This window comes from Enoplosus armatus, chromosome 2 (assembly GCF_043641665.1).
Source record: "Enoplosus armatus isolate fEnoArm2 chromosome 2, fEnoArm2.hap1, whole genome shotgun sequence".
Taxonomy (NCBI): Eukaryota; Metazoa; Chordata; class Actinopteri; order Centrarchiformes; family Enoplosidae; genus Enoplosus; species Enoplosus armatus.
The window spans coordinates 28,326,454-28,467,500 of record NC_092181.1 but is presented as its reverse complement, the minus strand read 5'-3'; the positions used below and the strand labels follow the sequence as shown (position 1 = coordinate 28,467,500).

The 141,047-nt window shown below is 44.0% G+C and overlaps 8 protein-coding genes across 13 annotated transcripts in view; 3 read left to right on the top strand and 5 right to left on the bottom strand.

Moving 5' to 3' along the window:
• The window catches only part of capn2b (calpain 2, (m/II) large subunit b), a 20,329-nt gene extending 5,561 nt beyond the window's left edge, over window positions 1–14,768 (top strand). The window contains exons 4-21 of one of the 2 annotated variants that reach the window (XM_070914906.1): window positions 3,083–3,216; window positions 4,926–5,094; window positions 5,481–5,564; window positions 5,659–5,744; window positions 6,231–6,296; window positions 6,438–6,598; window positions 6,917–7,086; window positions 7,211–7,222; window positions 8,587–8,798; window positions 9,065–9,101; window positions 9,172–9,237; window positions 9,427–9,484; window positions 9,558–9,622; window positions 10,207–10,278; window positions 10,368–10,446; window positions 13,222–13,338; window positions 14,358–14,416; window positions 14,568–14,768. In XM_070914906.1, coding sequence (XP_070771007.1) covers window positions 3,083–3,216; window positions 4,926–5,094; window positions 5,481–5,564; window positions 5,659–5,744; window positions 6,231–6,296; window positions 6,438–6,598; window positions 6,917–7,086; window positions 7,211–7,222; window positions 8,587–8,798; window positions 9,065–9,101; window positions 9,172–9,237; window positions 9,427–9,484; window positions 9,558–9,622; window positions 10,207–10,278; window positions 10,368–10,446; window positions 13,222–13,338; window positions 14,358–14,416; window positions 14,568–14,591 — 1,671 coding nt within the window. In that variant the 3' untranslated portion in view covers window positions 14,592–14,768. The remainder of the gene's footprint in view (window positions 1–3,082; window positions 3,217–4,925; window positions 5,095–5,480; window positions 5,565–5,658; window positions 5,745–6,230; window positions 6,297–6,437; window positions 6,599–6,916; window positions 7,087–7,210; window positions 7,223–8,586; window positions 8,799–9,064; window positions 9,102–9,171; window positions 9,238–9,426; window positions 9,485–9,557; window positions 9,623–10,206; window positions 10,279–10,367; window positions 10,447–13,221; window positions 13,339–14,357; window positions 14,417–14,567) is intronic. The other variant, XM_070914913.1, reaches the window with a different exon arrangement.
• A 2,596-nt stretch (window positions 14,769–17,364) lies between these two features.
• Window positions 17,365–31,677, top strand: capn1b (calpain 1, (mu/I) large subunit b). Its single transcript, XM_070914931.1, has 21 exons — window positions 17,365–17,604; window positions 18,314–18,383; window positions 20,365–20,483; window positions 20,929–21,062; window positions 22,146–22,314; window positions 22,477–22,560; window positions 22,653–22,738; window positions 22,857–22,931; window positions 23,923–24,083; window positions 24,298–24,467; window positions 25,082–25,093; window positions 25,163–25,374; window positions 25,459–25,498; window positions 25,987–26,052; window positions 26,291–26,348; window positions 28,180–28,244; window positions 28,519–28,587; window positions 29,153–29,231; window positions 29,311–29,424; window positions 29,984–30,042; window positions 31,191–31,677. Exons 1-21 carry the CDS (start codon window positions 17,365–17,367, stop codon window positions 31,215–31,217), a joined length of 2,109 nt encoding a protein of 702 aa, XP_070771032.1. The 3' UTR covers window positions 31,218–31,677.
• Window positions 31,678–32,472: 795 nt separating this feature from the next.
• On the bottom strand, window positions 32,473–33,729 carry mrps28 (mitochondrial ribosomal protein S28). The gene has a single exon (XM_070914964.1). It carries the CDS (start codon window positions 33,727–33,729, stop codon window positions 33,172–33,174), a length of 558 nt encoding a protein of 185 aa, XP_070771065.1. The 3' UTR covers window positions 32,473–33,171.
• A 913-nt stretch (window positions 33,730–34,642) lies between these two features.
• sde2 (SDE2 telomere maintenance homolog (S. pombe)) lies at window positions 34,643–37,911 on the top strand. The gene is made up of 8 exons (XM_070914934.1): window positions 34,643–34,753; window positions 35,514–35,631; window positions 35,739–35,850; window positions 35,973–36,142; window positions 36,295–36,442; window positions 36,589–36,729; window positions 36,853–37,105; window positions 37,371–37,911. Exons 1-8 carry the CDS (start codon window positions 34,652–34,654, stop codon window positions 37,581–37,583), a joined length of 1,257 nt encoding a protein of 418 aa, XP_070771035.1. The 5' UTR covers window positions 34,643–34,651; the 3' UTR covers window positions 37,584–37,911.
• Window positions 37,912–38,122: 211 nt separating this feature from the next.
• Window positions 38,123–45,663, bottom strand: mtif2 (mitochondrial translational initiation factor 2). Its single transcript, XM_070914884.1, has 14 exons — window positions 45,583–45,663; window positions 44,740–44,900; window positions 44,399–44,516; window positions 44,149–44,320; window positions 42,576–42,736; window positions 41,677–41,853; window positions 41,463–41,602; window positions 41,216–41,340; window positions 40,847–41,051; window positions 40,440–40,692; window positions 39,400–39,540; window positions 38,978–39,142; window positions 38,654–38,794; window positions 38,123–38,543 (listed from the first exon to the last, which is right to left on the bottom strand). Exons 2-14 carry the CDS (start codon window positions 44,896–44,898, stop codon window positions 38,374–38,376), a joined length of 2,127 nt encoding a protein of 708 aa, XP_070770985.1. The 5' UTR covers window positions 44,899–44,900; window positions 45,583–45,663; the 3' UTR covers window positions 38,123–38,373.
• Window positions 45,664–50,987: 5,324 nt separating this feature from the next.
• Window positions 50,988–89,846, bottom strand: LOC139292469 (echinoderm microtubule-associated protein-like 6). 3 transcript variants are annotated; one of them, XM_070914834.1, is made up of 43 exons: window positions 89,650–89,846; window positions 83,816–83,975; window positions 80,989–81,087; window positions 80,743–80,811; window positions 80,372–80,557; window positions 79,809–79,944; window positions 78,813–79,014; window positions 78,584–78,721; window positions 77,903–78,159; window positions 77,341–77,550; window positions 76,859–77,026; window positions 75,818–75,924; window positions 75,644–75,744; window positions 74,397–74,583; window positions 74,211–74,316; window positions 73,770–73,863; window positions 72,835–72,935; window positions 70,991–71,193; window positions 70,143–70,254; window positions 68,863–68,990; window positions 67,679–67,820; window positions 67,406–67,558; window positions 67,191–67,322; window positions 66,515–66,603; window positions 66,254–66,421; window positions 65,684–65,885; window positions 64,919–65,045; window positions 64,750–64,828; window positions 64,546–64,675; window positions 64,359–64,457; window positions 63,571–63,591; window positions 63,436–63,450; window positions 59,917–60,090; window positions 58,299–58,507; window positions 58,026–58,183; window positions 56,643–56,757; window positions 55,960–56,148; window positions 55,656–55,828; window positions 55,387–55,549; window positions 55,052–55,155; window positions 51,894–52,047; window positions 51,683–51,783; window positions 50,988–51,012 (listed from the first exon to the last, which is right to left on the bottom strand). In XM_070914834.1, the coding sequence occupies exons 1-43, from the start codon at window positions 89,844–89,846 to the stop codon at window positions 50,988–50,990; spliced, it is 5,883 nt and encodes a 1,960-aa protein (XP_070770935.1). The 3 variants fall into 3 exon arrangements, with proteins under 3 accessions (XP_070770935.1, XP_070770919.1, XP_070770927.1); XM_070914818.1 differs by having other exon boundaries at window positions 67,406–67,820; XM_070914826.1 differs by lacking the exon at window positions 63,436–63,450.
• A 3,413-nt stretch (window positions 89,847–93,259) lies between these two features.
• Window positions 93,260–133,307, bottom strand: LOC139292453 (spectrin beta chain, non-erythrocytic 1-like). Of its 2 annotated transcripts, XM_070914807.1 has the most exons (36): window positions 133,229–133,307; window positions 125,175–125,399; window positions 117,956–118,107; window positions 116,405–116,578; window positions 113,892–113,983; window positions 113,177–113,257; window positions 112,700–112,815; window positions 112,238–112,350; window positions 111,693–111,880; window positions 110,859–110,976; window positions 110,067–110,225; window positions 109,617–109,919; window positions 109,190–109,343; window positions 108,019–108,889; window positions 107,800–107,937; window positions 106,890–107,646; window positions 106,300–106,502; window positions 105,538–105,628; window positions 105,195–105,341; window positions 104,541–104,804; window positions 103,745–103,969; window positions 102,978–103,067; window positions 102,210–102,488; window positions 101,743–101,873; window positions 101,387–101,591; window positions 100,687–101,061; window positions 99,805–100,049; window positions 99,579–99,717; window positions 99,055–99,139; window positions 98,312–98,508; window positions 97,705–97,811; window positions 97,538–97,586; window positions 96,930–97,147; window positions 96,669–96,842; window positions 95,560–95,602; window positions 93,260–95,369 (listed from the first exon to the last, which is right to left on the bottom strand). In XM_070914807.1, exons 2-36 carry the CDS (start codon window positions 125,326–125,328, stop codon window positions 95,154–95,156), a joined length of 7,053 nt encoding a protein of 2,350 aa, XP_070770908.1. In that variant the 5' UTR covers window positions 125,329–125,399; window positions 133,229–133,307; the 3' UTR covers window positions 93,260–95,153. The 2 variants fall into 2 exon arrangements, with proteins under 2 accessions (XP_070770908.1, XP_070770900.1); XM_070914799.1 differs by lacking the exons at window positions 125,175–125,399; window positions 133,229–133,307 and having other exon boundaries at window positions 97,720–97,811; window positions 117,956–118,103.
• Window positions 133,308–135,539: 2,232 nt separating this feature from the next.
• polr3f (polymerase (RNA) III (DNA directed) polypeptide F) lies at window positions 135,540–140,162 on the bottom strand. 2 transcript variants are annotated; one of them, XM_070918963.1, is made up of 9 exons: window positions 139,978–140,162; window positions 139,160–139,277; window positions 138,980–139,047; window positions 138,379–138,446; window positions 137,871–137,983; window positions 137,610–137,753; window positions 136,161–136,268; window positions 135,801–135,992; window positions 135,540–135,712 (listed from the first exon to the last, which is right to left on the bottom strand). In XM_070918963.1, the coding sequence occupies exons 1-9, from the start codon at window positions 140,037–140,039 to the stop codon at window positions 135,635–135,637; spliced, it is 951 nt and encodes a 316-aa protein (XP_070775064.1). In that variant the 5' UTR covers window positions 140,040–140,162; the 3' UTR covers window positions 135,540–135,634. The 2 variants fall into 2 exon arrangements, with proteins under 2 accessions (XP_070775064.1, XP_070775073.1); XM_070918972.1 differs by lacking the exon at window positions 137,610–137,753.
• Window positions 140,163–141,047: the final 885 nt, after the last annotated feature.

Below are 141,047 nucleotides of genomic sequence, written 5' to 3'. Positions count from 1 at the left end.
AGAAGTCTATGAGAAAATGACCCAACTTCTCCCTTGATTTATTACCTCAGTAAACATTTTCCTGATGAGTTTATGGTCTCAATCGTTAGTTTAAAGTCTTCCTCAGGGGGACCACCGGGTTACACTCAAGATGGCAGCTTTACGTTCCTTGACGGTTTAGTAACATAACCCTGAAAACATTTCAGATAATATCAAAGTGTGTGTTTTTGTACATGATGGAAAGCAGGGTTGCTACAAGAAGTAGGAAAACTATGTCTACGACAGAAAACATTGATGATTGGGCACCACAAGGTAACATTAGCCGAAGTAGCTCCCCGACCCACGAGGTGTGTGAGGACGGTGCAGGTGATGCTAGCCTTCGAAGTATACTGAACGAACTCAGGGACTTCAGGCGGGACAACAAACAACAGCAAACAATCACCGAGATTAAACAAGAACTGCGCAGAACAAACAACAGACTGGACGAAGCCGAGGGGCGAACTGACGAAGCAGAAAAAAAAAAGAAAAAGAGGTATTTTACAACAATGTCTGCTTCTACATGGACCATGATTATCCACCTACAATCCTCAAGAGGTGCACTGAATATGCTGAAGTGAAGAAAATATTAAAGGGGAAAAAATTCAGTTCCAGACTCCCTACCTAGCAAGACTATGGGCTTTCTAGCCCGGACCAACAGGAGATGCAACTCTTATTCTCATGGCAGGTGACTGGGGGACGACGCGCTGGAGTTCCGAACACTACTGATACACTGCCACAAGCGAAATCCTAGACTAGACTAATCCTAGACTAGACTAGACTCAGACCTCCCTACACAAGAAACTTAAGGTTTTCATGTCAGAACTGGGTGTGGTAGACCTCTGGAGGGACTTCTGTCCTACAGGTCGTGATCACACCCATTATTCCCCTCTGCTTGCTGTGTATTCCAGAATCGACTATTTTTTTATCTTTAAAAAATATTGTCATGACAAAAATAAATATATACACGGAAAAATATAAAGTATATACAAATTGTGCAGATTTATGTGCAGTTAAACAGTCTTCTAGCCGTAGGAATGAACGACCTGCGGTAGCGCTCCTTCTTACACCGTGGGTGTAGCACTCTGCTGCTGAAGGAGCTGCTCAGGGCCCCCACAGTCTCGTGCAGGGGGGTGAGAGGTGTTGTCCATGATGGATGTCAGCTTGGCTAACATCCTCCTCTCCCCCACCTCCTCAATGGAGTCCAGCGGGCAGTCCAGAACAGAGCCGGCTCGCCTAATCAGTCTATTGAGCCTCCTCCTGTCCCTGTCCGTCCTTCTTACACCGTGGGTGTAGCACTCTGCTGCTGAAGGAGCTGCTCAGGGCCCCCACAGTCTCGTGCAGGGGGGTGAGAGGTGTTGTCCATGATGGATGTCAGCTTGGCTAACATCCTCCTCTCCCCCACCTCCTCAATGGAGTCCAGCGGGCAGTCCAGAACAGAGCCGGCTCGCCTAATCAGTCTATTGAGCCTCCTCCTGTCCCTGTCCGTGCTGCCCCCCCCCCCCCCCCCCCCAGCAGACCACAGCATAGAAGATAGCCGAAGCTACCACAGTGTCATAAAAAGTCCGGAGCAATTTCCTTCACACACCGAAGGACCTCAGCCTCCTCAGCAGGTGGAGGCGGCTTTGGCCCTTCTTGTACAGGGCCTGAGTGTGGTCAGACCAGTCCAGTTTATTGTTCAGGAGAACACCCAGGAATTTGTAGTTCTCCACCACCTCTGTGTCCAAACCCTGGATGTTCACCGGTGTGATGCTGGATGACTTCCTCCTGAAATCGATCATCATCTCCTTCGTCTTGCTGGCGTTGATGTGAAGCTGGTTGAGCTCACACCAGCTGACACAGTCGCTGATGACCTCCCTGTATTCCAGGTGGTTCCCCTCAGACACACATCCAACGATGGCAGTGTCGTCAGAGAACTTTTGGATGTGACAGCTGACAGTGTTGTGTCTGAAGTTCGAGGTGTAGAGGGTGAAGAGGAATGGAGAGTGAACCGTACCCTGGGGGCCCCCGTGCTGCAGACCACCACATCAGACACACAGTCCCGGAGCCTCACATACTGTGGTCTGTTGGTGAGGTAGTCGATTGTCCATGAAGCCAGGTGACGGTCCACTCCCGCTGCCTCCAACTTCACCCTCAGCAGTGCTGGCTGGATGGTGCTGAAGGCACTGGAGAAGTCAAAGAACATGATCCTCACAGTGCTAAGACCTTTCTGGTCAAAGAAGCACAAAATATTGGAAGGCATATTTAACCCAAAAATACCTTTTCAGTTTTGCACCTTCATTTTAGGGAAAGTGGACTTTCACTCAGGGCACTTCAACAAATATTTATTTGGTGCACTGATATCTGCTTGTAAAAAAACATCACTAGGCACTGGCTTCTTCCTGATTCTTCCACAATAGAGGAATGGACAGAGATAGTTAATGAAATATACATAATGGAAAGAATTACTTTTTCACTTCGCCTACAAACACAAGTGAATAGACCCTTTGTAGTCATGGGTTGTTTTTTATTTGTATTTTTTTTAATAATCTGATACACAGTTCTACTGTCTAAAGAAAAGGTTACTTGGTCTCCTGACCATTTTTTTGTTTTTTGTTTTTTTGGATTGTCTCCCAACATGTCGATGCACATGTTGGTTACTATACATCCCTCCTGTCAGAATGTGAGTAGTTATTGAAAATGTAATGTTTAAAAAACAGGATAATGAGAACGGAAGGGTTTCAAGTCATGCTGTTCATTTGTTGCCAACTTCTAATGCTCTTTGTAACTGCAAGGCTATTTTGTTTGTAGTTGGTGACACATCAACTATCCTCTAAATAAAGAATTGTAAAAAAAAGTCTTGATGTTCATTTAGTAAATTATGGTCTTGTTCAGAGTAAAATAGATAAACTTCTGAAAACTTGGACGTAGAGAATGGTTTGGAGCTGTTTCTTAGAATAAAGTAGTGACTGAATCTTTTTTTCAAAGCTGGAGAGGAATTCAGATCATTAAGAGAGACTTTCAAAGTAAATGTCTAAAGTAAATGTAATTGTGAATCAGAATGTTTCCTCTGGTCTCTGGTCTGTAGTTCTGGCAGTTCGGGGAGTGGGTGGATGTGGTGATCGACGACCGTCTGCCGGTCAAAGACGGAGAGCTGATGTTCGTCCACTCGGCGGAGGGGAGGGAGTTCTGGAGTGCTCTGCTGGAGAAGGCCTACGCCAAGTAAGATCAACCAGGACTCAACTGGTGGAACAGGCCAAGAGAGGGCAATGACTTCATGTTCTCACCTTTTTGGAGTCTTATTTTGGAAGTGCTGTCCATTACTTCTATCAGTAATAATGACTGTAGTCACGGTAGCATCACTAAAAAAGACTGACAGTGCCAGAAACACAAGGATTTAGTTTGGGTAACTTTACTCGCCTTTGTTTTCTCTTCTGAATAAGTTTGGCAAACCAGTTGGCTGTTAGTGATGTCACTGTGTTCGTCAGAAATAAGACTAACAAGAAGTTGAATGAAACTAGACCAGCTCCAGGTCTTAGGCCAGTGTCTTGATTAAGGGAAATGACAGAAGTATGATGGCAGGGGAATTCCGATTCCGATTATTAACTTTTTTGCTAACTAAAGGAGTGGCCAAAGTACATGGATTTAGTTTTTGAGGGTGTTTCCCACACATAGGCTGAATTTGGGCGGCCTGCCCAGGTAGATTAAGACCCACCCAGGTAGATAAAATTTGAATACCATTTTTGTTTTCAATCAAGATGCGCAATTGTCATTTCATAATGCACACAGACCAGCGGACTTCAGCTCCGCGGAACACTACAGCGCAAGTTTTACCAAGTTTTATGTTTTGGCAGCGCACCAGTTGTCTATGAGCTGTAGCAACTGTTTTCCGGTTAGTTTCAGCGGAAATGGGCAACGATTAGTGTCAAACTGTATGGCGACATCGCTCAGTTGAAGTCGGGTCTGTCTGTGGAAACACTTCAAACACGACATTTACAACCTCATTACCTGAATGTGTTGATTAGTGGAATGAGACAAAACCAGACTGGAAAGCGAGTCCTCCTCCCCACAGCGTCCAGACAGCCTGTCACTGCAGATTCAGACCAAACTGACGCTACAGGAGCGTGTATCGCTGCAGATATGTGGCCGCACTCCGTCGTAGAGAATACAGAATTTAAGCATCTGGTCAAAGTGCTCGAGCTACAATGAGCCTTCAGTTTGCATGTTAGTCAGTCCGTTGTGCCTGCCCTGTATAAACCAGCACAAGCTGCAGTTCAGGAGTTATCAACAGGTCAGAGTCTTATGATGAATTACTGACATTTGTGATATTATTTTTTCAGTTGATAGTATGTCAGTATTTGAGTGCATTAACTGTTTATGGCCAATGAGCCACTGTTGAATGTTTATATTTTTCAAAATAAATGACATGGCATTTTTTTGTTTTCCCTACTGTACCGAAAACATAACAAACACAAATGTTGTGTACCATTACACCTTTAGTATTGGATGCCTAAAAAATAATGCCTAGTCATATTAAATGTGTTAATGTTAACGTTATCGTGTTTTCGTATTTTCACTTATGAGGGTAGTTGGACTATGGGTAGTTTACTGAACCCACCCGTCACATGCCGCGCCACCCACCACCACAAGTAAATTCTCAACCTGTGGGAAACACTGTAGCTGAATATGAAATAACTGTATCATCTGCATACGTATAGAGTCAGCAGTTAGTGTGCCTTGTTGGATGGTCATTTATAACATACTATCCAGCTGTGATGTAGCTATACTGCAGTACAGTGCGAAGTGCTACACTGGACAGAGAGTAGTCAGAATATGCAGCAGCCACTAAATGGCAGCACAAGCAGGTTTGTTGTCCTGGGTTTAGTTTCCCTTAAACATTCAGCCTGCTGTTCTTTGTGTTTTCGTCACAGAGTGAACGGCTGCTATGAAGCGTTGTCTGGTGGTTCAACCACAGAGGGCTTTGAGGATTTCACCGGGGGCATCGCTGAGAACTATGACCTCCAACGACCCCCTGCCAACCTGTTCCAGATCATCAAGAAGGCCCTGGAGGCTGGAGCTCTGCTGGGCTGCTCCATTGACGTGAGTCTGGAGAGATAAACACAGTTATCTTCATTATGTTCAGTAACTGACACAGAAATTAAAGCTCAATCTGACTCTGTTCAGCTTTAATCTGAATCTCTCTTCTTCACTGGGAGGAACTCAATATTTAGATAAATTTTGTTTGGAAATATTTACTCAGATTACAACAATATCTGCTGAACTCATAAAAGCTGGAAAAACATCTACAGAGATGTAAACCAGGAAGAGGATGCAAGAGATGAAAGTAAATGTCTGCACGTTATCTTTAAAGATGAATCTCTAAAGAAAAGTGGTTTATTGTTATAGTTTTGTTTTGTTTTTGGTGCTTGTTGTTGTTGTTGATGATGATGATGATGATGACCATCCCTGTTGTTACTTTGGGGCAGATCACTAGTGCCGCAGACTCGGAGGCCGTCACCCGTCAGAAGCTGGTGAAGGGACACGCCTACTCACTGACCGGCGCCGTAGAGGTAACGCAAGGAAGTGTCCTTAAAATTAAATGAGAAGAGATGAGAATGAGATTATATGAAAAAGAGTAGAATGAAATGTTGTTTTTGTTTCCAGGTGAACTACCGGGGTCGGCAAGAGAAGCTGGTGAGGATGAGGAACCCCTGGGGTCAGGTGGAGTGGACTGGAGCATGGAGCGATGGGTAACCAAACCAACCACAACACCGTCATACAACATAACTCAAAATGATGAAATGATGAAACTTAAGGAGAGTAGACAAGACATCATTAGAGACCAGAAGAGATGAGATCAGTTGAAAAGAGAAAGATAGCATACGATGAAAGGAAACAAGATAAAATGAGATGATATGACACAACCAAAAGACAATGAGATTATAATAAGATTAGATTCAGGAGAGATAAAATGGGACAAAATGAGATTATATTAAAAAGGGTCAAATGAAACGAGATTAGATCAGATGAGAATGATGAGACAAGAAGTGAAGATGTTAAACAAGATAAGACAAGACAAGCTCCGCCAGTTGCCTTACACAGGTTTTACTTGTCACCAGCAGTTGAAGTCTGACTTTTTAATGTACATTTTACTAAGCTTGTTTTTATGTTGTGTATGTAAAGTGCCTCATAAAGTCAGTTCTCTTTTAACAGTGTTATTATTATTATGTTCACAGATCGTCTGAGTGGAACTACGTGCAGGGAGACTGTCCAAATGCCAACGCAGAGGATGGAGAGTTCTGGTTGGTTGAGTGCCATAGATACATACTGTATTGATCCGTTAGATCAGAGGTCACAAAGTCCTGTAGACAGTGGTCGATGGAGGTGGTAGTGATGTTAGTGTTGCTGCAGAGTGAGAGCTACTCCCTGTCCTATCTCTGCAGGATGTCCTTCAACGAGTTCTTGCGTCACTACTCTCGTATCGAGGTGTGCACTCTGACCCCCGACACCATTGAAGACGACTCTGTCAAACACTGGAGCGTCAGCAAGTTCGATGGCACCTGGAGGAGAGGATCCACCGCTGGAGGCTGCAGGAACCACCCCTGTAAGTACTGGAACTACTAGCAGCTGCAAGGAATTTGTGATAAAAGGTGCATACACTGTCTTCGAGGTTAAAACGATATATATTAGTAAGGAACACCCCAATTGACCGTACCCTAGTATGTACCAAGGTTGATCTCATCTGATTACTCCTAATTTGAATATGGGGAGGGTTTTTTCTTTCCCTGTGAAGGCTCATTAGGGTGTACCTGTGGCACATTTGGAACTGATTTTGGGATGTCTGATGGAGCTGGAGGTTTAAAGAGATTATTGGGTGAGGTGATGTTTCTGATGTAACTGGAAGCTGCTTTTTCCTCTGCAGACACGTTCTGGATGAATCCTCAGTTTGTGATCAAGCTGGAGGAGGAAGATGATGACCCAGATGATGGAGAAATCGGCTGCAGCTTTGTGGTTGGTCTGATCCAGAAGAACCGCAGGAAGCTCCGGAAACAAGGAGAGGACATGCACACCGTTGGGTTTGCCATCTACGAGGTGAGAACTGAAGAAGTTAACTTTAAGTTTAAGATCAGATCAAAAGTAAATGATCTAAAGGATCAGCTACCTGACAAGTCCACTTTCCAAACTAACCCTTTTCTTGTCTTCTGTTTTGCTTTAGGTTCCGAAACAGGTGAGCTCTGGACCCCTGACAACACCTTCAGGTTAAAGCTCAAAGGCTGAAGAACACTCTTCATCCTTTATTCAAATCATCAGGCTTCAAACCACTTTGTTCACCCAGGACACACTTTTTTGTTTCATCTATTTAAGAAGTAATGCTTTGTTACCTTGGTGATGATATGGATATGATAATGCCAGAAAACGTTGATTTAAAGAACTATGTTGGTGATTTTACATGTTTTAGCTTGTTACAACTGTGCATTTTCCAAATCATCCCTCAATTTTAAGTTTGATGTCTTTCCTCCCGTGTAGCCATTATTTTCAGTAAATTGTAGCACAAGTTGAAAATGTGCTCAGACATCCAAGATTTGAGAGTTGGCTCTTGAAACTCATTGTTTTCTTGATATCCTTTGTCAGAACATTAAATGCAGACAAACAAGAAGCAGGGTTGATGTGAAAAGGAAAATATGAGTAAATATAAGTTGGTAATTTGTTGCATTAAAGGAACAGTTCATCATTTAGGTAAAACCTTTCTCTTCTCTTTCTCTCTGAGAGTCAGATTGATACCAATCTCTGTCTGTACGATACATATGAAGCTACAGCCAGCAGGTGGTTCGCTTATTATAAAGACTGGAAATGGAGAAACAGCTAGCCTGGCTCTGTCCAAAGGTAACAAAATCCACCTACCAGCAGCTCTGAAGCTCAATGATTAACACGTTATATCTGGTTTGTAATATTGTGGTTTTGTAGGGGGTATGTGCCAGACTGTTTCTTTGCCAGGAGCAGTAACTGCCTTAAGTCTCAGCTGATGGCCTGGCAACTGGTCCGAGCAAAGAAATAGAAATAGTCAAAGAAATGTAAATGTGAAAATGTAATCCCCTGTAAAATGGCAAATTGTGATTTGTGTTTTTCTACAGATTATACAAACCAGACGTAACATGTTAGTACTGGTAGGTGGAGGGTCCTTTAAAGCACCATCAGAGAGAGTTTTCACTCTTCACATAGTCACTGCTCCTAAATGCATACAAAGTAAATACTACATGTTGGTAATGTAATTAAGCACAAAAAAGTATATACCTGCAAGCTGTAAGCTGCTTTAATAGAACTGACTAGAAGCCAGTGGAGGAGAAGAAAGTAATTTAAAAAGTGATGAATTATTTGGAAAATGATCAGCAGGAAACAGTTCAAGACTTTTAGTTAATGGCCTGAAACATGCAAAAACTATTAGAATGGTCTTTGAAAGGCTATATCCCTTTTTCTATCTCTGTAACTCAGCATATACATTCAGGACATTCGATAGAGATGTAAACATGATGCCTATTGGCTGTACCACCAGCCCAGTTGTTGAAATACAAGTTGTCCTGATTTCCCCCTCAGTTCCAAGGGCAGAGGGAGGTGCATCTGGATAAGAACTTCTTCCTGACCCACGCTCAGACGGCAAAGTCAGAAACCTTCATCAACCTGCGTGAGGTCTGCTCTCGCTTCAAACTGCCGCCTGGAGAGTACCTGATCGTCCCGTCCACCTTCGAACCGCACCTCAACGGAGACTTCTGCATCCGAGTGTTCTCCGAGAAGCAGACAGAGACCCAGTAAGACCCTCAACCTGGTGCAGCTGGTCTGTTTTTAACAGCTTGTCTTCTTTAGTCAGTGCTGAAGGTCTGGGCACAAATCCAAAAAACAGATTCTGTCCAGTCTTTTTAGTCCCTGTTACTGTTTACTGGGAAAATCAGAAAGGGTGTCAGTGTCTCTGGGTGGGCTGCCCCTACAGATTCACAGGAAGTGTGTGTGTGTTAGACTTCTACTGAAAATGTGAGGAATGCTTCCAGTGTTTTGTAACAACTCTCTGTCCTGTCAGACCCTGTGATGACCCGGTCAACGCTGAACTAGAGGATGTAAGTAAACCTTGATTTATAGTTGTACGTTACGGCCTTACAGCTGCTATAATGTTGTAACTGTGTTCAGGAGTCGGTGTCTGATGAGGAGGTGGATGCAGGATTCAGAGGCCTCTTCTCTAAACTCGCAGGAGACGTAAGTTTTCTTTTTTCATCTCACTGAAACAGAAACGCAGCTTTAAAACTGAGGAGTCATGACAACGTGTCCTCCCCCCGTTGTCAGACTCACAAGTCGTAAACATGATCATCTTTCCATCTCTAACATCATCACACGTGAGGTGGTCTGCAGGTGTCCAGCGGTGATGTGTTTCCTGTTGTCTTTCAGGACATGGAGATCTCTGCGGTGGAGCTCAGGACCATCATGAACAAGATCGTCGCCAAACGTGAGTAGAGCTGAAGCTTCAACGCGCTTCACCTGTTCGGCTTCAGCTTCAACTTCCTGTCTCTTCTTTACAGGAACTGACATCAAAACCGACGGCTTCAGTATGGAGACCTGCAGGATCATGGTCAACCTGATGGACGTATCCTTTAATGTGAACTGTTCAGTCATTATCAGAGGACAGTTCACTCAGACTAAACATCTGCAAACAGCTGTTTGTTAAATCCTGCAGAGAGAATAAGACACAAGTGGATTTTTTAACTACTCAGTTGTTTAATCAGCTTGAAAAGAAAAAAACAAAATTTGTAGGAGCCAAAGTAGATACAAACCAGATAGACAGAGAGCATAACCTACGAAAATACACAAATAACAACACAGCCACGAGAGCAGCATCGTCTGAAAGAGTAACTTGGGTCCAGCAGCATCCTGCTGCACAACAGCTCCGGCTTTGCTCTGGCTGAGCTCTGGTTGAGCTCCGGACTTGTTTACAGCTCATGTTTTACAGCATAAATACAGAAGCTCCTTTAACAGATGCTTTGTGGCTTTGGGACCTTCAGTTGCTTCAAGCTTTCTCATTTTAAATATAAATACTGCACAGCTGCTGTCATTCACCTGTATTCATGCTGATTCTGTCGTGATCATAAAATATTGATTTTATCTGCACAATGCTTCATCACGGAGCTCCTCCAACAGACTAAAGACCCTCAGTGATCCTTAACTATTCAGCAGGACAGTGGGAACGGGAAGCTCGGCCTCGGAGAGTTTGCCACGCTGTGGAAGAAGGTGCAGAGATATCTGGTAAGACCTTTGTGACCTTTCACCTTTAAATCCAACTATCTGAACTCAGCCGATCAACAGCAGCTGTCTGTGTTTTCATGTGTCTGCAGTCGATCTATAAGAAGAACGACTCTGATAACTCTGGGACGATGAGCACTCCAGAGATGAGAGTCGCCTTCAAAGACGCAGGTCAGTTTTTATTTCTTCTTCTTCTACTTCTGCAGGAAACACCCACTGACTGCTGGCTGATCAGGTCATCACTGCTGCAGAGACAGGAAGGAAATTAATGTTCTTGAACAAATTCAGTTACTTTACTGTAATAACTGCAATTTAAGTTGTCCGGAAATGTCAGTGAGGTTTGGAGGCGGCTTCTTTGTGTCGGTACATACCATATTATTCAGTAAGTGAACACATACATACAACAACACACAGACTGTGATCCTGCAGGGATCTTTCACAGGAAACTGAAGCAGATTTTGGCCAGAATTCCCAGGAAGTACCAGGATGTCAATTCCTGGTATTCAACCCTTTTCCTTTTGTCAGCTTACTGTAAAATAAAGACAGAAATGTGGCCAAAATACATGATGAAAAGATAATAGGTTGATGCTGAATTTATTAATCAGTCACTTTCAGAGAAGTCTTAAGTGTCCCTGTACATGAACTCTTGTTGTACTTGATTACCGTCCAGATCCAGACCCAGCAGCTGCTCCTGAATCTGTTTCTCTGTCTTTACTTATCATGAGGATCATTCAGTTGTTTCTGCAGCTTTTATCCCCTGTGCTGTGTCGCTGAGTGACCTTTAACCTGTTTGTTGCATGTAAATGTTGCAGGACCGGAAGCTTGGTCCTGTTTAAAAACTTGTTTAAGCAGCTGATGTAAACTGTTTCCTGTCCATCTGTTCTCGCTGTGAGCGTTTGCTAAAATCGTCACTTTCTCTAATGTGGTTTGGTTCAGAAGCCTCAGGCTGACTGTACTGTAGCAAAATCAGAGAACACAGTTTTACTTTTGAACATTCAGAGCTTCTCTGTTTGAGGTCTTTCTGTCTTCACTCACTTCAGCTCTGAATTTTCTTCGTAATTAAAACTTTTGCTCTGGAGTCATAATTACAGCTTGGATGTTGACGTGTCGGCTCATTGCTGGTGACTCTGATCATCATGTTTTCAGTACTTTAAGGCTGAGACATGCAAACGTTCACCGCGTTATTTGGAAATGTTTCTTTTGTACTTTTCTAAAAATATAACTTTTCGAATATTTGCATGTTTTTGAAACATCAAATATTGATGATGCATTAATGTATTTGTTTCAATTTAGTCACATGGTCTCCATTAAAGTAGCTGAATCAGCTGTTAGCAGCTCCTGTCTGCAGTGTCCTCATGGATGGACAGACAACTATCACTGATCACTGAGACACTGAAGGAAACTTAAAAACAGGAGGATTCTCAGGCAGGTTCTGCAGCTAGAAGGAGCGACTTTGTTCTATAGACAATGATGTCCTCCAACTGGAAGTGTAAGTCACTGAATGACTCTGAGTTGTGACTCTGAAGGAGTAACTTCAGTAACTTTGCAAGTCGTAGCAGAGAAACTGTTTCCTACTCAAGGTTGTCAGTAAATGTTTGGTCGGATATTTCATCTTGTTAATATGCTGTTTGGTCAGGTCTCTCTGAATGTCCGTGTTTTCCTCCGAAAGCTTTTTTCTTTATGTCCATGCACTGAGATTAAAGTGCCGTCCCTCAGATGATTCCAGAGAGTCGGTTCAACATGTTTGTGTTTAAACTTGAGGGCTGAAAGTGTGACTCATGGTGATTCCCAGCTGACTCGCTGCACAGACCTCCTCCTGTTTTTAGAGGAAAACTCAGCGGAAATGAATAATTGTTTTTCATACTTTACTCCTCCCAGCCGTGTGAGGAATGAGGAAGACAGTTTTTGATTTATTTCTTCACACTTTGAACTTTCAAAATAAAATGTTTTTCCGGTAGAGGATCTTCACTAACATCTCTTTCGTTCTTCTTCTTCTGTCTCTCTCTCCTGTAATGTGTTCTGTGTGTTTCTCTCTGCTGCTGCTGTCTGGACTCACTTTACTGTCAGTAGCCTGATGTGATGGTACGTTACGTCCTGCTGGAGCACTGTTAGCACTGTTAGCTCTGTTAGCACTGTTGGACAAAGCACTGTTTCCTAAAGACTTTCTTGTAGAAAGCCCTGCAGGCAAACTTCTCCCATGTACTATCTTTTACTACAGCAAAAGTACTAATACCACAGTGAAAATAATACTGTTACAAATAAAAGTCCTTTATTCAAAATCTTACCTAGGCTAAAAATACAAAATAATAAAAGTAGTCATTATACGAAATGGCTCCATTAAAGTAATACCTCAAAACTGTACTTAAGTACACTACTTAGAGTAAATGTACTTAGTTCAGAGATCATTGTGATCTCGATAAGGGGCAGTATTAGCAGCCTTCAGTGAGCAGGAGGTTTGCTCAGGAAGGTACTTAATGACTAAATCACAAAACACCAGTTTGTCCAGAGTGACTACTAAAAGATTGCACTACAAACTGCTGAATGTTCTTGTTACAAACAGCAGAAACACAAAGCAGACAAATCACAGTGTAGATACTCTTTCAAGGTCATAAATGCTATCTGCTAACCAAAGCTAACAGTAAATCCTGACCACCTTCCATCCACTCATATCTTTTTTCCTGGTCTTGTCAATAGAAACACAAAGACTAGATGGACTGAGACACAGAATAAGAAACGAAGACCGAACGTTAGCTTCTTAACATTGCTGCTAACAAGACGCTGTCTGTGCTTCTTAGATTTACCCACTTTAGATAAATAAAGCTCAGTTTTGAGCATCTGAGATATTTTAATATTGAGATGAAGATGTTTTCAGAGGTGTTAGTGTTAGCATGATGATGAGAGTCTGGTTAGTTCTCCACAGTAACTCCTCCTGTTGTCCTCCTCCAGGTTTCACTCTCAACAACACCATCTACCAGCTGCTGGTGGCTCGATACTCCGACCCCGACATGACCATTGACTTTGACAACTTCGTGGGCTGTCTGATGAGGCTGGAGATGATGTTCAGTGAGTCATCACATTCCAACATCCACAGTCTGATGGCTAACAAAGGAAGCAAACAGTTCAAGGAAAAGGTTTCTTACTGAAGAGCTGTACTTAAAGGAAAAGCTCAACATGTTCAGAAATACTCTTTAAAGGTCGTGTGTAGTGATGTTTTTACTGATGGAGTCCCTCAGTTGTTGCGAGTTATTTCAGACGTGTCTCGTTCTGCAGTAAAAGTCTTGTTTCAAAAAGATAATGTTAGCTTGGATCAACATGAAACTGTTGAATGATCTGAACAAAAGATGAACTACTACCTACAAGAAGCCTGAGGGACAGAAGTCAACTACGACTCCCAGGGTGCATTTCTGCACGTGCTCCTGGAAGCTAAAGATGACGTGCTGAGAAACTGATTCTATAATTTGCATTGATTTAGTTGAATGATTAAAAAGAGTCAATTGTGGATGAATTCAGTAACCATGGCAGCATGTTTTGCTCTGAACTGTAACGACGAAGAGAACCAATCTAAACGCAGATAGTGTCATTATTCTGTAGCCATTACATTGTGCAATCAACGTTTACTTCACCATGATGAGTTAAAGCAAAGAACTTGTCTATTTCCACTTCAAAGAAAAAATAGAAAATGTGAAAAACAGGTCAGGAGCCAGAGTCGTCACACTTTGTTTCACATTATTCCACTGATGAACAGTTGGTGGCAGTAACACACCAAGAAATAGTAATGTGCCAACAAAGGCAGTGAAGAAGAAGACTAGTAAACTTGGTGTAAACTTTACAGGACTTAAACTATTTTAAGATTCTGCTGAGCTCAAAGAGTCACAGTGAGTTTTAGAGAGAAACTCTGAATGTAGACAGAAGCTCCACGGGGAGCTTTAAGCAACATCTTCTCTTCTTCTTTGACGTATATTCAGTCTCAGGTGTCTCTGTGGTCTCTGGCCAGAAGTCCTGAAGATAAAGAATATAACACCAGCATTTAGAAAGTTAGCTAATGAGCTGCTAACTGACGTGTAATTCATCTTCTTCCTCAGAGATCTTTAAGAAGCTCGATGCTCATGACAGCGGCTCCATTCAGCTCGACTTCAACCAGGTGAGAACAAAACAGCGTGTTTAACACATTCAGAGTCTGTCTGAAGAACTAGAACCTGGTCCAGCAGCGGCAGCAGAGCACACCGCAGTCAATATGATACGTTGATTTCAGGGGTTGACTTGAACCTGGTTTCTCTGCCTTCTTTCTGCAGTGGTTAAACTTCGCCATGATCTGAGCCATCGCTCCGTGTTCGCCCAGAGCTTCAGTGTTACTGCAGGACGCCATATTCCTGTTTACAGCTTCTCTTCCCTCACTGCTGATGTTTTATATGTGAGGCTTCTGTTTGACTCTATAGACCATCTGACTGACAGACTCAATGTAAAGTCAATAAATGTATCCACAAACCTTTCAACAGGCTGAGGAGTGTTCTGTGTTCGTGTATTTAAATGATGGTTTCATCTCTGTGTAGAGATAGAGAGGTCCAGGACATGTTTAGCCTAGCTTAGCACAAAGACTGGAAGCAGAGGGAAACTGTTAGCTCCATCAAAAAAATTGCCTATTATGCACAAACTGTATGCTGTTCAAAACCATTTTAATGAACAACTTAGCATTTGTAGCTAGAGAACTAAAGTTATCTAGTTAACACATTAGCTTGCTAGCTACCAAGCAACAAAAGGGAATATTACAGAAACAGTTAAACATTCAGTGAAATCTTTTTCAGATATCAGTTTCATCTCTACGTCCAGTATAGAGATAAGTCCAGGAAATGATTAGCCTAGCTTAGCACAAATATGGAAATATGAGGAAACTGCTAGCCAGATCTGTAAAGCCTCAGCTACATAATACATATGTAGCTGTGTAGATAATAAACATTATAATAATAAACATTAGGTCAGTGTTTACAGTCTAACCCTTACTACGCCCTCGTATTCAACAATATGTTAGCTGTTTGTAGCTAGCTGATGTTGTGGTAGCTACAAACAGCTAGCTGGTGTTTAGCTAATCGGTGTGATTACTTCCTCTTTCATGATTAATGACTTTTGTGAATGAAAGCTTCTTCTGACAGAAATATCGACAGTGTGTTAATAAAACATCTGATTCATTGTTTGCTGATATTTCGACATATTTTGTTCAGATTAAACAAACATCGTGACGCTGCTGGTGTCTCTTTAACCCCCCATGTTGTGTTGATGGAACCCCGCCCCTCCCAACGGGCGGAGCTCCATACCGCAGCACAGCATCCCCAACATCATCCAGCATCGACCACTGCACTCAGGACCACTGCACTCAGTAGTCCTCTATCACAGTACCGACAGTATCCAGAAGCTGCATCTAGACTGAGACACGGAGGACCGACCGACACGCCGGTGAGTGTTTGTGCTGGTTTGACTGGGGGAGGCAGTTCTCTAAACTGGTTTGTGCTTGTGTCTGCTCTGACCTGATCTGGTCTCTGAACCGTGAGTTCATCGATACTTGGTTCTGCAGTAACGTGAGTCTGTCAGCTGTTTTCATTGTTTTCGGGTTGATTCAGCAGAAACTAAACTGTTTACATCATCCTGTTTATTAACCAATCAGAGACGTCCTCCTGCCGCGTCACACGCTGACCAAACACCGTATCGTCATCATTTCCAGTGAATAAAGTGTATATTCAGATTCATGGGTCAGTAGGTATTAATTTAAAACCAGTTTCTCTATAAAATGTAGAAACAGACAAATATTAATTAACAAAGAAAATACAGTAAACAAATGGTACAAAGAATAAACAAACAATAGACAAACAAAATATAAGAATAAAAGATTTCCACACGGGGTCCCTCTTCAAGACCGGGGCCACAAGATGGAGGATGGAGGAACCGACACAGTTGATGTTGGACTTCAGTGGTGCACATTTCTCTCAAAGTGATCAAAGTGGACCAAAATGATATGGAGTAAACCCTCTGGGGGCCCCGGGGGTCAGGGGCCCAGTTGTGGATCCAGCCTTGTATCTCTGTTACAATCCTGACGAGAGTGCAGCTTTCAGTGTTTTATTGATTTGAAATTTAAAAAGTTTAGACAATAACTTGTCTCAGGGATGTTCTGCTGCCTGCCTGCCTGCCTGTCTGCCTGCCTGCCTGCCTGTCTCTCTGTCTGCCTGCCTGCCTGTCTGTCTGTCTGTCTGTCTGTCTGTCTGCGCTCCAGAGGACACAGACTCAGCTCTGCTGTCAGTGATGAGCTCAGCACTCTGTCGATGATTCTCGATGAATCATTCAGTCTCTGAAATTCCCTGTACAGCCTCCGTTACACTGACATCATTTATTCATGGAGACCTCAGTGAGGTGTCTCACCACAGTAAAGTGTCATGAGATGACTTTTGTTGTGATTTGGCGCTTTATAAATAACATTGAAAAGATGACTGAAAGTGAAATAGTTGCTGATTAATGTTGTGTCTGTCTACTGATTGATTTTTTGACTAATTGATTGTACAGTGCTGTACATGCTGAATGCTCTGCAATTCAGTAAAATCCTTCCAGTGATAAAAGGTTTGGTAAAAATGAGGAAGCAGGTTGTTCAGTGACGTGTTGTTGTGCCTGCTCTCCAGGATCAAGTGAACTAACCACACTTCTGTTTCCAGTCAGCTTCTTACGAGCCCATTGGACGGAGATCAGGTACAAACATCTGCATGTTTATCATGTCTCTCTATCACCTGATCACCACATGTTAGCATGCTAACATTAGCTAACTAGCAGTAAACACAGAGTCCAGCTGAGGCTGATGAACGTCATCAGTTCTGCAGGTATTTGGTCATAAACCAAAGTATTGGACACATGAACATGTTGATGACGCTGATGAAGAGTCAGAGGATCACCAGAGTTATTACAGTTCATCCTGAGGGGGACATGAAGACAGACAGGCAGACAGAGAGACAGGCAGACAGACAGAGAGACAGATGTTTTTGCTAAACACTTTGAATCCTGCTGATTTTGAAAGACAGATGTCTGATGAGTTTTTCTGATGTGTTGTGGATCAGGATGTTCGGAGGCGTGTCTAGCCGGATCCAGAAGGACCGGCAGAGGGCTGGAGGTCTGGGCTCAGTCCAGCAGGCCGTACACTACCAGAACCAGGACTTCCAGGCCCTGAGGGAGGACTGTCTGCAGAATGGATCCCTGTTCCAGGACCCTATGTTCCCTGCAGAACCAGCCTCATTGGGCTTCAAGGAACTCGGACCATTCACCGCCAAAACCAGAGGGGTGGAGTGGAAGAGACCAACGGTAAGAACCAAAACTCCAAAAGCTAACAGGTTCCAGGTTGTGATATCATGCTAACGGACTGAGGCTAAAGCTATAACTCTGAGAAGAAGTGTGATTTATGACACTAATTGCATCAGTCTGTCTTCAAGGAGCTTAACATGCTGACAAACTACAATAACTAACTTCCTGTAGTTTTTAGATCACCTGCATGCACCTGTCCCTTTCACCTCACACAGTATCATTGGCAGTATTCAAACCGCCTACTATACTAGCAGTATGTACTGATTTGGCCAAAATGTAGCATGTAGTATGCAGTATGCAAACATAATATGCAGTATGTCAAAAACATCTGGATGAAAAACTCTCCAGTCTGCATCGGACCAGTCTACCTCACATACTGTGTCCCATAATGCAAAGCGCTGGGGGTGGTGTGCCATTAACGTTACGTAAACTTTCACTTATTTCACCTGAGCCAAAACCGGGAACCGACTAAGCCTGGCCGCATACTGCAAAATAAATCGATTTGATAGTTTAATACTGCATACTGATATGAACAGCAGTATTTTTGTGGGTAGTATGCAGTAGATGGTCTCACGTTTCTCCCTCCTCACACTCCCTTCAACCCTCCCACTCCCTCCTGGGGAGGCGCCTCACAGTTTGACCTGTGCTGTGGCCTAATGTGATGTAAAGAGGTGTAAAACAGATGGGTGTTTCTGATTGGCTGTTTCAGGAGCTGACAGAGAACCCTCAGTTCATTGTGGGCGGAGCCACCAGGACGGACATCTGTCAGGGAGCGCTGGGTGAGTCCTGTCAGCTGGTCATGTGACCTCACACAGTTCGTTTAATATCCGGCTGTCTGTCTGTGGTTTACAGGGAGATTCCCTGACGACAGTTGCTAAGAGACCAACTGACTGTATGAGTCCGAGAGTGTCGGTTTAATCTCAGGGTTAAACCAAAGATTAGGTCCATAAACTTTTTAGGTTATGGTTTTGCTAGTTTATCAATAAAGAGACGAGACAAGAGCACCAGGGACACTCAGTGGGACGCAGGACATAACGCACCTCCCCCCACCCTCCCACCCCAGTTTTTAGGGAGTCCCCGTTGATGTGAGCTGCTGTTTCTGAATGAAGTCCTGCTGTTGGATCAGGGTCTCCTGTCTGATACAGGACCAGCTACTGAGCTACAGCAGAGGAAATGATCCCTCTGGTGACTGAATGCTTTCTCCTGTAGTCAAACTGGTTTCAGACCAGCTGAAGCTTGAACACCAGCTGACACAGTAATGTGATGTTTTATTGTCAGTTTCAGATGAAGTGTCACAGACCAAAACCTCATTGCACAGCATTTATACATATGATTTATGGAAATACAAGTTCCTGAAACCCTGAGAGGTTATTGTCATCTTCCTCTGGACATCTTCATTGCCATACAGACCTTATAACAGAGGTTATTTTGAATTTAGGACAGGGTCTATGCCTGGTCCTAACTCTTCAGTTACAGTTAATTCTTCAGTTAGGACAGAGAGGGTTTGGAAACAGCATTTAGACCTTCATGTTGGGAAATGTGTTTTTAGGAAACCCTGTTTGAACAGTTCATTAAAAAATGTAAAAAATGCAAATCAGAGTGCCTGGACTCAAAAGCCTGGCTTCAAGCCTTCAGGGCCAAAGACACAGGAACTAAGGGGCCCAAACCAGGAAAAACTGGTCCAGACCAAAACACAGGGCTGTCCACAGACTTTTGGCTAGATAGTGTAGCTGTAAACTTTATCCACCAGGTCTGTTTCATGACAAGGCAGAATAACAACTTACGAGGAGCACCTGAAGGCAGCACTCAGTCCATCAGTTCCGACCTTGCATAGATCTGTTTATTGATCAGTGAATGGATGTCTGATGGATGGAAACTCCATGAGCCGGAAACATTAGCAACTTAATGTGAAAGTAGCTAATGTCGTTGTTGATGTTAGCGTTTAGCCTAGCATTAGCGTGTCCCCACAGACCATCAGAGTGTGTGTTCAGGATAATGGAGTCAGCTGATCAGTTCAGTCTGCATTTCCTGTAAACATGTCAAAACATTAACTCTGGTCTACCAATCAGAGTCATGATCACCATCGCCTCAACGTCCCACCTCAGATCTGATGTCAGTTAGTCAACTTATGGTGCTTTGGATTGTTATGCTATTTATCCCGAAATAATGACACTTTTACATCACAATCACAAGAAATCTTTGTCATATTTTGAGCTAATGTGAAATGAAATCATGATTGTGAGAAAACAGTTCGATATTTGTAGAAACAGATAATTCTGATATTGAGATAATTGACACAAAAATAAACTGAAAACTATAAAAGTCTAACTTTTCAGAGGAAACACGTCAGATGAAGTGTAAGATGAAAGCAGTGGATATGTCTGTTAAAGGTCAGTCGCTTAAATGAGATGAAGTCTCAGTTGGAAAGTATACATGCTGAAAACAGTTGAACTGTTGAACTTACTGAAGCTCTTATTTAAAGAGTAGGGAATGAAAATAGTAGAAGTGTGATTACTCTTCAAATCACATTTCTCTCAAGAAATGAATGCAGTTGAAATATCAGTTCATGTTTTCCAAATGAAAGCAGTTGACAGGTAACAGGTCAAAGCAGATGAAGTGACAGCTAAGACAGAAGACCAGTTAAGTTTGTGCACTGTATGAGGTTGAAACCTCAGCTGATATGTAAACACTGTTAGCAGTTAAAATGTCTAAAGGTAGTTGAATTGTCAGATAACTGTATTGACTCTGGTTGTTTTACAGGAGACTGCTGGCTGCTCGCTGCTATTGGCTCTCTGACTCTGAATGAACGGCTGCTGCATCGTGTGGTTCCTCATGGTCAGAGCTTCAACCACGAATACGCCGGCATCTTTCACTTCCAGGTGAGTCTCCACCTGTTCAGAGACCACGCCCACTCACCTCTTCATGATGCGTTGGAATAGAACTCAAGAGTGTGTGTTTTTATCATGAAAAACAAGGTAGAGAACAATGGTTTAGAGACAGCAGTGACCTCAATACCTACCTGGGAGGCCTCTTGATGGCACTAAAGAGTCATTTTAATAATAAGTTTAAAGTTAAAGTTAAAGTGCTTCACAAAAAAAAACAAATAAGAGAAAGAACAACAGACATTAAATGCACTGGTTGTTTCTGATTGGCTGGCTCTCAATCAGAGCATCTCTACTTTCATTATTCATTATCATTATTTTCATTACTTACATTGATGTCTTGACTGTATGAGTTTTTTAAGATCCACATTTTACATTTATATGAATGTAAAATGACAAAGTCTCTGCAGTTTAATTCTTCTTCTGTCTCTCTGGTCTGTAGTTCTGGCAGTTCGGCGAGTGGGTGGACGTGGTGATCGACGACCGTCTGCCAGTTAAAGACGGAGAGCTGATGTTCGTCCACTCGGCTGAAGGCAGTGAGTTCTGGAGCGCCCTGCTGGAGAAGGCCTACGCCAAGTAAGATCGTCCACCCGCTGCCGTGCTGATGATATTAAACTGTCAGACTCTCTCTGAACTGTGCGTGTTCACTGTGTGTTTACTGTGTGTTCACTGTATATTCACTGTGTTTGTTTATTGTGTGTGTTCACTGTGTGTGTTCACTGTATGTTCACTGTATGTTCACTGTTTTCACTGTATGTTCACTGTGTGGTCACTGTATGTTCACTGTGTGTGTTCATTGTGTGTTCACTGTGTATGTTCAGTGTGTTCACTGTTTTCACTGTGTGTGTGTGTGTGTTCACTGTGTGTTCACTGCGTGTTCACTGTATGTGTTCACTGTGCGTGTTTACTGTGTTCACTGTGTGTGTGTGTTCACTGTGCATGTTCACTGTGTGTGTTCCCTGTATGTTCACTATGTGTTCACTGTGTGTGTTCACTGTATTTTCACTGTGTTCACTGTGTGTGTGTTCACTGTGTGTGTTCACTGTGTGTGTGTGTGTGTGTGTGTGTGTGTGTGTTCATGTGTATGTTCACTGTGTGTTCACTGTATGTTCACTGTGTGTTCACTATTTCACTGTGTGTTCACTGTGTGTGTTCATGTGTATGTTCACTGTGTGTTCATGTGTGTGTTCACTGTGTGTGTTCACTGTATGTTCACTGTGTGTTTACTGTGTGTGTGCGTTCACTGTGTGTGTTCCCTGTATGTGTTCACTGTATGTTTACTGTGTGTGTGTTCATGTGTATGTTCACTGTGTGTTCACTGTTTTCACTGTATGTTCACTGTGTGTTCACTGTTTCACTGTGTGTTCACTGTGTGTGTTCATGTGTATGTTCACTGTGTGTTCACTGTATGTTCACTGTGTGTGTTCACTGTGTGTTCCCTGTATGTGTTCACTGTTTTCACTGTGTGTGTTCACTGTATGTTCACTGTGTGTGTGTATGTTCACTGTATGTTCACTGTGTGTGTGTGTGTGTGTGTGTGTGTTCACTGTGTGTTCACTGTTTTCACTGTATGTTCACTGTTTCACTGTGTGTTCACTGTGTGTGTTCATGTGTATGTTCACTGTGTGTTCACTGTGTGTGTTCACTGTGTGTTTTGAGGTTGAACGGCTCGTACGAAGCGTTGTCCGGCGGCAGCACCACTGAAGGTTTCGAGGACTTTACAGGAGGTGTGGCGGAGATGTACGAGCTGAAGAAAGCTCCCAGAGATCTTCATCGTATCATCAGCAAAGCTCTGGAGAGAGGATCACTGCTGGGCTGCTCCATAGACGTCAGTCACATTCACACACAACTGAAAATCAACAACAGGGTTAAAGAATGTGTGCGGACTCTGTCCTCTTCAAAACCCCAGTTGAAAAACAGTTTTAGTCACATCATGTCAGCTGTAGCTGCTCAGTGTGTTTGAGGTGTTAACTGTCTGCTTGGTCCTCAGATCACCAGCGCCTTTGACATGGAGGCAGTGACCTTCAAGAAGCTGGTTAAAGGCCACGCCTACTCTGTTACTGGACTCACACAGGTGAGCTCAGCTTCTACCATCACATCAAATACTGACTTCATCAGTATCCGTTCTTTGTGTCAGCTTCTGGATGTCTGTCTTCCTCTCTGCAGGTGGAGTACCGCGGTCGGCAGGAGCGTCTGATCCGGATCAGAAACCCCTGGGGCCAGGTGGAGTGGACCGGAGCCTGGAGCGACAAGTCAGTGCTTCAGTTTAACACTTTAAAACAGGTCGACAGGTCGGCTGTCTTTGTTAATCCTGGAGCACTGAGACAACTGCAGGAAAATGAGAGAAATGTGTTTGTGTCGGTGTGTCAGCTCCTCAGAGTGGAACGCCCTCGACTCTGCAGAGAAAGACGAGATGCTCTGCAAGATGGAGGACGGAGAGTTCTGGTAAGTCTGTTCTGGAAGTGTTAATGTGAGACTTCATTTAAAGGATGAGGAAAGTAAAATGTCTGTCTGTCTGTCATCTGTCTGTGTGTCTGTCTGTCTGTCATCTGTGTGTCTGTGTATGTGTCTGTCATCTGTCTGTGTGTCTGTCTGTGTGTGTGTGTGTGTGTGTGTGCGTGTGTGTGTGTGTGTCTGTGTGTGTGTCTGTGTGTGTCTATCTGTCTGTGTGTCTGTCTGTCATCTGTGTGTCGGTGTATGTGTCTGTCATTTGTCTGTCTGTCTGTCTGTCTGTCATCTGTCTGTCATCTGTGTGTCTGTCTATGTGTCTGTCATCTGTCTGTGTATGTGTCTGTCATCTGTCTGTGTGTGTGTGTGTCTGTCTGTGTGTCTGTCTGTGTGTGTGTCTGTCATCTGTGTGTGTGTGTGTGTGTCTGTCTGTCTGTCATCTGTGTGTCTGTGTATGTGTCTGTCATCTGTCTGTGTGTCTGTGTGTGTGTGTGTGTGTCTGTGTATGTGTCTGTCATCTGTCTGTGTGTCTGTCTGTCTGTCATCTGTGTGTCTGTGTATGTGTCTGTCATCTGTGTGTGTGTGTGTGTTTGTGTGTGTGTCTGTGTGTGTGTGTCTGTCTGTGTGTGTGTGTGTGTGCGTGTCTGTGTGTGTCTGTCTGTCATGTGTCTGTCATCTGTGTGTCTGTGTATGTGTCTGTCATCTGTCTGTGTGTCTGTCTGTCTGTCATCTGTGTGTCTGTGTATGTGTCTGTCATCTGTGTGTGTGTTTGTGTGTGTGTCTGTGTGTGTCTGTCTGTGTGTGTGTGTGTGTGTGTGTGTGTCTGTGTGTGTCTGTCAACTGTGTGTGTGTGTTTGTGTGTGTGTCTGTGTGTGTCTGTCTGTCTGTGTGTGTGTGTGTGTCTGTGTGTGTCTGTCTGTCATGTGTCTGTCATCTGTGTGTCTGTGTATGTGTCTGTCATCTGTCTGTGTGTCTGTCTGTCTGTCAGGATGTCTTTCCAGGAGTTCCTGCGTCAGTTCTCCAGACTGGAGATCTGTAATCTGACCCCGGACGCTCTCAGTCAGGACTCCACCAGTTTTTGGACCACTGTGATGTTTGAGGGCGGCTGGAGGAGAGGAAGCACCGCCGGAGGCTGCAGGAACCATGCCAGTGAGGGGGGGGGGGGTCTAATACATCTATGATGTATTCTGTGACCTGATGATGTCATAGTGATGTCATCAGATGTCTTTTATTTTAGATGGGAAGGTTTCAGCTTTTGCCCTGAACCTGAACCCAGTTGGGGTTTTATGTGCATGCAAGCCACCTTGTTTGCTATAAAAACTACATATCCCATGGTGCTTTGGCTGTTACTGCCTCTCTGCAGACACATTCTGGATCAACCCTCAGTATAAGATCTCCCTGCTGGAGCAGGACGACGACCCCGAGGACGACGAGGCGGCCTGCAGCTTCCTGGTGGCTCTGATGCAGAAAGACCGCCGCCGCTACCGCCGCCACGGCCAGGACGTGCACACCATCGGCTTCGCCATCTACGAGGTCAGAGGTCACCATCCTCTGATGCTATCTCTCTGACTGCTACGCATACAGAGTAAACCCTAACAGCCACCCAGAATCTCCATAGCAAACTGTCTAAACCACTCTGGTCACCATGACAACCACACAGCAACAACCGCCTCAAACAGACTAGAAACCAACTGAAAGCTTCATGACCGTCTCACGCCTGTCTGTCACACCTGAGTGTATCGCTGAACTTTTAGCCCCCTGTTGCCCTGACCCTCAGGTCTGACAGTTAGCTGTTAGCTTAGCCTTCTGCTCAGCATTAGGTCAGAGTGTATGTTGTAAACTGACTCTTTCTTATTATTTGTTTCTATTATATTTCTTTGCTTTTATCTCATGCAGCTGTTTTAATGCAGCTGTTGTCTCGTGATTATCTTTTCGCCCTGTAACTCTGGACCACCGTTGTTATTATTATGAATACAAACACCCTAATAACCACCACAGCTACCCCAAACATCCTAGCCTGAACAACCGTTATGTAACCACATGCTAATGGTCATGCATCCAGCATCCACCTGGTGACGCTGCAGCAGCTCCACAGCCGGCCTGTTAACAGAAACGAGTGTTTTGTCTTCTGTGTTTTTCTCCTTCAGATTCCTGAGGAGGTGAGTCAGCCTGCAGTCAGACTCTTACATCCCATCAAACTGTTTCATTTACATTAAACTGTCTGGCAGTACCGAGGCTGTCCCAGCGTCCACATGAAGAAGGACTTCTTCCTGCGTCACTCCTCCTGCGCTCGCTCAGAGACCTTCATCAACCTGCGAGAGGTGAGCGCCAGGCTCCGCCTCCCGCCGGGCGAGTACCTGATCGTCCCGTCGACCTTCGAACCCTCCAAGGAGGCCGATTTCGTCCTGAGGGTGTTCACAGAGAAACAGTCTGAGACCGAGTGAGTCTGTTAGATCCAGAACCACACAGATATCAGTCAGTCTGTAAGTGTTTTAATGTGGTGACCGAGTGTGAATCTCTGCAGGGAGATGGACGATGATGTGGTGGCAAACTTTGATGAAGAGGTAAAAATTCTGTCTTTCTCTCTTTAAGTTACATTTCCTTTGTTGTGTGTGCTCACCTGAGAGGAAAGAAATGAAATGACCTTCCTCTTGTCATCGTCTTCATTTTCTGACTGTTTCACGTGTTCATTATGTTCCGTAACGTGGTTCAAACAGACAGATGGTCCGTCATTCATCATCTCAAACACTCTCTGATAACCTTCAGCTGACTGTTGGACCACTTCAGAGAAATATTTGATGGATATATGCTTCTTTTCTTTTTCCTTTATCTCACTTGAGTTTTTAGCTTCCTGCGTCTCCGACACAAGCTTTTGTTTACTTGTAATTCCTGTTAATCTGAATAAATGTAGGTAAAAGTCTGTTTGTACATATGTGAATATGCAGCACAATGAGCTGCAAACGAACAAATAGATCAAATATGTTTTTAATCAAAATAAGAAATGAGTAAACCGTTTCTGATCTAATCTCATTGTGATGACCTTTGACCTCAGGAGGAGGTCTCAGAGAGCGACGTCGATGACTCCTTCAGGTCCATGTTCGCTCAGCTGTCTGGAGATGTGAGTGTTTGTTTCACTGATCAATACTTCAACATAGAAAATGACAACATGTGTTTCCTCTGTGGATACATCAGGCAGATTTATTACACTTCATCTGGAGCTTTAATGGACTTCATTCGGTTAGCAGCAGGTTAGCATCCAGGCTAACTCAAACACTCCTCCCTGTGACCCTGTGAGCGGTTTCTGAAGAATCAGAAAGAATGCGAGGAGTTTACATGCAAGTGTTTTCTCTCATCAGGACATGGAGATCTCAGTGCGAGAGCTCAGGACCATCCTCAACCGAGTCGTGTCCAAACGTAAGTTCTGTTGTTTCGTAATCAATAAAATATCAATTATAACAGGACAAACAGGAAGCTCTAACATAAACATGTCCAAGCATCAGCTGACGCAGTGGGAAACATTCAACTCCCATTTGTCTCTTTTGCAACATTGACATAAACAACGTGCCTGGAGCAGAGATACCATATAAGGACATCCGTGCCTATCTGACATCAGATAGACACGGCGTTTGAAAAAAGTTGGAAACGGAGCGTTCAGAGCAGTCTGCAGCCAGAGCTCACAAGGATTACTGTTACATACATTCAACTCATTATTTGGCAACTTTGGCAACGTTTAGCATGAATATCCGACATTGTACCATTATATATATATATGTATATATATATATATATATATATATATATATGTATATATATATATGACAGAAAATAAGGAAAAGCATGATAGGTCCTCTTTAAAGTAAATATTCGTGTAAATAGACTTAATTATGTGTCGTGAAGTCATGTGTTCCTGTTTTTGTCAGTTAACTGTCTCACACCTGTGTACACAGAATGGGTGGAGTATTATCTATTTAAGATCAATGTTGCAAGAATTGTGTAACAACACTCTTGAGAAGGTCCAGAGGAACCAAAATGTTAGTATGATCAATAAATTGTGATGCTGAGCGAAAGCAGTGTGCGGGATCCTCTTTTCCTGACACGGTGGCTCGTGCCTGCAGTCAAAACAGTGACGTGACTGATTTACTGTGATTTACAGTCATATTTAGAATAACATTACTATCTGTAATGGCTCCGACGCACCACATTGTGTCCCCCTGCTGCCCCTCTCGGTCGCCGTGGGCCTCTGTGGGTTACCTCGCTGACTGAGAGTCTGTCGCTGAGAAGCCCCAAAAAACCAACCAGCGATGGACTCCGCACATCGCAGATATATTTGTCCAAACGCCCAACCCTATAACGTTACACCTTTGCTTTGTACCGTTACATCATTTAGCCAGCTAGCTGTAACCTAGCTACACTGCATGGATCTGGCATTGATTGCTGGCTGATGAAGTGATTTGTAAACAGCCAGCGAGCCAGTATAGCAGCCAGATCAGCCGCGGGACTCTGGATGAACTAGCTGATGTTATCCACTCAAGACAGTATTTTGCTACGTTAGCTAGCTAGCAATTTTTCAGCGTTAGCAAGCGAGCTACATGGACTCTGGGGCTCTGCGTTTGTTGACGTTAGCGAACTCCATGTCTAAGCTAACGTTAGCTGGTGTTGCACAGTGTTTGTGCTGTAGGGGAGCTGAACATGGAGCTGAACATGGAGCTGCAGAGAGGCTAAGCACTCCATAGTGTTCATAACGTCACATCCTTTGGAGTCCTTTACATAGAAATCAGTCAACAGGCTGTTATAGGCAACTGAGAAAGACGAGACATTACACTCTGTCCACACATTGGCAATTAATGGTGATTAATACATGTAAATTATTGATTTATTACATAAATAACCTATAAAGGAAAACAAGTGCCAGGGACACTGCAGAACATGAATCCTCATATTTACTATATATTTCAGGAGTCACATGCAGTTTGTTATTGTTATCTGTGTCATGGCATTGTACTAAACTTTGCACCGCGTCTGGTTATCTTGCTGAACGGCAAACTTCTGTAAACCCCACATCTGTGTTAAACGTCAGGATTATTAGCAATACGTGCTGAGAATGAATATTTCATCTTTACATCCAAAGTACCTAATTTAAGGCAAAAGCAAACAATTTAGGTCAACTATGAAAAGAATCCCAAATAAATCATTAAAATCGCCTCTGACAGTGTAGCATGCTTTCTTCTTCTGTGGTTGTTTACAGACAGAGACCTGCAGACTGATGGTTTCAGTATGGAGTCCTGCAGAGCCATGGTCAGCCTCATGGACGTATCCTCTCTCTGCTGCTGTCTGCTGGTTCTGCTGGTTACCTCTGTAGATAGTCCAGCAGAAAGGTAGATTTGTTTCTCAGTAGAACACTACTGAGTCCTTGAATGGGTCCTGGTTTGAGACTGACCCAGCTGCTCTGGATTAATTTGAAGTGACTCACTGTTTAGAAGAACAAAGTGACATGTACGTAATAACAGCAGAACAAATGTGTTGTAGCAGCAGTTGAGTCTTCTTCACTTGTTGAAATGAAGAGCTGACCTTGACTTGAGCTCAGAAAGACGGCAGCGCTCGACTCGGTCTGCTGGAGTTTCAGATCCTCTGGAACAAGATCAGGAAGTGGCTGGTAAGTTTGATCAGTTTGATTGTGTTCTGCGGTGGCACTTAACTGAACATAATAAGTGAAGAGAGCGTTCACAGCAGCCGCGGTCAGTTATAAGGAAGCCACTGGAGTGATGGTGATAAATCCAGACTCCAGATGTGAAGCAGTTATCAACAGTCTGCTTCATATTCCTCATGTTCTCTGACTGACAACAAACTAAAGATGAACAAAGGAAATATCTTGTCAATCTGATAGAAAGTCAAAGATACAAGAAGTCAACTACGACTCCCAGGGTGCATTTCACCAACAAACCGCCAATCACAGAGCTTCACTTTCTGTTGGCGAGCTGAAGATACATTTTACACTTTGTAGAAACCTGATCGAACATTCAGCAGCTTGAATAGCAACAGCAGCTGAGGCTCATGGGTATTGTAGTATTTAGAGCCAGAAAAGAAACAAACTGGTTTTCAGAACATTCACATCATTAAAGAAACATTTAGAATAAGAGAAACACTTTGTGTCCTCTGAAGACTGCAGGGCTGAGTCCCTCCTGGATGCAGGACTTCACTGTCTCATTTATCCTCTGCAGGGAATCTTCAGGGAGTTTGATCTGGACAAATCAGGATGTATGAGCTCCTACGAGATGCGTCTGGCTCTGGAGAATGGCGGTAAATCTTGTTGATCTTGACGTCACAGCGTCAGTGATCCTGTTTTATTGAACTGACCTGTGACCTCTGCTGTCCGCAGGATTCAAACTGAACAATAAGTTGTATCAGATGCTGGTCGCTCGATACGCCGACAACGAGATCATCGACTTCGACAACTTCACCTGCTGTCTGGTCAAACTGGAGGCCATGTTCAGTACGTAGCTGCTCGAATGACGCCACGTCACGTTAACGTGAACCTTTCGCTGATAATACTTCTGTACTTTTACTTAAGTAGGATTTTAAATGCAGGATTTCCACTTGTAATGGAGTATTTTTATATTGTTGTGTACTTTTACTTTTATAGTATTATATAATATTGTTATAATATTCAGAAGTATGTTTTCATTAGTGAACCTGAAACTAAGACTCGTTCTGTTTTCGTTAGCTTCATCTCTACAGAGGGAGCGGCCGTGTCGCACCGCCATGTTTCTACGGTATCCCAGAAGGGACAAATCAAACATTCGCTCGAGAGAGGGCCTCTGAGTCCTTCAGGCTGGTCCTCCGAGCGAAGGATCTGAGTTTGTCACCAATTTGTTGACGCTGTAGTTCTTTTAGTGAACTGTCCGAGGCTCTTCATCTCATAGTCAGCTCTCTGACTCCACACTCATATTTACGTTGTGTTTAATGTGACCTGAACGCAGCACAAAGAGAAAAGGTTTCATGTTGTGGTGAAGTGACGACAACTCCTCTGGTGGTGTGTGTGTTTTCCTCAGAGGCCTTCCAGGAGCTGGACCGAGACGTGACAGGAAGTGCAGAGATGAACATCGTCGAGGTACCAAACTTTAATCAGACAGAACTTCTTTAAGCAAAAATAGTCAAACATAAATTAAAGTATGTGAATGTTTCCTCTATTTATACATTTATATAAAAATAATGTAAATGTAGCATTAATACACTGACGCCAGTTCGAATAATAACTACAGGATGTTCACTTTTGGGTGTTCAGGAGAGCATTAACTAAATAACAAACAAAGTTATTTATTTTATTTGAGTTGTTTTTCTATATCGGTTTTTATTTCTTTAATCTGTCATCTTTTATTTCTTCTATGTTTAGTGTATGAAGCACTGTGGGTTCTAGAAAGTTTAATTAATCATCTCAATAAAAAATATGAGAATTAAATTTTACGGACTTTCATGGTGACATCACTATTTATAGAAGCCTCGTTACAAGCTTACAGCAGTTTTAACTTAAAATCAAAAATCCTTTAAATGACTCACTGGAAAAGTATGTTAAAGAGGAGGTATTCAGCTCATGTCCAGCTCTACATCTGTATTCTGGGACTCCACCAGAGCAGCTTTGCATGATTCACAGATCAAATAAGTCCTTCTTCATCTTATGGTGGCCCTTCATGCGGCCCCTCAGTTCACCCTGTCTGACAGCCGTCTGAGCTCCTGTCTCTTCAAGGCCCGTCTCCCTAAAAGCCCACTTTCTTCTGATTGGCCGGCTCCCTGCAGCCCATGAGGGGCAGGGAGACGCCTCTGAGCCCTGAGCACAGCGCACCGCTTCATACTGAGCCTCTGTGGCCGACTGCAGGACAGCAACAGTAACTCAGCCTGGAAAATTGAGACATGAGGACTGAATGTGATGAACTTCCTGTTTGTCAGACCACAAATGAGACAAGAAGTAGGTTGGAAAAACGATAGATGCTGCTGGAGTGTTTCTGGGGACTGGGCCTCACTGATTACTGTACAAAAACACACAACTTTATTCACTGACTTTGGTGAAAGGGTTAGGGTTAGGCTGACAGGGATTACTTTTACAAACGTTTTCCTCATTATTTGGCAACTTTGGTAACATTTAAATGGAATATCCAACATTGTAACACGATGTATATGACAGAAAATAAGGAAAAGCACAACAGGTCCTCTTTAATAAACTTTGTTCTGCTTATCTGTGCTCTTCCTCTTTCTCTTCCCCAGTGGCTGTATGTGACCATGTGTGGCTGAAGAAGAAGAAGAATGTGAACTTCAGTCAAAGTGCCTCCAACAGGAAGAAAATCAGGAACCAAACTACCAACCTGACCGCTACTCAGCAGCTGTACCACACTGTGCTGCAGAGTACTACAGTACTACTACAGTAGAACACAGTACTGTGCTGACAACAGTGTGGAGAATCACTCCTGCCAGAAATGATAACCAAAACAATTCAGATATTCTTATGAACTCTTCTGACAAAGTGACCTGAAGACATAAGTGAGTCCAAATGAATCATCATTTATAATGAGTCTTTTCATGTGTTCCTGTGTAGCTATCGAAGACACTGAGGTCAACATCTTCAATAATCAACACACGAGGATATTATTTATGTTCAGACTCACTATATTTCAATTTGACCACGTTTAGCCCAAAAAGGAAAAAAAGAAAAAGAGTTGAACGTATTTCCTTCATCATAAAATAATGTTTTAAATCCTGATGTCTACATCCGTGTCCTCGTTACTGCCGTCAACTGTTGAGCTGTTCATGTTTCTGGCAGCAGTGAGCTTCCATACAGACACAGTGTGACACCCTGCAGTGTAAACACTACAGTACTACATCATTACTACATCATTACTCCAGTACTACATCATTACTACATCATTACTCCAGTACTACACCATTACTCCAGTACTCCTGCTGCTGTTTATGCACTGACTGCCTTCAGCTCTCTGCAGATAGGGGGCGCTGCGACTCAAACCTTATGGCCTCTGCTTTTATTCATTGATTGATTTATTTATGAGACTGAGCTGCTGTCTGTCACCTCCATCACACCTCCACCTGTGAGTCTGGATCTTCTTCAGTCACAGTTAGTCCTCCTCACCTGGAACTATTCCAGCCTGTGAGTCATGACTCTGGGATTATTCTTCCCGCGGCTGAAGGACAGTGAAGGCATCAGCAGGTGGAGGCGTTCAAGCTCAGCTCGGTCAAGCAAACTCTAATGTAGCAGATCCTGATAGAAGCATCATGTCTTCCCTTATTAAAGGTACCAGAACAGCTGACTGTGTTTGATTTCACTGTTTCTTTGCACCTGCGTCATGTGACTCACCTGTTTCTCACCTGTTCACAGGAGCAAAGGTTTGGTCATACATGCATCAAAAGTCTTAAGAATGACATCATGTTGTTCTTATTTTGGAACGCAGAAGAAGAATAAAGGTTGTAATTGTTCCTCAGAGTTCAGAAGACAGAGGCAGAGGGCAGAGAGAGAGACAGAAGACAGAGACTTGAATCGTGTTTTGCACCACTTTTATTTTCTGTGGTCTCTGATGGAGTTCCTCCTCCAGTAGGACAGTTTCACTTTGTTCCCATTATTTAATGTCAGGCCTGTATGGCTGAAGTCTCTGTCATAATAACTTCTTATAGGGGTTTTATACAAATCCCTAAAATAACACTTGATGTTCCTCAGTCTTTGAAGCACTTTATGGGAGGACATTTAAAGGGCCGGTCAAGACAAGGGCCTTATTTTCAGTAAATTGAAAGACTTTATGGAAACTTGTCACTCATGGTGAGTCTGAACTGAGAGAGAGTAAGTTGGCAGACAGTCAGTCAAAAATGGGCAGAAGTAAAGTATTTATTTATTTATTTATAGCTGTGTCTTTTGTTTGAGAGTTCAGGGTGCAGCTTTATCATCCTGTGTATATCACTTTAACGACACAGTACGCTGCTTCTGACAGATCAGATCTGCAGTCCAGAGTCCGAAGCACAATTTCACATTTCTGAGGAGTTTCTGGTTCAAAGTTAGGTTTAAAGACAGAATCTCACACACAGAGTAAAACTGTCATCAGCACAGTTTTTCCTCCAGATTTTTTCATGAAGAACACAAACAGAAATGTTCAGGTTCATTCCCTTAGTCTGAGTCCTGCAGCTGCCGGACTCCCTTTAGAAAACTTCGGTTTTTACTGCAGTACGGTCTGTCAGTCTACCCCACTCAGCTCTGGTTCTGGGGCTCCCGTCCATCCCTTCCCTCCAGCGGGCCCAGCAGTACGGCCTGGGCCTCCAGCAGCGTGGTGTCGGTGTTGGCTCCGAGGAAGCGGGCGGTGAGCTCCAAATCCTGCAGCCGCAGACGGACCCTACTGCCCCGCTGTAGCTTCTCTCCGTCTGCCGGTCGCCGGCACACACAGTGAAACTTTCCGCCGAAGTCAATGTAGAGGTCATCCTGGACCACATGAAAGATCCTCCCGACCACAACCTTGTCTTTGGCCGGTCCCATCTGGATCAGCGGGGACCGGCGGAGCAGCGAGGCGAAGCTCTCCCTCTGGCCGGAGGAGGGGCCACTGCTGTCGGCCGCGGCGCTCTCCGACTCCCGCCGGAGCTCTGACTGCAGATCGAAGGCGGCAGCGAAGCCGGACCTGGGTCTTTCCGCGGCGGGCTGGTCGCTGCCAGAAGCCCCGCTGGAGTCTGAGCTGAAGGAGTTTCTGATGAACCTGGAGGGGGTAAACCGGACTCCACACCTGAAGCTAGAAACAACCTTACACAAAGCCGCCATGTTGTCTCACAATGCCGAGCGAAGAACACTTCCTCCTTTAACTTCCTGTAGAGAGACGCGCTCACAGCGCCACCTGGCGAACAGAATCAGAATCAGAGTCAGAAATACTTTCTAGATCCCCGAGGGGAAATGATACAGTCCCAAATTCAAGAGTAGGAAGCAGCCTAAATTTAGAAATGAGAGTATGTACAAAAATAAGATATATGTATATATATGGTCTGTTGGAGTCCGCCACCCTCAGCCTGCTGCCCCAGCATGCAACAGCATAGAGGATAGCACTGGCCACCACAGACTCATAGAACATCCTCAGCATAGTCCGGCAGATGTTGAAGGACCTCAGCCGCCTCAGAAAATAGAGACGGCTCTGGCCCTTCCTGTAGAGGGTATTAATGTTCTTCTCTCAGTCCAGTTTATTGTCATTGTCAATGTCAACAGTACCCAATAGGGTCCGAATGCAGCACCTCAGACCCCTCTCTTGAGCCCCCTCAGACCCATGTATTCATATCATTAATATATTCATATATTCATCAGTCCACACTGCAGGGATAAGCTCTGAAGGTCATTATGATTGTTGTCATGACTATACATATACGTAACAGTTAGCTAACTGGCAAACCTCGATGGGAAATTAAAGTAGTAAGCTAACCTAATTGTTTGTGTGTCAGATCTCAATAAATTGAATATCTTTGTGTTTTGGACAGAGCGAGACATTTGAAGACGTCACCTCAGACTGAGACTACATTTTCAGTTTTTTGACATTTCACCAAACAACGAGTCGCTTTCGAAAGAAAATATAATTTTTTTGTTTTATGTGTTCAGTAACAGCAGCCGGCAGGTGGCGCCGTAGTGACGTGTCCTCCCGGAGGATAAGAGAAGAAGAGCAGCGCATGCGCACTCTGTAGTTATACATACAGAAGGTAAGATGGAGGTGTTTGTAAGCGCTCCAAGTTTCAGTTTTTCGAACTTGATGTTTCCAGGTGGATCTGTGGTCAAAGACGTTCTGAGCCGGTTCATCCAGCAACAGGTTAGTGTTCACACCTAACAGAGGCAGGAAAACACATAATCCGAGTCAAAATGTTTTTATTTAATCCGGGTTTGGGTGTCGCCGTGTTAGCTCATGTGCTAACGCTAGCTAACAAGCACAAGCAGTGGCTAGCCGCAAAAAGTAAGTGTAGCTTTAGTTTAACAAGTCTGTGATGTTGTCATGCTGTGTTATCCAGGCGACAGGTAACGTTAGTCCAGATGTTGGGTGTGGTCAGTAGATCTAAATGCAGATGTCTCTGTACAGGTGGGTAGGGCTGGACGGTATGGCCTAAAATGTATGTCACGGTATAATTTGAAGCACGGACGGTAACGGCGTATACCACGGCATATCCGTGTTTCTTTCGATATTTCAATATACATGCTTTTGAAGGGGTTAAGTACGGGTATGACAACTGTATGGCAGCTATTATTGAACTCTTAACTGTATTACTAGGACACAGCTCACATACTAAAGCCCTCTCTATCAACTGTTTGAAAAGGAACCATGTCCTTACACAAGTACCCAGATGACGTTGATTATCTCGTTCCACCGCTGACGTCTTGTAAGGACAGCCTTTGGAAAATGCCTGAGAAAGTGAAACTGATTTGCATAGCCACCTCATTCTTGTCTCATTTGTGGACTGAAACAGTAAATTCAGGGTGGACCTTTTTCTTTAAAGATGAAAATCAAATGAAAGTCTGCAGCATTTAAAACACATCAAAGCACCTAAATGTATGTCACTGTTCTGTGATCCCTGCAGGGAGTCTCCTCAGAGGATTTCTACATCACCAGAAACGGTCGGCTTTCAGATCTGGAGGATCTGCTGCAGCATGGAGCCGTCTATCACCTGGAGCCGCGCCTCTGTGGAGGGAAGGGAGGTGTGTTCCAGGAAATAGACATAAAAACCCTTCAAAACAAAGGGATGTAAAATGAACGTTCTGAAATGTCTTCCTCTGTGGTGTTAAACAAACAGTGTGTGTTTCAGGGTTTGGCTCGATGCTGCGAGCTCTGGGCGCTCAGATAGAGAAGACGACGAACCGCGAGGCCTGCAGAGATCTGAGCGGACGACGCCTCCGAGACGTCAACCACGAGAAAGAGTGAGTGAGAGAGAGAGAGAGCTCCCCCCAGGACTCAGGTTACCTCAGAACCAGAACCTGGCTACAGATAAATGCAGCTGATGTGAGAGACAGGAGTTTCATGCTGCTTCTGTGATGTGTAGGATGGCTGAGTGGCTGAAGAAGACAGCGGAGCGTGAGGCGGAGAAGGAGCAGCGCCGTCTGGATCGTCTGCAGAGGAAACTGTCTGAACCCAAACACCAGTTCACTGATCCAGAGTACCAGCAGCAGTGTCACGACCTGTCGGAGAGACTCGAGGACTCTGTGATGAAAGGTCGGGGCGGGTTGTCAGTCTCAGCTTTAGACTCTTCAAGTTCTGGTCTGAGAGACTTTGCTGAGTCACCAGTGTTTCCGCAGATTTTAGGCGAACGATTCTGCTTCTCTCTGTGTTCAGACCAACTCTCTGTAACAGTTGGTGTGTTTCAGGTCTGCAGGCGTCCTCCAGCGGTCAGGTGAAGGTGGACGACGTCTCCGCAGCAAAGAGACCAAACTCGGATCAGAGCGAGCAGCCGCTCAAGAAGAAGAAGAAGAAGAATAAGAAGAAGACAGCAACGACGGCAGCAGCATGTTTCTGGTGAGTCGAACGTAGAGTTTCCTGTTTGTGGATGAAACCAGAAACGGACCAGATGATTAAATGCTGCTGTACACGAAGACCTGAACACATCAGATCTGTGTGGAGCGACGAGGAGACTCGTTTTAAATCTGTTGTCGTGGTTACAGGACGGGTGTGGGAGAGCTGGACGAGCTGCTGAGCTCGGAAGACGAGGACGAGTCTCCGCCCACGTCCCCCTCCGGCTGTGGAGCTGCTGCTGTTACCATGACAACACAGACGGAGGAGGCGGAGCCTGAGCAGAGCAGCAGGTAGAGATGAGCTCCACTTCAGACCTGATTCAGAGTTCAGATTCACTTCAGTACCAGAAACATCAGTTCGATTTTTCAGTTATTTAAATTTCTGATGAAAATCATCTCCGTCTCTGACTGCAGCTCCTCCTCAGCTGATCAGAGACCCTCCACAGACCAGACCATCAGACCCTCAGCTGTTCAGAGACCCCCAGAACCCTCCACAGACCAGACCATCAGACCCTCAGAGGACCAGAGACCCCCAAAACCCTCCACAGACCAGACCATCAGACCCTCAGAGGACCAGAGACCCCCAAAACCCTCCACAGACCAGACCATCAGACCCTCAGAGGACCAGAGACCCCCAGGAGAGTCCAGCTGTTCGTCTCAGCAGCAGGTCAGTAGTTTGTCCTCTCTGTCCATCCCATAATGCATTAAGGAGACCTGGATTCAAAGATGGCGCTTCATTCATGAAGTCACTGAATCTGACTGACCAAATGTTTCAGACTCAGTCGTCATTGATTACAAAATCATTCAGTTCATCAAAAACTCTGATTCAGATGTGAAACCACTGATTTCTAATCAATCATCAGACTCATCATGACTGTGGTCACGTGGCTTGGTCTCATGTATTGTACCCCCCCCCCCCCCCCCCCCTGCAGGGCAGGTCTCTGGATTTGTCCTCTGTGTCGTCTGTCGGTCAGCTGGAGTCTCTGGGTCTGGATGTCCTGAAGGAGGAACTTATGTCTCGAGGTTTAAAGTGTGGGGGGACGCTGATGGAGCGTGCCGCCCGACTCTTCTCTGTCAGAGGACTGACACCAGATCAGATCGGCCTGGCGCTGCTCGCCAAACCAGGCAAGCCGAAGCGGAAGTGAAGAGGTCAAAGGTCACAGCTGATCCGTCTGTGTTACCCTGTCTCGCTGGACAGACGTCTTTCAACATTTTGTGTCTTTGTGATTTTAAGCAGTTTCCAAACTCAAGGACCTCTTACGTTTTTCCAGAACTGAGAAAAAGCCAGCAAATGTTCCTTGAGTTAAGAATGAACAACAAGTCAGGTTTGACAGTAAAGACAAATGGACTAGTTTGTAGATTCGTCCAATCAGAAACCAGGAGTTTGTCTGTAAGTTTAGTTTGAGAATATTTAGACTTTTTTGTTTTATTTTGTTGTTGAACTGTCATCTTTTTATTAAAACATCTCTGAGACATTTGACTTCATGCTGTCAGTCAACAGTTCACATGTTGTGTTTCTGTCGGTGGACACCCTGTCCCAGATAAATCTCATGTCCAGTTCATCGCCACATTTCATCTTCTGCCAGACGAGAGGCGAGACAGACAGCCGACCTCACGGGTTCAGGTTCATTAGTGGACTGGAGTTGAACGTACCCAAACAAGCGTATGAAGAATGCTGCTGCAGTCAACACTCAGTGGCCACTTTATTAGGTACACCTGTAAGACGTTTCTAATGTTCTGTAGTTCCACACATGAAGGCCCAGTAATAAACATAATACTTAATAGTTCTGCCAACAGGAAGGGAACCTTTAGCTTCTTGAAGATCTGGATTGGCTCGCACAGGTGAACCCAATAGTGTCTGAATCTAGAACCAGAACTGGTCTGAAACTTCCTGTTTGTCAGAGCAGCAGAGGATGATGGGATGTGAAGTCATTATCAGAAGCCGGGGTCCCAGGTAGTGACCTGCGGAGTGTCCTGCTCCTCGAAGCAGATGATGACATCACCAGGCCTGAAGTCGACGTCGCCGTCAGCTGACAGGCCGCACTCCATCCCCACCTTCACCGTCTGAACTTCATCTTTGTGGTGCTTCAACGCCACCAGAGAACCTGCAGGAAACGTTAGGGGAACGTCAGAGGCCTTTCACAGGTTAACTCTTCTAGTCCTAAAAGTAGACCACTAATGAGTCGCGAGGGATCCTGAACCAGGTCTAACCCACCCTCCCAGACGGTGTCTCGGCCTCGGATCAGTCTGAACTTGAGTCGCCGGTCCAGCTGACCTTTCTGAACCCGACAGCCGGCAACAGGAACCTTCTTCTTCCCCACAGAGACGTCAAACATGGCGAGGACCGTCGCTTCACCTGGACAAGCAGAGAGAGAGAGAGAGAGAGCAGGTGAGACAAACCACTTCCTGTAAGGTAGAGCTGCAGTGGGTCCTTTGTTATTGGCATAAAGGAACAAGTTAATGTCACTTATCCCTTAAAATGAAAAGATCCTGGAGTATCCAGACATAACATGTTAATGATAGCGGGTCAAAGCCTCACCGAGGATGTTCTCTGACTGCAGAGGAGGCAGCTTGCTGCTCAGCTCGTCCTTCATCTCATCTATCAGTTTGTAGATGACGTTGTGAAGTCTGAGCGGGACGCCTCGCCTCGCCGCCAGCTGCTGGATCGACCGGCTGGCTGCAACGTTGAAGCCATAAATGGAACCTGACGAAAAAGACAGAAGTCTGTTTATCAAAGAGTTCAACAGAAAATTAATTGGTGACTTTTTTAATAAGCACTTAATCGTTATGCAAAACTGCTCAAATTCTCCAGATCGTCAGATTTTCTGTTTTTGATCAAATGAGACATTTATAATAAAGAATCAGGACCTAAAAACACATTGATTATCTGCATCATGAACATTTGTTGCTGTGACCCCTGACCCCTGACCCCTGACTCCCGGCTCCACTCCTGCTTGTTACCTGTGAATGTTTCGGCCATGTTGACGTCGTTCTCTGAAACGTCTCCGATGCCGAAGTGAAGAACCTCCAGCTGACACTGCTGCTGAGCGTCATAACTGTCCAGGATGTTCAAGATGGCTTCCACAGACCCGTCCACATCACCTGGAGGTCAAAGGTCAGTCAGTGAAGACAAGAGGCGATGTGATGGTGGGTGCCGTGTTCAACTGAACTTCACTACAAACGGATATTAATGCCTAATAGTAATTTCATTAGTTACTTTCTTACTGAACAAGAAAATATATTTCACTGTTTCTGTTGTCATGACGACTGAACAAGGGTGAAACTGATTTAATGGTTTCTTTCTGTCATCACTAGTGATCATTAGTGAGAAGGTCTAACTTTAACTAAGTACATTTACTCAAGTACAGTACTTTCATTTTCTGCTACTTTCTACTTGTACTCCACTACACTGTGGAGGGAAATGTACTTTTTACTGCACTACATTTATCTGACAGCTTTAGTTGCTTTAAATAGTTTATAAAACATGATGCTGCGTTTTAGATCAAACTACTCAAAAGAACATCAAACATTTAAAATGAGCTTCTCGTCAACCAGCTGGAACTTTAAAGTGCCGTTTCCGTGTTAATAAATCAATAATAATGGTCCAGTGATATGATGATATAACACTGACATACCACGCTCTGACAAACAAATACTTTACATTTTGCTCTACTTTTGTACCTTTACTTAAGTGAAATATTGTAATGGAGTATTTCTATAGTGAGGTATCTCTACTTTTACTAAAGTAAATTATTTGAATACCTCTTTCGTCCCTGAGCCAATATTACACAGATGTATGTTTCCATGGTAACTGAGATCAGACCAGCTTCATGAAACAAAATGATTTACTGACACTGTGGAGGTTTCGACCACCAGAGCTGCACTTAGTCCTGCTGACAGTTTGTCTGTTCCACTGACTGTAAACCGAAACGTGACAGGTGTGACCTCAGAGTGGTGTCACAGTGAGAGCAGCCTATCAGAGCCCAGCTGTGTGCGTGTACCTTTGATGATGAGCGGCAGGCTCAGCTCGTCTCTCTGCGTCCTCTCACTCGATCTCACTGCGAACTTGGTCTTGTTGGCCCGGTACAGAGCCGACTTCCTCTGCCTCCAGCTCAGGTGAGTTAGCCCTGCCCTCTCTTTCCTGTACTCCTCCAGGTGTAGTTTCTGTTTGAGCTCGATGACACTCTGCTCCTCCTGCAGCTTCTGCTGCTCCTCCTCATAACTCCTCCACTCCACCACCTCCCTCGCTCGCTGCTGCTCAACAACACACCAAACAGTTACAGACTGTAGCGCATGATGTACTAACAACATACATATGGTTCTATATCTGGTACAGAATAAGATATAGAACCATATTATTATGTAGCAGTTTACACACATCCACCTTTACAAACAGTGGAGGTCTCACCTCAGACTCTACTTCGAGGATAATCTCTCCAGCTGATGGCAGCTCCTTCCAGCCCACCACCTCCACCGCAGCGCTCGGCCCAGCCTCCGTCACCGCCCGCCCGTTCTCATCAAACAGAAAACGGACTTTAGCCCAACTCTTTCCCGCCACCAGGACACAACCTCGCTTCAACGTCCCCCTCTGGATGATGGCCGTCGTTACAGGACTGAGGGGACACATGAAGGGTCACAACTCATAGAACCAGCGTTACATACCGTCCCTGAGGTCAACTAGAACTCATAGAACCAGCGTTACATACCGTCCCTGAGGTCAACTAGAACTCATAGAACCAGAGTTACATACCGTCTCTGGAGGTCATTGATGACTCACCCTTTTCCTTTGTCGGTGCGACTCTCGATGACGAGTCCCTCCACGAGGCCGCTGGTTTCCGCCTTCAGCTCCAAAACCTCCGCCAACGCCACCGTGGCCTCGGCCAAAGCCAGCAGGTTGTCGCCCTGACGATGACAACACCAACAAAAAGTCATCACCTTAAATCACCCTGACCTCATCTCTTCCAGCTCTGTAACTACAAATCACTGCCACTGACAGCCTGCAGGGGGCACCGCAGTCAGTTCACCTTGAGAGCAGAGATGTGGATCGCCTGAACGTCTCCTCCAAACTCCTCACAGACCACATCGTGAGCCAGCAGCTCCTGTTTGACTCTCTGAGGGTCGGCCTGAGGTTTATCACACTTATTCACTGCCACGATCATCGGAACTGAAACACAACAGAGATGCAGTAGAACCGCGTGTTTTCAGCCCTCAGCTGTGACTGCCAGGTGGCGCTCATACCTTTGGCTTTCTTGGCGTGCTGGATGGACTCGACCGTTTGGTTCATGACGCCGTCGTCAGCCGCCACCACCAGGACGACGATGTCGGTGGCATTGGCTCCGCGGGCTCTCATGGAGGAGAAGGCAGCGTGACCCGGAGTGTCCAGGAAGGTGATCCTTTCTCCTGTAGGCAGCTGGACTGGAAGAAAAACAGTCTGCTTTGTTTAGATGCTTCAAAAACATGGAACTGCCCAGAGTACTTCCTCAGGTAGATAATAAGGTAAATTACCTCCATCAGAACAACAGCTGAATCAATTAGTCCATTAATCGATGAGCTGATAGACAGAAAACTAATAAAACAATTTTGATAATCTCTGAATATTTGAAGTCATTTGTTAAACAAAAATTCTAGGAAATGTACTTGTTCCAGTTTATCAAATGTGAATATTGGCTGGTTTTCTTTCGTCTGTTGGACTGACTGTTTAAAGACGTCAACCTGAGCTGAACAACCTTTTGATCAAACAGTTAGTCAATCAAGTAAATAACCAGCAGATTAATCGATAACTAGTTGCAGCCCCACTCAGTTATTCTACTTTGGGTTTTTTTGATTGCTGTTAAGATATCATTGACTGAAACTCAACACTTCCTGAAGATGTTTCACATTAAAAGCCTCCCACAAAAGGGAGAGATTATGCTTTCTGAGATGCAGTAAGGCTTTTAATTTGAAACTCAAGTGAATCCTTAATAACTGTTTCCATCCTCTTAGTTATTTCTTTATTTTGGTTTCTGCCTTTTGACTGTATGTTCTTGTCATTTGTTGTACTAGCTGGTACCATAAGCTCTCTACTTGTCATCTCGCGTACTGTATTCAATATTGTGTCAATAAAGTTGAATAAAACAGCAGGTGAGAGTTGTTGTTACCTAGAAAAGCTCCGATGTGTTGTGTGATTCCTCCGGCCTCCGTGGAGACGATCTGACTCTTCCTCAGACTGTCCAGCAGGCTGGTCTTACCGTGATCCACGTGACCCATGATGGTGACCACTGGGGGACGGTACACCAGACTGGACGGGTCTGCTGGAGGTCTGACAGGGTCAGAGGTCAAACGAACAGAGATATTTATCCCCAAGTCGAGTCAAAATTCAATCATCATTCATCTCAGAGAGCGCTCCCTGAACTGAAGACTGAAGGAACTGGATAAAAGGTTTCTGGCTGAATGGAAGTTATGATCATATTGATGATACGTATGTTTGACTCCTGAATATACATAGATGAAGTGATCAATGAAGGATTATCATAGATGTGTGAACAGGAACCCTTGTCCTTGATTACTCAGCTCCACAACACATGCTGCCTTTGTTTTCTCAGGTTTCGATGTGAAGCGTCTCTATGAGCTGCAGCTAAAACTCAGCGTTATGGTTAGCTCGGCGCTCCAACGCCTTGTTTACGGTCACGTGACTCAGAATGAGGCAGGAAGTGACAGGCAGGACAGACGAGACGGAGGACAGCCGGACTGTCGTCACAGTCAACATGTGTGTGACTTCTGGAGTCGCCCAATTCATTCTTAAATTATGGATCAAAGCATCTTTGGAGATCACAGTGACCTTTGACCTTTGACTCAGAAGTGTCACCTCTTCAGTGTCCAACCAGCTGTGAGAGATGGTCATCAATTCTTCAGTTATGACGGATGATCCTGAAAACAGCGGCTCAACAAAAAATAAACATAACATAAAGAAAGAACCCTGAAAACAAATGCAACAGAAAAACGCTGCGTGTCCACTCAACACAGTGAGGAAGTACCAGACGAGAGCATGCTAACGTTAGCTACAAGTAGCCACGTGTAAACAGAAGACCTCTACACATCGCCTCTCTCAGGCTGAAGGTCAAGCTGTTCCACTCAGCGCTGCCCCTACAGGCCGGAGCACCCCCGCTGTGTTGACTGGATAAATAGCGTTTCCTGTTTCTGTGTTATTTCTTCCTGTTGTTCTATTTGTTTTAGGCTTTGCATCGTTCTGAAGCTGCAGCACGTTTCTACTCATGGAAATGTTTTTGTCCTCGTCGGCCACCGTATGGTTGGTTGGTCTGTAGTCGTATTCTGATTGGTTGGTCTGTAGTCGTATTCTGATTGGTTGGTCTGTAGTCGTATTCTGATTGCTAAAGCTTGAAATAATAAGCGCTTTAGAGACCAAGTGACGTGACCTCGTCGGTGGACGAGTCTCGGTGAGATCTAGAACTAGCACCCAGAGATGTCACCACGTTTCTCTCATGACGCAAATCATGTCGGACCAAACAAATTGGGCCTTAGGTTGAACGGTGACATTAGCATAGCTTAGCTCAAGTGCTGATCAACTCGCAGCTCCTTCCTGATCACCAACACCACAACATGACCAGCAGTGACACCACAGCGTGTCATCATTAGTCGCAGCATTTCTCAGAACCTGAACCGGTTCACATCAAGTGAAACAATCTGTTTGAAGTGAGACTTCCTGTCTCGTACCTCCTGTGGACGTCCCTGTTGACTCTCTCTCTGCTCTCGCTCAGTTTGGCCCACCTGAACTTCATCCCCGATCGAGTCACCACCTCCTTAATCCACCTCTCCTCCAGAACCGAGTCCGGCTCCAGAGAGTCCAGATCTACTGAGGTGTTCAACAGAGCCTCCAACACGTGATCTGAAATTCAAAAAAAACTTTATCCACACAGGAGAGTTCACACAGAAACACCGTCTGCGGAGCTTTGTTGTTTCTTACCGAAGTCTTTGTTCATGGCCTCAGCGAGAGCCGCCGCCGTCATCCTCTGTCTGATCTCCACTTCCTGTTTGTCCACTTTAGCTTTCACCTTCTTCTGGTCTTTCTTCTGACCTATGACCTGCAGACACAGTACAACATTTTTAATGTTCTTTATTGAACGAGAAAGTCAAAGACCTGCAGCTCACAACAAGTTCACTCAAATTAAAAAACGCAGAAGTCGAAATGTAGAACAGACTAAAACATGACAATGAATATTTGTGTTTCTGTAAAATATGAAACCAAATGTCCGGATGCCACGAGAACAGGCGGTGACATCACCAGCAAACACACACCTGACTCACCTGTTTGGAGGCGAACTTCCTGTCCTGTTGACAGGTGAGCAGGGGGGCGGAGCTTCGAGCAGGACAGAGGAGTGGCAGAGACGGGAAGTTGCTGAGAAGAACCGAGTCAGCGTGGACGAGCCGCCGGGCCCCCCGCATCACTGATGACATCACATTCATACCTGCAAAGAGACAGACAGACAGACAGACAAGAGACAGAGAGACAACTTCTGAATCTGCACATGACAACCAAGTGAGTTTCATGATAAAAAAAAAATTAATAACATGATTAATTAATATTACATTAACAACACAATTCTTCATGAGGTTCAGGGTTACAGAACACAGGAGGGTCTCCTGGAACCCAGACCAGCACCAGTAGCCCCCCTGACCGACTTACACCTGGAGGACCAGGTGTAGTATCACTGAATAGAGACGTGATTGGTTGATTCTAAAGATTTGGGTGGGACACTTAGCAATTCAAAATAATGTGAAAAATGTTTTGTTGGACAAGATACTGATGAATGCCCCATTTAAAAACATGTTTTGTTAAGAAATCTAGCCACGCAGAGGAGGAGAAACTGTGTGAAGGAACCGGGTTATAGCTGAAACAGGAGGTGTTTGGCGGGTTTTACCAACGCCGAATTTACTAACAGAACCAAACATTTCAGAAAAACAGGGGTGGCTTCAGTTGGTTCAGGTGTCATTACCTGACAGCACTGAAATACAACATGTTTGAGTGCAGTTTGGCGTGCCGTCCAAGCCACATGAGAGTATCAGGGTTACAAAACAGAGAACTGACATTTCCTTTTGTTCAAAACGTGTAAAAGTGACCGGACCCAGCCTCACCGCTTCAGTTCTCACCTGACAGAGTTCAGCTTCTTCTTTCAGCTCATCCTGAAATAAAGACTTTATCTGATAATTGAGTTTCACCGTGAGATAAACCTCCGACAGGGAGCCGCCATGACAGTGAGCTGACAGGCCCGGATGAGCCGTCAGCGCCACCTGCCGGTCTGGAGTGGAACTAAAATGAAACTATTAATTATGTTGTTCTGTTTGTTCTCCTTCGATACTGAAACAAAAATAGTTCTAGTTCTTTGTGGAATGTCTCTCTATATCTATAAGTTCAGGTTCAACATGTTAACGTTTCTTCTGGATCACAGAATCCACTTCTTCCTGTTATGTTTTCCTATTTTAAATACTGACTATGTTTAATCCTGTCAGCTTCTCACCTTTTTTTCTTGTTCCTTCCTGTTCTCTCTTCTTCCCACTGCTTTTGCCTCATTTCTTGTTTAATCATGGTCTTCCTCAGTGACGTCAGTGTGATTCCTTTTCGTGGCTTCTTTTGAACATTTGTCTTCTGTTTCCTTTCCTGTGATTCTGTGTGCTGGTATCCACACAGATGTCATGTACACTGTTTTCTGTGTCTCTGTTAACAGACCTGGTCTGCTGTCTGAAGGTCACTGACAATCCATCACTGTATACATCTGTACCTAGCTGTTCTTTTCTTTATATGTCTTTATTGTTTGTAGAATAAACTCCTTAACTTTGTTCTTTTTGCCAAACAATATGAGATGTACAACAAGACTCAGGAAATATACATATATATACATACATATATATGTATATATATATATACATATATATATCAGAATCAGAATCAGAAACTGTTTATTGCCAAGTAACATACATTACAAGGACTTTGCGGTGGTCTGATGGTGCTGCATTTGCCCATGGTCCAGCAGAGGGTCAGTGATGGATTTGAGGTGGGACAAAACCAGGCGTTCAAATGATTTCATGACCACAGAGGTCAGGGCGACGGGTCTGTAGTCATTTAATCCTGTATCCTATATGTATATATATATGTGTGTGTATATATATATATGTATATATTACTGAGAGTTGGAATAAATTTCAGTTTTGCTTTCTGCTCGAGTTTGTTTCTCTGTTTCTCCCAACAGGCTTTCAGTCTTGTGTCGGATGACTTTCATTAAGTCCTCTTAAATGAATCCAGTCATTTAGAGATGACTGTATTCTCATTCATTCCAGTGGCACCTGAATACCTGAACCTCAAAGCCTGATATTGAATATTGTCTAATAATCGAATATGAATAATTGAATACCGATCTTATTAATCATTTGTTGCCTAAATGGTTTTCAGCGCTGTTCTCTCTGCCTACCAGCGCATTACATTTAATATTTCCTACACCACTCCTAGTGGAACGTCTTCTTCTTCTTCTTGAGTTTTAACGGTGGTTGTTCACCAGCGTATCCGCCTCCTGCTGCTGCATGAATCACTTAACAAGTTCATTACTGTTTTCATATTGAATACAGGGGAAAGTAACTAAATCACTTTCAATCTAAATCTAATTTAACCCTAACCCTAAATCAATTACATTTTAATCAGTACAATTTTGAGGTACTTGTACCTCACTTGAGTATTTCTGTGTTGTTCTTTTCATATATTTATCTGACAGCTGGTTCACATATTAAGATTTTACAAACAAAAATAATCAACAAATAAAATATGAAACATTGTTATAAATGGAACCATCAATAAATCTATATGAAGTACATTAAATAATAACACAACTGAATAATACATAAATACTATGAAAGGTACTTTTGTTGCATTTTGCTGATAATACTTAAATACTTTTACTCAGGTAAGATTTTTGACCTGTAATGGAATATCAGTAGTATATTGTTGTACTGGTACTTTTACTGGAATAACTACTTACAAAATATTCCTCATCAGACAGTGCTGAAGTGGAACTATTTTTAAATATTATAGATATTTTTTTTTTTACCACAGAGAGAATGGGTAAATAAATCACATAAAACAACAAATCAAATAATGTATTTTCAGATAAATCTCAACATGTTACATATGTTCATTACTGGTTGGATTGTGACACAAAAAGTGTTCGATAACATCTACAAAAGTCTCAGCGCCAACATGTTTCTGTTTCATTCTTGTACTTTTATTGTAAAAGATGTAATTGTACACGTTCAACACAATTATATATCATGTCAAAACACTGTAAACTTTTTTATTTTGATGACAACATTTGACAAATGGCAACAATAAAACATCTAACCAGATTTTTGGCAAACTGGACCCAAAATGATAAAAGCTAGCTACAAAGAGCTTGCATATCCAAGGTTATGGTCGCTGTTTTTAGCTAACCAGTGTTGTACCAGAATGTGTTTAGCCTAGCTTAGCACAAAGACTGGAAGCAGGGGGAAATTGTTAGCCTAGCTTAGCACAAAGACTGGCAGCAGGGGGAAACTGTTAGCCTTGCTCTTAGCACAAAGACTGTAAGTAGTTTGTCTGATTTATATGTTTAATGTATGGAGAAAATCTACCCAAACATTGGACTGTTCCTTTAATATTCCCCTCAGTTGCTTGTTAGCTAGCGAGCTAAAGTTTCAGCTAGAATATAAACTCTCTAGCATAATGACCTCTTAGCTCATTGGCAACCAAAGTCTGTGATTTAGATGTTGGAAAATGACTTTAAATAATGTTAGAATATAATTCCTTAAATAATGTGTGCTTTAAAATGAGCATTACCTGGCTCATGTTAGCATAACGTACTTTATAGTTTATATTATCACACTTATTTTGTGATCATTGTGGCTGAAAATGATTATATTTGCAGCAGATTTTCAGTTTTTCATGATACTTTTGTTTTTGTTTTTTCTCTCTTTAACTTTCTGATGGACCTAGGCTTGCAGTCTTTGTGCTAAGCTAGCCACATCTTCTTGCAATAATTAAATAAACCTTGTCCTACAAAGTGACGACATGGTTGAATGAGTTTGTTACAAATTTATCTGAAGATTATCTAAAGAACACTCTCACAATAACAGCTACCATCTTTCATTTTACATAACAAATCTGCTGTTGCACACAAAACCAGAACCAGTATCATACCAAAATAATATTAGTAACATCAACTACATTTCTGGGGGAAAATTTAAATTCCAAAGTTTAATTTTGAGGACGATATAATCTTTTAAGGGTATAAAGTTATTGCCGTTCACAATTCAGTCTCTTTAAAATCTATAATTATAATTATTATAATTAATAATGTACAAAAATAACAGACTGTGAGGAGATGAGTCCATTATTGTCTCTACAACAACGTTGGCTGTTGGCGTCCTTCATGTTTTAAATTGTGTCTGTTGTTAGTTTAACCACTCAGTTAGCTGAAGTATCAGTTACATTCAGTCTGATTTAGAGAAGTGGTTAAACTGTTGACCAGAACTATGTTTGAAGGGAAAACATAGATGTAAAAATGTTTGTCATATATCTTCAAGTAAAATAATGAATGAGTCAAATAATATGGGACCCAACACTGAACCCTGTGGAACTCCACAAGCAATCAGCCAAAAGCTCTGCAGCAGGTTGTTTTGAGAACAATCAAATCTCTAAAATGACTTTATAAAAGTACTCCTGTACTAAAGCTTCACTTTAAATAAACTTCCTTGTACTACATTTTCTTCATGTAGTTGAGTTTCTGTCACCTGTGTACTAGTTTTGTGTTATTGTTTATTAAAAGGACCTTTAACAATTCAAACTCTTTTAATTATACACTTTTAATCTCTGAGTGATGCTTGCAGTTTCCAGATGTTTTACTGCTTTTTGTCTCCTGATTGTGACCAGTTCAACCAGATTGGTTTTTGTCTTTGTTTTATTTTACTATTTAAATTGAAATGTTAAAGTTATCCTATCCTCATAATAATGTTGTGACTGCTTGTGTTTATCTTTAGACTCTGCAGCTTCAAAGCAAAGTGAATTTGACAAATCCTCAAAACCAAAATGCTGAATTTAGCCCCCTCTACCTTAAATTACTGTGGCAACAGACGTTATCTCAGTGTTGCATTTTGCTACAGAAGAACACATTTTCTTGTTGTACCAACATTGGTTTTGTGCTATAATTTATTAAGACAACACTTTTTACCTCTTCAAAAGGGAAGTGTTGGTATTTTTCTATCTGCGTCTTATTCTTGTAACTTCACTCGCCATCCAGCAAAATACGTTCATGACCCAAATGTCTATTGACTGTGAGCAGTTAGAATATTTTTGCTGTTTTCTTTAAATAAAAGGGAAAGTCTAAGAAATATGAAGATAATTTTGTGTAGCAGACATGTTTATCTTGTGACGTCCCAACAGCTCTGAAACAGAATGTGCTGAATTTTACATTTAGCACATGTTGCAACACACGTTAGCGTAACATTAAATGTTTTGACAGGTAGTACAGGTTCACAGTCACCAGATAAATGAGTCTTTTGGTTCAGATGTTCAAACGCAGCGTTCAGTTTCTTCAAGTTATATTTCTAAAGGAGACGAATAACAGAGAGAAAACACACTGCCATCTTGTGGACAGAAGAGGTTTAAAGTCGTCCACTGTCATGTTCTGCTCAATGAAAATGTAATTCTATTAAATATCTATTTTCTACCTTAAATATTATTTATCATTATTTAGTTTCATTTTATTGTATTTTGAGGTAGAATTCTTCCGATTTTTTTAAACAAGTTTTAAACAAACTATTTTCTATTTTCACACCTACAACAAAAACTGGGAACAAACAAAGATCCATCTTTTTTTCTACTTCATTTTAGTACTCAGTGCAGTGAAATATAACTGCATCATCATTGTAATCAGACAGTACGAGATACAAAAACAATACGACAGTATTCATCATCCATATCGGTAAAAAGCCCTAAATGATCACGTTTCATAGCACCACGATTATAAATAAAGTTGTATTAAATGTTTGGTCAGAGTTTGTGAAAAAGGCACATACTGACAAACAGAAACACTGCTACATGAAACAGCTACGAGTTCTTTTGAACAGGTTACTGTAAAACTGTAAAACTGCACTTGTCTCATGTTTTTGGATCTTTTTTCGACAAATTTACCGACAGAAATGTTTGAACACAGTGACCTGAAATATAAACGCTTGCTTTTTAGTTTCACATTAAATGCATCTGAATGTACAAGAAGAACTACGTGACAATAAAAGACAGAACCGCGGGCTCTGATTTGCAGGGATGTCACAGGTTTGAGTCTGTCAGCAGCAGTTAACACAGCTCAGTTCGTTGAGAGAAAGTCTGCAGATTTAAATGCTTCAGAGCTCCTGTCTGCTGTGATTTCAGGTAAAGGGACTGAAGCGTCAGCAGAGGTGAGTGCAGCATCACAGGAGAAGAAGAAGAAGAAACTCTGATGGAGGATTCGAGCGGACTCCAGAGGTCTTTGGAGATCTCACTGACATTTCCACACAAATAAACTGAAAAGAAGCAACAGAAGAATTAATGTGGAGACAAACAGAGAGTCTGAATCAGTTTGGAACCAGAGAAATGCTGTCATTCTCTCTGGGCTCGACTGTGTTAGCCTGAACCCCTCTCACTACTTTCCAATGACCATTAACACTTAATTACACAGAATTTACTAAACACTATAATTTCATTAGTCTCCCTTGTTAAACATTTTTTTATTTTGTGAAGAGAACAAAAGAATAAACTACAAATTGTCAGATCAGTTCTGGAAATTAAATCAAACATTAAGATAAAGTCATAATTTTGTTGTGAAGTTTTCATCTATGAAAGTGTCAAGTATTTAAAAGACGCTACACTGTGTTTGACAGACATTATCATTTAGTTTTTATTTGGTTTTTATATACTAAACAAGTGTTCAACTACATAATGTTTTTTAAAGCCAGACCTGTAGAGTTTGTATTTTTGTAGTTTTTAGTATTTAAAACAATTTTACATGTTTCTTAGCCCTTTTCTAATTTGACTAATCTTTACGATTCTTCAGATGTGGTGTAACTGCAAACAGGAATGCACAAAAGGGACTTTTGGATCCTTATTTACCTCCTCCACACTGATGGATCACCTTCACTGACTGAATCAATGGGAGTGAATGAGCCTGAGAGATCTAGTCTAACTGAATCTCACCTGCAGTCACTGCCACCGGCGCTGATGACGTACTTATCATCACAGGAAAAGCGAATGTTTGTCACGTGAGCAGAGTGACCGAAGTAACGCTTGTGTTTTGCCTGTAAAAGATCAGAGGTGATGAAGTGACCTTGTGGACAGAAATCCAAAATGACCTGTTTTAGACTTTCTGAAGGCTTTGGGAATTTACTGTCATGCGAAATTCACTTACAAATTTTTCTGAGCATGGGAAATCAAAGAGCTTGATGAGGCCGAAGTCGTCTCCGGTTACCAGGTTGAGGCCAGCGTGGGAAACACAAGCACAGTTAACGTCCGCCTTGTCAGTGTTACGAGGCCAAACGCCGAGAACCTCGTCACCCAGGATGCTAGCAAAAAAACAACACCATCATCAATGTAGGAGATCCAACAGCCTTGTGTTTTTATGGCCCTCTAATATGTTCCTTAAGCCTTAAAGTGTGCTCCCAAAACCCCACAGTATATTCTTTTACATCTACAATATGTTCCCCTGGATCTATAGCATGTTTCCTAAGCTCTTTATGTATGAATCTTAGCCCCATAGTACGTTTCACAATATATTCCGCAGAATCTACACAACACAGTATCTTTAGGCTAGGCTAGGCTGTATAGCATGTTCCCTGAGCTCTACAGTTAGTTTTCTACACTACACAGTATGTTTCTCTAGGCTCTAAAGTTAGTTCCCTGGGCTCTACAGTATATTCCTACCTTGCTTTGGACAAAAGCATTCTGTTCCCCAGTATGTTCCCTAGCATCTACAGTGCATGTTGCCTAGGCCAAGTGTTATGTTTCCTAGCATCTAAAGTTAGTTCCCCAGGTTCATCATTGTGTTCCCTAGGCCCTAGAGTATGCCCCAAAGGCTGTACAGTCAGTTCCCTAAGCTCTACAGTCTGTTTCCTAAACTCTACAGTTAGTTCTCTAGGCTCTACTGTATATTCCTACATCTCTACAACATGTTTCTTTAGGCTCCAAAGATAGTTCCTTAGACTCTACATTGTGTTCCCTAGGCTCTACAGTATGTTTCTTGCCCCTACACTATGCTCAATAGTATATTCCCCAGGTTTTACGCTTGGCTCCCTAGGCTCCTCAGTATGTTTCCTAGGCTCTATATTTAGTTTCCTATGCTCTACAGCATGGTCCTTTGGTTTTACAGTATGTTTCCTAAGTTCTACACTTAGTTCCTTAGGATCTACGGTATCCCAGGCTCTAAAGTTAGTTCTCTAGGCTATATAGTTAGTTCCTTGCGTTTTGTTGTTAGTTCCCTAAGCTCTACTGTTAGTTCCCTAGGGTTTACAGTTTGTGCCCTTGGTTCTAAAGTTCACTAGGCTCTGCAGTATGTTCCCTAGTTTCAACAGTATGTTTCTGTAGCTCTATACTTAGTTTGTCAGGTTCTACTGTATATTCGTACCGGTCTACAGTTTGTTCCCTAGGCTCTAGATTATGTTTCTTGTCTTTATAATGTATTCCACGATATATTCCCCTGAATCTTAACTTGTTTCCCTTAAGCCCTTCTGTATTTTCCTTAGGCTCCATATTTAGTTCACTGAGTTCTGCAGTATGCTCAATGGGCTCTACAGTTAGTTCCCTAGTGGGCTATAATATTAGTTCCCTAAGCTCTACAGTATGTTCCCTTTGATCTATAGAATGTCCCCAACTCGAATGAGTTCCCTAGGCTCTAGTGATAGTTCCCTCGGCTATACAACAGGTCTTACAGTATATTAAAGAGGAGGTATTCTGCTCATGTCCAGCTCTATATCTGTATTCTGGGACTCCACTAGAGCAGCTTTGCATGATTCACAGATCAAATAAGTCCTTCTTCATCTTATGGTGGCCCTTCATGCGGCCCCTCAGTTCACCCTGTCTGACAGCCGTTTGAGCTCCTGTCTCCTCAAGGCCCGCCTCCCCCCTTTCTTCTGATTGGCCGGCTCCCTGCAGCCCACGAGGGGCAGGGAGACGCCTCTGAGCCCTGAGCACAGCGCACAGCTTCATACTGAGCCCCTGTGGCCGACTGCAGGACAGCAACAGTAACTCAGCCTGGAAAATAGAGACATGAGGACTGAATGTGATGAACTTCCTGTTTATCAGACCACAAATGAGGCAAGAAGTAGGTTGGAAAAACGATAGATGCTGCTGGAACCGAGTGTTTCCGGGGACTGGGCCTCACTGATTACTGTACAAAGCACAACTTTATTCACTGATTTTGGTGAAACTCCATCATTGTATGGAGAAAATGTTTTCTGGTTTTCCCTCTGATGTCCTCCGGCTGCTCTGCCTCAACCCTCGGTGATTTACAGAAAGCTTTAGAAAGTAACTGCTAACTGCTGCTAACTGCTGCTGCCGTTAGCTCAGTTAGCTCTGAGCACCAGGGGAGTGTTGGTGTTTACACCGCCAGCACAGGAGCTTTGGACCGCTGGGAGGAGGAGGTTTTCAGTCCCGGGCTCCGAGAGTCAGATGGTTAGAGTCCACTAACTAAGAGCATAGATATAGATATATATATCTATGGCTAAGAGGACTGCTAGCTGCACAGCTAACTAGCGAACGGCAGCTACAGTTAGCAGTAGTTAACGATGACTTTAGCAACAAGTAAAGCCATCTGTCCATCAAGAAACGACCTCCTACCTACGTACTTTCCTTCACTACAGAAAAAGCTCTTTCTGTGAGACACTGAACAACCTGAGTAGCAGTAAAGAGCCGTCCTGAGCAGAGCAGCAACTCAAACAGACTGGGGGGGTGAGCGACCCTCTACTTTGTGGCCGTGCTTTGTTTTCTTTCTCCTTCTTCTTGGTGGGCGTGCTGTCACTGCTGTGCCCTGAGCAGATGACCATCCCTGAGGCTTATTACGTAATACGTCTCACGGAAGTAAGACATGACAAGCGAAGGGAGCGTTCAGAGCAGTCTGCAGACTGAGCTTTCGGCTCACAGGGATTAGTTTTACCTACGTTTTCCTCATTATTTGGCAATTTTGGTAACGTTTAATAGGAATATCCAACATTGTAACACGATGTATATGACAGAAAATAAGGGAAAGCAAGTAGCTCTCAAGTATGTGAAGAGCCCCTTGAACTTGCACAGTGCGCTGAATAAAATGAACAGTTATCTTTTTTAGCTACCATTGTAAGATAGGCAGAGTTGGTGGTGAGTGAATAAAAAAAAGTGTATTTTCCCAAATATCTTCGCTGTTGTAAGACCTGCTGTGTGTTCCCTTAGCATCATAGTGTAAGCCCTAAGCTCTTCAGTATGTTCCTTGGACCTGACAGTACATTTCCTATACCATTCAGCATGTTCCCTCAGCTTAACACATCATACAATATATTAGAGAATAAGACCCATTTTGCATCTCATAGCCAACCTCACCTGGTCCAGGTAGCCCAGGTGATCCTCTCAAAGACAGACTGCTCTGTGACAATTTTCCCCAAGGGAACTTCGTGTACCTGCCGAGTATAGGTGCTGGTGGACACCTGGGATGGAAATTAAGGAGATTTTACGTTTTAGTCAATTCATTCATGTATGATGCTCACATGAAAAATTGGCACTGAGCTCAAAAGTACAAAAAGCATCAGTTGCTAAAGTCAGAGGTCACAGCACCAAGACCACTGACAGTAATCAAACCTACATTTGCCCCTGACCAAACTGACCCGTTAATCTTGTGTCATAATTCTACAGGAGTCTAGGTTTTTAGTCTTTTTAACCTGGATATGTTTGCTGTCAGCAGAGAAGTCGATCTGGATGACGAAGCCGGGGATGTCCTTACAGTAGCCAATCCTGTTAAGGGACGGTCCCAGAGAGAGGTCGTAGAAATCCACAGCACTTTCAACTGAACCCACTGCCAAGAACCGGTTGTCTGGACTGAACCTGAACCACAAGGAAACCCCAAAAGTGTGTAGTCAATTGAGGTACAACACAGAAGTGTTAAAGGATGATGTCCTACAATATGTCCTGATAAAGAATGATGTTATACCGTATGTCCTGGATAGCAACGCTGCGGTCTCTCTTCTTGCCCCAGACGGTGAGGGAGTTGACAAGCAGGACGATGAACTCTCCGTTCTCCATACCAATGGAAACCATCTCTCCGTTGGGACTGTAGGAGGTGCACTTGGCAGGATGACCCAAACTCACCTTGTTCAGAAGTTTCTAACACAGAAAACAAAATAAAAGAACATGTCAGAAGACGATTAAAATGTTGTACCACAAGAAAGCTTCAGACTTGTAGTGGAGCTAACCAAGCTCCCACACATCATCAATCCCAGTCTTCAGACCTGTACCTTATCAGCCAGGTCCCATATTCGGATGGTGCCGTCATCACTGGCGGAGATGAAGACGTCTTTGAAAGGGTGAGTCGCCAAACCCCAGATCCCTCCCTGAGTGTGTCCATTGATCATGGTGTTGGAGGCAGCGTTTTTTTCTCCAACCTCTATGATCTCTCCATCTTTTGTTCCCACCAGGATTTTACCCTGGATAACAAGGGACGAAAGAGTTGTGTCAGAAAGTTTGGGGTTGTTGGTCCAGTGATGTGAATCACCTTAGCTTGAATTGAAGAATTTACTTATATTTATATTATTTTTAAACCACTATATTTTGAAAAGAAATCTCTGAATTTTATGATGCAGTGTACCTAAATTCTGTTGGAACTAGTTTATACAGATGTCTCATTAAGTACAGCACCTGTCCATCTGTGTGATGTGCAAAAAAAATATAAACAAATAAAATGTTTATCCAAGTGTGTTCCATTAGCTACTGTTCTGGAAATAACCCCTCTATAACTCGAGGTGAATTGCCCAACCCTTTTGTGCAATGCACTGAAAAACAATTCAAAACTAGCAGATGTACTGTCAGGGCTCACATGACCAAGCAAACTGCAGTGGTTGTTGTGAATAACCAATGACTGCACCATTTGTGCGTTAATGTTGCATAAGAGTTTGGTTTCATGATCAGATCTGTCTTGTACCTTCCCTCTGCAGACGGATCGGACGTTCTCCACCGGTTGGCCAGTCTCCAATTGAAACGCTCTGCAGCGCTTCATCTCTTGATCCCAAAGCTTCACAGCACCACCCTCTTTAGTCCTGTCAAATACACCAACAAACATCATGGTTTTATTTTCATAGTTTGGACTGTTTGCAATTCTGTCATATGTATCATTTTCCCATCAAGACATTCCAAGAGTGGTGAAGTCCCATCATGGATCTGCCTTAACTATGCCCTTTGCCCAACAGACCCACGGCGGTGTCTGGTTGGGTTGAGGGGCTCACATGATACCAGGTGGGACCCCAGGAAGATTAGCAACTGCTACAGCCATTTGAATTCCAGATAATCTAAACCAACTCCACCCTGGTCCTGGGTCCTGGATCCAAGAGTTGGTCTCAGTGTCCCTATTGCCAACAAGATTCTTTCTGAACCAAAGTCAGGAAACAACCATTTGTCTCGTCCTTCATCTGGGACCAGTTTTTCTTTGGTGACCCTACCAGGAGCTGAGTCTCCCACAGCGACTGAGGCACACAAACACCTCCCCCACAATAAAACTGTGATAAACCTGTGAAGATCCACATAAGCTTGATAAGGTGCTTGCCTACCAGATCCACCCCCAGACCTGGGTCCAGGAGATGGCCCCTCACCTGGAACCAGACCTTGGCTGACCCTACCAGAGGCTGAGGACGTCACTAAGGCACACAAACATCTCCACAACAAGACTGTGATTCAAAGATGGAAGATCTTGTGTAATGCAATGTTATGCTAACTTAAAGGTACTATAACAATAAGAACCAGCTTGTAAAAGTTTAATTCTGTCCTAGCACCCTCTGTCTATCTGTCTTCAGCTTTCATTTGCTAGTGCCTATTGTTGCGGCCAGAGCTGTAGTGCTATTTGTTTAAGTACCGCAGCTCACACCGTGGCTCGTTTTGGAGGTTATGTAAAGACTGTTCCTACAGTTTACATATATTAGTCAATTATAACTGACCACATGAACAAATGTTAGACTGACCTTATGAATAGTTTAATCATGTTGAAAATATTACGCGACAGTCAGCCAAAAATGTATATGAATTTCGCCAGGCTTATATAAACTGCGAATATTCTATTTCCACGTGGAAAAGTGGCGGAGCGTGGCTCATGTGAACTTCGGCAGCACTACACCCATGGCTATGGCGTCTGTCCATCACTGTTCACTGCTGTTTTCAGTACATGATTAGCTTTCACCTCGTTGATAAGAAGTTACCAAGATGTGTTGAGAGGAGTGACCTGAGCTCATGTGTGAATATAAACCATTGGTTTGTGAATTTTCATAATTTTTCAAACTCTAGCTGGGATAAAGCATGTTGATTTTTGGGTACTCACGGCCGTTCCTTCCCCCCAGTGACGATGAGTCCGTCCCTCAGGGTAGTGTACATGGTGAAGACTGGACCACTGTGCGCCTTCGCCACCACTCTTACCAGGAAGTGCTCCCTCCATACGAACACATCTCCGTTTATAGCACCGGTGAACGTCAGGTTGTTCTGGAGGAGACAAACACTGACTTACTACGAATTAATAAAAAACTACAGATTTATATAATTTATTTTAAAAGTTGAGTCAGAATTAGAGTTTTAAAAACTACAGTTTTTATCTTACAGCACCAAAGGCAACAGACAACATGGTCTGCATGCGGCCGTCCTCCACCGAGCCTATCACTCCTTTCTTGTACATGAGCGAACCTCCGACCAGAGTCCAGAATTTGATGTGTTTGATTCCCACAGACACAAACTGAGTGTCCGAGTCAGGTCTGAACTCCACCACAAAGATCCGCTCAGCGTGGCCGCCTTTACTGGTCACCTTGGTACCTGTCAGAGAGGTCAAAGGTCATTTACCCATTTCCTCACTTTGGAGGCAGCAGTCAAGGTTTCCCTCTGTTAGATCTTTGTTCTAGCCATAGAGCCTTTAGCACAGGCTATTAGAACGGACCCTAATATCAGGGGCCTTCAAGTGGGTCAGGTAACACACAAGTTTATTTGCAGATGATGTCTGTTTGTTCCTTACCAACCCAGCTGGCACTCTCAGCAGACTTCTTAGTGTTGAATTGAGATAGCTCATTTTCAGGATATAAGATTAATATGGACATTTGAACTTGCTGAAACCGTACGGCACTTTTAGAATGACTGGAATGTGATACCATGTCCTCTATTTCAGGGGTGCCCTTTCCGTTAGAGCCTTAGAGTTATGTTTACTGAGTAACTTCACAGATCTTAATCTCAGTAGCAATACTGTTGTTAAATTCACAGAGATTGCACTTGCTTTAACACGGAAATCAGACTGCCCTCTCTCTTGTCAAAATGGTTCTCAGAAATGACCAAATGCATATCTTTGGAAAAATGACATGTTCTGATAAATAGATATAATGAGTTCATCAAGATATGGCAACCCTATATTGACTATATGGACACTCAATTTGCAACTGACTGACCCAGACTTGATGTAGAGTCATTACCTTAGCAGTATGTACTGGGGGTACTCACCTATGTAAAGTCTCTTGTGTTCTGTTTTGTTGTATTATATTTTGGTTTTACTTACTTGACCTTGTCTATATTGTTGATGATGTGAATTTTAATGTGGGGGGGGGGACTGTCTCGTTGTATTCTGTATTGTCACTTTGTTTATTAGTCACAAAGAGCCAAGGATTCGATTTTTTTTCTTGGCAATACTTGTATGCATAGTTTTGATCTGTTTTTAATTTGTCTGTCTGTTTGTTGATGTATTCTTAGTTGTATTTGTTTATATTTCACCTCATTTCTATTTTTTGTTTTTCTGTTGCTGCCTTTGCGTTTTATTATATGGAAAAGCACTTTGTAATTTTGTGCTATACAAGTTATTATTATTATTATCATTATTATTATCATTATAATGACTGTGACAGTACAGATGTTAACCCCAGCTAGCTACGAACACACAACACCTCTGTGAATATGAATGTAGATATAAATGTGTATCTGTTTCATCACCCTTCTTGCCCTGAATGTTATTATCCTTATCTTCCTCAAGTACTTAAGTCACACGCCTCGCCTGTTTTCATCAACTAAATCCCTAAAAAGCTAAAATTATACTACTGCACCAGGGAACCTTGTTCAAGACACTATCCTGAGAAAACTCTACTGCCTCTTGCTCTTTAGTTGTGCGAGAGTCATTACATAATTAACATTTTTAAAATAATCACACAGTTTTAGGTGATTATAGAATATGAGATAAACTTTTATACCTTCCTGCCACCTCCACACTGTGATGGTGTGTTCAGGCTCCACTCCCACAGACAGCAGCAGCTTTCCTGTGGCGCTGAAGTTGACGTAACCAACACCTTTAGCATGGGAACAGCGGAGAATGGATAGCGTCTGCTTGGTCATGGCATCCCACACATGGATGGATGGAGCGAGGCCTGTGAGAAGAGACCAGAAACGTAGGAACCAAACAACTGAGGAACCATAGAACCCAGGCATAAAGTAACCCAGGACCTATGGATCCAAGGAACTGCAGAACCAGGGACTAGGTACAAAGGTAGCCCAGGAATCAAGGAACCAAAGGACCAAGGAACTATGGTATTGAGCAGCCAAAGACCGTGTCATCCTAGAAACTATGGAACCAAGGGCCTATGTCATTAAGGTAACAAAGGAACCTAAGAACCACATTATCAATGAACCAAGGTACCAAGGACCAAAGGTATTAAGGTAGCCAAGGAACCACAGAACCAAGGCATGAAGTAGCCCAGGACCTAAGGATCCCGGGAACTGTGGACCCTGTGACCTATGGCGCCAAGGGAGCCCCAGGACCATGGAACCAAGGTATTGAACATCTAATGACCTTAGCATCCTTGCAACTGTGGAACCAAGGATTCGAGGAACAGTAGGACCAATGAGCCTAAAATCCACAGTATCAAGGAGCAAATGAACAGAGTTTGCCAGAAACTGTGGAACCAACACGCAAGGTTTAAGGAACCAAAGGGCCAAGGTTCCAAGGTAATGAGCAGACAAGAATCTGGGGAACTTAAGGAATCATAGATCTAAGATAGTAAGGGAGTCAAGGAACCAAAGAACAAAGAAACAGCTGAAAAATGGAAACACATGATCATTTAATCAAGGAGTCGAACAACCAAGGAACCAGAGAACTAAAGAACCAAAGAGCCATGGAATCAAGGAAGCAAAACACCAGGAAATGAAGGAACCAATGGACTGAGGAGGTAAAGAACCATTGGACTAAAGGAGAAATGGAACCAAAGGAGATGGGTGGAGATGCTGGGTATCAGGGAGAACAGGCTAAGAATCAGGAGTTGGGGGAGGGGGTGGTAGGCCGGTCAGGGACCAGTGATTAGACATCCTTTATTTAAGGATCATTCACTACTTCCATACTGTTCATACTGTTCAGGAGGGAACTGGTACTGACATGCTGATTTAACAGAGGAGAATTGGTACATTACTGCATTTGGGATTAAAACCTTTGGCCATGATCACATAGGAATCCTTTCGTCCTGAAATCTAAAGTCAGCACAAATCCAGACGAGTCGTGTTTTGGGATGTTAAATTGACATGACGCAAAACAAATCAAATCTAATCCACAGGTTTTTCACAAAAAGTGACAAAACTGCTGAAACCAAACTACTGAAAATGACTGAATAAAAGGGAACAGGAACAGAGAAAGGACCAACACTAACAGTCTAGACAGATGGATCAGTATTAGTCATAACTCAAAACTTTTCATCATCTTCTGCTCCTATCTCTTGTGGGGTATTCCAAGGATCCATTGTAGATCCAGTTTTATTTGCACTATATATGTTTCCACCAAGGTCTGTTTTTAGAAAATAGAACATACCACAACATTTCTACACTGGGCCTCTGTCCTCAAAATGTCTGTATACATACAAGAAACTTGCAAGTAATCTTATGATTTTGTTTCTTTTTCAAGCACTGCATGCGCCAGCTTGTATTTTTGATCTCTTTAATCCCTATTCGACATCCATCTGATTAATCAGTTATTCCTTGCCGTTCCACATTCCCAATCAAAGTCCAAATGTGATTGTAGCTCACAGTCTATCTGTCTATCTGTCACATCTTGCCGTACTTTATGAATAACACATTATTAGGATTCATCCTCTGGGGACTATGAATATCTACAGTAAATTGTATTGAAATCTGTCAAGTAGATGTCCTGCTCTGGACCACAGTGTTGGACAGAAAGTCCCATGTGATCATGGCTGTAGAGGGATCATAAAACAGGATCACAATTCTGTCGAGCAGATAAAGAACAGTCATGCCTGACATTCATGCCCTGATATCCTCTGCATCAATACAATAGATCCAGGTCTACCTTCTATACAAACTTGTGTGCAAAAGCAGCCTCTGAATCACAGTCTTACCACGAACAGTACAGACACCACACACAGTAACCATCCAGGCTAGCTCGGCTAGTTTAACATGCTGATAAGAGGCGCTAAGCAAGGCTTTGTTCTTAGTCTGACTTGCTTTAGTTTCTTTGCTGCCATGCTCACACTAATATGGAGAAATTTGAAAACACTGTTTACGAAAGGTTTTCCATCCACAATAATGTTTTCCGATCGTTTTCTACAACCTGCGTCTACACTTAAACATGAAAACAATAAAAGAAACATTGAATCTCTTCTTCATCTTCCTCCTTAATGGTGGCTGGCAAACGACAAAAAGATCAGAGAGGAAAGGTTCATTCTTGACCCTGACAAAATCATCTTAACTCAAGGTCCAATTACTAGCTTGTTCCAGAGCTTTCAACTACCTCTCAGCCATTTCCATGACAACTAGGCAAACTCTTTTCTATGAAAAAATGAATTTATTATGTATTTTTGTATTTTATTTTTTAAATGGACATCAAGTTACGATTTGTTTTGTGAAACAAAATTATTAATTAGCACCACCATCTGGTAAGGAGCCAAACCTTCAAGAACAGTGCGTTTGGTGTAGTGGCTACAGTCAAACTCCAAAGTCATCTATGATCGCCGATTAAAGATATTTTCAGCCAGCAAGAAGTTACTGATGCGTCTCCCGCACACCGACACTGGGTTCTGTATTTTGATTTGGTGGCAGCAGGGCACCACTCCACCTCTGCCACTACCGACTATATCTGATCCAACTACCGACTGATTAGCACAGAGGGAATGCTTAGCAATGTGATGTGACTAGCTAATTAATATCATTTGCAACGAGCAGATAATCACATTTTGCAGCATGTTTTTGTTGATTAATCTGTTTTGTCTCTGCTGGTGAAGAATTGTATAATTCAGGGAACTCAGATATCAGTAAAATTAGCTCCTGCATTGTTTCCCTCCCAGGGGTTTCTGTGGTTGCCATAGTAGCAGAGCGAGCCGTGGTGGTAAGTCAGATGACCTCAGGAAGATAGCTGGCGTGGTGGAGACGGTGGTGGTAATCGCCTGCTGTTTCAGTAGCTGAAGTCAATCAATCATAGAGTCCTAACAGATTTCTGTAGAGGGGGCTGCAAAAATCCCCTGAATAAGATCTAACAGAGAGCTGATGAGTCAGGAAGTTGAGTTTTTTGAGGTTGGTGACATTAAACATCGGTTTTGAAAAGTTTTCAGTGGTTTTTGGTGGTTTAGTGTGAATGGATTGCACAAGGAAGCTGTGTTTTCATCTGAATCCACATTAGTGTAGACATGGTCTCTGACAGACAGAGTGGTTGGGGTCGAGCTACAAACAGGACAACTAGAGCAGACCTGAACAGGATCCTGACTGCTGATACTCACCAGACACTTCAGCTTCTAAGCACCGAGAACGACACCAACGGGTTAAACACTGAGTTCTCCACATGAATGTGAACAGAATCATGTGTGTGAATGGATCAGTGATGGGTGACAGCAGAAAGGTGAGCAGAGTCTTACCTGGCAGGTCAGTGATGTCACCTGGTGATGAGGTGAGGCGGTGACAATGAGGAAGCAGTGGAAAAGAAAAGAATGGAGCAGTGGGCAAAAAGCAGCCAGTCATGCATGAGAACAACAATGTGATCAATATAACAAAGCTGAATGTTTATAGTCTGTTTATATCTGTATTGTGACTGAAATACTGTTCAAGGGAAACAGGATTTTTAATATCATTTTTAATTCTGTAAATTCTCAAATAAAAGCTGCTTCTCAAATGTCAAGAAAGAAGATTTACGTGTCCTCATCATCGTCGAAAGTCTAAAAATCATTCAATCAGAAGAGACTGGATTTAAAGCTGTGACTGTGTAAGCATGTTAGCTGAATGATAACGCTGAAGGAAATATGGACATGAACGGATTATGAGACAACGGACCCCTGGGCACGAGTATGTTAGCCCCCCACCCCCCACCCCGCCTATATAAGAGCCAAGAGAGATTGAAAGAGTTGCAAAATGACTACGAACAACGCAGCCATGTTGTTTTGTTTCTGTTTTGTGAAATGTTAACTTTAACTTCAGGTTCTGTCTCAGGGCCCCTGAGCCCCTGGGCCCCTGAGCCCCTGAGCCCCTGGGCCCCTGAGCCCCTGAGCCCCTGAGCCACTGGACCCCTGGGCCCCTGAGCCCCTGAGCCGCTGGACCCCTGAGCCCCTGAGCCCCTGGGCCCCTGGGCCCAGTAGGCCTGACACACTGACACATTTCTCCCAGTGGATGTTTGTTTGTAATTCAGGAAGTGAGCTCAGAGTTGACTCACCAATCTGTCCTGTAGCGATGATGTTTTGGTATTTTGGGTGTTGATTGACAGTCAGACAGAGGATGTCGTCGGTGTGCTCCAGGTAGAAACTCTGAGTTCCTGTCAGGACAGGAAGCAGGAAGTGTGATGTCATCATCAACAACAACAACATTTAAAATCAGAAGCTCAGTCTGAGAGCATAACCGACCGGCTGACAGGTTCTGGGTGACCACGGCAGCTGCAGTGTGGAAGATGATGTCAGCGCCATCGTTGAGGTAATGCAGGTTGTTGCGACAGTCGAAGCCTCTGTAGCCGAAGACGTGCTCCAGCAGCAGCTCCTGAAAACCAAACATGACAGCTGTTTAAAGTGAAGTTGTGTGTCAGTGGACCGGCGGCGGAGGCTCGTACTGACCTCCACCACTTTCTTCTTCTTGGTCACGTTGTTCCTCAGCAGTTTGTCAGGCAGCGGTGCAGCTCGACTCACAGGAGGCCTAAACAGGAAACCAGGTCAGGACCAGTTCAGATAACATCAGTAAAATACAGCGTGTCTATGTGTAAGTGTCATTATCTGATCACGGTACCTCTCCTCCACAGGAAGCTCTTTGTGCTGCAGGTGAGGTCTGGTTCCTGACATGTTCCTGATGCTGGCAGAGTAGATCTTGGTGACGTAGTCCACCACCTTCTCCCGGGCCACGTCGCTGTCATACCCTGAAAACACAACAAGTCCTCTTAGTACAGACAGACTGAACGGACTTTATACAAATGGTTTTGGAATGGTTTGATGACTTTCCCAGGCCTGTGTTTGAACCAATCAGCAGCCTTGTCAGTCCCTCTAACTTCCACTAGATTCGGCTGTGATAAAACTCTGACTGTATTGAAGTGAACTAGAGTTACCACCCTGCGGCTGTCTGCCTCCTCCAACCAGTCAGGTTGCAGTTTCCATGTCTGTTCATTCATTCTTAAATTATGGATAAAAACATATTTAGAGGTCACAGTGACCTTTGACCTTTGAGTCAGAAGTGTCACCTCTTCAGTGTCCGACCAGCTGTGAGAGATGGTCAGTCTTCTGCTCCTGAGGGATGGTGTTGAATAATGGACATGATGATGTCACAGTGAAGTTGACCTTTGACCTTTAACCACCAAATTCAAATGAGTTCATCACTGAGTGCAAGAAGACGTTTGTGCCAAATGATATCATGTTCACGAGAATAAGACGGACGACATAATGAGAAAACTACAAATACTACAATGTATTTGTACAAATACAAAGTCAGTTCAGATTCACTGAGGGGAGACTTTCAGAATAAAAGCTCAGTCCTGTTTTCCTGTCGTTTGGACTGTGTTACCTCCGTCCTCCTCAGTGTCGTCATCCGACTCCTCGCTGTCCACAGCTTTGCTCTCTTTGTGACCCGGCGGCTCTCTGGTCCAGATCATCAGGGCTGTGTCAGCCCCGCCCACCGACAGCAGCATAGAGTCATCATTGGACCAGCGGACATTCGTCACGTTGGTGCTGTGACCCACGTACTTCTTAAACTTGGCAAACTGGCCCTGAAGTCAGTTTGTTAAGATGAACAGAGAAAAGTCAAATAGTCAATAATGGAGTCAATAAAGGATACATGTGAAGATTTGACACGTGGTTTGGATAAAATTCCCCTTTAAAAAGGCCCAAACAAGCTAGTTTTGCTGGCTAGTTCTAGCATGTTAGCTCTGCTCACCAACTAGCCCCACAGTAGTCACTAAATGAGGCACGTTTCTTATGTTCCCTCATAAATGCCTGCACACATGTATGAACACAACAAGGCCACTATTCTCATTACAACATATAAATGCAGCGGACTTCTTTAAATGAACATTAGTGCGTCTCTTCATCACGTGTCCCTGACAGAGAAACTGAATGACCATCAGACCGCTCTCACCCTGGATGGGAAGCTGAACAGTTTGAGGAAGCCGAAGTCGTCTCCGGTAGCAAGCAGTTTGCGATCTTTGGTGAGCGAGGCGGCGTTAACGAAGCTGAGCGTCGGCCATATTCCCTCACAGGTCGGACCCAGAACAGATGTCCAGCTCGCCCAGTCCAGCTTCTCAAACTGGAAACACAAAACAAATGTGTCTATGTGCAGAAATGGAAACACCCCGATGATCCTCATAATTTAAAGAAAATAACTACAACACAGACAAACCTCTGCCACGCTGATGTTCTGTTTACGCCCTCGTGGAGCCTCAAAGAACAGCTGCTCTTTAGCTCCAGTGTTCACCTGCAGCAGTTTACCTGTTGACAAACAGAGTTTCACAGCTGTGACTACAACTTGGAAGTTGACATGAGTTTACGAGTCAGAAACTTGTAATTATGATCTCCGATGTGACATGAACAAATTTTTCAGGCTAGTTTATTTTCTGGCATGCTAACATGCTCATGTTATGTTTGTATGACATGCTGACATTTAGCATTCTAACGTTAGCATGTATGTTTAGTATTTAATGTTAAGTATGTTTGGTTTTCAGCTTGCTAACATGGTAATGTTAGCATGTTATCATGCATGGAGTTGGAGTGTTAACATGCTAACATTTAGCATGACCTCAGTACTTCCTGGCCACAGCTCTGACACTTAGCATAGTGACATGCTAACAAGTTATTAGAATTCTTCCTCTGAGGAAGATGAAAGGCTAAACTAAACATCTTCACAATTCAACCAATATTTGTTGAGATCATTTACTCCGAACCAAAGTGTTCACCAAGTTTCTAAACCCTGCAGCTACACTGCTAGCGTGTCTAAAACTACATGTACTGGTGAACAGCCTCTACTGCTAACAGTTAGCATGTTGGCCTAGCAGCAGCACAGGTGAGTGCGTGTTCACCTCTAGAGTCCCAGTCGATGTGTGTGATGTAGCTGCCAGCTCCTTTACAGATGCCAACTCTCTTACTGGTCAGGACGTTGTAAATGTCCACAAAGGAATCATGGGATGCCACAGCCAGGTACTTCCCCGCGTCTGAAACACACAGAGCTGTGACTGATCACCGACTCACCAACCATCTTCTTCCTCTGTCACACCTGTGTGGTGAGTTCGGGTACCTTGGGAGAAGCGTATGTCTGAGATGAGCTCCCTGCGGTGGTGGAAGGTCACCATGTCCTCCAGCGTATCTGCGTTCACCACCAGGAAGCTGCCATCATTCAGACCAACTGCCAGAGCTTTACCGTCAGGAGAGAAGGCACAGCACCGCCCACCTGACAGGTAACGCACAGGTAACACAAACACACACACACACACACACACAATGATATACATATGATAGTGTGTAAAATAATCTAACAAGATGGAGGATATCTGTATTTTCTCCGTCTCACCCTTCTTGAGTTTGCGGACAGCGACCATGCGGTGATTGGCCGACAGCTCCCAGATCCTCAGAGTTTTGTCGTCGCTGACTGTGGCGCAGACAGGAAGCAGAGGGTGAGCCGCCACACCCCACACCTCCCCCTCCATGTGACCCTGAACACAACACACACCAGTTAACATTTAATACAGCAGAAAATAAAGTGCTCACACACCTGTAGATGTTTTAGCTCCTGTAGATGTTGTTATTAACGCTGCGTCATGTTTCAGCTCCTGTAGATGTTGTTATTAACGCTGCGTCATGTTTCAGCTCTTGTCGATGTTATTAAAGCTGCGTCATGTTTCAGCTCTTGTTGATGTTGTTAACGCTGCGCCATGTTTCAGCTCATGTAGATGTTGTTATTAACGCTGCGTCATGTTTCAGCTCTTGTCGATGTTGTTATTAAAGCTGCGTCATGTTTCAGGTGTACATGTTGTTATTAACGCTGCGTCATGTTTCAGTTCTCGTCGATGTTGTTATTAACGCTGCGTCATGTTTCAGCTCTTGTCGATGTTATTAACGCTGCGTCATGTTTCAGCTCTTGTCGATGTTGTTATTAACGCTGCGTCATGTTTCAGCTCATGTAGATGTTGTTATTAACGCTGCGTCATGTTTCAGCTCTTGTTGATGTTATTAACGCTGCGTCACGTTTCAGCTCCTCTTATTAACGCTGCGTCATGTTTCAGCTCCTGTAGATGTTGTTATTAATGCTGCGTCATGTTTCAGCTCCTGTAGATGTTGTTATTAATGCTGCGTCATGTTTCAGCTGATGTTGATGTTCTTATTATTGCACAGACCAAATGTATGACGTCTACTCTCACACTATGGTCACAACTTTTGTGTTTTTTAAGTTTACTCAAATGAGACAATGAAAAGGGAGAATGGCAGCTTTACTTTGTGCAATTCTATGACGAACCAAAGTTTCATCTGATGGTCCAACAGTTAGATCGTTGATCAATCAAGTGATTAATCAGAGGTCGAGACCTCAAACTGAACGTCATAAAACAACCGGTCTGACAGTCAGGAGCTACAGAAGCAAATGCACACCACACTGTTTGCATTAGCTGCTGTGATCACCATCACCATGAGAGAATAACATGACAAAACATACGTGTTCATTAATATTTCCACATGCTGTTATCTCTCTCTGTGTCTGACCTGAACCAGCAGCGTCATGGGTCCACTCTTGTCGATCTCGAGGATTTCTCCGTTCTTTGTTCCCAGCAGGATGTGACCGTGACCCAGAGTGATCGCTCTGATCGACGGGTTGTCCTCCAGCAGCAGACCTAACCCAAAAATAAAACGCTGTGATACCTGCATTCACCGCCCAAAAAACTCATCCTGTAAATTGGAAAAAGTTTTCTTCATTTTGTATTTATGAGATGTTCAGTCACATTTATGAGTACATTCGGACTGTGTTTCTGTCTGTAGGGGGGGGGGCTGATTTTAACACCACCTGCTCTGGTCAGTGATTTCAATCCGTACGGGATCATTTTTCAGCCTCCTGACATTTAGGTCCCATCCGGAGCGACGTCATTATATTTTTAAATGGGTCTCTGAGTTTTTTCCTTCTGCTGCATTTTTTCAGTTCAGTGTGAAATTTTACTTTATTGTAAATAGAGTTATGGCTAAAAACCTATTTAGAGGACACAGTGACCTTTGACCTTTGAGTCAAAAGTGTCACCTATTTAGTGTCCAACCAGCTGTGAGAGATGGTCATAATCTCCCCTTCTGCTGTGGTGTTGAATAATGGCCAAAAAAAATGTTTCTGGGACATTATGAGGTCACAGTGAAGTTGACCTTTGACCTTTTGGGTAAAACATGTTATCCATGTTGTATCCCATCAAAGGAGGCCTCCTCAGATGATCTGTTGTAACGTCAGCTGCAGGTCGGTGCTGCTGTTGTCTTTACAGACGTTACTTTTAGTCTGCAATTGTCCCCATCACAGCAGCTGAATCAGCTGTTAGCAGCTCCTGTCTGCAGTGTCCTCATGGATGGACAGACAACTGTCACTGATCACTGAGACACTGAAGGAAACTTAAAAACAGGAGGATTCTCAGGCAGGTTCTGCAGCGTCTTCTCTCGGATGTCTGAGCTGATTTCTGGAGGTTTATTATGATGGACATCAGAGACAATGATGTCCTCTGGAAGTGGACGTCACGCTCATGTCTGTGAGTTCACATCTGACTGATTTTTGAATCTAATTCACCTTCCGCAATTTCTCTGCCTCCCCTTCAGCTCTCCGGTGCCTCCCCCGAAAGGAGGCTTTAGTACTGCTCCTGTCATTTCACCAGGGTTACAGGGGACTCGTGCAGTAGCTTAAATAAAGTGCAAACTGTAAAATCAGCTGTATTTGACTCTTCGTCACCCGCAGAGGCTGTTACATTTTCACAAAGACAGTTGAATGATAATATAATGAATTATAGAGCAAGTGAAACCTTTAGATGACGGAGAGAGCGCGGCTCTCTTGATGGCGTACGTCTTCAAACATCTCTCAAACATGTCGTCCCAGAGCTCCACGATGCCGTCCTTACCCCCCGTCACAAAACCCTGGACAGTGAACGCAACACGAAACGCTGATCATCTGCGGTGTGTTTACTTTATGTTTCATCATCTACAACATCAACACTCAGGTAAACTTTTATCTTTCAGGTTCAGAGTTTCATAATTATGGACGTCCAGAAGTGCCAATAAAAATAAACAAATAAAGTAAAATATCTAAAATCCTAATGTTTGAAAACGTATTGTTTCGGCCAAAATGAAAAATCAAAATGATGAATTATATTATAACGATCCAGTTTGCTATTTCATTTTTAACTTTTGGTTGCATATCTTCTGCCAGTTGGAAAATGAAAAGTCCCGTTCTCGTTATTTCAACTGGGGACGGAAAAAGTAGAGAATTTACAAAAAGAAATGTAATTTATGAGAATAAAGTTGTAATTTTCACACAATATTACAACTTTATGTCTTAAAATTATAACTTTTCATCAAAATTATAAAATTATAACTATGTTATAATATTACAACTTTTTCTAATTCTATTGATCTTTTTCTAGTAAAATTAGCACTTAAACTTAAATCTTTTACAGTTGAGACACTAAAATAATAACTTTAGTGTAATATTTGGGTATATGGTATATATTAGTATATATTTATACTATATAGTGTAATACCTCGTCATACATGAGTCTCTCCTTCCTCATCTGCTTTTTTAAATGATGAAGTAAACAGGTTCAGATAAATGATGTGTGGATGGAGTCTCTGACCCAGGTGTTCCAGGTGTTACCTTGTCCAGGGAGCACATAGCGAACACGGGGCCGTCGTGGGCTTTGATGGTCTTGACGAGTGTCGTGTCTCTCCAGATGTAAACGTCTCCGTTGGTGGCTCCGGAGAAGACCAGGTCCTCCGATCGTCCGTAACACGCCGACATCATCGTTTCCTGCTTCCCCAGGTTCCCGAAAATCCCCCGTTTAAACGTCAGACCGCCACCTGTAGGAGAAGAGAGGGAATACAATACGGTGTTGCCCAGACGATGGTTTATTTGTAGTAGCTCTTTTCTCAGGGTGAAGGCACCATTGTTCTTACAGCTGCAGGTTTGATAGTGTTGGATAAGTTATTAATATACATATTTATTAAGGATTACAATAAAACACGTATTTAAAGGAAGCAGTGCCTCAAGCTAAATGCTAACATCAGCATGCTAACATGCTCACAACTTCAAGTTCTGTATTGTCATGAACACAACAATTACAGCGTAGCTCCCTCCAACTGTTACACATATAAATAAACAATATGTAAAAGTACAAGTAAAGTGCAGTAATGTAGTGAGTAGACAGGTATGAATATACATACTGTGATGTGTACAGGTATAAACAGGTAGTAATGAATAACGTATATATGCTGAGATGTAATGCTAACAAGCTAAAAATGACAATGCTAACATGCTAATCTTTAGCAGGTATAATGTTTGTCATCAGTTCTGCAGGTATTTGGTCATAAACCAAAGTATTGGACACATGAACATGTTGACCTGATGGTGGCGCTAGATGAAGAGTCAGAGGATCACCAGAGTTATTACAGTTCATCCTGAGGGGACCATGGAGACAGACAGGCAGACAGAGAGACAGGCAGGCAGACAGACAGGAAGACAGAGAGACAGGCAGACAGACAAGCAGGCAGAGAGACAGGCAGGCAGACAGACAGGAAGACAGAGAGACAGGCAGGCAGGCAGACAGACAGGAAGACAGAGAGACAGGCAGACAGACAAGCAGGCAGAGAGACAGGCAGGCAGACAGACAGGAAGACAGAGAGACAGGCAGGCAGGCAGACAGGAAGACAGAGAGACAGGCAGACAGACAAGCAGGCAGAGAGACAGGCAGGCAGACAGGAAGACAGAGAGACAGGCAGGCAGAGAGACAGGAAGACAGAGAGACAGGCAGACAGAGAGACAGGCAGGCAGAGAGACAGGAAGACAGAGAGACAGGCAGACAGAGAGACAGGCAGGCAGAGAGACAGGCGGACAGAGAGACAGGAAGACAGGCAGACAGAGAGACAGGCAGACAGAGAGACAGGCAGGCAGAGAGACAGGCGGACAGAGAGACAGGAAGACAGAGAGACAGGCAGGCAGACAGACAGGAAGACAGAGAGACAGGCAGACAGAGAGACAGGCAGACAGACAGACTGGCAGGCAGAGAGACAGGCAGGCAGACAGACAGGAAGACAGAGAGACAGGCAGGCAGACAGGAAGACAGAGAGACAGGCAGGCAGACAGATAGGAAGACAGAGAGACAGGCAGACAGACAGACAGGAAGACAGAGAGACAGGCAGACAGGAAGACAGAGAGACAGGCAGGCAGAGAGACAGAAAGACAGAGAGACAGGCAGACAGAGAGACAGGCAGACAGACAGACAGACAGACAGAGAGACAGGCAGACAGAGAGACAGACAGAAGGAGAGACAGACAGAAGAAGAGACAGACATAGAGACAGACAGGCAGAGAGACAGACAGAGAGACAGGCAGGCAGACAGACAGACAGACAGACAGGCAGAAGGAGAGTCAGGGAGACAGACAGTCAGACAGCCAGGCAGAGAGACAGGCAGACAGACAGACAGAGAGACAGGAGAGACAGACCTGAATGTTGCCAGAACTTGATGTGTTTCATGCCGACAGTCACCAGTTTGTCCATCCTGAACGGGTTACTCTTCACCACGAAGACTTTGTCTTTATGTCCCCTGCAGGACAGAGAGGTTAGAGGGTCAGTCTGTAGTCTACATGTTTCTGCTTGTCATCAAACCTCATGTTCAGACTCAAACCAACAACCTGTCAGTCCGTCTCTCAGTCCTGTCTCACTTCCTGTCTCACTTCCTGTCTGTGGCTCCCAGCTCTCAGCCCACAAAACACTTGCTCATTAAATATGTGGCCTTTGCTGTGTGAATTAGAGCCTCTGCTTGTTTTCCCTAAAGCTTCATATATTTCAAAAACGAGTAAAACTTCCTCTGACTGTGTGCCTCCACTATAATACACTGAATCAATATACATTATTAGTAGTATTAGGGCCAATGATTTAGAATTATTTCAGTTTCATTATATCCTGAAAATGTCCTGTTGGTCCTGAGCCTCATAATATCCACCATGACATCAGAATCAGAATCGGAATAAGAAATACTTTGTTGATCCCCGGGGGGAAATTGTACAGTACCGGTGCTCCCATTCAAGAGTAGAAAGTAGCATAAATTTAGAACTAAAAGTATTTACAAAATATAAAAATAAGAAATAGAAAATAAAAATATACACATTTATAATATTTAAGTGAAAAATAAAAGTAAGAAAAAATACACACAACAACAATGTATATATGTATTGCACTGAAACGTTTAAAGAATAAATAATAGTGAGGTAGTATGTGTAGAAGCAGGTCCTCAGGGTTCAACCTGCATCCGGTGACACCTTCACTTCCACACAAATGATGATGTGTTCATATTAATGTAGGATTGTGACTGACCGATCTAAGACCTGAAAGCTGTGCACAGTAGTAGTGTGTAGAGCAGACAGACAGGTGTGTTTACCTGGCCTTCGCCAGCCTCTCTCCTTTCTTCCAGTCCCAGATGATGATTGAGTGAAATTCATCAATTCCCACAGAGACCAAACTCTTCCCGTCCGCTGAGACAGAGAGACATAGAGACAAGATACAAGAGACAGAGAGACAGGATACAAGAGACAAGAGACAGAGAGGCAAGATACATGAGACAGGATACAGGAGACAACATACAAGAGACAAAGAGACAAGAGACAGAGAGACAAGAGAGAGAGACCGGGAGACAAGAGAGATAGAGACAAGATGCAAGATACAGAAGAGAGACAAGACAGAGAGACAGAGAGACATAGAGACAAGATACATAGAGGCTTTGAAGATTATTTAAGTTTTACTGGTGGTGATTCAGGGATACAAAATGATGATTTAAAGATGAAAGATTTAGGGATAACAAATGGTGCACTGTGCAATGTACCTGTGAACTCCAGGGCACACACTCCTCTGCTGTGGTGTCCTTTTAGTAGCGACAGACACTTCAGAGTCTGGATGTCCCAGACGTGGACAGCCGGGTCTCTGCCCACCTGAACACACAGACAGCCAATCAGAAACACTCTCAGTCAGTCTGACGGTAACATGCTGTGTTCTGACTGGCCGGCCATACCTGTGCAGAGGCCACGTAGTCTTTGAGCGGGTGTACGGTGAGGCTGAGGATGTCGTCGTCGTGACCGAGGTAAAACCTCTGACTGTGCTGTAGCCGGTTGTAGACGACGGCGACAGCGGCCACGTGGTACACCACCTCCCCCGCCTGACTGTAGAACAGATTGTTACGACAGTCAAAGCCCCGATACCTGCAGGAAACAGGAAACAAGACCGTCACAATAAAGGTCACTGCAGATCACTCAATAGAGAAAAACACAAGCAGAGTGTCAGAGGTCTTCATTGAAGGAGTATGGAGGACCAGAGAGGACTTTACGAAGTTTGTTTTCTCGATTTCAAAAGAAATGTATGTTATGAGCTTGACATAACATATAAATATAATATATAAAATATAGCTTGGAACTTTTTTTAGTCACCATAACACAATTTTCAAGGTTGATATCGTTATTTTTTAAGACAAATAAAGAAATTCAATAATAAGCAAATTTCATAAAGTATATATAAACACAAAATCCATATGGAAGAAAAAAGATACAGAGAAACTATACATTTTTTACATTTCATTTTGTTTTAATACAAATACTTAATACAAACATTAATACACTTTTATTGTGTATTGTATTGTATCTCATATCTACAGAATATATTTATATATGTGTGTATCACGTTACAGTACATGTTCATTACATTTTGCTATTATCAATGAATAATCATTTATCATATTACAATAATTAAGAATTAATACTACTCTTTTATATTTGTCATTTTCACGTTCTTTTACATTATCCTATGTATCCCATATATTATTTATATATCATTGCAATGTCCCATTGCTACAATATATCATCTGTCAATCTCAATATCATGAGATTCATCAATGTTTAATCTCACATGTTTCTTCTGCTGCTGTAAACTTTAAAAGCGTAAAGTAAAAAGTATACATAATAACTCTTGTTATTATTATTATCATTAATTACAAGCTTTATTGTGCTTTAACAAGCATGCTATATCAAGATCAGTAATTCTGGCCCTGGTATTAATTTGTATTAGTTCAAAACCAAATTTTGTGGTGTCACCCACCAATGATAGCTGTTCTACACAAACCAAACTGCTGAAGAAAACAATTTAAACCAACACGTGATCACATTTCATGTAAATAGAACAAAGAAAACTGACAACTCATGATGATATTAGAACTATATTTTGTTGGGTTTAGCTGTGATAGTTTTATTGATAGTTTAATGTTTTTACCCGTGAACAAACTGCAGACGAAGCCCCTCATCCGGAGCTTTCTGCCGCTTCAGGGAACCAATCAGCTTCTTCCTCAGCTGAGGAAGGTCCTCCTTATACACCTGCAGACAGAGACAGGTGAGCCAGACAACAGACAGGCAGGTACAGCATGTGACTGGTTTGTTCTCTGGTCACCTGTCGTTCGTAGCTGGTCTGAGCTTCCTGTTCAATGTCCGAGTCAAGCTCCGGGACGTCCGACACGTCCGAGTCCGACTCTCCGCTGTTGGAGTCAGCGTAACCCTCTGAAGACACCAACCAGGAAAAAACGTTACTTATAAAACGCTATTAAATTTGACTCCATGGCAAGTTTTTTTACTGAAATCTGAAACCTGGGAAATGTATCTACATGAAAAACTGTGGCTTTACAGCCGTGTGCAGATGGTACTTTACTTTTTACAGATAGCTCTTAGGGGATACCCAATAGCAATGTAGAGTTTCGAGATAAGGATTTTAGGATAAGAAATGAGTATACAGATGTTGGACGAGGTTTTACAGATGCAATAACAAACGATAACTAACAAATTCTGAGTTACAATACACGCAGGTGTTTACAAATTGTAATTCAGGGATTACAAATGTTGGATTGAAGATTACCTACAATGTGCGTTTTTTGTGATTCAAAGGTTACAATGGTATGGTCATTTAGGGTTTACAGATAGTGGTTTATTGATAAGGGAATTTAGAGAACATTTAAGGATAACAAATGGTGCTTAAATATATGTAAACATCATTACAGTGATTTAGTGATAACAAATATTAATTAAAAGTTACAAATCATGTCTAGATGTAGATTTATAATTTACAAATAGCAGTTTTGGGATAACAGTGGTGATGTAAGGGTCATTTACAGATGTTACATTTTTTATGATTGGGTCACATATGGTAATTTAGGGGTAACAAATTGTAATTTAGTGTAGTAGGAAAGTTAGGATTCACAGGGAATGCCGCATATAAGATATTTCCTGGAATTTAAATTCTTAGGAAAATGAAGTCTAAAGACAACAAACACCTCTGATTTTAGGGATTCCAGCCTGGTTTTAGGAGGGCTACGTTGTGGCTGGCCCAGATTGAGACAGAGTTGGATTGGTTCATCTTGTCATTCCAAGGCAGTATGTTAGCTAGCACTGGGCCATTGTTATCTAGGAAAAATTCTGAAGTAGTAAATCTTGGTGTTACCTTGGAGGAGGGGCTCCAGGACACCGTTCATGACGCCCTCGGGCAGGAACCTCCACTGGAAGACAGCGTGGTCGGCGCCACCAGTGCTGACAACCCACTGCAGGTCGTTGGACCAGCGAACGTTTGTCACATGGGCAGAGTGACCAATGTACTTCTTGAATTTGGCTCCTGTTTGATGAAGAACACGTTGGAGGAGACCATGAAGCAGTTTGGTCCAACAGCTGTTAGAAACGACTCATCTGGAATTACTTTAGAATCCCTTATCAAATCTGTTTAGTGTCAGCTTTCAAATATTGTAAACAAGTAAAATTCAAGATTGCCCCTATAGTTATTGATGCATCAGAGAGTACTCCCCTAGAGCAGGGGGAGTGGCCCAGGAACTAAATTTAGGCCCTGGTTCTGCTGACTGAAATAAAGTTTTCAAGGTTTCTAGGTTCCTGCAGGGGAAAAGTTCTGTGCATGTTACTGTTTGTCAGACCGACCTTTCTTGAGACAGGGGAACCTGAAGAGTTTGACGAGGCCAAGGTCATCTCCTGTCACCAGCACAGCACTGCTGTAGTTGGCGTCCACAGAGTTAACGTTGGTGATGTTGGAGTATTTGGGCCAGATGCCGTTCACCTCCGTCCCGACAACCCCTGTCCAAGTCATCCAGTGGATCCCCTTCGCCTCCTCTTTAGGAACCAGCTTACCCGCTGCAGGACACAGGAGGAGGTCAAAAGGTCAGAGGGTCAGGGGTATTAGGGGAGATAACTAAGTCTACACAGGTGAGTCTTACATCAAGCCCCATGTCTAGACAGGTTACTTCCAAGCCAATTCCCAGTCCAGACAGGCAAGTCCCAAGTCAAGACAGGTGAGTCTCAAGTTGTCCACAGTCGAGACAGGTGAGTTTTAGGTCAAGTCTCAAGTCTAGGCATTTAAGTACCAAATCAAGTTCCCAGTCTAGACAGGTAAGTCCTGAAGTACCACTGCAATTACTCTGGGACAATAATGTCAAAGTAAACTATTAGAGTTTCTGTGTGTTGGACCCTCAGGATCAGACAGTACCTGGCATCCTGTAGAAGAGACGCTCTCCAGCGCCATCGTTGGTCTGCAGGAAGCGGCTGTCGACCGACCAGTCCAAGTGGGTGATGAAAGAGGAGGAGCGGCTGCACTCGCCCACCTTCTTGTAACGCTGGGCAACAGCATAAACGTCCACCAGCCCGTCGTTTGATCCCACCGCCAGGAAAGAACCATCCGGTGAAAACTTCAGCTCATGGATCACCTCCTTCCTGTCCTTGATGTGCACGACCTCCGTCATGTCCCTGAAAAAAAAGGTTTGTTACCTCCGGTTCATCAGAAAATTAAATAACCTTAATCTGAGGTTTGTCTTTTTTAATATTTACCTGATTCAATTAGATCAAACCAGATCTCCTATCATAATTATACAGATGACACTCAAATTTATTTCATGGATTCAGGAAACGTGACTCGAGCAAACAGCGTATATTGAGACAAACAGCACAGCCTCCTGGAGCTTTCCAAATAAACTTCAGTACTACATAAATCATTTCAAACTGAGTCCAAACTAAGGTAAACACAGAAATTAGCCTCCTGGATGAGCTACTGTAGCTAACTGCATAGGGATCTACTTTTGTTTGGTTGGCCAAGCAGCAAACTACCATAACATGGATGGATGAACCAGTGTACTGGGAACACCATCCTTCGGTCATGCATAAGTGAAGACACCTGACACGCAGCACGGTGAAGGATCCGTCCTTCATGCCCAAAGCAAGTTGAGAGCCATCGTTGTTGAAGGAAACACTGCGGACTGATTCCTCCATGTTACAGCGAGCCAGCAGAGTGTGGTCAGGGAGACTCCACAGCCTGAGAGACAGACAGACAGACAGACAGACAGACAGGTGAGGGACAGACAGGTGAGAGGTAAACTCAGGTGGCGTTGGTGGGTCAGACGTACCTGACGGAGCGGTCGTCGCTCCCAGTGACGGCGACTGGCTGTTTGGGGTGCAGGTCAAGAGCCCACAGCTCGCCCTCACTATGACCCTGCATCAACAGAACCGGTTTGTCCCGGTCTCGGACCATGACCTCAAAGATCTCGCTGTCCTGCGTCCCTGCTAGAATCCGGTCAGCCTTCCAGCAAACACTTCGGATTGACAGACCTGAAACAGAAAACACACCTGACTGACGTTTTTATAGTCTTTTGTGTTTGATCCTGTTTGGTTGTGTGTCGGGTGAAAAACAGCTATTTGAGAAGCTGAGACCAAAAGAGAAGAAAGTTTTGGCATTTTTGCTTAAATGTTTGGTAAATTACTTTTAATGGATAATGAATTGATTAAATTATTGAAGATTTGATTTATCCAATCGACTAAACAATCAATTATTGCTTCTTTTTGAACCGTTGATTAAATTGGGGTTTGAAGAGCATCTTTGGTTTGATGAATAATTCTGATGGCTGAGATTTGTTAAGTCCATCAGCATCAAACCTCATTATTTCAGCGTCACAGTAGTGTTGTTCAAATCATCATCTCTGGTTTGTTTTGATATGTCAGTAAACTGATTGGACCCTTAATAACTCCACCTCCATCAACACATGCTTTTATTGATGTGAATACAGCCCAGGTCTCTGGTCCAGACTTCTGACCCATTAAATTTGTTACGGGAGGAATGTTAAAAATACAAACTCACCAGAGAGTCGGAAATCTTCTTAACAACTTATGAAGTCACGAAAGTCATTGCACACTGGGATCCCTGAGCAAGTTACTTTAAGTTACATCTCTTTACATCACATCACTTTGTAACGCCTCCCTATTGAGCAGCAGGAGTTACCAGAGACAAGAACATGATCCCTCACTGGCTTCCCACCACAAACAAACAAAACCAAAACAGAGGTCCTGCTACTGGGAGTCTAACTGCAGGTCTGTCAGCTGGTGGATCTGATAGCACATGTTCAGACCTTTGTATCCCTGCTCGGCCTCTCTCAGGTCGATCTTGGTTATGGGTTTGAAGTCGGCGTCCCACAGTCGGATGCAGCCGTCTCGTCCCCCCGTGGCAAATCCTTCCTCACAGGCGTGCATGCTGAAGATCCCTGCCTGAACAACACATTACATAAAAACAACACATTTCCCATCAGTCCTGCTGCGTCCCGCCCCATCCCCCCCAACCCTGCAGAGGACCAACATGTTGGCAGTAACTTCAGCGCCCTCTGCCTGTCTCCTGCTGTAAAACCTCTCAGCAGGAGACAGGCAAAACTGAAACGGATGGATTCTGCATGTTTTGTGATCTTGTGAAAATCTCTAATCTGAAAACTCAAATATATTTTTGCGGCTTCTCTCATAGGTGCAGTCTGCTGATAATGAAGCCAAAATTTTTATTCTTTTTATATTTTCAAATTTACTTCATAACCTGTGTACATTCCCTCTCAGTACCTTTCAACAGGGCTGAGTGTGTTGGTGAGTGGTTTTGTGTCTAGTTTATAGTAAAATGTGCATATGTTTCTGTGTATATGTACATATATACCCCGTGTGCAGCCTGTACAGTTCTGATCAGAGTGATTCCTCTCCACACGTAAATGTCTCCGTTCAGAGCCCCAGAGTACGTCAGCTCGTCTTTGGCTGCAGAAACACACAGGATGGTCTGCAGGTCGCCCGTCTTACCAAAAATCCCTCTCTTCGGAGTCAAAGCGTTCCCACACAGAGTCCAGAACTGCAGACACACCACAAAATGAATGATTAATATATAGATTTTAACTGTCACGTGTATAATAATCATAACAGAAATGTCCACGGCTGACTGAGTAACGAAGCATCAGTCACAACAATCAAAGCACAAAACATCAAATCATCAGGTACTAAATGATTAAACTCAGTGAAACCCGAGTTCCAGCTCACTTTGATGTGTTTGACTCCACAGCTGACCAGACGGCTGGACTGAAATGGATCCCAGGCCACATCAAAGATCTGTAGGAAAGAAAGTAAACTTCAGTTCTATAGCACCTTTCAAAACAAGGTGCGCCAGAGGAAAAGAAGGTGGAAAGTATTGTAGTAAACTTCAGTGAGGGTTGAACAATGTTACTTGCTGTGTGTTTCAGCTACAAACACCAGCAAACAGAGTCAGTCATGAATGAAGAGTCATACTCTGTCTGAGTGTCCGGTTGCCGTGGCGAGGACTCGTCCTCTCTTCCAATCCCAAACACACAACGTGTTCTTGGCATCCAGACCGACCGATGCCAGCCGCTAAACAGAAACAAGAAACAATCAAGTAAGATCCATTTAAATTTACTTTGTTCAGAGGCCCAAACACAGACTCATATGTAAACCAACATGTAGCTCCACGGTATGTCAGTATGTGAGTTTATAGTGTATTTATACATGTTGGAATTCCTCAAGGAAGCATCCCTCATATGTGCTCATGCTCTCATATTTGATATATTTGTAATTTAAAATGAAAACAGGAACATGTGTGAAAACATGATGCTGAGCTACATTTAAGTCGACTGTCTTAAACTTTAAACTACCTGTTTTTGCTTCTGGTGTTTAACTGTGGACTCTTATGCTAACTTTAGTCCCTCCCAAATTGACCATCTTGTTGATAGTGCCGCAGGCTCAGTGCGACTGACACTTGACTCTATTGCCCCTCTAAAAAAGAAGATAGTAAAACAAAGAAAGTCAGCTCCATGGTATAACACCCAACCCGCAAATTAAAGCAAACGTCGCAGAATCACGTTTAATTTGGCAAGATAGTCTTAGAACTTATAGGAAGGCCCTCTGTAAAGCCAGAGCAGCCTATTACTCATCATTAATAGAAGAGAACAAGAACAACCCCAGGTTTCTCTTCAGCACTGTAGCCAGGCTGACAGAGAGTCACAGCTCTATGGAGCCATGTATTCCTATAACCCTCAGCAGTAACGACTTCATGAGCTTCTTTAATGATAAAATTCTAACTATTAGAGACAGAACTGATCACCTGCTGTCTTCAGGTAGTACCTTACCTTCAAACACAGGAATCCCAGAAACAGCTGTAAAACCTGATATATATTGCTTTTCTCCCATCGACCTACTAAAACCATTTCTTCATCTAAGCCATCAACTTGTCTCTTAGTCCCCCTCAAAGTTACCTTTGTTTTCCCATTTATTTTTAACATACTCTGTGGAATGAGATTTTTTCCTCATGAAGCCCTTATATAGTCTGGATATAACACCTCTGTTTGACTCTGACAAACAGGCGACTAAAACTTCTTGAACACATGGTCATCCATATCCAGTGGGTCATTTTCAACAACTTGGTCAAAATAATGACGTAATTGGAGATACCTATAGAAATCCTGCTTTTCCAGAGCATATTTTTCTTTATATTTACTTTATTGTGTCTATCCAATGTCTACATCTAGGGTCCAATTGATTAGGCTAAAATCTGGGTCTTAGGCACACCTTCTAATTATTTTTAGTTTATCTTGTAATTTATATTCCTCCCTTACAGAGTTCCTGACTTTAAGTTGAAATTTTATCCATGGGTTTGGCATGTTGTTTATACATTTTTCCAAGTCATTATTGAGGGTTCTTCATTAGTGACAATTCAATGTCTTTCTACCTGGCATGGTAATATTTGTTGCACAGGTTCATCAATGGTCTAATTTGAGCTGAGTAGAAGCAATCAAATGCAGTACAGCCATACCTCCTTCCTCCTTTGGGAGTTGTAAAGTTTTTTCCCTTGCCAAATGAACCTAGAGATAATTTTGTCCCACTCAGAGAATTGTTTTCTGGATATTTCTACAGGGAGAGCATTTTTACAGATTCAATTCTTTGGGTGAGACTCATGAAAGGGGTGGAGTTCCATCTCTGCATATCTGATTTTATTTGGGTCAGAAGGGGGTCATAATTAATCTTTGCCAATGTGGAGACTTCTTGAGTGACTCTGGGTATCAGTACACCTAAATATTTCAATGTAGTCTGGCTTTTTTCAAATTGAATTTATCTTGCAGTTGTTTTGGTAGAGTATAATTTAATGTCAAAAACTGGGTTTTCTGAACATTTGGTTTTTGGTAAACATGCAGGATGCAGGATGCATGTTTACCAAAAGAGTTCAAAAGCTTAAACAGTTCAATATACCAAAACATCGTCTGCATACAACGCAGTATTATGTTGTTCATCATTTAAGGGGATGCCTTTAATGAAAAATTAGTCTCTCTCTCTAACCGCCCACCTAGAGAGAAGAAATTTGCCAAGTGAATTTAATTGAATTTAATTAAAGTGTTTTTGAGTCCAACAAAGCTGCTGTTTACAGTTCACTGCAAACATGTTGTGAAGTAATTTTACTATATACCAGCTCTGATAAAAGTGTTTTAGAAAAGTTTGATGATTATTGTGATAATGCAGTTTACTGTGATTTCTTCAGCCACAATAATTACCATGAAGCTTTGATACCGGCACACCCCTCGGGGGTCTACACTGGAAGTCAGCGGAAATCCTCTACACTGCCTCATTTTTTAATTGTTTTCTATTGCCATCTGTACTCATCATCCTTTAGATATAAGGTTAGCTTCCAACAAAGTATACAAAGTTTTTTGTTCATGTATCTAAATTAATCAAATAACAAACAATATTCCTATATTCAAACATATCTTAGTCTAAACAGAAAAGCTGTAATAGTAAAATAGTAACAGCTTGAAAATGTTCAAAACACACACTTTTGAGACAGCCCCTCCCAGTGTGACAACATCATGAGGGGGCATGGTCCCAACCAGTCAAAGCAGATGACCGCCCACCTAGAGTCTGGTTCTGCTCGAGGTTTCTGCCTCTTAAAAGGTGCTTCTCATGGTGGGACCTGTTGGTCTCTGTAATAACATTATAAAGAGTCGGTCTAGACCTGCTCTATTTGTAAAGTGTCATGAGATGACTTTTGTTGTGATTTGGCACTTTATAAATAAAATTGAATTGAATTGAATTGAATTGAATTGAATTGAACCTGTCCGTCAGAGTCGAAGGCCAGGCAGGCCACTCCGTGTGTGTGGACGTCCCTCAGGATGGAGACGGTCTGCATAGCGTAGGTGTCCCAGATACAGATGAACGGGTCTTTACCCACCTGACCAGTCGCCACCTGGACCTTATCTGGATGCATCGCCAGACTGAGAGAGAGACAGACAGGGAGAGAGAGACAGGTGTTTTCATATTTGTCTCACTGTACATCTTCACTGTTTTTAAGGCGTTCATTTAAAAAAAGCTGCTGTTGTATTCAGGTCTCAACCTCTGAGCTGAAGAATGGAAACCCTGAATTCCCCCTGAAGTCGACAGAACATCGGGGGGGTCTCCGTGTGGTATAAAGGAGATCTTTGCCCTCAGACCCCTGAACACCTCAGAAATACAGTATCTAAGGATATTGTTACCCTAGATGGCATTGCCCTGGCCTCCAGCACCACTGTGAGGAATCTCGGAGTTGTCTTTGATCAGGACATGTCCTTTAACTCCCATGTAAAACAAACTTCAAGGACTGCCTTCTTTCACCTCTGTAACATTGAAAAATCAGGAAGATCCTGTCTCAAACAGATGCAGAAAAATTAGTCCATGCATTTGTCACGTCTAGGCTGGATTATTGCAATTCCTTATTATCAGGCTGTCCCAATAAGTCCCTGAGGACTCTCCAGCTGATCCAGAATGCTGCAGCACGTGTACTGACAGGAACCAGGAAAAGAGATCATATTTCTCCTGTATTAGCTTTGCTGCACTGGCTCCCTGTAAAATCTAGAATAGAGTTTAAAATCCTTCTCCTGACCTACAAAGCTCTTACTGGTCAGGCACCATCATATCTTAAAGAGCTCATAGTACCCTATTACCCCACTAGAGCACTGCGCTCCCAGAATGCAGGGTTGCTTGTGGTTCCTAGAGTCTCCAAAAACAGAACAGGAGCCAGAGCCTTCAGCTATCAAGCTCCTCTCCTGTGGAATCGGCTCCCAGTTTGGGTCCGGGAGGCAGACACACTCTCTACTTTTAAGAGTGGGCTTAAAACTTTGCTTTTTGATAACGCTTATAGTTAGGGCTGGCTCAGGCCTGCCTGGACCAGCCCCTAGTTATGCTGCTATAGGCCTAGACTGCTGGGGGACTTCCCATGATGCACTGATCTTTCCTCCTCTCCCTCTCCATCTTTACACATTCATGTCCCTCCAATGCATGTTACTAACTTTATATCTTCCTCTGAGTTTCTTTGTCCTCTCGCAGGTTGCTGTGGATTGTGGTCCTGGTACGCCTGGCTGCTGCTGCCATGGGCATGCCTGACTTTCATCACTACAGTTATTATTATTAGTCATAGCTCTGTTACTATTAAAGCTGTTATTGCTATTATTAATCATATCTCAGCTATTATTACAGATGTAACTACTATTATCAGTCATATTTCCATTATTATTATAATTATAGCTGCTATTTCTACTGCTAGTGCTGCCATACATCTCTGCCTGTCTGTCTGTGTCTCTACGTCTGTATGTGTCTCTACGTCTGTATGTCTGCCTGTCTGTGTCTCTACGTGTGTCTGTCTGAACACCAGTACTTATGGCAGACTTTGGCTGCCTTTGGGTTCAACCCAGGCTTTATAGCCAAGATACGGGTTCTCTATAGTGACATTTTGAGCGTCCTGGAAATAAATGGTGGCCTGAGTGCTCCTTTTAACATCCAGAGGGGGGTGAGACAGGGATGCTCTCTCTCTGGCATGCTGTATTCTGTAGCCTTCGAGCCTCTGCTTCACAAACTGAGAGATGATCTTAGTGGTGCGTGTTTCCCTCATTGTAATGAGCCTTTTAAGTTGTCTGCGTATGCTGATGACCTTATTGTGCTGGTCAATACACAAAGAGATGTGGACATTTTAGCAGACGCTGTCAACAAGTTTGGTTGTATCTCATCTGCAAAGGTAAACTGGGGGAAGAGCGAGGCTGTGATGGTGGGGGAGGGGCTGGGGGATCGGCTCAGGCTCCCTGGTGCTTTACGCTGGGACAGGTAGTGGAGCTGTCTCGGCCTCGGCTGGAGGACCCCGCTATGCTGGCTGCTCGGTTGGGATTAAGGTCCATCCGAGTCACCGAGCCTGTAAATCCTGCCTCCCTGGAGGGGGCCTCAGGGAAAACCTTTTACAAACTAATGGTAAAAACTTTGAACAGAGACAAATTAAATGGACAGACTGACACTCCATGTAGGAGTTATCTGGGTCTGGATCTTCATGGAGGACAAACCTCCACTGTCTAAGAAACACGCTGACTTGCAGTGGAGGATCCTTCATGGAATTATAGCAGTGAACTCCTTTGTGTCAGTCATCAATCCATCTGTGGAGGACAAATGTCCATTTTGTGACCAAAGAGAGACTGTCTTTCACTGTTTTTATGAGTGTCACCGTCTATCTGCGCTGTTTCTGTTTTTACAAACTGTTTTTACCAGATGTGGAGAGGTTTTTAACAAACAGGGTTTTATTTGTGGTTTTAAATACACTCGCCAGCACAAGCACAAATGCCAGGTTTTAAACTTTGTTTTAGGACAGGCCAAGATGGCGGTGTATGTGAGCCGGAGGAGGACGGTGGAGGACGGGTTGATCGTTGATGTTGTTCCTGTGTGTGTGTGAAGATGATCAAGTCCAGAGTCCTGGTTGATTTGAGCTTCTATAAGGCAGCAGGTGACCTGGACTCGTTCCAGCAGGTCTGGGGTTTTAAAAAGGTTCTCTGTTCTGTGGCAGAGGGAGAACTCAGCTATGGAGATGTGCTCGTCTAAGTTATTTATTTATTTCTGGAAGGTTTTTAATGTAATTTATTAGGCTTTTAATGTCCGCTGTGTACATTTGAGGAGCGGCTAATAAAGTTGATTTCAAAAATCAAAAAATCTGTCTCCTGTCTCTTTCTCTGTCTGTCTCTGTCTCTCTCACTCTCTCTCTCTCTGATGTCTGTCTCTCTCTCTGTCTGTCTGTCTGTCTCTCTCTCTGTCTGTCTGTCTGTCTGTCTCACTCTCTCTCTGCCTGTCTCTCTCGCTCTCTCTCTGTCTGTCTGTCTGTCTGTCTGTCTGTCTGTCTGTCTCTCTCTCTCGCTCTCTCTGTCTGTCTCTCTCGCTCTCTCTGTCTGTCTCTCTCTCTCTCTGTTTTCATACTTCACACAGCTCGACTGCTGAGCTCATCATCTTCTCGACTTCCTGTCAAAACTCTGACCTCATCACGAGGCAGTAAAGCCTCCGCGTGACCTCACAGAGACACGTGCTGCGCTGTGATTGGCTGACAAAGCAGACTGCATTTTGCTGCAGGACCAACAAACACACACAGTCTACAGTCAAGAACGCGCAGGCAGGTCGACTGGATGCATAGATAAGGATTCGTATCTTCGTGCGTCATCACAATGTCAACGACTGACTTTTTAAAGTTTTTTTTCAAAGCTGGTTTAAAATTCATCTGGAACTGTTGTCATAGCAACCAGTCCTTAAACCCAAACCTGCAAAAGTGCAGCTAATTGACAGTCAGCTGGATCAGGACCAAGACGTTTTCGGGTGAACTTCACACAGGAAGTCATTTCAAACTGACTCACTGATTACTGTACAAAAACACAACTTTATTCACTGACTTTGGTGAAACTCCATCATTGTATGGAGAAAATGTTTTCTGTTTTCCCTCTGATGTCCTCCGGCTGCTCTGCCTCAACTCTCGGTGATTTACACAAAGCTTTAGAAAGTAACTGCTAACTGCTGCTAACTGCTGCTGCCGTTAGCTCAGTTAGCTCTGAGCACCAGGGGAGTGTTGGTGTTTACACCGCCAGCACAGGAGCTTTGGACCACTGGGAGGAGGAGGTTTTCAGTCCCAGGCTCCGAGAGTCAGATGGTTAGAGTCCACTAACTAAGAGCATAGATATAGATATATATCTATGGCTAAGAGGACAGCTAGCTGCACAGCTAACTAGCGAACGGCAGCTACAGTTAGCAGTAGTTAACGATGACTTTAGCAACAAGTAAAGCCATCTGTCCATCAAGAAACGACCTCCTACCTACGTACTTTCCTTCACTACAGAAAAAGCTCTTTCTGTGAGACACTGAACAACCTGAGTAGCAGTAAAGAGCCGTCCTGAGCAGAGCAGCAACTCAGACAGACTGGGGGGGTGAGCGGCCCTCTACTTCGTGGCCGTGCTTTGTTTTCTTTCTCCTTCTTCTTCTTGGTGGGCGTGCTGTCACTGCTGTGCCCTGAGCAGATGACCATCCCTGAGGCTTATTACGTAATACGTCTCACGGAAGTAAGACACAACAAGTGAAGGGAGCGTTCAGAGCAGTCTGACGACTGAGCTTTCGGCTCACAGGGATTACTTTTACCTACGTTTTCCTCATTATTTGGCAACTTTGGTAACGTTTAATAGGAATATCCAACATTGTAACACGATGTATATGACAGAAAATAAGGAAAAGCATAAGAGGTCCTGTTTAAAGGGTCCCTTTCACCTCTCGTCTCCCCTTCAACTCTCCCAGTTTGAAAACCCCTAATTTAAAACAAGAGGACAAACTGAGCTGACAAACTTCAGTCAGAGCAGAGGATGATGGGAAGGACTGGGCAGCTCCCATCAGGCCGTGGGACTCCAACAACAACCCCCACAGCCAGCACTGAGTTGGCCTGGTTAAAGGAGCATTCCAGTGGTTTCATCTCTAATCGATTAACTTCTGTCAATGTTTATCACCAGTTCAATGATTTCACAGTCTGCTGTTACACTGGAGACATGCATACAACGGGAGGAGGTCCAGATTAAGATGCATATAGTTTGAAAAATCTATTTAAGAATAATCTATACAACTTGTGATCTTCAGGTAAAAATAACACCTGTCAGACTTTATTAATGATTAACTGAACAAGTAATCTGGTGAAAGACGACACTATTGAACTTTTTATCACAATGAAATGTTTCATTTCACTTTTACTGACCTTTGTTTTTAAAGAAAGGCCAGGAGAAATAAATGTCACCACTTTATTTTGAAATGAACAGTTTCCTCCTCGTCTGTGTCAGCTCACCTGTTCAGTGATTGGCTGTTTGTTCGTGCTTTAAGTGAAACCATCAACACTTCTCTTGTTGCTGTTGATGAAGCGTCGGTCGTGGGTTGGTTTTATCGCACAAGCCAGACTTCAATACACAGCTGCATCATGAAAAGTCCTGCTGCTGTTCACACGGTAACCACGGAAACAGACAACAACCATCTGGATTACTCTGATGAGTATGAGAACAGATCTGATGAAGTTATGACGAGCGCCTGACACCACTGTGAAGAGTGTGTGTTTTGAGTAAACGGTTCATGTCTGAATAATATAGCGCCCTCTAGTGGAGGAGTGTTTTCTGTATAAATACGTGAGAAATGAATTTAAAAGAGTGAACGTGTCCTTTAACTCGTCAGATGAAATGTTTCTGCTTGCTTTCTGTTTCGGAGCTGCTGAAGTGGGTCAGACAGAGACCTGCAGGTGAGCCTGCAGCAACATCTGGAGCATCTGTCTGAAAGGAATCTCTCTGTAAACTGAACTAAAGGAGGACCATCCTCACAGCTTCATCGGCCGTTACCATGGAAACACGCTCACCTGCTCATCAATCAGCCACAATGACGCATTTACACCTGAGTCCATGTTAGTCCAGAGTCTCAACTGCAGTACAGACTGCGTACATTTACTGCGTACACATTTACACTGCGGCCGTACTTTCTACCTTTTATGAGCTGGGAGCAGAATCAGCTGTTCATCAGAACAGGGTTTCTACACAAACCATCATATTTATACATACATACCTACATACATACATACAGTGTGTGTATATATAGCCTCCTCACCTGATGATGTCATCATTGTGTCCCAGGTAGAACTTCTGGGTGTGTTCTCGGGTGTTGTAGACCACGCCCACCCCGGCCACAAAGTACACCACCTCTTTTCCTGCGGTGTAGTACAGGTTGTTACGACACTGGTGACCTCTGTACCCGTGGATCCACTCTAGTCTCAGCTGGCAGCGCGGCGCCGTCTTATCCGACATGTCGGGTTAAAACCGGAAACTCGACGTAAAAGATCCACAAAGCAAAACAGAAGAATGTCTTCTTGGTTTAAACCAGGAAGTCTGACAAGTTCTGGGCAGGTTGGTCCTGTGAGACGGTGATGTAGCATCTGCTACCAAATCTCTCTCCTGTACCAACACAAAAACAGTCGTATCCGTGTCCATCCAAGTCTGCTGTTGGTCCTAATGCTGAAGGCAGCTGTAGTCCATCATTGTAGTCTCTTTAATAGTGCAACATGCAACTACACTTCCCATGATTCCAACCTGCAGCCACGCTGCTGCTAACTAAAGTTAGCCAAGTCGCACAAACAAACAGGTTTGTGTCTCAGACTGATGACAGCAGCGAGTTATCGACAAAACAAACTCCTGAAAAATGATGAATGTTGAAGCTGAAGTATAGATGTCTGGACACACACTTGTGCAGGGTGTGTAGAAATCCTTCAGTGTTTAATGTTTCAGGGGCCTCCTGTTGATGGTCCCCTTAACTCTGCAGGTTTCGCATTTCAGTCAGGGTTGTTGTTCCCCGCCCAAAGCTTTAATTAAATTCAAATATTTTAGCCGCTTACATTCCAAACACACTTTTGTTGTACTTTGTTGTAGTAAAAGTAAGAGCTACTTCTCGAGGAAACGATGGTCGTGAGGGTACGTTGAAGTCATCAGGCTGTAAAACAGGACGACGGCAGGTCGTACACAAATATCACACCGGACAATATTTGTACATTTACAAAACTAAAGGCTATTTTTACATTTTACAACAATAATCCAATTGAATAATTTGTTGTGAGAAGGCTTCAGTGTTTCACTTTATTCACATCTTTTACAGCAATTACTGTTCTCCTGTGTTTTTTTAAATAAACTGATGGAAAGTCACTGAATTTTAGGAATTTTGTGGGATTTTTTTTGAACACGACAAGAAACAAATAATAATTGGTTCTGCAGATGTTCTGAAATGTCCCTGCACATTTCATTACCATAGCTGGTCTTTACACACTCATCTCCTGGTTCTGATGTGGCTGCTTGGAGATGCTTTAAACTCAGCTAACAGACGGAACCTACAGGAACATTTTTAATAACAAAGGTTCTGTGGAAACATTCTGGGAACGTTTTCCCAACTAATGACTCAAACCGGAACATTCCCAGAATTTAGTTTGAAGGTGACATTACAGGAAGCTTTCAGTTTTTGCTGAGGAGATGAATATATAATCTGTTCAGACCGCATGTTCCGGTATCAGCAGCCTGCTGTCACAATATTAAAATGAGCTTTCAGAGGAGAAACATGAGTCCACGCTGTCGCCATTATCTCCGTCATTGTGAGAGTGTTCCGTTAGAACCGTTGATAATAAAATAACCGTCACCTCCACAAACGGAGCGTCTGAAGGCTGAAATCACAGAAAATCCCTCCGCTGATTCCTGCCGCCGTCTGTTCGCTGTTTCACGTTGAAATCCGGAGATTACAGCGCCGATTTATCACCGTCAGTCAGCATCCAAACCCGGAGAAAACCAACATCCACCCCATCCGACACCGACTGCACCTGCTCCTGCAGGCCGGCCGAGAGATGCTGAAACACGGCAGAAACCCGCGGCAGCTCCCCGGCTCAGAAACAGCCCGGAAAAACCCAGAAGATGATGAAGGAAAGTCGGGATATTAACGGGAATCCCAGGGATCACTGACAGCGTCAAGGCGGGAAGAATAAACACCACTTCCTGTTATGACTTTCAAAACAAAGTATTTACCTCGTTCTTACCTGCTTTTAGTATCAGAATCAAAAGTAATGTCTCTTTTACTACCTTTACTTTTGAATAGTAGTTTTAATCTGTAGAGGAAGGTGTTTATCTGTCTTTTTAAGACAGTTAGATTCAAATCTACATGTGACAGTAAAAACCAGTTAGTGATTTGTCTGATAGTTTGGGTGGATATTACAATGATGTCTAAAGTATTATAGTTTAAAATCATATGTGTATTTTGATCAAATTGATCCGACTTTGATTCATTTCTTCATAAATGACGACCTGCTCGCTTTTATTTTGAAGCCCAACGCCCCGCGTGCCGGTCTTTTCGCGCTAACCTCCGCGAGCTTCCCGCCTCTGTCAGAGCGTCAGGTCAGGTGCGGTGTTAGCGCCGCAGCGGAGGTCCGCTCGGAGCGCAGCGGCTTCATGAATCACAGACTCAGCTCGTCACTCTGCGCACAGGAGCCCCGGTGCATGATGGGAGGTGGAGTATTTTAATTATGCCACATCTGGAGTCCCACCTGCTGCAGATTAGCTGACCGACCGGCTGACTTCAGATCAGATCTGAACCAGGAACCAGCAAACTGCTGCAGAGATCCTCTCTGACGAGCAGATGCAACACTCTGATTGAAAACCCTGAAACTCAGCAGGTTGTCCTCTGACATCACGTTACTGCAATATTATCATCATCATCATTTATACAAGCTAATCTTGACCCGGCTAATGTTAGCATAAAGTTGGATCACACTCTTTGCTACAATGCTACGTCAACGCACGAGTCCCCGAGGCCACGGCCAACGTTTCGGGGCTTCCGGTGTAGCCAGCGGATATCCGGGCCAACACTTCCTCTTCCGTGCGCCGGACATTGTTTACAGTTCAACCCCGGGGCCCAGCGGCTGTCTGATAGCAGACTGTTTACCTGCATGCAACAAAGGCTCAAACGTGATTGGTCATTACCTCTCAGACTATAAACGGAAACCAGAACCCATCCGAGACCAAAATCTTGTCCCTTGCCTGCAGACACGGACATGCAGAATCTGTTTACAGAGATGAACTCACTTTCTCAGATATTTATTTCCTCATGGCTGTTTTACTTTCATAGGAATCAATGAGGCACCATCTTTGAACACTGTCCTGTTTTCTTAATACATGAATATTAAGTCAATATTAATACGCGACTTGTGGCTGAATCCAAGTTGGACGGGTTCTGTAGTGTCGGCTGCTGTTTATCAGCTGATCCAACATCAGATCTACCACCTCTCCATTTAAAAACAGGTTTCCGTCCAACAAGAGGACGCCGGCATGGATGAATGCAGCCTGATGTGAGTCTGAGTCAGAGGTCTGGACCAGGTTCAAAAGATGAGGCGACATGAAAAACTACTCCTTTTGTTATTTTCTTTAGACACGGCACTAATCATCTTCCATACATTGGAATCATAAGTAGAGTCAGAAAGAAAAAGTTATCTGTCAAATGTGAATATTTGCTGATTTTCTTTTTGTCTTCTATGATTTTAAAGTAAATATCTTCAAGTTTCGTATGAATATTTCAGCTTGACCTTTGGGAAGTTCATGTTGTGAGATGTGAAATAATCAAAATGAATTAAGAATGGAAATAAATAGTTTCAATAAAAGGTTCAGACTTCTGTAAAAGGACAACAGACAAAGTGTAAAGTTTAAAAGCTTTAATGACATCGCACATATTTGACAGAGAGAGAGAGAGAGAGCTCTAAAGTCTACAGGTGCAGTTTCATACATGAGAAAAGCCTTTATGTTCTAACTTCTGTTTAAATATTCGGCCTCAAACAGCTTCTTCTTCATTCCTATAGATGTAGTTCTGATTGTGCAGTAAAATGGCGTTAACTTCCATACATGTTCAGTACAATAGATATACAGCGACGGAGAGCAACACGAGTATCAAAGAGCAGAAAAACTGAACGCAGCGCGAAGAGCCGACGACAAGCAAGCAACCTTCATTTCTCCACAGCTGTAGCTCACCTGCTGACTGCAGTTACCATTTAACATTGACGCTTTAAAGTGTTTATTATACATATTGATCTTCTTTATCTGAAACTTATATTAGAACCAAAGAAACACAAAGAAAAAGATAAAAAATGAAGAGATTTTTAGTTTCAGGTGAGTGTTTCAGGCGACGCTCTGAGCCTGATGAAGCATGCAGGTGGACATTTCTACATCATACACCTCCTCGAAGGCGATTGGCTGCTTTTAAGACAAAAACAAAATGGTGGCAGAGTGGCAGAAAAAGAATAATCAAACAAAATGCACTATTGGTCCAATTTCTCAACGGCAGAGGAAGAATGTAGGTTGTCTCTTAAGACACCCTCACAAAATTGAGGAAATAACTCAGACCTGTTTCAAAAAGACTCAAAAGTAGAAAAATTTAAGACAAAAATCAAAGAAAAGGAAGTGTGTGGTCCCTGCTGACATCACCAAGATAGTGGGAGGGAAGACGACGGCTTCAGTTCAGATGTTGTGACATAACAGCAGTTCATCGATGACGAACCATCAAACCAACCAATCGATGAACGAGAACAGTTTCGGTCCAGACGTGATTCATCAGCTGTCTGTTGTTGATCAGCAGCAGCGGCGGCTTCGCTGTTACATCACAACATTTCAACCAAACCGCCCCCTCACTCTTTCGTCCGCTGGTTTGTCGACGATGAACCGCTGTTGCATCACAATGTCTGAACCAATCGGCGCTCTCGCTCTCAGGCACAATGTCTACGTTCGTCCCGAGTGTCGCCTCGCTGCCCGACCGGCCAACCACGACAAGAAAATCAAACCACAAATATAAAAAACAAGAAAGAGAAAAACAAAACTGCATTGAGAATAAACACAAAAACAACCCAACGTCCCACTTTGGTGAAACTTTTACAGTTTGCTGCTCCTCGCTTGAGCTTTGTCAGACGTCAACCTCCGTCATTGGCTGTTCAGTAGTGATGTCATTGCCAGGTTTGTTTGTTTCCTGTTTAAAAGAATCACTCATTTTGAATGCAAATCCTCTAAAAGCATGTACGGAGTGCTCACAGAAGTCTGTGATATTTCAAACCAGATTCAGTCCGTCTCAATTTGTGGATCAATGGATTTTGTCGGATGTAAATGATGTCCTGTGACAGACATCAAAGAGTGGAAATAATTGAACATTTTTAGCCTGAAGACTGGTGTGAAGGAACAAGAAACGTCGGAAGGTTAATGGCTGGTAAAGTTAGCATTCTGAAAACTGAGTTAAACTTCACGAAGGTCTCATCGGAGCGAGGTGGGCGATGCCTTCACCTGTTCGGAGAGGTTTGGTAATAATGCTGCGTTCATGTCTGTGTCAGTTTCAGAGACGTTTCAGCAGCTTCATATCTCTGGAAAAGACCTTCATGAAGCTAAAAGCAGCTAAAATCCGGACTCACGCTCTGAAGCAGATTCCAGTTCTTTCACTTTCCAGCTGAAGGCAGCTAATGAGAAATGATGCATTTTTAAAGAAGCTAAATATGATATTTCCTACATCAGAGCGAGTGTCGGGAGTTTCACCAAAGCGCCTCGTTGTTTTACTTTCTACTGTTTCTTCTTGCTGAACAGACTGAAGCGCTTCTCCTTGTCCTTTTCTTTGTCCTTCTCTCTCTTGCCGGGACTCGACTCGGTGGTGAGCGTGACGGCGGCCGGCAGCGTCTGAGCACGCCCAGATGCCGGCGTGCCGGGGTTGCTGCCCTGCACGTCGGAGTGGTCGGCGCTGGCGTTCAGGATGGCCTGGATCCAGGTGCTCATCTCCTCCTGCAGGGGGGCGACACAGAGAGCTGACAGGTTGGATAACAGGTCCAAGTAACAACAGCCAGGAGTTCAGATCTTTTATTTTTCAGGTGTACATATGAAATCTACAAGGTAGATGCTGGAAATCTTACCTGCCACACAACAAACACTTGAATTATCTGAATTTCACTGAAAGAAGATGAATGAAACTTACTTCATCTTTGGCTTGAAACAGATACTCGTTTCCATCAGTGACTCTGAAACAAGAGAGGAAGACCAAGCTGAAGTCGGGACTGAACTGTTGGATCAGTGACAGTGTTCAGACACACACATGCACATATGTGTTACCATGGTTACCAAATGATCTTGCTTAAATAAATACACATAACTAACAAATAACAGTTGACAGTAGTTCACATATCTCCAAACCGGACCGTAACCGAATCCACTTGGAAGTGGATGGAGACCCTCCTGTTCAGGCGGTCTCAGACTAAACAGGTTAGTGTGAAAGCAGCCTGAAGGTCCAACCAGGTCTATTGAGCCACAAAGTAAAACTACAGTTTATTTAATGTTCAATGATGTGTGTATATATATACAGTGCTTAATAAATGTATTAGCCCACCACCCAGTGTAAGGTGTTTGCCACCGCTGCCCTAAATGAACAGTATTGCTGATGTCTCTGTAATGGTTAATCCACCAGTATGTGCAAGCCAAGCTCTTTAATCAAAATGATATCTTTAATGCTAAAATATAATTATTGTTGTTATCCATGAATTCTCAAATTTACCGTTTTACAAAAAAGCAGAAAAGAATAGTAAAGCACGTTATTATTTTTTGATTGAGATGCCAAATTACAGTTATTTACATGCATTCCTGAAGAGAAACTTTTGTTTTGTGGTTACAAGAATGCAAACTGTTATCAAAGGAGGTCATACAGAATATTAAGATGTTTGGTTAATATATGTGAATAAGGACTATTTAGTTGTTCCAGTTTGTTATTTGCCTAATAAATAACAATACAATTTTTAGTTTGAAACAAGTTTTTGACAGATTTCTAAAATGTTTGTGTTTTCTCATTTTTATGACAGGTGGTCTAATAAATTTGTTAAGCACTGTATGTATATATTGTTCTCAGGTGTGTGCTGATTACCTGAGAGAGCTGCTGCTTTTTCAAAATATGTTTGAACAAACGATCATTTGTTCAAATCAATTTGGCTTTAATTCAAAAGACAGTTTCGTAGTTTTTCCTAAAATTCGCTGCCGTTCACAAAGACACCTCGTTTGCTTTTCACAGACTGAATAAAAACATGTCGGCCTTATTACCGGAGCTTGAAGACGTGTTTCTTCTTCTTGTAGTCTGAAGCCACGTCACACGTGGCCTCCCTCAGGCTGATGGGTACCTCGTTGTGGTACGGGATTCCCTGAGCCGCCGCCTTGCTGTCTTTATAGAAACCCATCTCTTGGTTGTTGATGACACAGTACACGTTGTGCCACGACCTGCCAATCACAGAGCAGCAGGGTCACGTGATGAACAGCGAACTGAGGAACGAGACCTCTCCTGCAGCAGAGGATCTTTGTTGTTACCTGTTGGAGGCCTTCTTGTTGTGCCCCTCCCACTCATGCTTGCGGTGCAGGAGTCCCTCCAGCTGTGAGGAGGAGGTCGAGTCCTGGTTCTTGGAGGGCAGCGTGGACGACTGGCTGGTTTTACTCTTCCTGCCGGAGGTCGGGGAGGCGCCGGGGCTCGGCTCCTTAGAGCTCCGCTCAGCCACACCGTTCACCAGATCTCCTCCGTCCACTCCGTCCTGAACCGTCGATTATGAGGAGAAAGTGAAAGTAAAAGAAAAAGCATTTTGAGCACAAAGGACTGAAGCCGAGAACAGTTTTATTGTATTTATTTGAAGGTCACGACGGAGTCATTTCATTTTCTTCAGATGAAAAGTTTGAATCACTATCTGACTGACAACATCTGGACTGAAACTGTGCGCGTCGTCTTCTTGTAAACACACAAAGTTTCAGTTGAGGTTTTCTTCTTCCCTGACGCGACATCTCCAGCTGTCCATCAGTGATAAAGGACTATGTCTCCTGCGCGTGTGCACGACAACAAACCCAACAGGGACCCACTGCGAGTGGTCAAAACCTCCACAGGGTTCCTTTAATATTTAGTGACATGGTAAATGATTAATATTACTGACCCGAGGAGAGTCCTGGTCTGAAGGGAGTCCGTTCTGAGTGATGACTCCGCTGAAGAGAGAAACACAGTACGTTACTGTTTATTGTGTCATTCAGTCAGAGCTGCAGTTCCTCTAATGTCCACTAGACGCCGCTGACCAAACTCAGATATCATTTCCGGAGCTTTCACCTCTCCTGTTGAGGCTCCTCCTGCTGAATCACAGCCGGCTCTGGAGACGGCGGCTTCCTCATCCTCTCCTCTTCTTCTTGCAACCTCCTCACCTCCAGCAACTCCAGCTGGAAAACAGACAGACACACGGACAGCTGTGATTGGCTGGAGAGAAATCCCTGAAGACTGCAGAAGACGTTCATCATGTTCATGAGAAAAGAAATCATTTCTAGCTAGCAGTAACTAGCTTACCACACGTTACTTCAGCTAACGTTACCAAGCAACCAACGCCAGATACATGCAGCATAGCTAAGTTACAGCTAGCTGGCTAACCTTAGCTTAGCTCAGGTTACAGTTAGCGAGTTCACCGCCTCGTGAGCGCTCATCACAGCCCCCGGCTCGTGAGGATGCTCTCGCCTGGTTTCTACGACTCTAATTAACGTCAGTGTCTAACGTCGGCTCAGTGAATAGATTTCTATAAACAATGAATTCTCTTGTGAGATCTTTACATCCTCACTGGAGTTGATCAAATGTTAAAATCAGCTTCTTAACTTTGGTTCCCTGTAAATGAGAAAACTGTTCTGTTGCATAAACAAGAGCACGTGGTGTTTTGTCCCCCCTTGCTCACCGTAGTCAGCCGTTCCAGGGCAGAGAAGCGCTCCTCCCAGGTGGCGGCGGACTTCTCGAAGGCCTCGTGGCGTTTTATGAGCTTCTCCACCTCGTCCACGCTCTGACCCATCTCCCTGCTGGACAGGTAGGGCTCCTGACCCAGCAGCCAGGCCTCGGCCACCCCCGCATCCCGGGAGAACTGGTGCACCTCCAGGACTGGGGGGGGGGGAATCATGTCACCACTCTGCTACAAACACTTTCTGTTACTAACAACAATACTGTTTATATTCTACTTCCTGTACAGGTGTGTCAAAATAAATGCTCTCTCCTGAAGGCTTTTAATGTGTTTAGAGCTGAAACACTATAAATGCTATTAACTATTAAAATATGAAGCAATATAATCAATTCACATTTTCTTTTGTTCAGTCCAAACGGACTCAACTGAGACCAACAAAGTGTTCAACCTGCTGAGAGTTTCTATAAACCTCCAGCAGTGTGGAGTCTCCGTCCTGATGAGTCGGCTGAAGCACCTGCAGCGTTTCCTGATTGGTCGGAGCCGGCGGTTTGACAGGCGGCTGAGAAGAAGCTCAGTCAGCTTCGTTAAAGGACAGCGAGAGCCTGAGGAGTCTTCATCAGTGCTGACTCATCACTGCAGCGTCCAATCATCTTTCAGCCTGCAGGCAGCAGCTCTGATCGCACTGCTGTGACCTCTGACCTCTGACCCTGTCTGAGGCTTGTGTTAACGCTTCGTGTGAATCTTACCGAGTCGTAGCCACTCCCATCGATCCTCCCACTTGTCAATCATCTCTTTCCTCTTGTCCGTCAGCTGCAGTAACTTCTCTTTAATCTGAACACAAACACAACAATTAGCTTCCAAACCACTGATCATCATTTTCTCTGGAAGAAGGAAACGTGTCATTCAACAGTTTCCAGGGTGAACGACATGTTTCCTGGTGGGTGTGTCAGAGGTGTTACCCAATCAGCAGCGACGTATTCCAAAAGAACGCAGAGAATGGCCTCCTGAGCTGTTTCTGTTTAAATAAACGTTTAGTCGGGGCTGAACGCAGCCTCCTCAGAACTTTAACCTGCTTTGTAAGCAAGACTCAGTGTTTTCTGAACCATGAAGGACAAACGCAGCTGATTACAGATCAGATTAACCCTCGAGTTTTAGTCACTGATAGTTGACTGTTGAAAATAAAACCTAATAATTGTTGGATTGGATCGAAAGCACACACACACACAAGCGATGTATTCCTCTTGATCAGTGGAGTTTTAACCCTCCTCACCTCCTCTGAAGCGTAGTGTTTTCTGGCCAGCAGGGCTTTCCCCAGCTCGATGCAGGCGGTGAAGCTGTCGTTGCGGGCGTCGATCTCCGCCTTGATGCCCTGATGGTTGTTCATCAGCAGCTCCACTGACGACACGTCTCTGAACACACAAGCAAACACGCACGTTTATCACAGCTGTGATCAGGTGAAATGTTCAGTCCAGCAGACGGCAGCCGACTCTGTCTACCTGGGGTTCTCCTGGGCCTCGATGAGCCGGATCACGTCGTCCATCCACAGCATCAGGTCTCGGACCATGCTGAAAAACCTGAACTTGTCTCCGGTGTCCAGGAGGCGGACCCTGCGTCCGTCGCAGGCCTCCAGCAGACTCCTCCAGGCCTCCAGCACCTCACTCTCCCTCCGCTGGATGTCGTCGGCTTTATCTCCGGCGTACGCCGACTGGAGGCGCACCGCGTCGTCCTGCAGCTGCCTCACCTGCCACACAAAGGTCAAAGGTCGAACCACGTGTGACCAAATGATCTGATGCCAGTGTTCTGCTCTCCACTGATTTAAACTCAGAAATGTGTATATTGTTTGTATGAGGTATCATGAGGTCAGCTGAGACTCTCTGGATTTCCGCGTTTTGAATTCTACTCTTTCAAGTTGATTTGTTGACTTGAATCTTTAGATCTGAAAATGACTCGTTGGATCTGAGAAACTTAAATCCTGTTTGTTTATTGGACACTTGAATCCTCTGAATCTGTGAGACAAACGTTATATATCAGTGCTATAAACAAAAAGTTTCATTCAGTAAATTTCAGTTGCTTATAAGATTCGAATCCTGACTGGCTTCCGTCACGTCTCGAACAAATGTAGATGTTTCATCTAAAAAGATCTATTAAAATCGTGAATTGTCCCCAAGCTTGAAAGAAAAGTGAGAGTTCTTGTATGGTTTCCAATTGGTTCATAAAAGCTGAACTTAAAACACAAATGTCCTCTCTACAAGCGAATCAAGGCAATGATTTTATTCCAAATGTTCATGGTCATGAATGCTGGTATGACCAGGACTGAACCTCAAACTAAATGTCCCCATAAACCCGATGTGTCCCCATAAAGCAGGTTAGGCGCTGACCTGTGTTCCGAGGGCCTGGATGTCGTGTTCGAAGGTGGTGTGCATCCTCTGCAGCGTCTCCACCGTGTTCTGGTCGCGGCCGACCTCCTCTGGCAGCTTCTTCTGTTTGTCCAGGATGCGTCCCAGGATCTCCTTAGCGTCGTGGTAGAACTTGTGGAGCTCGAAAGAGGCGGCGAGGATCTGCGTCCTGGTGTCGATGAGCTCCAGCAGGTCAGCCCAGGCCTCGTTCAGCCCATCCTTCCACTCCGCCACAGTCGCCGCGTCGCCGTGACCGGTGTTGATCAGCTCGTCCGCCAGGCGGTTGACGCCGTCCACACGCTCCTGACCGATGTTCCCGGTGTCCCGAGCGAACTCCCGGAAACGTTCCTGCAACATCTGAGCACGGAGCACACAGGTCAGAGGTCAGGTAGTAGTATCAAATATAATAATGCAGTCCACTGTAGTAATTGTAGTAATAATGGTAGTAATCACAGCAGTAACAACCAAAGTAGTAGTACTGACTGAGGTGTATTAAGAGTAGTGGGGATCATAATAAAGTAGAATTACTGCTACTGTTATTAGTCATAGTAGTAGTATTCACATTACATAGTACCACATGTAGTGAAAAAGATTTACAGTCCTGTCTAATATTGTATTACTAGTAGTCGTAGTAGTATCAGTAGTACCAGTAGTACCAGTAGTAGTACTCGCAGTAACGTACAGTAACATGTTCGTAGTCCTGTCCCAGCTCATGTGACCCGGCCACCACCTCCCGCTCAGCGATCCACTGCTCGAGGTCGTCCACCTCCCGGTTCAGCTGGAAGAGGCGGAGCCTCTCGTCCAGTTTGCCCCGCCTCTCCTCTGATAGGTCCTTCAGGCCGGCGTACAGCTTATCCACCTGAGACTGACGCATGCTGATACGCTCACTGACACACACACACACACACACACACACACACACACACTCCTGTTACTATGGCAACGACAGACTATACTGAACTGGTTCCGTTTACAGAGTTTGATCCAGGATTGTGTGGGAGGGGGTCAGATGGAGCTGCAGGACTTCCTCTCAGGTACCTCTCAGGGTGTCTGTCGGCCACCAGTCCTCTGCTGGTCTTGGACAGCTGGTGGACGGTCTCGGCGTAGTCCTCCACCGCCTGCTCCACGATCTGGTGCTTCTTCTGCATGGTGACGGCGCTCAGCTCATCCTGATCAAAACATCCTCTGTTACAGCATATTTCCAACATTGTACATATTTATATCCATTTGGAAAAAACTACACGAGACGTTTTGTGTCTCTGGCTCTTCTGTAGGGTGGGGGGCCCCTGTGAAGACCTTAAGTAGACTTTAACTAGGGGCCCCGGTACAAGAAGGGGCCTCAGGATCAGGTAATAATGCAGGTCTGATGCCTGACATCCCCATCACTTCACTTTAAATGTGCTTTAGAGGTTCATACAGCTTTTAATGTGAAAGGACATAAGGAAGTGTTGGTGTTTTGTTGATGTAGTCTTTACAGTACTGAGAGTATGTCTCTGCCCCCCCACCTTGGCCTTCTCCTCTGACATCATGTACAGCTCCTGCTCGCTCATCCAGGCCTCGGCCTCTGCAGCATCAAAGTAGTACTGCTGAGCTTTGTGCGCCTCCTCCAGCCGGCCGTGACGCCGCTCCGCCTCCTCCATCAGCTGCCTCCACAGCTCCTGGAGGTCGGCCAGACGCTGACGGATAACATCTCCGCTGGAGGACTCGCCCTTCAGGAGGCTCTCCGTGCGCTCCAGGATGTCGTCGATTCGAGGCTGATGACCCTGGATCTCCTTCTGCAGAGTCTGAGGAGGAAGAGCTCAAATGAATATGATCATTCCTCCAGTTTCATGAATCGGCAGAGGGAGCGCTGCATCTCACCTCCATGTTCCACAAATAAAATAAATCACATCAAATTTCTATGCAGACGAAAGCATCACACTGACAAAGGGGAGTTCATTTTGTTTGTCTTTGCAGCCCTTCTGAGGGCTGGAGCTCAGTTTGCGCCTGCTCATGTCAATCCAAAGCGCCACCCGTAAGGGATTCACTCACTCAAAAATAAGTGCTCCTCCTCTGAGTCTGAACCATCTGAGGATATATCATATCCACCGTCACGCTCAGGGATCAGACACCGGATACTGTGTGTTCTAGTACCTGAGGTCTAACATCTGATACCCTTTGGTCTGATGTGGTTTGCTTGATGTCTGCGAAGTGATGCACAGCAACATGAGTGATCTTGGGTTGGTATCAGTAAGTATTCAGGCTGAAGTTTGACAACAGAACAGTTCTCTCACCTGGTTCTTCTTGATGAGCAGCTGGACGGTCTGCAGGTTGTTTCCGTGGTCGGTGGACGTGGCCACAGGCATCCTCTCCTGAACCCACAGCTGGAAGACAAAACAGCGAAAACACAGTGAGAAACACTGAGAAGCAGCCGCTGCCACAGTTCTCCTGATGGTGGCGCTGTAGACTGTCACTGCAGCGTCACAGTTAAACACATCTACAGGGAAGCAGAACGCCTCACTTCTAAATTACGTCATCAGAAGAAACACATCATTAGCATAATAAAACACATGAAGCTGTAACCGTGGAAACATCAGAGATACCAAGCTACCACCACCGGCCCAGTGTAGGCAGACCGCTCAGGCTTCAGTGGCCACTGGTCGGCCCCCTGTCGGCCCCCTGTCAGCCCCCTGTCGGCCCCCCTGTCGGCCCCCTGTCGGCGTGCCGCTCAGAAAGTAAAATGAGGATGAGGACATTTATAAAAGTAAAATAAGTGAAAATATATCAGAGCAGAGGTGTGTGTGTCTCAGTGGCTCAGTTTGTTGTCGGAGCAGCTGATAACTAGACTGGTCTAAATTTATCTGAAGAGTTTAAGTTTTATAGATAATAATCTTTATTTTACATGCAGGTTTACAGTGATGGAGTCTGGAATTCATCAGAAATCATTAATGTTAATATCAATGTATCTTCTTATTTGAAACAGGAAAAATACATCAACTCTCCAGCTCAGTTTTAGGCTCAGTTTTAGGCTCAGTTTTACAGTCAGGCTCAGTTTACGTACAATCTCGTCCTCAACATCTCGGTTGAACTGGTGAACTTCTCTGGACGCCACCAGGAAGTTCCTGCGGCGTCGCAGCGGCTCCAGCAGCTCCTGGAACTTCCTCTCCACCAGCTGCCTCCGCCCGTCCACCTCGTCGGTGTCCTTCACCTCCTGACCCAAAGCCTTCACCTGGCTCTGCAACTCTACCACCTCCCGCTGACGCACCTCCACCTGGTTCTCCAGCATCTGTGGGGGGGGACAACAAGTCAGACTCATACTACAGCTACTGATACTGTTGCTTATATTAGTACTGACACTATTACAAGAAACTACTACTGTCAGACTACTGCTGTAATACTGCAACTGGTAATACTACTACAGCTGGAAGTACTACTACTACTCTTTCTGATAATAGTGCTAATACTACAACAAATACTACTACTATTACTAGTAAAGCTACATTTAATGCTACTAGTAATCAGCAGTGAAAGAAGTACTTGGATCCTGTATCCTGTACTGTTAGTACTGTCAGTAAAAGTACTCATTGTGCAGAATGTTAATCATTACATCCTGTATTATTGTAACAATTACCAGTATTTTATGTTGTACTTTTACAGTTTATATAATATTTTAAAATCTGATCATGTTTTTGTGTAAAGTCTGAATCTATAAAGTAACGAGTAACTGCAGCTGTCAGATAAATGTAGTACAGTAGAAGTATAAAGTATCATAAATGGAAATACTCAAGTTAAGTAAGTTCCTCTCCACCGTTAGTACTACAACTTCTTTCACTACTGCACTGATACTGTCATTGTACCTGTTGTTTTTTGAGCATGATGTTGACGGATGTCAGGTCTTTTCCGTAGTCGTCAGACTGGATCTGACCCTCGAGGCCTCCCATCCACTTGTCGAGGTCTGCGCAGCTCTGAGTGAACAGCTCGGCCTTGTTGGCGTCGAACAGACACTGAGCTTTGGTCTGTGTGGTGGACTCTAACTCCTCCCACATCGCGTGGAGCGCCGACAGCTTCTCCTTCACCACCGCCTCCGTCTCCGGCTTCTCCGACACCAGCAGCATGCCGTCCTAAAGTCCCATAAACCAGGAAAAAGTCAGGTCAGGTCAAAGGTCACTTAAAAGTAAAGAGTAACGTTCTCTCCCTGTATGTTCCACCCTCATTCAGACTGAGCCCAGGAGGTGTCACCGAGAAACAAACTCATTTGCACTCTCAACGTGGTCGTTCACTTCCCTCGAAGGTGAGTTACGTCATGTTCAAACTTTAAAAGGGATTTTATGCTTTAAAATGAAGAGAATTCTGTTCCCTAGAGTCATCTATGACTTCTGTAATTGACTTGCATCACAGAGATGATCTACCACTCTGCCCCATCCATGCAGGGTACAGCTGCACATGTGAAGTAAATGCATCTGCAACAGAAGGTCCTGATCTAGTAGTAGCAATGTTCAGACCCTCCATACCTTCTGGATCTTGTCCAGCCACTCCTTGTTGGACTGCAGTTCGGCCATGAAGGCCTGGTGCTTCAGCCACTTGCTGTGCAGGTTCCTGGCCTCGTCGTAGGTCATGTCCTGAGCAGTGAGCATCTTCTCATTGATCCACAGAGACAGCTGGACACACACACAAACACAGAATGTAAAGTCTGGACTGATGGATGACCCCGCCATCTTTACTGGAGCAAAAATTAAACTTTATGCATCACCTCTAAATGAAATCAAGCATTAAGTTACTTTGTTTGGAGCAAAACAAACTGAAATCTGCCTTTAAATTTGAAGTTCTTTATAAAGTGTTTGAGGAGAGACTGACCTCCTGGCAGTCCTGCAGGAACTTCTGCAGGTCTCTGTTGTCCTTCAGTCTCATCAGCAGCTCCACTGCAGCCTCCCTGTTCTTCTTATGCCTGAAACACAGAGGATGAGGTTAGATCAAGACGCCATCACATAAAGAATACTTCATGCTGATTGGCGGGTTAATTATTTGTTCATTAATAACTAATAACTAGGCAATAGATTCTCCTACGCTGACAGCGTTAGACGCAAAATATGAAGACACTACGCAGACTGTATTTGCTGGTAAGTCACCATGGTATAATACAGTATAACACAATATAATACAATACAATAAAATATAATATAACAATCCAACTATTTCACCACATGGTCCATTGAGTACCTGTTCTGCAGCTTTCGATCATATCATATGATCTTCATGGGCAGAGTTTGCCCAGTTTGCCCTACTTCTCAGCTGCTGTTTAAAAGGTTAAGAACTTCAGTTTCTAAGACAATATGACGACTGGGCGAACTTCATTGGCTGATGAAGATCATGTGATATGATCAATAGCTTCATAACAGCTGCTAAATGGACCTTGTGATGATCTGCCAGCTACTGGTGACTACATGTTCTTCCCACACCCTGTGAAGCTGTGATGTAGCGCTGCACTTTAGTACAATCCTGCATCAGAGCTGGGCGCGACAGAGCTATGATGGTGTGGACAGAGATTCAACAGACTCATACTTATCAACCCATAGCAGACAGAAAGTCTCAAACGTCTGAACTGAAGCGGATGTCTACCTGTCGTCGATGGAGGCGACTCTCTCCTGGATACGTTCGCCGTTGAGGTTTCCGTCACTGGCCAGCCGCCTGCCGGCTTCCACCACACCGTTGATCTTGTCTTCGTTGGCATCCATGGTGGTCATGAAGTCCTCCTGCTTCTTGATGGCTGCCTCGGCGCCTTCCAGAGTGGTGGGCATCTCTGTGTGAGCCAGGACGTACTCCTGCAGGCGATGACACAGGGTCAAGATACAGGTTGTTTGTGGGACAGTAACATGCTGAGGTTAAGTTTATGCTTAGGATGACGCTAGAGGAAAGCTTATTCAAATCACAAGGCTTCATCCTCTGAAGAGCAAATTTTGAGCCAATTAACCCATTACAGTTTGATTGTATCTTGTGGGCCAAGTTGACATTTTATGGTAGTACAACAGGAAAGTAGTTGACATATTTTGATTTGGACCAAAGTGTTGGACAGAGTGACCTGTTCTGTTATCAGAATACACCACCTACTCCAATCCTGATCTTGAGTCATGTCTTCAACATGGGTCACAGGACATGGGCATCATGAACCTGGTGTTAAAGGCGTGAAAGACACTACACTTTGTGTTTACCTGGTTGTTGAGAAAGGCCTCAGCCTGCTTGGTGTCTCTGAGGAACAGCTGGTAAGCATGGGACTGGGACAGCAGGTTTTGTCGGTTCTCCCACATCTTGTGCAGTTCGTTCCATCCAGTGTCGAGAGCCTGTAGCCTCTGTCGCAGGAACATGTACTGTGCGTCTGTCTGGCCCTGCGTCACCATTTCCCCCATGTCCCGCATCTTCTGGTAGTCCTCCTCATAGTTCTGGATCTCATTCTTGATGCTTTCGTGCTGGGCCATGAGCTTCTCGGCCTCAGCCAGCGTGTTGGGCATGTCCTCGGAGGCGATGGCTGTCTGAGTGCGGGACAGCCAAGACTGGAAGTCGTCCAGCTCACGCAGGAACTGCTGCAGCTTCCTTGCCTCGCCCAGAGACTCCTCACGGTTCTTCAGAGTGTTCTTCATTTCCTCCCAGACGGCAGTGATCTCAGCCAAACGGCCTGTGATGGCCTTGGCCTGGTCGGGGTGCTCCTCTGCCAGCCTTTCAGCCTCACCTCGCAGATCTCCCAGTTTGTCCTCGATGGCGGCCAGGTCACGCTCCATACCAGTCAGTTTGCGCTGCAGGGCCATGACCCCAGTGAGGTCATTGCCCAGTTCCTGGGTGGACTCAATGACTTTGGTCTTCTCTTTGATCCAGGACTTGGTCTCGTTGCAGTCGAGGTGGTAGTTCTGCACACCCAGAGCTGAGTTCAGGGACTCCTTCTTCTGGTCCACCAGATCACGGAACTGGCTCCACCTAGAGGTAGAGAAGAGGATCATCACAGTCTACAGGTCCAATCACACCTACAGTTTCATGGTGTTTACGTTGAGGACAAATAGACATCTTTATATTTTTTGTTTTTCCATTCACAAAACACAGCTACTTATTACGTGTCACATCTCTTCGTACCTGTTGTTGAGTTTGTCTTGCTGGGTCTTGATGTCCTTTTCGCTCGAATGACCACTGTGCATCAGCTGCCGGGCGATCTGATTCACCACAGCAACACGAGACGCCTGGTTGTTCATCTCTGGTTCCAGACTCTCAAACCTGCCAAGGACATAGTCCGCATGAATACAGTGCTGGCTAAAAGAGATGTCCAATTACAAACCCAGCATCTTGTGGTCCTACCTGTGTTGTATGACCTCCAGGTCCTCCAGTTTTTCAGGGATCTCCATGCTGTTCAGCCACTGCTCCTTCTCATCGATCCAAACCTCACAGGCGTTGGCCTCGCTGAACATCTTGTACAGCGCCAGAGCATCCTGCAGCGCCTGCTTCCTCAGCTTCGTCAGTTCTGCCACCTCCTTGTAGCGTTCTTCGATGCCGGCCAGCCGACCACTCACCTCCTCTGACTCAGCCTCCTCGTTAGGCAGGGAGGCGGCCTGCTCGTGGAGTGAGTCGATGACCGGGCGGTAGCTGGCCACCTCTGCTGCTGCATCCTTGTGCTTCCTGACCAGAGCCTGGGTGGAGAATTCGTCATGGCCCGTCTCTCCACTGGAGACAATGCGCAGGGCGTCCAGCGTCCAGGCGTCAACATCATCTGCATCAGCCTGGAACTGGTGCAGTGCCAGAGCCTCCTCCAGCCTCTTCTTCCTCACCACTGCCAGCTGTTCCAGCGCTGCCCACTGAGCCTGCAGGTCGGCAATACGCTCCTGGATCTTAGAGGCAGCAAAGTGCCCGGCCTCCACCATGGCCTGGCCCTCTGCAATGGTGTGCTGGAGGTGGCCGGCACGGCCGCTCATCTCGTCCTCCAGGGCACGTTGCTGGCTGAGGAGGCGCAGCGCCCCCGTCAGGTCCTTGCCGCACTCGACAGAGGACAGGATCTGCTCCTTCTCACGGATCCAGCCCTCCTCCTCTGCCATCTCCCAGAAGAACTTCCAGAGACGGCGGGATTCCTCCAGACGGGCGCGACGTTCTGCGGCCAGCTGGGTCAGCTCCTGGTAGCAGAACTCCAGGTGGGAAACCCGGTCCTGGATGACCTGAGGGTCGCAGGGCTTGTAGCCTGGACAGGAAGACACTATTTTCAGCACTTAACTGTTTATGTTCTCATTTTCAAGGCTTGAAATAATAGACTGTAGACAATTGCTACAAACCACTACAGAAAGATGTTTTCAGTGGTTGGCCTCATCAAAGTAAAATGTCTAACTACTGTCTCAGCTCCTAGCCCTAAAAGATGCCTTGTTAGGAAGTAATTTGTGAAAAACAGAATAAAAACACATGATGAATAAGTAAGAACATCTTAGAATTTAGACAAAATATTTCAACCAAAGGACGAGGACAGATCATGCTGCACGCTGCTCACCGTCGTTGTTGACAGAGTACTTGTTGGCGTTGGTGCTGACTGCCTTCACCCTGTCAGCCTGGATGGCGATGTCAGCCTCCACCAGGGCATGTTTCTGCAGCAGGTCCTCAACACCCAACAGATGCTTCCCATAATCCTGAGACAGCAGCAACATCTGGAAACCAAAGACAGACAAACAGATGAGAGAGAGTACCAGTTAGGATGGCAGTGATCAGCTTCATGCTCGAATTCAAAGATAAGAAGAGCATTGCTACAAGGAAGCTAACAGTGGCCCCGTTTCCAGCCTTTGAGATAAACATGTCCTGGACCTTTCTCTGTGTTAGACGAACAGAAATTAAACTGATAACCAATTTCTCATCTGACCCTAAAATCTACCATGTAAGGGTAGGATTTGTTATTTTGGCAGTCTCTCTGGTCGTCAGTGTACCTTCATCTCGTCCATCCAGTCCATGATGTACAGCATCTCCTGGAAGACTCTTTGCAGACCCAGGTTCATCTCCAGTCTCTGTCTGCGGGCCTTCAGCAGCTCCAGCAGGTACTCCCAAAGCCGGATAACGTTGTCCTTCCTGGCCGTGATGCGTTTGATATCGTGGTAGTGCTCCACCTCCAGCTCCTTCGCCACAGCAACTACAGCCTGGACACGCTCCTCATATGCCGCGATGTCCGTTTCAATCGCCTCATGCTTCTTGGTGGCTGCCTCGACAGCCTGAAGGTCAAAACCAAAGTTGTCCTGGAGAGAAAGGAGGCGGCGGTACATTCATGAAACCACATACCACCACCAATTTTTTGTACAGATTTTGTTCTCCAAGAGGAGCACAGGACATTTACAGAGCAGATTTGAATGCTGCTGGTGGCTGCTGACGGTGTGTCTTCTTACCTGTGACACCAGCCTCTGGTTTTCGCTGAGCCAGGTCTCTCTCATGGCCGCCTTGCGGTCAAATCGTCTGGCAAGTTGTTCCAGTTTCTCCTGACGAATCAGCTCCGTCCTCAAAGCCAGCTCCCTCTCATGCTCCGCCTTCTCCAATCGCTCCCAGGCCTGACGATGAACACATCGCCAAACACTTCTTAACAAACTTATGAAGAGCCATGAAGCAACAGCTGTTTATATTAACTTTAGTGTTGCTGCTGGTGGCATGAAGACCTCCAAGAACCAAACTGTAAACTCCAGTCAACCTCAGTCCTGAAGGACTCTCGAGCTTCAGTCCATCTGAACTCCGACGATCCAGTTAATTTTTTTGTTGGCTGAATATGTCAGCAGCCTAATGTGTCTGTTCTTTAATGACAACGACATGAGCAGCATATTAAATGTTGATTAAATATGTATTGAAACATTTAAATAACAGATTAAATAGACAACAGTCACACGTTCTGAATTAACGTTAATTATTGACAGCTGATATTTTCTGCTGTCAGTCGACTCAACATTAGAAGCTGCTGCATGAAGGTTTCCTACATGTTTGTGTTTTTGCTAATAAGAAAGAGCAGGGAGAGATAAAATAGAGAGATTCATTTGTTTAGGGCTGCAACTAATAATTTTCTTTGCAGATTATATTACTGATTAATTTATAAATCATTTAGTCCATAAAGTGTCAGGAAACAGTGAAAAACATCTCAAAATGAAACCAACTATGGAAACCTCAGTCCTGGAGGTGGTGGTTTCAGCTCTGACCTTGTTGATATCTGAGATGAGTTTTCCCTCTCGGGGCATGTAGACCTTCTGGTTGTTGGCTCTCATCTTACTCTGGATGGTGAAGAGGAGAACTTCCAGGTTTCCCTTCTCTGTGAACCTGAAGACAGAAGAGACACACATTTAAAGGAGGAAGCAGAGGAGGTGGAAGATGGTAGCAGAGTCTGAGAGGGATGGAGAGGAGGAGGTGGAGGAGGTAACCTTGATAATGTACACAGTGCAGAGATGTCTGAGTGGAGCTAATTCTCCAGTCGCTGCCATTAAACCACCACAGAAGAAGAAGAGGACACAACGAGATGACGTCATTTAAGAGCTCCAGTGGAAGCTCAGACGATGGAGAACCATGTGGAGAACATGATGGAAACATGACATCTGTGTTGTGAGGAAGTTCACAGCCTCCTCGTCATCACATTTACACTGTTTTAATTTCCAGAGTTTCCACTCAGGTTTTTGTAACGCACCAGTTAAAAATGCACAAAAACCAGGTGGAAGAAAACAGACTTCCAGAGTGGTTTGAGAGAGATCAGGGAGGCAGCAGCCTTTGAGACATTCAGATAACACTTTGGGTTTAGACGCAGTTGGTCAAGATGCCTTTAGTCTCCTGCCACTGTGACTTGGATGGGTGGAGGCACTAGAGGATGGGTGGGTCACCAAATTATTAGAATTGGTTTAGTTGGGGCGATGAACACTTAAATTTAACCAAAATCTGGCTCATAGTTGTTCAGATATCCTGCTGCTGGCTCAGACATCTGAGGACAGAGTGAGGATGAGGAGGGTGGAGAGGAGAGGAGGAGAAGTGAAGGTAAAGGTTCTGACTTTGGAGGTTTCTCGACAGTTCGGTAGGTGTTGAAGGCCTGAAGCTGCTGCTGGACTCCGACCAGAGAGTTGGCGAACTTTCTGTTGTTGAGGATGATGATGGTCTGCTCGATCCACTCCAGCAGGTCAGAGGCCAGAGACTCGTACTTCTCGATCATCTTCTCCGTCTCGATGGCGTTATCCAACACCTGTGTTCGAACATAAGGGGCATTAAAACATCACTTGCCCTTCAGATCTCTCAGCTGGACGTTTGACTCTTTATTTTCTTGTTGTAAAATGTAAACAAATTTATCTTTGTCCCTGGAAGTCAAACTGTGTCACGTAAACTGTTTCCAGATCTGTGAGAATTCCGACACCTACTGGTGAAATGCAGCTATTGGCTTGTGTCACGTTAAACCCTGTTTTTAAAGGATTTCACGCTCTTGTCTTAACAATTCATTCCCACTGGATGTGAACAGATGTTTCTCATTTAACACTTCAGAGTCAGATTACATTTAAACATTTAAATTCACTCAGTTTGTTGGAGTTCGAATCTGTTTTCTGACCTTTCCGATACGTTTGCCCTCCACCTTCAGAGCCTTCATCTTGGAGAAGTAGTGATAATACGTCACCACATAGGTGATGACTGACTTCTCATCAGGATGGTCCACGCTGATATCTGTAACGCAAACAACCACATGCACGTTATTGGTTGAGGGACTTGATTGATGAGTTCACGTCGATCTCTGGAGTTGGGAACCACTGCTCTAAAATGGCTTCACAAACACATCATGAAATAAATGACTAAATGTATCATAAACACTCACACAATTGTAAAGAACAAACTAAATATTGAACTATAAAACGACCTGTTTGTGTTTATTTGTGCCTTCAGCTGATTTGTGCGTGCTGCCGTCACAGTGTAACAAACAGATTAACAAGTGGAGGTAATAGAAAGTCAAAGCAATGTCGTCAGCATAGAGTGAGACATTCACTGCAGGTTTAGATGATCTGGTTCAGGATCTCACCCTCTGGGTCCAGCAGCTTGGTGAGGCCCAGGTGTTGCTCTGCCAGGTTAAAAGCATTCTGCAGGTTGTAGTGAGCATTGGACTTCTTCAGCTTGTCAAAGTCGATCAGATCAGGCCTGAAAATAAGAAACAAAATAAAGTTTGACATAAATATAGTTTTGAGATAAAAAGTTGTTTTTTTATTTAATTCAATGTCTCACATTGATGCATTTTCCCAGATTTACCTGACAGGGTTGACAAAGTCATGAGCAGAAACCTTGATTAACATGCCTCAAGATATTGCTGTAGATATTAACATATTTATTATTTATATAATTAAATAATGAGATCAGAAAACTGGAATTACAAAACAACATATGACCATTTGATATGTTGATATTGACATAATTAAATCCTCACATCAGGAAAAAGATTGAATCATCATTTGATGATGAAAATGGTACCCGTGTTTGTGGATGAAGATGATGAAGATGTTACCTGTGTTTGTGGATGAGAGCGTTGAAGGCCATGCCGTCTCTCCAGCTGGTGGAGAAGTTGTGGATGTTCACGTTGGGATACCTGATGGAAACAGAAACATGGTGAACTGCTCTCACTGCAACATACATCCAACCCCCCCTTTACTCATGGTGGTGTGGCCTCCAACCCAGCATCCACCTGTAGACTCTGAATCTACCTTCCCCTTGGGGGGGGGGGTTAATATCGTCAGTGCCTGCTGTGCTGAGCTCAGTGTTTCCTGACGAGTTCATGATGAATTCTTCTATGTTTACATATAATCTATTATGTTTATGTGAGGTTACACTGAATCCACAGGAAACAAGTGATCAAATTATTATCACAGCAAACGGTATTATCACGATAATCAGAAATACTACAGAAAAACTGCTACTGTCAGTGAACTGGATACTGCAGCACGTGTTCATACGTGTTCATGTTTGACTCAAGCACCACATACACACATTGAAACACACACTTATAACATTAAGTGTGACGACACGAGTTGCTGAATCAGAATACTGTCACACTTCATCGACACACCGTTTATCATCACATCATCTCTCTGGATTGGCTCACCTGTGCGGTATCAGCTAACATACTGTACATGACGGAAGTACTCAACACGGCTGCGGTGTAAGTATCACTAGTAACCAATAGCAGTAGTAGTAGTAGTATTACTACAGGTACTCAGTCTCACCCTGCCGTCTTCATCTGACACCAGAGCAGCAGAGCGTCTTTGGCTGATCGCTTCTCTTTGTTGTCTTCAGTCTCCACACTGATGTCCTGAATCTGAAAATACAAACACATCAGAGTCACACCTCCAGGTGGAGGACCTGTCTGACATTTACAGGTGACTACACTGCTCCTGCAGTCACACCTCCACCTGTCTGACGTTTACAGGTGAGTACACTGCTCCTGCAGTCACACCTCCACCTGTCTGACTATGGACTGTACCTTGATTATTTATGAAAATGACCACGGTGTCATCTATAGATACATACATGTTCAAAATTAGCATTAGCATTAGCATTATTGTATTGGCAGTCTGTGAAGGTTCAACATGGTGCCAGCTTCAGTGATTGGTTGGGGAGAGCTGAAGCCCCTCCCCTCCCAGGTGTTTGCTACTGTACTGGACAATAAAATGTGAACACCTCATCACGTCAGTGGTCATCCAGGAAGACGAACATCAGACGGTTTTTGCCCTAAACTCAGCCTGTCAGGCTTCCTGAAGATTATTTATCTTATTTCATCCTCAGAGCTTCATGCATCATGATGACATCATGTTTTATGTCCACTGTGATTGTCTGACAGGTGAGCAGATGAAACAAAGTAAAATATGTATTTGTCCAGTAGATTGTTTCTGGCATTAAATGTTTGATGGTCTACATGTTGTTCCAGTTTCACCAGATAATCCCACAATGGCCATGAAATCACCTTTATTAATGTATTAATTAAGTGTTATTGATTTTGTGCACTTAATGAACTGAACAAACCTTGTTTCATAATAAAGAATCACAGCAGAGTTGTACAAACCATCAGTTATTGGATTGTTTATATAAGTTGGTGATCTGATTGGATAATTTTCATTAACCCACACGCTGTTAAAGTATGATTTTAAAAGTTTATTGCTGGTCTCAGTGACTCAGGAGTCCTCTGGACCTCCATCTTTTCTCAGACTGACGATCTGATTTTGGTGTGAATATCAGAAGACTGACACACCTTGATTGTAATAATAACTCGGCATTTTTAGTGAACACTGTCAGAGTTTCAGTTCAGAGACTTGAGAGGTTTGATTGGTCACGTACACTGAAGAAGTTCAGCCTGAGCAGCTCTTACTGGATGGTTGTAAGAGGAAGTGGGAGCTGATTGGTCAGATTTTCCCAGAGGTCAAAGGTCGATCCAGGATTGTGTGATGTCACCTGGACTAGGTTTCCATGACGACGGTCTGCTGTCAGTAAAACAAAACCTGGACTTTAACCTGAGCTGTTAAATAACTGGCACTGGACCAATCAGAGGCCGATCTGTTACAGAGTAATAAAGGGGGCGTGGCCCTGAGTTTGTTCAGCAGCAGCTTTTCCACCTGCTCAAGGTTTCATAAGAACATGAAATCTAGAATATTCACTAAGAAATACTAAAATGTCTGATGAGATTATTGTGTTTTGTTTCTCGTCATTTTGCTGCATCAAATCAGCTTTTCTTAGGTTACACTGGTATCTGTTGCCAAACCATCCAAAGTTTATTGAAAAAAATACATTGAAAACCTTCAGTATGACGTCATTAAACAAGGCAGTTGCATTTCCAGACCAGCAGGGGGCGTTGAAGTAGGTTTTTACACAGAAGGAATTTGCTTTTGTGTTTGTTATAACAATAAACAGGAAATAAAATTGATTTTTAAAAGAGCACTACAAAAGCCAAGAAGTATTGGAGACAGGTCTGGCTCCCCAACAGCCTACATCCGGTGAGTCAGAGCTTCACATGTAGACCGAGAATCTGGAAAAGGAGTTGATGGAACAACACAGGGATGGAAGTCTCTGGACTACTAACAAAGGTCAACATATCATCTGCATAAAGCAGCCGGGGACGTTAGGAGCTAGACGAAGGGCTCGTTCTAGAGTGAGAGCCGGGGAGGTGGGGTGCATCCAGAGTTTTAATATTTGTAAATATAAATAATGCTTTTTATTAATGGGATTTTGCGGGGTGGCTCTGTTCTGATATTCTAATTATGTGTAATTCATCACATTAATGTTATTTGAAAGTTTATAGAAGTACATGTGATAGAAGTGATGTTTTTCTCTTTTGGTTTCGTATTTGTATTGATGGAAGATGGACGTTATATTTGTTTGACAAATACACGTTTCATAATAATCAGCCACATTAAAAAAGATCTATTTATTGGATATTTCAGTTTGATGGTTATATACTTTATTACTCAATACGAGTAAAAATAAAGTAACTGTCTCAACAATGCTTTAACTTATAAAATAATAAATAAAAAAGAATAAATATAAAATAATAACATTTAACTGAGACTACAACAACAAAATCTGATTTACTTTTGTTTCGTGGATCAGTGGTCGTGTCAGCTGGAGGCTCTCAGCACGTTTGAACTACAGTGACACTTCAGATACTTCAGACAGGTAACAGCATCACACCTGTCCTGATAGGTGAAGTCCTCCCAGGTGTTGGTCTTTAGTGTGTGTATGTCGTTACCTGGAAACGGAGGATGATGGTCCAGATGAGGCCCAGCGTCAGTCGGTGGTTTCCGTCCACGATGTCGTGGGAGCCCATGTTCTCCAGGTGAACCCTCTGTTCCTTCAGGAACTGCAGAGCTTTGTCCACGTTCTCCAGACAGTGAATACGCATCCGGCCTTTGGTGGGTTTTGGCTGCAGAGAAAAACAGAGACGAAGAAAGAACAGTCAGGACAGCTTTTCACCTGCAGTTCCTCTACTGTCCACCAGGTGCTGCTGTGATCAAACTCTGACTCTGTTGAAGTGAATGAGAAAACCTCCAACTTCTCTCTACAAATACATTTTTCACAATAAAAGACCCATAAAGAAGAAATTCAGGCTTAAAGAGATTTATGTTTTATGAAAGATATCATAGCAAGTGATAAAACCAAACCATTGCCGCAGAGACCAGGTGGGATCAGACCCAGGTTTGGTTTAACACAGGATGTGGAGAAAACTGACCATCTTCCTGGCCCTGAATGCAGCAGAGGAAATGAGTGAACAGTAAAGTGTCCTTGGTCTTCAGGAAGGGGTGGCAGCAGCTGGACGCCAACCAGCAAACTCCAATCTCTTATCTGGACGAGTCCACCAGCTCCACCGCACTGTCCGAAACTCTAACGAGCTCCAGTTGTTAAGGAGGAAAACAGGAAGTAGGACACACCTGGTTCAGCTCTCACACAATTAAAGCTGTGAGTGAAATCACTCCCTCTGAACCATGACAACTGTCCAACACTGCATGTAAGACTCCCGTAGAGACTGGTGCTTTATATAGAGCCTCAAAAGTACAACCATACTGTCCACAGCAGAAACTCTTCAGATAAATACTCCTTGATAATGTAGATGTGTAAATCAGCTGTCAGTTATGATGTAAAATGATGATGATTCATTCATGTGTCTGCTCATTGTAGAGAAAGTAGAGACTGTTTGTTATGTCGGAAAGAGTTAATGAGCGAACGATTAATGAATGAAGAATCATTTTATCAGGAGAACGACTACAATACCCAGCAGGCTCTGCTGCAAACAGACTACACTACCCAGCAGGCTCTGCTGCAAACAGACTACAATACCCAGCAGGCTCTAACCAAGGAGTGTCACTCTGTCTGAAATCCTTGACTTGTTAGGCTTGTCTGAGATGAGCCAGACCGACGCAGACCTGCACAGTTTTGGTCGACGTCTTGTTGAGTGAATTGCATGATGGGTAGTGAATTTGTCCGACTTGCTCTGGATGCTCGCCTGCGTGAGACTTGGAAGTCTTGCGGGCCAAAGACGCACGCCGGTAAGAGCCGGAGTCTCTCTTCACGGGGTGTTGATGAAACTCTCCAATTGGCTGCGCTAAAGTTTTACATCACCACTCACAACATATTCTCAAATTTAGAAACAAAATCACCCCGAGAGGATAACTTTATTGGAAAGAAGTTTAGTTAGTTATGTCACCTAAAATCCATCCAGTGAATCTATAACGTGCTGATGGAAGTTGGCAGAAAGTAGTACCCCCGAGAGATGTGTACTCTGTGTATTTAGTGTGTACTGTACCAGTCTCTCTCCTGATAGGACCTCCAGCAGTTTGATCAGCATGCGTCCGTCTCTCAGGTCCATGTAGAGGTCTGTGATCCTGCAGGAGACTCTGGACAGGTGAGAGTTCACCCACTTAGTGAAGGTCTTCTTCTGCACCGCCTCACGCTCATCTGTGCGCGCACACACACACACACACACACACACACACACACAGTAAGTTAGTCCAGCAAACTTTGAGTTCTGTTTTTCAGCCCTGAGTAGTGTCTGCAGGTATTCCCAACAACCTTTACCAATAAGGTAGGCAGCCTGTATGTAGCCTGAGAGGCAAATCTGAGGTCAAACAACCCACTGAACCGTGGTGTCGGGACAGTAACATGATGTTCAGAGCGACAGAACGATAACCTGGAAGCTTCCCGGTGTCTGAAGGTCACACTGAGGACGTCTCAGACGGAAAGACAACAAATGGGACACCCAGTCCAATCAATAATCAATAGACAGAGCTTTGGCTTTCAGCTGGGAAGTCATCTGATGTCAGCAGCGAAGGCATCTGGGCTTCATGATGTTTCTCTCTGTTTTCTTAAAGGGTTATTTTGGTGTTTGACCTTTGACCCAGAGGAAGCAGGAAGGATGTGAAACGTAAATGAATTCAACAGCAGTCAGGAAGTTCCCTTCGTTCAGCAGAGAGCCAATCAGTCTGATGAAACCTTTTATATTAATTACTTTTACTTCACACACAGTTGATGCAGGATTTTACTTGTAACACAGTACTTTTACATTTCGTAGCCTTCCTGTTGTGGTGAATAATTAAGTCCCGCCCCTAGCTTCCTGTTTGATGAGTTGTCACATGACTGACGTCTGTGTCATTGACACTGACTTTGACCTGCAGGTCAAACCCAGCAGATGGAGACCAGACAGATTAGTCCAGGCCCCGCCCACTGACAGAAGACATATTGATTATTGATCGATCAGAATCCACACAGTGCTGCTGTCTGAGAGCAGCTCTGAGCTGAATCTTCAAACAGGGCTTCACTCACTCACACTTTATTATTATCATTACTTCCTGTGGGATGTGGTCGTTTTAGCTTCCACTAGACCTTCAAAATAAAACTCCATCACATAGAATTTGTTCACACTGGTAGGATTTAATAACTTTAAAGTGAGCTTACTTTGCATTAACATCTCTATAATGTTTTATAATATTCCTACAGTCATTTAGAATATTTCTGTCATCAGTCTTCTATTTTGACCTTGTGACTTTATTCGCCTTTAATTAGTATTAACGAATCGTCAAATGTTCTGTTGTCGCTACTTTATCTTCTGTCAATAAAGTGTGAAATGAACCCAGACCTGTTGTGTATGGCTGTGAGCTGCCTTTGTAGTGTTTGTGCACTTGTAAGTAATAACTGAGTGTGGATCTGGGGTCAGCTTTGTCTCCCTCACTTTCTGTTTCAGCTGAGAAGGTAAGATCAGCTGGATGAGGCAGTACCGTCTTCTTTTTAGTGAAGGTGCATGGCTATAAGGTTGTGATGTCACAACTATACAGCCACGCCCCCAGCAGGTCATCTGCTCCAATCACAGCACGCCCACCAAGTACAGGGACGCTCCTCCACCTGCTCCGTCTGTCTGAGTTACTCGTCTCTGCAGAAAGTGCTTTTTTGAATGTGAAGGAAAGTTGGTCGTTTCTTGATGGATAGGTGGCTTTACCTGTTGCTAGAGTAATCGCTAACTACTGCTAACTGTAGCTGCCCATAGCTAGTTAGCTCAGTTAGCCGTGCAGCTGTGCTAACGGTGTAAACACCAACACTCCCGCGGTGCTCCGAGCTCCCAATCCGGACAGATTCAGCTAAGCTAATAGGACTGCTAGCTGCACGGCTAACTAGCTAACGGCAGCTACAGTTAGCAGCAGTTAGCAGCTACTTTCTAAAGCTTTCTGTCCATCAGGAAACTCCGTAAATCACCGAGAGCTGAGGCAGAGCAGCCGGAGGACATCAGAGGGAAAACCAGAACACATTTTCTCCATAAAATGATGGAGTTTCACCAAAATCAGTGAATAAAGTTGTGTGTTTTTGTACAGTAATCAGTGAGGCCCAGTCCCCAGAAACGTATTGGTTCCCAAACAAGCCTACAACGTTGGTGTTAGCATCTATCAGACAGCATTTCTGACTTCCTCCATTTTCACACAAAAGTCAAATTTCCTGAGCTGATAAAAAGCAGCAGAAGAAAAAAACTCAGAGATAAACTTTAAAATAAAAAGAGGGGATTAAAGTGACTGACCAGAGCAGGTGGTGTTCAGATCAGCTTCAGACTGAATCTACCAGATGACAAAATGAGGGCGATGTGAACAGTTTGCAGTCAGTGTTTTACAGTCTCATGTTAGTGTTACATTACAAGTTTGTGTTGTCAGTTTATAGTTTGATGTTTCTGGAGTGTCGCTGTGTGTTCAGCAGTAAACTCTGTTTAAACTTTAACTACGAGCAGCTGAACCGCCGTAGGTCAAAGGTCACCGACCACTTCAACCTCATCCACTGGTACAACTTCCTGCCGCAGCACAGAGAGCTCCGGCAAAACAATTCAACCAAGTTCAACTTCCACTGCAACACTGTTGACCAATCACACACTGCAACCAGACACAGCTGTGCCGATTTATTTCAGTCCTCTCAGAAGCTGAACGCCTCAGAAACAATCACTGAATAAATCCTTTCAATCACATCTGAAGACTTTTTCTAGAACATTTCTAGATTTCTAGAAAATCCTTGAAATGTTTTGAACTTTTTCAGCTTCTCAGTTTTCAGATATTTTTAGTCAAATAAGAAAAACAGAACAAAGAGGAGAAACATTCATCCGTCATCAGCTCATCACCCCAATCTGACCAGTGCAAACGAAACCAGCATCTCTCCCCTCCCTCTGCTGCTGTGACCGCTGACCTCAGCTTCGGGTCTCTTCTTCTTCTTCTCTTCTTACCTTGGAGCTGTTTGAATCGACCCTCCAGCTGGTTGTAGTTGAACTGCAGCTGAGCCGAGTCCACCGACGCCCACTCCACCTCCATCACAGTCCCAAATATTCACAACTAATAAAGAAATACACCTCCAGAAAAGAATCCAACACCAGAGGAAAACAAGTCCTGAAGAAATAAAAGCTCCTCCTGTTGAGATCAGCTCACTGAGAGCTCAGAGATCAGGGTCATAGTCGAGTCTGCCGGCGAAACAGTGAAAAACTGAAGAAATCTCTGCAAAACTGGAAAACTAAGAGAAGCACACATCAGACTTGCTGCTCATTCTGTGCTGAACACCAGAAATAAAAACCTTCTGTGAGGTGAAAAAATAGGCTTTTTTAAAAGTGAACAAATTCTAATAAGCAAAATCCCCAAAAACTGACTTTTAAATCACAGAAATATAGAATAAAACTGGACTCACAGCTAAAACACGAAGACAGAAGACGTCCTCGTGTTTTCAGGAGGTGAAAGAAAAAGAGTCCAGAGGTCAAAGTGACGCTCGCAGGACGAGTGAGTGTGTGTGAGTGTGTGAGTGAGTGTGTGTGTGTGTGTGAGTGTGTGTGTGCAGCAGCTAAATGCTGCTCATTCTTCTTCTGCTGCTGATTTCTTCCTGCTCTGACTGATCGTTCTGTTCGTCTCAGACAGTTAAAAACATTAAAACTGTATCTTATAAAAATTAAATCAAAGGAACCAAATATGATCAGAAACACAGAGAGTTAAAGGGGGGGGTGTAATAATGGAGTGTGTCTAAGTGTGTGTGATGGGGAAATGGGATTCACCAATCAGCCAATGGCATTACAGCTTGACAATGATGTCATCAGGGGGTTAAACGGTAGGGAGGGGAGGGGCGGGTGTTTCCCTTCATTGTTCCTTCACATTCCTGACTGAAGGGCAGGAAATAAGAAACAAATATACACACACACGCCAAAAGTCAACTACGACTCCCAGGATGCATTTCACTAACAACCCTAACCTGAACATCCTAGAAACACCTAGCAGCCAGTGAGCAACCTCCTCATTAACAGCTGATTGGGTCCTGACAGGTGAGGTGTTGGTACTCCACAGACACACCTGCAGCTACGAAAAGAATCGAAAAACTGGAGGGGCAACACAACCCAAACCACCCGAACCACAACCCAAACCACAACCTGAACCATGTTCCAAACCACAACCTGAACCACAACCTGAACCACCCGAACCACAATCTGAACCATGTTCCAAACCACAACCTGAACCACAACCCAAACCACAACCTGAACCATGTTCCAAACCACAACCTGAACCACCCGAACCACAATCTGAACCATGTTCCAAACCACAACCTGAACCACCCGAACCACAATCTGAACCACCCGAACCACAACCCGAACCACAATCTGAACCATGTTCCAAACCACAATCTGAACCATGTCCCAAACCACAACCTTAACCACTCAAACCACAACCTGAACCACTCAAACCACAACCTGAACCGCCCAAACCACAACCTTAACCACCTGAACCACAACCCAAACCACAACGTGAACCATGCCCGGCCCTCAGTGGAGTCTGAGAGACTGTAATAATGAACAGTGTGTTCGGGGCCGCCTGACTGGCTGATTCCTGCTGTATTAGATTAACTGAGTATCGTCGTCTGATGTCAGACAGCAGACTGACGGAGCCATGTGATCAGCTGATTGGACGGCAGCATGACTGAGTGGGCGGAGCCATGTGATCAGTTGATCGGACTCGGACTATGAGTCTGTTCTACAGGAATCGAACCTGCGAGCGTCACAACGCAGAGCTGAATGTCAGCTGAGGATGAGCTCAGAGGGAAAACATGCAGAGAAATCACATCAACCATCAGCGAGGCAGCAGAGCGCCAAGCATGCTGGGAGTCTGACCTCATCCCTTCACAATAAAATACGTGAGAGCTAATCCCTTCACAATAAAATACATACATACACCTGACATCCATCAGATGTTTGTTAGAAATTAAAACGACACTGATTCAGTCAACTCAGCAGAAAGTATGTTTGGCTTTCTGTCCACAGAATGTGATGTCATGTGTGTCGGGTCATGTGATGTGGTTTGTGCCCAGACCACTGGCTGCCCAGGACGCCTCTTTGTTTACACACTTTCACCTGACACTTTACTGCCATCTAGTGGTCTGACTGTATGAAATATATACTGTATGATATATACACCGATCAGGCATAACATTATGACCAGTGAATAACACTGATTATCTCTTCATCATGGCACCTGGGATATATTAGGCAACAAATGAACATTTTGTCCTCAAAGTTGATGTGTTAGAAGCAGGAAAAATGGGCGAGCGTAAGCATCAGAACTGGACCACGGAGTAATGGAAGAAGGTGGTCTGGTCTAATGAATCACGTTTTCTTTTACATCACGTGGATGGTCGGGTGCGTGAGCGTCGCTTACTTGGGGAACACATGGCACCAGGATGCCCTATGGGAAGAAGGCAAGCCGGCGGAGGCAGTGTGATGCTTTGGGCAATGTTCTGCTGGGAAACCTTGGGTCCTGCCATCCATGTGGATGTTACTTTGACACGTACCACCCACCTAAGCATTGTTGCAGACCATGTACACCCTTTCACGGAAACGATATTCCCTGCTGGCTGTGGCCTCTTTCAGCAGGATAATGCGCCTGCCACAAAGCAAAAATGGTTCAGGAATGGTTTGAGGTGTTGACTTGGCCTCCAAATCCCCCAGATCTCAATCCAATCGAGCATCTGTGGGATGCGCTGGACAAACAAGTCCGATCCATGGAGGCCCCATCTCGCAACTTATAGGACTTACAGGATCTGCTGCTAACATCTTGGTGCCAGATACCACAGAACACCTTCAGGGGTCTAGTGGAGTCCATGTCTCCATGACCAACACAATATTAGGCAGGTGGTCATAATGTTATGCCTGATCGGTGTATATATGTATATATATTTTTTTTTTCGTGTATATATATTGTTTTATTTGTTTGTTTTCAAACGTCTGGAGTTTCCACTCAGGTTTGTTTTGTTGCTCAGTGAATACAGTTTGAATTGGCAGCAGGATTATTTTCTACATATGATGCAGAGATGGAGCCCTCTGGTGTTGATATGCAGTTCAGGCACATGAAGGAGACTGCTGACACTGAGTCAAACACAAAGAACCATGACAAGAAAGATTCAAAGTCATTAAAACAAACACTAATACAGTCATTGATGCACAGAAAATTAAACATTACTATGTTAGTATGCGGGTGTGGTCCGACCCATGAGTACTGAGTACTCATGTAATAATGTAGTAATGACTGCTGAGTACTCATTTTATAATGTAGTAATGACGGCAGAGTGCTCGTGTAATAATGTAGTAATGACTGCTGAGTACTCATGTAATAATGTAGTAATGACTGCTGAGTACTCATTTTATAATGTAGTAATGACGGCAGAGGGCTCGTGTAATAATGTAGTAATGACTGCTGAGTACTCGTGTAATAATGTAGTAATGATGGCTGAGTACTCACTGATGTAATAATGTAGTAATGACGGCTGAGTGCTCGTGTAATAATGTAGTAATGACGGCTGAGTACTCGTGTAATAATGTAGTAATGACTGCTGAGTACTCATTTTATAATGTAGTAATGACGGCAGAGTGCTCGTGTAATAATGTAGTAATGACTGCTGAGTACTCAGTTTATAATGTAGTAATGACGGCAGAGTGCTCGTGTAATAATGTAGTAATGACTGCTGAGTACTCGTGTAATAATGTAGTAATGATGGCTGAGTACTCACTGATGTAATAATGTATTAATGACTGCTGAGTACTCACTGATGTAATAATGTAGTAATGACGGCTGAGTGCTCGTGTAATAATGTAGTAATGACTGCTGAGTACTCATTTTATAATGTAGTAATGACGGCAGAGTGCTCGTGTAATAATGTAGTAATGACGGCAGAGTGCTCGTGTAATAATATAGTAATGACTGCTGAGTACTCATTTAATAATGTAGTAATGACTGCTGAACTCACTGATGTAATAATGTAGTAATGACTGCTGAGTACTCACTGATGTAATAATGTAGTAATGACTGCTGAGTACTCATGGGTCGGTCGCGGTGTCACAGCTGGTGTGATCCCGTCGCATGATGATCTCTAGTTGTCCATGTTTAGTCTTTGTTGTCCTTTGTCTCTGCCATCTTTGTTACAGATGGACGTCATTTAAATGAACTTAAGGTGGTATTTTAGGGCGGCGGGGGTCCTACCTGCGAGCGCCTTGATGCGGGAGCGTTCGAAGAGGCGGGCTGAGCTGTTCTCATTGTCCCAGTCGTCGTCCCAGCGGTTGTTGACCGTGTCGTTGCTGCTGTACTGCTGCTGCAGCTCCATGTGGTCGTACTCGGCGGCCACCGTCGTCATCATGACCTTTCACCTCTGACACACGCCTCAATGTCAGCGGAGACACGTCCACATCGGCAGCTTCAGGCCGAGCCCTGCAGAACGACACGCAGACAGGAAGTCAACAGGAGGACATTAAAGGAAAGAGTAAGAACCAGGATTAACAGTCAGCCATCTTCTTCTAGATGTTCACTAAAGAAATATCACAACCTTTTCCTAAGTTTTAGCTTCTCTCAAACAAAACCCAGACATGATGCTGAAGTAATGCTAATGCTAATGCTAGGTGAGCAGGAAGTGAGAGTGAGCTGTTCTGTTCAAACATCCAGAGTTTAGAAGTGAGAGTTACTCTGTTATATCACTTTAGAGCAGAGTGACACGGACACAGCGGACATGTAAACGGTGCTTTTTCTTAGATTCTAAGAACAACACAACAGGAAACTGACAAAAACAAAGATGTGACTAAAACTAATAAACATTAGTACACAACAACAGCAATATACAACATGTTAACTCCTCAGGTTACAGTACAGTTTTAACAGACAGTCAGACGTCTGTTCTGTTCTCAGCTGCTCCATTAAATCTTGTTTTACTTTGATAAATGTCATTAAATCCTCATGTTTACATTCGGAGCGGCATGCCGACAAAGGACCAACCGGGGGCCACTAAAGGCTGAGTGGTCTGTCTGCCTACATGGGGCCGTCGGTGAGCCGCCACCCCGCTAGCTGTTAGCTTGGCACTCTCTGATGAGTTATAATAAATGTGTTATTAAGTGTTTACATACTACTCATGAAGGCTGAATAGTGTTTCCATAACAACTTTAAGAGAGAAGTCAACTACATATCCCAGAGAGCATTGCTGTAAGAATCCTCTAATCAGAGAGCTGCAGACTCTGTTGCTGTGCCGCTGATGGCGGGCTGACGTCGAGAGTTTGATATTTGTAGAAGTTGATGGATAAATTCAAAAATTGGAATCACTTCACGTTCAGATTTCGGTTCAATTTTGGACTGAGTGCAGCCGAGGCTCATGGGTAATGTAGTATCGAGGGGTATTCTACAAACAAAATCTGAAGGAACGGCTGGATTCCCGAGGACATTTAGTGAAATATTTTCTGGTGTGTTTTAGCGCCACTGCGTCTCTCTGAGTGTGATGTCATGATGTGTGTGATGTCGTGCTGAGAGCAGCCACGCTCAGCTCCCATTGGCTGATGTGTCAGCTGACCGGAGCTAATGGAGGAAGTCAACAGCTCCATCACATCAGAGTTATCGGACTGAGCAGCAGAAGGAGCCATTACAGCACTCAGACATCCAGAGGACGTCCTGAGGGACCCAGCCTCCATTAATGGATCTGACTTCCCAGAATCCTCTGCTGGATGATGGAAACAGATCTCTGATCAGTCTGACAGGCTGAGTCGGCAGCAACATCACAGGAAGACAACAGGTCAGAGGTCAGAGGTGGGTGGTGTAGCCAAAAAAGTAAAAGAAGTGTTAAAATAGAAGAATGATTCTGCCTCTGATCGATTCCATTGGAAGGAATTTATTTTTAAATCCTTTATGGTTCGGTCACATTACATTTAAGGTGTACAAGTATTCACTCTGTCTCCTGTTCACTTCTATTGGACAAATTCTGTTTCCTGTTTGGCTGCGATCTTCAGCATGGCAGAAGTGTTTGGAAATGAAGAAGTTATTATTCTAGTGTGTTTTATCACTATATTAACAAATGATCACACTACAAACTGCAGCGTCGCTCTGATCGATGTTTATCTATCATCTGTAACAGAAACGTGACATCACGCCCTCTTTGGGTCGAGTTATCCTGTATGACATGAGGATGACAGAGAGCCAGCAGACCTGGGATCAGCAGACCACCTGCCTCTTCACATAATGAGCAGGAATGCATAAAATAACACATAACAGCAGCGTGACGAATGTATTGTATTATTATGTATGAAGTATTAAAACTACTCCAACACGTACCATTTACTGAAGTACAACCACCCAAACGGGACGCACACATTCAAAAAGCAAGTACACCTCCTCTCCTGCCATTAAGTTAATAACATACACCACCTGGACAAAAGTAGGTGGACAGCTGAACATTCCCTCCCCATGCTATAATTGACTCCTGTCCTGTCCACATACTTTTGGCCACAGAAACATCAGCAGTGACGACAGCGGATTTCATAAAGGAGGTGAGTGAACCTGACACACTGGACCGGGAGACCGAGCTGCAGCAAAACATCATTTTCATTTTCAGTGAATCTGTCAATTATCTTTCAATTAAAGCTGCAGTGCAGACTTTCACACGAAACACAGAAGTTCCTCACACCGGAGAAACTCGAACCAACAAAACTATTTAAACTGCTGAAGGTCAATTTTCTGTTAATCCACAAATCAGCTGATTGATCTTTTCAGATCAACTTTCACGAGTGGAAATAAAATGTGGTAAAAAATAAAACTGAACACTTGACTGAATACATAAAATATGAATCTGTACGATTTTAATATTCTCAAAGAGTAAAGTAAGAAACATAAATGTTATAAAAGGCAGAAAAATTTAAACAGGTTCCAGCTATTCCCTGAAAAAGAAGCTATTTGGGGATAAAAATAGAGCAAATTGTCCCTGAGTGAAAACTGAGAGGCTGAGAGGAGGTATAAAGGTTTAAAGAGGAGGTGGAGGGGTGGGGGGCAGGAAGTGTTAGCGGCCCCCACCCTCTCCCTCTGGGTTTCTGTCTGTTTGGGTTCACATCGCTCCACATTCTCCAAACATGACGACAGCAGGAACAAAAACTCACAGAGAACCTCCCCATCCACAACACCCCCCACCAGGAAGTCACAGCCCCCACACCCTGTTTAAACTGACCCCCCCAGCAGACATCAGCAGACTGATACACAGTAATCAATACTTCTAAACTAAAACTATATTAAACACTATCAGTTACAGTGTGTTTGTTAGAAGAACAATCCTCCCGAGAGTAGCCTAGCTTAGCACAAACACTGGAAGCAGGGCAGTGTTTCCTAGTAATTAGCCAGACTCTGGCGGCCCACCAGTTTCACAATGAACCAAAATAATTTTACACTTCTCATAATAACATAAAAGATCTGCTGCATCCGAGACACCGAGGTTAGCGTTAGCTAACGTTGCTATCCACTGCAGTTACCATCTAGTCCAAACACAAGTTTATCATTATCAATGTACGACAGCAAACAGTCACTGCAGAAGTTATCGTTGATAACTAAAGTTAATCTAACGTTAGCTAAGTTAGCGTTAACGTTAGCTGTCAGTCTCCTCCTGTCGACTGATATATCCGGCCCTGTACTGAAGAAAAAGCTGTTTTTGGGAGCCGATTGTCCGTCTCAGTCCAGTTTATACACAATGTGAGACAGAGGTGGACAGATGGACGTGGACTAAAGTTTCTTCAGTGTTATACTCTTCATATCTATACAACCAACGTGTTTATGATTAATCAGAATCAGAATCAGAAATACTTTATTGATCCCCAGGGGGAAATTGTACAGTACCGGTGCTCCCATTCAAGATTAGAAAGTAGCATAATTTAGAGCTAAAAGTATGTACAAAATATAAAAATAAGAATAGAAAATAAAAATATATAAACTGTTTACAAGAACACAAAGTTCTTAATTTTGCTCTCAAAGTGCATCAGATTGATGTGTTTAACTTTAAAATGAAGAGCATTTTCTTACAGAGGAGCATGTCCCCAGACCCCCTTAGAGGGTCCGAGGTCCACCCACCACATTCTCACATGATCCTGTGGGAAACACTGCAGGGAGAAACTGTTCAATCAAAAACTATTAAGAAAAAGAAAGAAATGAAATCAGTTTAGAATTTACTAGTTTTGCCATTTTGTTACCATGAAGGGTATTAAAGTTATGCTAACATTAATTAACATGTTCAATTTAGAGAAGCCTTTATGTACAAATCAGATTACTATTTTAATTCATTCATTCATCTCTGTGTCCAGTACAGAGATAGGACAGGACCCGATTAGCCTAGCTTAGCACAAAGACTGTCAGCAGGGACACTGCTAGCCGGTGTAGCCATAAAACCGCTAGCATAATCAATGTTATATTCAAGCTGGAGTGGACATTTTTATGTACATTCACTACATTAATGATGACAGGGGGACTATCACCACATGTAGGCCGTTTTGCACACACCGTGAATCTGGCATCCCAGAAGGGGTTGGGAGAGAACCAGAGTCGGGAAGGGGGTCACTTTGTTCCACCGGAGTAAGACTGCAGCAAGACGTGCTTCCGCGAGGACAGTGTTTGTGTCCTCCTGATTTACATGTTGTAGGTTGTTAGCTAACAAGCTAATCAGTCAGTCTTAAAGCATAAATGTGCTTCCCCGCACAACCAGTGTCTCCACCCCCCCTCACATGGTCCCACACTATGTAGCTACGCTGCACCTCCAGTGGAGTCTGGTGTGTGTATGTGTGTGTGTGTGTGTGTGTGTGTGTGTGTGTGTGTGTGTGTGTGTGTGTGTGTGTTGGGTGGGGGGTTGTTGAACAAATGGCTGTGACTCTGAGCTTCTCAGAGCACAAAAAAATCCTGAAATACTCTCAAACATTCTTGAGAGCCTGACAGTCACAGCTGAGGAAACACACACACACAGGGCAGCCGGTGTATGTCACCTGTCTCCCAGCAGCAGCTGTCTCACAGGATGCCCACCACAGGCAGACAGGCAGACAGACATGTGAGGAACGTCTCGCTTCAGTCCGTCTGATCAGTGATCTCTAGAGGAGCTGGTAAACAAGATTGAGACAACTGCTCTGGGACGGGTAAACAGGAAGTAGAACGCTGCCATGGAGTCAGTCAGTTAGCTGTTTTTTAGCCCATATTTGTTCACATTTAGCTGAATCAGCTGTTAGCAGCTCCTGTCTGCAGTGTCCTCATGGACGGACAGACAACCATCACTGATCACTGAGACACTGAAGGCAGGTTCTGCAGCGTCTTTCTCACTGATGTCTGAGCTGATTTCTGGAGGTTTATTCTGATGGACATCAGAGATGATGATCTCCTCTAGAAGTGGAAGTCACGCTGAAGGATTCAATCACAGTTTGAAGTCCTCTGTGCCAAGCTAAGCTAACCAGCTGCTGGCTGTAGCTTCATATTTACCGTACAGACATGAGAGTGGCATCAATCTGAAGATGCTCAGTACATTTAAGACAAGCTGGAATGAATGACATTAACTTACTGAACCGGGATTCATCTGTTAAATCAGCTCAGACTGGTTTTAAACGTCCGGATTAAAAGCACCTTTGTGACGTTAAACCAGACCTGAAACACTGAACCCAGATCACAGAAGAAGAAGACAGAGGCAGCAGAGGTGTTTCATGGACACAGAGCAGCTGTTATCAGACAGAAATCACCTCATAAACAAAACCAAAGAGAACCGCCTGACAGGACCGTTACAGGATCAGGTACAGGTTTACTTCAGGACACCATCAGTTAGATGAACAGTCGACTGTTTGTGTTCCAGAAACAGCAGAAGAAGAATGACCTCACTCCACTGAACAGACCGGGTGGAGTTATTGGATTTATGAACACACACACTCACAAAGTCATTTCCTGGTTAGCTGACCACACCCTTCAACACACAGCTGCTCCATCACACTGATCTGTGGTCAGTAGAAACTCACTGAACTGATCCGACTTCAACAAGAGAATGAAACACATTTCTGCTGAATCACACTTCAAGAACGGGTTTGTGTGAAACTCATCGTAGGAATACACGATTCCAAAAACATCTGCGGTTATTTATTTCTCTTGACATCATTGTAAATGATCCACAGAGACCTCCTTCAAGGACGCTAAATATGAAGCTACAGCCAGCAGCCGGTTAGCTTAGCTTAGCACAAAGACCGGAAACAGGGGGAAACAGCTAGCCTGGCTCTGCCCAAACTCATAAACCAGATTTAAGGTGTTAATCAGTGATTACTGAATATCTGATGGTTTATAAAATCTGCCAAATTCATAACAGCTGAATCTAAGCATCCCGCAGACTTGCCGACTTAACAGACGTGTTCTCAGGAAGTCTGTCCGAAAGTCCACAAGGGTCTTGAACTTCCAGAGAGTCCACTTGGGGTGCAGACTTCACAAGACTTGGCTTGGAAGATTACACGTAGTTCATAGCAACATGGACTGTACTTTGTTGTAACGTTCACGGCTTCTTCATAGTTATACAACAACAACAATAACAATAATAATAATAATATAATTGTCTTCATGTCAGAGTTTTATAATTCCTCCTTCCTGATCCTAGTTTGTCTTCAGTGCAGCTCGTGAGACAATATGGCCTCTCACAGCCTTTAAGAGCTTCTTCTTCTTTCTATGTGGGTTTTACTGCAGCTCTAAAAACAGGCCCCTGCTGGGTAGGTCTGAGACCTCCACCTGAGGATAGGTCTGAGACCTCCACCTGAGGATAGGTCTGAGACCTCATTATTGATTCTTCTTCCAGTTATTTGTTTCATCAACATTTAGAATTCATTCAGAGTGATTCAAACAGTCCAGAAACCACAAACAGGTCCAGTTCAGATTCCCAGCAGTGAAGCCAGGCGCCCATCCCTCAGCTGTTTATCTACGGTCCGTCCTAATCAATAACATCTGACTGATCTGAGGCCTGAACAGCTGATCAAAATGAAGATGTCGATGTTTATGCATCAAAGATGAGATAAAATCTCAATACTGGTAAAACATGTGGAAGACTGAGATCATAAATAATGGTTAATAATAAAGGTTAACGAAGCCATTAAATGTTTTGTTTGCGTTCCAGGAAGCTGTTAAAGAACATTTCTCCAAAGTTGTGTACAGAAAATGACTGAATGCAAATCATCACATTAAAGAGCTCGAAGCTGCGACTGTTGAACATGAAGATGAACACGTTTCTGATTAAATTAGCACTATTAGCACTATTAGCACTAGCGCTGGTTCTTTGGCGGTTGGAACATAAACAAGTAAATATTGCTGTCTGAAACACAAAGTCTGTTTAGTGTCTTCTAGCAGGTTCTTTGTCTCGTGTTGTATTGACATGGTTCAACCTTCTGAAACTTGTCTGCTGCTGCACCCTTTCTTTGGGTGGAGGTCGGGGTGTTATTACCTCTTAGACCCCCCCCCCTGTAGCCGGCCCTGCATGACAACACAACGGTTCTGTCGAGTTACACAGACCTCCATGAAGGAACCTGAGGGAACCTAAATGTTTGCAGGGACTCGCGTAACATCAGGAACACGTATTTTGTGGGGATCTGGGGGTATGTGGGACACTGAGGCCTGCTCAGTCCAGGACCTGACCACCATCAGTCCTGCTGTATGTTTTCCTGCATTTTCTCCTCAGCTCTCTGTCGGCGTGTGTTGAACTGCGCACCGGCCTGCAGAGCCTCTCACAGCCGGACACAGCAGCTGCAGGCCGGACACATCCCGCTCATTCTACCGCTAACAGATAAACACCCGCAAATGTGCGCTGAGAGTGTTTTAGTCGCTGAGACGTTCCGGTGTTTATTGTCCTGAACACACACATTAACACGCACATCACCACCTTCTCCCGCGGCCACGCCTGTTTTTGCGTCCGTGCATGGCGCACCGTTATTATCCTCCATCCTCCTGCCGAGACAAATGGCTGCTGGCGGGCGGAGGGACGCGCAGCGGACATGCGGGCTGAGGCGCACCGCGGCACGGCTACAGAGAGCGGATCCGGTCGGGAGAGAGGACCGGGCCTCCGGGAAGACTTTCTGCCTTGGACCGGAGCAGAAGAGTCGGATCACCCAGATTCAGCCGAGCCTCCTCCGACATGAAGCGAAGTTTGCGGAGGATCCGAGGCTTCAGTGTGCCGCTCCGCAGAGCTCCAATCACAGCGCAGCAACAACAGACACACAGTAGAAACAATGGAGACAGAAGAAGAAGACGCTCACCTGCTCAGAAGATCACAGCAAGTCTGCAAACTTCAGCCGAGATGAAGAAGAGTCCGCAAACTGGCATCCGACACGGAGAGGACAGAGCGACAGACAGGGCGACAGACAGGAGGGAGGGGGCTGCTGCTGCTGCTGCTGCTGCAGGGAATGACGGGAAAGAATCCGCACTGCCCCCCTCCTCCTCCCTCACTCCTCCTCCCTCACCCCTCCTCCCCGAGCCTCCTCCCCCTCAGACTCTCTTCAGTCTGCATCAGTGCGGGTCTCACTCAGACTGAGATTCTGGTTTTCATCTTTTATTTCTCTGAGAGGCGTTTGTGCTGCGTTCAAGGATAACTCTGAACTCTAAGCTCCAGCTTTGTGGAAAGTACATTTATCAGTTCGAAGCCCCTCTAGCGCCCCCTAAGGACCGCAGAATTCATTACAGCCACAATCTGAACAAACACCGTCCATCTCAACGAGAGTGGAGCGACACATGCAGTGTTTATCCTGAAGGGGGCGCTAGAGATCATGGAGTCATTCAAGTGTAAAAGGTTCATCCTCTGGAGAGCAGGAACAGATCAACTCGCTGTCTAAATAATTAGATAAAGACCAGATACAGATCTCCTCCTGCACTGTGAAACCGACACCATCCAGGTCTGAGAGTCTGTCCAGCTGGAGCCACATGTGGAGACGACGACCCTCCTCATGATCCTGTGATATCGGCACAAAAACATTGAAACTTTTTTGGATTGAAGTTGCACCTGTTTGACGTGAGATGTGGAACAAAGAAAACAGAAGCAAAGTATCGACAGACTCCCTGTGTTTATTTTTAATATCTACTTTCATATCCACGAATTTAAAAAAACAAACAGACACAACCCACAACCCCTGGACACCATCGAGACTCTAGACACAGTTTGTGCAGCCCGTAGGGGGCGCTCCACTCGACTCCATCCAACCTGACCCCACCTGACTCTGTTTGACTCGACTCCACCAGACTCGCCCTGTCCTGACTCGCTGCCCTCCACAGTCCCCACACTGAGACAACTGTTCGTGTACCAGTCAGGGGACGATGACAGGAAGTGACGTCACATAGTGGGCGTGGCTCTGGTTCAGCAGAGTCAGTGATCATTAATAATAAATGAGCTTAATGTACCTACAGCTTTTACCACTCAGCTGCTGTCAGAAGAAAAACTACGACTGTAGTTTCTTCAGTATGATTCAACTCTGATTTCAGGGCATCTTCTCCATGGCAACAGCTGCTGAGGCTCATGGGTACTGCAGTATTTTATTCCACAGACCAAACTGAGAGAAAAACATGGAACATCTCTGAGTGATGACCAGAACAGACCCTGACCCGCCTGGATCAATGACGACACTTCCTGACCCTCGCTGCTCTCCGATTGGTCGATATGGAAACGTGAAAACATGTTGCTGTTGTGTAAACGGAGCTGTGCTGACAGTCAGCACTGAGCCCATTAGAGTCTGATGGAGCACTTTAATGATGTCTGATGGAAAACACTGAGGCTTAATGAGAGCTGTGATTGGATGAACACGGGTTCCGTACCTGAGTGCTCTGCCTGCTGTCAGGGAGTGTTTTCATATCGATTCAGTCTATAAAACGTTTAAAGTACAAACCGTAGTCCTACACAGTGTCTTCCTGTCACTCTCTCATGATACCTGTCCAGGTTTGGAGGTTTACACAATTAAACAGTGAGCGTGTTTACATGTGCATCACAATCTGTAGAAGACGTTCACGTGGAACATGAAAAACCTGGTTCTTCCTCTCCCCGTTTACATTATTCTAATATTATTCAGGTTTCTGATGGTCTGCATCAGTTTGTCTCTGACTTGTCCAGCTGATCAGCTGTTTCTGAAGCTGATCTCAGTTCAGTTTCTGACTGTTGGGACTCTTGCTGGATTTAGCTTCTCCATCACATCTTCAGTAATGACCTGGATCAGGTGTTTACGGGCCACAGTATCCTGGTCAGTGGTGGAAAGTAACCAAGTACATTTACTCAAGTACTTTGGGCTCTGGGTCATTGTGACGGCAGAATGTTTACAAGCCATCAATCGATCGATTAATGGAGAAAATAATCAGCTGATTCATCCACAATGAAAAGAATCAGTTGCAGGGTCAAGATGAGCTCCACCTCAACCAACTCCAACAGTAAAATCCTGCTTCACATTAATGATGAGGAATAATCATCTAATGATGTAGAACTGGACCGACGCTTCCAGTTCACCCTCAAAATAAAACCACAGCTCACACTTCACGACTCTTTAAACTGCTCCAAACAACACGTCACATTGCACTTTTATTAAACCTTTGCAATAAATAGAAAATAGAGGGCATGGATCACAGATCGCTGGGAAATTAACTGAAGGTTTCATCACGGACGAAAGAGCCGAGAGAGAGAGCAGCTGTCAGAAGTCCAACCACTCCGTCATGTAGATGCAGTTGGACGGAGAGATTTCTCCTCCTTCATGACAGTCGTCAAACACCTAAGGACAGAAAACAGGAAATCGGGACTCAACCATAGAAAACCTTCGATATGGAATGTTCATATGTATATTTAGTATTTTGTGTTACCGGGCAAAGTCCGCAGGGCGTCCTGACGAGGCCGGTGGGTTGGATGACGGGGTTGACGCCGCGGTAAAGCTTCATCTGTCCATCCACGCTGCCCACCGTTCCCTCCTTGGCGGCGATGACAGTCATCTCCACCTTCCCATCGTAGATCAGCGTGTTCAGGATGGTCTCGATGTCGTCCATGGACAGATCCACCTGCAGTCAAACACCTGTCAATCAATCTGGGAGTAACAGCGCTGCATCATACTTGAGGTAACCTGAGTTAGACGTAGATATGAAGGCAAACATCTGCAGGTCATTGTGGGCTGGCCAATTTCAGGTGTGTGATGTCATAAAAGGGGGGCGGGGCAGTGGGAGCATCACCTTGCTGATTCCCAGCTCACAGATGTACTTCCAGACTTCATGCGAGGTGGCGAAGGAGCTGTTCCTCTGAACCATTGGACTCTGTTTGCTGTCCCTCGCCGCTTCAGCCTGAACACTCAAAACAGAGACAAAACAGACTCTACTGAGACCCTACAGAGACTCTCCAGAGACCCTACTGAGACTCTCCAGAGACCCTACTGAGACCCTACTGAGACCCTACAGAGACTCTCCAGAGACCCTACTGAGACCCTACTGAGACCCTACAGAGACTCTCCAGAGACCCTACTGAGACCCTACAGAGACCCTCCAGAGACCCTACAGAGACCCTACAGAGACCCTACAGAGACTCTACAGAGACCCTACTGAGACCCTACTGAGACCCTACAGAGACTCTACAGAGACCCTACAGAGACTCTCCAGAGACCCTACTGAGACCCTACAGAGACTCTCCAGAGACCCTACTGAGACCCTACTGAGACTCTACTGAGACCCTATTGAGCCTACTGAGACCCTACTGAGACCCTACTGAGACCCTACTGAGACTCTACTGAGACCCTATTGAGCCTACTGAGACCCTATTGAGCCTACTGAGACCCTACTGAGACTCTACTGAGACCCTATTGAGCCTACAGAGACCCTACAGAGACCCTACAGAGACCCTACTGAGACTCTACAGAGACCCTACTGAGACCCTATTGAGCCTACTGAGACCCTACTGAGACCCTACTGAGACTCTACTGAGACCCTACTGAGACTCTACTGAGACTCTACTGAGACCCTATTGAGCCTACAGAGACCCTACAGAGACTCTACAGAGACCCTATTGAGCCTACTGAGACCCTACTGAGACCCTACTGAGACCCTATTGAGACCCTATTGAGACCCTATTGAGACCCTGCAGAGAATTTGAGTTACTTGTACTTCACTTGAGCACTTCATTTTCATGTTACTTAATACTTCTACTTCACCACATCTCTGTGGGAAATATGTTCTTTTTACTGCACTATGTATTTTACAGATTCAGATCAATATGATGTTTAATCAACAAACAAACGAAGTAATATCACAGATTAAAGAATCCAGAATAGAAAGTAATTATAATGAGCAGCTGCAACATTAAAGTGATAAACACATGGATGCATCAATAACTATAATCCAGTTATAATATATATATATATATATATTATGCTGACATGGGCCATTCTGCATAATGACTACTTCTACACTGTAGTATTACTACTTTTACTGAAGTAACAGTCACGCTGACTGTGCTGCCACCTGCTGGTCTGACTGATGATGACTATGGATCATTTTAAATCAGAAGAGTCTATTAAGATGTGTCTTTCATATAAAATCAGTTCAATAAATCTGTTTCATCTTCAGAGCTTCAAATTAACTGAATCAATAAATCCGTGAACACCAGTTGTTTGAATAAAGTTTTTTTTGTACCTTGCTCTGCAGGAACTTGAAGCACTGCTGGTTGAGAACTTCGACAAACTCGGACTCAAAGTCCTGGTCGCTGTACCATGCCCCCCCCGTCACCGAGCGGTCCGGCTGCAGGTTGTACAACATGTACACCTTCTTCTTCGACGCCTGCACATAACAAACATGGAGCTGTCAGAGGGGAAACCTCCCATCTCCACAGGACCAGCAGAGTGTCTGGATATCCGCTCTGTAGTTTTCTGTTTGTCGTTCCTTCAGTGAACTCACAGCGACGGATTTGACGGCTTTGATGAGTTTCTTGCTCTCCAGGTTCTTCAGGATCTTGTTGATCTCAGTCAGAGGAAGGTTGCTCTTAAAGCGGATATCTCTGCTCCAGATCCCTGCAACACAAAATACACTTCAGCAACATTTATATCACGCTGCAGTGTTTAAAGCAAGAGTCAGCACACATGTTCCTGTTCACACTGGACTCACAGACCTCTTTAGAACATGTTCCTAATGGAAGTGATGGAGGAGCACGTTTATCTGAAGTGTGAAGCTTCAACAGTGAGTCAAACTCACAGTTCTGTGTTTTTAGAACAAAATTCATTTTTTTATCCCTTCAGCAAGTAAACGCAGTCTGAAAAGAGGAACTAAAATCACTTTAGAAGAAACTGCTGAAGTTCACTTGTATTAACTTCAGATGAGCTTCAGTTAATGTCCAGTATGAACAGGAGGACGTCTGAGCTCAGTCTGGTTGTTGATGCTGAAGTTCCTCCGGTGTTCTGGTTGTTACCTTTGTTTCCTGCGTCCTCGATGACCTGATACACCAGCTTCTCCTGGTTGTCTGAACCTTTCATCTTACTGAAACAACAGACAGCAGATGAGCTGATGTGATGAATCAATTATGTTCAGCTTTAAAAATCAGCTTTTTTAAGTTACGGATGTATAATAATGTTCTTCATGTTACATCTTGTTTGTCTTGAAGACGAACTTCTTCAGTTGAGAGCTGTTGATGTTTGTGAGTCTCTCCTACAAGTTATGATGATTTAAGAACATGAAATATTCGGCTGCACAGATGATAAAAAACAGCTTTCACTGTGTGATGAGAGAGAGACAGAGACAGACAGAGAGACACACACTGAGAAACAGAGACAGACAGAGAGACACACACTGAGAAACAGAGACAGACAGAGAGACAGAGACGGAGACAGACAGACAGACAGAGAGAGAGACACAGGCCGAGAGACAGAGACAGACAGGAAAAATTTACTTTTAAGAGGCAGAAATCTGCTTTCACCGGTTGCTGGAGTGTGTGTGTGTGTGTGTGTGTGTGTGTGTGTGTGTGTGTGTGTGTGTGCATCAGAGTTCCGGCAGAGGGCTTCAGGTGTGTTTACCTGGCGCTCTGAGCGTCCTTCATCCTGTACAGGAGACCTGAACTGTTCCTCAGCAGGTCCAGCTGACCCTGGAACAGGGGAACATGACAGGTTCAGACCAGCTGACGTCATCAATAATAAATCAATCAGAAGCGACCAATCAGAGAGGAGAGAGGTCAGCTGTGACATCATCAGACTGACCAGTGACAGCAGCTTGTTGATGGCCATGGCTCTGTGCTGAGGCTCCAGGTGAGGCATGTCGTTCTGGATCACCTGGTCTGTGATTCCATGAGGAAACTGCTGACACAGCTCTTTGATCCTGCAACACACACACACACACACACACACACACACACACACACACACACACAGACTTCTTGACTTCCTTGTTGAGCAGATATTTCCTCCAGTTTCAGATGAGGATTATTGAGTTGAGTTGTTGTTGTTGTTCTGCAGGACCTTCAGCCTGTACTCATTAGTTTGTTTTACTGTCTGTTGGGCATCTTTCTATCTTCAAGGTTGATGTGACTTTAAACTGACAAACTGAGTTCAATGTTTTCTGCTTCCAGCGTGCCATAAGAATATGAAAAATTCTGCGGAGGTCGGTTTAAAATAGTCACAATGAACAGCTTACGACGACTATGAAACATGACTCGGGGTCGTTTCTAAATCTGTAAGAGCAATACTCCAATTCGGCAACACATTCAAAACACCAAGCAGAACTTTGACCATAAAATCCCCCTCAGATGAAGAAGAAACCTTGTGCCGTTCATGCAATCTTTCTTCATTAAAACTCTGAGGCGCCGTTATGATGTACTTCATTTTAATTTAAGTATGTAACCTGGTGTGCTGGCTGAATGCCGAGTTCACTACGGTTCAGGAAATGTATTTATTCGCGGTACGTGGCCTGTGTGTGTGTGTGTGTGTGTGTGTGTGTGTGTGTGTGTCTGATGATAACCGAGTAAACATTAAATATGACAGAATTTGTACGGAGCTAACGCCAACGTCTCCTGACTGACCTGTTCTCGATCTCCGCGGGGTCTGAAACGTTCGTCTCCTTCTTCACTTTGACTTCTGCCATTTTTAACTCTGTTATCTTTAGTTTTCTGTCGGAGCTGTTGCGACTGTTAGCCGGTTAGCTAATGTTGTCAGACAGCCATGCTAGATTGGGGTCCTCAAAAGTTAGCTGTCGGCGGGAGCGTCCTGAAAACTGCCCAATAAAAAATAAAAGGTAAAACATTCACCGTCCTCGGTGTTTGTTACTGGTCGGCCTGAATTTCGGCCTGAAACTCCGCATTCATTTGAAGTCATCTTGTTCATATTGTTGACATTTGAACCATTACATTATGTCGACTCAACGTCAAATATACTGTCCTCTTGGAACGTCAATAAACATGTTCTCCTTTATTTATTTATGTTTAGTTTGGTTTTATTTATTTATTAATTTTATTTTAGACCCCCCCCCCAATTGTTTGTTTTCCTTAATTTAGTATGATTTTCACCATTTCAGTATTCAGTTGATCTAAAAATGTATCGCAATATTCTTTCTTCTCATGGCGTTTTCCTTTCCTTTCCTTTCCTTCCAACACTTTGTATTGAAATAGTACAGTAACAGTAGACAGTAGTTACTTAAAAAAATAAACATTTTTCTACCAGTGCAGTCCGGCGGGGCGGGCGGTTCATGTATATCGTTGTGAAACCAGCGCATGCGCGCCGGGTAGAGCTCGTTGCTATAGTGACGCTTCCGTACACAGCCGCATGGATCGGAGCAGCAGTTTAACAAACCTCTGTATCATCTCTACTCTAATCTGAAGTAAGAAAACACTTTTATTTTTATTATTAGTTATTTGAACTTGTTTTATTGTTTTCATGGAAATGATAAGCGATAACAGCTGATAAAGGTTTGACATGTAAGAATCCCCTCCCACCTCCCACTACCCTCACAGCAACAACTGAATTAGACACTAACACAACAGAAAAAATACACATAACTTAAGCAAAAGCAAAGAAAAAAATGGGGGGGGGGTATCTCTGATGCGAGGTTGGGTGGTTTAGGTTCATGAGGAGAGGCGAGAGTGAGTCAGACTTG

Excerpts from the sequence above, each read along its gene's own strand:
- capn1b (XM_070914931.1), top strand. The coding sequence starts at position 17,365 with ATGTTCGGAGGCGTGTCTAGCCGGATCCAGAAGGACCGGCAGAGGGCT. Across the intron at positions 20,484-20,928 it reads CCGGCATCTTTCACTTCCAG|TTCTGGCAGTTCGGCGAGTG; the intron begins GTGAGTCTCCAC and ends TCTGGTCTGTAG. Across the intron at positions 22,315-22,476 it reads TGCTGGGCTGCTCCATAGAC|ATCACCAGCGCCTTTGACAT; the intron begins GTCAGTCACATT and ends CTTGGTCCTCAG.
- mrps28 (XM_070914964.1), bottom strand. The coding sequence starts at position 33,729 with ATGGCGGCTTTGTGTAAGGTTGTTTCTAGCTTCAGGTGTGGAGTCCGG.
- sde2 (XM_070914934.1), top strand. The coding sequence starts at position 34,652 with ATGGAGGTGTTTGTAAGCGCTCCAAGTTTCAGTTTTTCGAACTTGATG. Across the intron at positions 35,632-35,738 it reads CCTCTGTGGAGGGAAGGGAG|GGTTTGGCTCGATGCTGCGA; the intron begins GTGTGTTCCAGG and ends TGTGTGTTTCAG. Across the intron at positions 36,443-36,588 it reads ACGGCAGCAGCATGTTTCTG|GACGGGTGTGGGAGAGCTGG; the intron begins GTGAGTCGAACG and ends TCGTGGTTACAG.
- mtif2 (XM_070914884.1), bottom strand. The coding sequence starts at position 44,898 with ATGAATGTGATGTCATCAGTGATGCGGGGGGCCCGGCGGCTCGTCCAC. Across the intron at positions 42,737-44,148 it reads AACAGGGACGTCCACAGGAG|ACCTCCAGCAGACCCGTCCA; the intron begins GTACGAGACAGG and ends TGACCCTGTCAG. Across the intron at positions 39,541-40,439 it reads CCTGCCGCTCATCATCAAAG|GTGATGTGGACGGGTCTGTG; the intron begins GTACACGCACAC and ends TTTGACCTCCAG.
- LOC139292469 (XM_070914818.1), bottom strand. The coding sequence starts at position 89,846 with ATGTCGGATAAGACGGCGCCGCGCTGCCAGCTGAGACTAGAGTGGATC. Across the intron at positions 78,160-78,583 it reads TTCACCGTGCTGCGTGTCAG|GGACATGACGGAGGTCGTGC; the intron begins GTGTCTTCACTT and ends CTTTTTTTTCAG. Across the intron at positions 64,829-64,918 it reads GAGCTTCCTGTGGAGGAGAG|GCCTCCTGTGAGTCGAGCTG; the intron begins GTACCGTGATCA and ends TTTCCTGTTTAG.
- LOC139292453 (XM_070914807.1), bottom strand. The coding sequence starts at position 125,328 with ATGATGACGACGGTGGCCGCCGAGTACGACCACATGGAGCTGCAGCAG. Across the intron at positions 102,489-102,977 it reads TGCTCATCAAGAAGAACCAG|ACTCTGCAGAAGGAGATCCA; the intron begins GTGAGAGAACTG and ends CTTCCTCCTCAG. Across the intron at positions 97,587-97,704 it reads GAGGAGCCTCAACAGGAGAG|CGGAGTCATCACTCAGAACG; the intron begins GTGAAAGCTCCG and ends TTCTCTCTTCAG.
- polr3f (XM_070918963.1), bottom strand. The coding sequence starts at position 140,039 with ATGGCAGAAGTCAAAGTGAAGAAGGAGACGAACGTTTCAGACCCCGCG. Across the intron at positions 137,754-137,870 it reads AAGCCGTCAAATCCGTCGCT|GCGTCGAAGAAGAAGGTGTA; the intron begins GTGAGTTCACTG and ends TGTTATGTGCAG. Across the intron at positions 136,269-137,609 it reads TCAAGTTCCTGCAGAGCAAG|GCTGAAGCGGCGAGGGACAG; the intron begins GTACAAAAAAAA and ends TTGAGTGTTCAG.